This window comes from Oncorhynchus gorbuscha, linkage group LG05 (genome assembly GCF_021184085.1).
Source record: "Oncorhynchus gorbuscha isolate QuinsamMale2020 ecotype Even-year linkage group LG05, OgorEven_v1.0, whole genome shotgun sequence".
Lineage (NCBI taxonomy): Eukaryota > Metazoa > Chordata > Actinopteri > Salmoniformes > Salmonidae > Oncorhynchus > Oncorhynchus gorbuscha.
This window is the reverse complement of record NC_060177.1, coordinates 75,180,022-75,324,200: the sequence shown is the minus strand read 5'-3', so window position 1 is coordinate 75,324,200 and position 144,179 is coordinate 75,180,022. Positions and strand designations below refer to the sequence as shown.

At 43.4% G+C, this 144,179-nt stretch overlaps 3 protein-coding genes across 7 annotated transcripts; 1 reads left to right on the top strand and 2 right to left on the bottom strand.

The window, feature by feature from the left end:
- Nucleotides 1-34,286: 34,286 nt before the first annotated feature.
- Nucleotides 34,287-35,284, bottom strand: LOC124035255 (transcriptional and immune response regulator-like). The gene has a single exon (XM_046348700.1). It carries the CDS (start codon nucleotides 35,166-35,168, stop codon nucleotides 34,863-34,865), a length of 306 nt encoding a protein of 101 aa, XP_046204656.1. The 5' UTR covers nucleotides 35,169-35,284; the 3' UTR covers nucleotides 34,287-34,862.
- A 40,339-nt stretch (nucleotides 35,285-75,623) lies between these two features.
- LOC124036505 (zinc metalloproteinase-disintegrin-like brevilysin H2a) lies at nucleotides 75,624-94,242 on the top strand. The gene is made up of 22 exons (XM_046351174.1): nucleotides 75,624-75,772; nucleotides 78,017-78,102; nucleotides 80,240-80,316; nucleotides 80,605-80,683; nucleotides 80,783-80,859; nucleotides 82,469-82,652; nucleotides 82,955-83,017; nucleotides 84,657-84,728; nucleotides 84,885-85,054; nucleotides 85,883-85,964; nucleotides 87,130-87,263; nucleotides 87,528-87,705; nucleotides 90,288-90,377; nucleotides 91,461-91,656; nucleotides 91,875-91,980; nucleotides 92,098-92,254; nucleotides 92,406-92,492; nucleotides 92,704-92,797; nucleotides 93,040-93,148; nucleotides 93,331-93,421; nucleotides 93,532-93,621; nucleotides 93,963-94,242. Exons 1-22 carry the CDS (start codon nucleotides 75,715-75,717, stop codon nucleotides 93,990-93,992), a joined length of 2,310 nt encoding a protein of 769 aa, XP_046207130.1. The 5' UTR covers nucleotides 75,624-75,714; the 3' UTR covers nucleotides 93,993-94,242.
- A 2,137-nt stretch (nucleotides 94,243-96,379) lies between these two features.
- LOC124036504 (serine/threonine-protein phosphatase 2B catalytic subunit gamma isoform-like) lies at nucleotides 96,380-142,544 on the bottom strand. Of its 5 annotated transcripts, none has more exons than XM_046351169.1 (14): nucleotides 141,849-142,544; nucleotides 132,093-132,290; nucleotides 128,945-129,069; nucleotides 123,901-124,012; nucleotides 116,949-117,094; nucleotides 116,594-116,733; nucleotides 114,406-114,483; nucleotides 114,205-114,299; nucleotides 113,855-113,980; nucleotides 113,595-113,672; nucleotides 109,431-109,521; nucleotides 108,782-108,879; nucleotides 107,042-107,068; nucleotides 96,380-99,229 (listed from the first exon to the last, which is right to left on the bottom strand). In XM_046351169.1, the coding sequence occupies exons 1-14, from the start codon at nucleotides 141,916-141,918 to the stop codon at nucleotides 99,087-99,089; spliced, it is 1,527 nt and encodes a 508-aa protein (XP_046207125.1). In that variant the 5' UTR covers nucleotides 141,919-142,544; the 3' UTR covers nucleotides 96,380-99,086. The 5 variants fall into 5 exon arrangements, with proteins under 5 accessions (XP_046207125.1, XP_046207127.1, XP_046207126.1 ...); XM_046351171.1 differs by having other exon boundaries at nucleotides 96,380-99,220; XM_046351170.1 differs by having other exon boundaries at nucleotides 109,431-109,518.
- Between the last annotated feature and the right edge of the window lie 1,635 nt (nucleotides 142,545-144,179).

Sequence of the window (144,179 nt, the reverse complement as noted above, 5' to 3'; positions counted from 1 at the left end):
GCGGATCCTGTTTTCTGCCTTTCACCCAGGACAACGGAATGGATCCCAGCCGGCGACCCCAAAAAACAACTTCGTAAAAGAGGGAAACGAAGCGGTCTTCTGGTCAGACTCCGGAGACGGGCACATCGAGCACCACTTCCTAGCATACTTCTCACCAATGTCCAGTCTCTTGACAACAAGGTTGATGAAATCCGAGCAAGGGTAGCATTCCAGAGGGACATCAGAGACTGTAACATTCTTTGCTTCACGGAAACATGGCTCACTGGAGAGACGCTAACGGAGTCGGTGCAGCCAGCTGGTGTCTCCACGCATTGCGCCGACAGAAACAAACATCTTTCTGGTAAGAAGAGGGGCGGGGGCGTATGCTTTATAGTTAACGAGACGTGGTGTGGTCACAACAACATACAGGAACTCAAGTCTTTCTGTTCACCTGATTAAGAATTCCTCACAATCAAATGTCGACCGCATTATCTACCAAGAGAATTATCTTCGATTATAATCACAGCCGTATATATTCCCCCCCAAGCAGAAACATCGATGGCTCTGAACTAACTTTATTTGACTCTTTGCAAACTGGAATCCACATATCCTGAGGCTGCATTCATTGTAGCCGGGGATTTTAACAAGGCCAATCTGAAAACAAGACTCCCTAAATTGTATCAGCATATCGATTGCTCAACCAGGGCTGGCAAAACCTCGGATCATTGCAATTCTAACTTCCGCGACGCATATAAGGCCCTCCCCTGCTCTCCTTTCGGAAAAGCTGACCACGACTCCATTTTGTTGCTCCCTGCCTACAGACAGAAGCTAAAACAAGAAGCTCCCGCGCTGAGGTCTGTTCAACGCTGGTCTGACCAATCTGATTCCACGCTCCAAGACTGCTACCATCACGTGGACTGGGATATGTTTCGTATTGCGTCAAACAACAACATTGACGAATACGCTGATTCGGTGAGCGAGTTCATTAGAACTTGCGTTGAAGATGTCGTTCCCAAACCAGAAACCATGGATTGATGGCAGCATTCACGTGAAACTGAAAGCACGAACCACTGCTTTTAATCAGGGCAAGGTGACCGGAAACTTGACTGATTACAAACAGTGTAGCTATTCCCTCCGCAAGGCAATCAAACAAGCTAAGCGTCAGTATAGAGACAAAGTAGAATCGCAATTCAACGGCTCAGACACAAGAGGTATGTGGCAGGGTCTACAGTCAATCACGGATTACAAAAAGAAAACCAGCCCAGTCACGGACCAGGATGTCTTGCTCCCAGGCAGACTAAATAACTTTTTTTGCCCACTTTGAGGACAATACAGTGCCACTGACACGGCCCGCAACCAAAACATGCGGACTCTCCTTCACTGCGGCCGAGGTGAGTAAAACATTTAAACGTGTTAACCCTCACAAGGCTGCAGGCCCAGACGGCATCCCCAGCCGCACCCTCAGAGCATGCGCAGACCAGCTGGCTGGTGTGTTTACGGACATATTCAACCAATCCCTATCCCAGTCTGCTGTTCCCACATGCTTCAAGAGGGCCACCATTGTTCCTGTTTGGAAGAAAGCTAAGGTAACTGAGCTAAATGACTACCGCCCCATAGCACTCACTTCCGTCATTATGAAGTGCTTTGAGAGACTAGTCAAAAACCATATCACCTCCACCCTACCTGACACCCTAGACCCACTCCAATTTGCTTACCGCCCAAATAGGTCCATAGACGATGCAATCTCAACCACACTGCATGGATGGAACAGTAGTGGAGAGGGTAGTTTTAAGTTCCTCGGCGTACACATCACAGACAAACTGAATTGGTCCACCCACACAGACAGCATCGTGTAGAAGGCACAGCAGCGCCTCTTCAACCTTAGGAGGCTGAAGAAATTTGGCTTGTCACCAAAAGCACTCACAAACTTCTACAGATGCACAATCGAGAGCATCCTGTCGGGCTGTATCACCGCCTGGTACGGTAACGGCTCCGCCCACAACCGTAAGGGTCTCCAGAGGGTAGTGAGGTCTGCACAACGCACCACCGGGGACAAACTACCTGCCCTCCAGGACACCTACACCACCCAATGTCACAGGAAGGCCATAAAGATCATCAAGGACAACAACCACCCGAGCCACTGCCTGTTCACCCCGCTATCATCCAGAAGGCGAGGTCAGTACAGGTGCATCAAAGCTGGGACCGAGAGACTGAAAAACAGCTTCTATCTCAAGGCCATCAGACTGTTAAACAGCCACCACTAACATTGAGTGGCTGCTGCCAACACACTGACTCAACTCCAGCCACTTTAATAATGGGAATTGATGGGAATTGATGTAAAATATATCACTAGCCACTTTAAACAATGCTACTTAATATAATGTTTACATACCCTACATTATTTATCTCATATGTATACGTATATAATGTACTCTATATCATCTACTGCATCTTTATGTAATACATGTATCACTAGCCACTTTAAACTATGCCACTTTGTTTACATACTCATCTCATATGTATATACTGTACTCGATACCATCTACTGTATCTTGCCTATGCCGCTCTGTACCATCATTCATTCATATATCTGTATGTACATATTCTTTATCCCTTTACACTTGTGTGTATAAGGTAGTAGTTTTGGAATTGTTAGTTAGATTACTCGTTGGTTATTACTGCATTGTCGGAACTAGAAGCACAAGCATGTCGCTACACTCACTAACCATGTGTATGTGACAAATCAAATTTGATTTGATGATTTGATTTGATTTATATAGTGCATTACTTTTGACCAGAGTTGTATGGGCCCTGATCCAAAGTAGTGCACTAAATAGTCAACAGTTTATCGTTTGAAAGCACAATTTTCTAACCTCCTTAACCTATGTTCCTCAAACACAACTGTATTGTTTAGTTCCATAATGCATCTGTACTGAGTTGTTCCTTCCCTAGGCCCTTTGCTGCTCAGCTCTGTTATAATGGTGCCTGCTCTTTTTAAAGCACTTACCAACAGAGGGCACTTGCCAGCAGTAATCATTGTGAACAGCTGGCCTTTAGCTGGGGCCTTGAATGCACTGTGCCCTAGGTCTAGGGTACAGGCATTAGCACAATAACCTAATCATTCTCCTTCCCTGCCCCAGCCCGGATCCCCCAACCCAGACCCAAGCCCCAGCCTGGTTCACCAGCCCAGTTATCCTTCCTGGTTCTCCAGCCCCAGCCCGGTTCTCCAGCTCCAACCCCAGCCCGTTTCCAAGGCCCCAGCACGGTTCCCCAGCACGGTTCCCAGCCCCAGCCCAGTCACCTGCCGTAACTCACTTCCCAAGCCCCAGCCCACTTGCGCAGCCCCAGCCCAATTTCCCAGTCCACAGCCCATTGCCCTAGTCCAGTTCCCCTGCCCCAGCCCGCTGCCTGCCTAACACCCTCTGGTTCTGTTTCACGATACAAACGTTTTTTTATCTGTCTGTCGACTCTGACCTTTCACTATTTCATGTGTCTATTTTTCCAAATGTCAACATATTGGCACTGTCTGTTAAACCAGTTGTGTTAAACATGATCTGAAGTTCATGTCTTGGGACCAAATAATGGATTGAATGGACAATGCACATAAAGTCATCATGACTTTTTCCCCTTCTGGAAAAACTCCTATATTCTCTCCTGTGAAAGAGTGAGTCACAATGTTGATGTTTTCATGCTCCTTGCCTCCATATGATGGGTATGTCATTATCACATTCTAACCACATTGACCTTTTAACAATGACCTTTGAAAAACAGCACAACGACACCTTTCCCCAAGTGTAAAGAATGTTCAGCACGTGTCAGAAACAGTCGGACAGAAAACAGAGCTCTGTACATCACAATAGAGGAAATACTAGTCCCCTTCCCAGCTCCTCTGACTTATTTGTTTAGTGTCTTGGCCAAACTATACTCAGCGCGTAGAAATGTAAGTGATAGGATATTATTGCCTTGCTTCAGGCTTCCATGTTTTTATTCAATGTTAAAACTTCAACTCTTATTTCATAATCATTGTGATCCTATGATGTCAATGTGTACCGTATGCTACTTCTGCACATCTGCTAAAGTCCTGTACTTTGCAACTAAAGATACAGTGTTCAGTTTGACCACAAGGTGGCGTAATGGTCCAAAGAAATAGTGGTGACTCAATGGAGAAAATAGTATTTGTGAGGGAATGTACAATACACAATCAGAACTAATGATACACATCCCATGGTTTTTAAAGATTGCCCTTTAAAATGTTAGTATGTAAATTATTAATAGTTAGTTCTAATTGGTCTAAATATCACTTGATATATCTGTAATATATATTTAACAAGGCAAATCAGTTAAGAACAAATTCTTATTTACAATGATGGCCTACCCCGGCCAAGCCCTAACCTGGACGACGCTGGGCCAATTGTGCACCGCCCTATGGTACTCCCAATCACAGCTATTTGTGATACAGCCCAGGATCAAACCAGGGTGTTTGTAGTGATGCATCTTGCACTGAGATGCAGTGGCTTGGACCGTTGCGCAACTCCAGAGCCCGAGTGATTTGAAGTGATGACTTTATTGATTTGAAGTGATCTGTAAAATACAGTAGTGAAACATACAAAAACTGTTCATAGAGTTGAAGTCAGAAGTTTACATACACTTAGGTTGGAGTCATTAAAACTAGTTTTTCAACCACTCCACAAATTTCGGGGGTGGCAGCATCATGTTGTGGGGGTGTTTTGCTGCAGGATGGACTGATGCACTTCACAAAATAGATGGCTCATGAGGATGGAAAATTGTGTGGATATATTGAAGCAACATCTCAAGACATCAGTCAGGAAGTTAAAGTTTGGTCGCAAATGGGTCTTCCAAATGGACAATGACTCCAAGCATTCTTCCAAAGTTGTGGGAAAATGGATTAAGGACAACAAAGTCAAGGTATTGGAGTGGACATCATAAAGCCCTGAGTTCAACCGTAAAGAACATTTGTGGGCAGATCTGAAAAAGAGTGTGCGAGCAATGAGGCCTACAAACCTGACTCGGTTACACCAGCTCTGTCAGGAGGAATAGGCCAAAATTCACCCAACTTATTGTGGGAAGCTTGTGGAAGGCTACCCAAAACATTTGACCCAAGTTAGACAATGCTACCAAATAATAATTGAGTGTATGTAAACTTCTGACTAACTGGGAATGTGATGAAAGAAATAAAGCTGAAATAAATCGTTCTCTCTACTATTATTCTGAAATGTCACATTCTTAAAATAAAGTGGTGATCTAACTGACCTAAGATCCAGAATTTTTACTGGGATTAATGTCAGGAATTGGTAAAAACTGAGTTTAAATGTATTTGGCTAAGGTTAAGGTGTGTGTAAACTTCCGACTTCAACTATAATTGTATAAATGCTCTGTGGATAAGTAATACATTGACCTACACTACTGTTCAAAGGTTTGGGGTCACTTAAAAATGTCCTGGTTTTTGAAAGAAAAGCAAAAAAAAATTGTCCATTAAAGTAACATCAAATTGATCAGAAATACAGTGTAGACATTGTTAATGTTGTAAATGACTATTGTATCCGGAAACATACTTTTTTTAAAATGGAATACTGTATCTCCATAGGCGTACAGAGGCCCTCTATCAGCAACCATCACTCCTGTGTTCCAATGGCAAGTTGGGTTAGCTAATCCATGTTTATCATTTTAAAAGGCTAATTGATCATTAGAAAACCCTTTTGCAATTATGTTAGCACAGCTGAAAACTGTTGTGATGATTAAAGATAACCGGCCTTCTTTAGACTGGTTGAGTAGCTGGATCATCAGCACTTGTAGGTTCAATTACAGGCTCAAAATGGCCAGAAACAAATGACATTCTTCTGAAACTCGTCAGTCTATTCTTGTACTGAGAAATGAAGGCTATTCCATGCAAGAAATTGCCAAGAAACGAAATATCTCACACAACGCTGTGTACTACTCCTTTCACAGAACAGCGCAAACTGTCTCTAGTCAGAATAGAAAGAGGAGTGAGAGGCCCCGGTGCACAACTGAGCAAGAGGACCAGTACATTAGAGTGTCTAGTTTGAGAAACAGACACCTCACAAGTCCTCAACTGGCAGCTTCATGAAATAGTACCTTCAAAACACCAGTCTCGAAGTCAACAGTAAAGAGACGACTCCAGGATGCTGGCTTTCTATTATGACGGCAAGGAAGGACTGCATGTTGAAGAATGTGTTATCAGGAATTGTTGTCTTGCAATGGAAGATGGGACACATTAAGTAATCAGGAACATATGGCAAAAACCTTCATTCATTAAAAGAACAAACTAATGGCTCTTTTCAATCTGTAAAGATGAAGAGTTACAGATTCTGCGATGGTAATGTAAAGGTCATCTCAGATTGAGCCAACATATGCAGTGTTTACTGTGAATGCAGTCTGTGGTAAAGAGGGAACATTGCCTTTAAATTTCAATCACGCTGTAAAGCTGATCTCCCTCGGTGCAGATTGAATAGAGCCCTTAAGTATATGAAGAAGCAGTATACATCCTATATACAGGAGGATATTAGTGACAGGAGGTAAAAGTAGAGGTAAAGAATAAAGAGGTCTTATAGGACACACACACACACACTGGGAGGGAGGGCAGTGCCTGGGGTTGAGAGTTCATTGGAGCATGCTCAGGTGACCTGAACTGGCAGGAGCACAACCTCCCCCAGGGCCAGGTGGAACCAATAAATCCAGACATATAATAGTTTGTTTACTTGTTTCAACTACAGAAGAGGGCAAAGGGCTTGTTTATACAATTTTATTGTAATTCAAAGTGCTAGCACAGCAGGATACTGTAATAAACAGATTGTGCTAAATTCTCCAGTAAGTCCCAGAGCAGCACAAGGAGTCCAAAAGTACACAGACAACATTAATTGATATTAGAGTAAAGATGGCATGAGCTAGAGGTGTGTTTGTGCTACCCTGAGCGTACAGAACATTAATAACATCTGCTCTTTCCAAGACAGACTGACCAGGTGAATCCAGGTGAACGCTGTGATCCCTTATTGATGTCACTGTAGATGAAGGGGAGGAGACAGGTTAAAGAAGGATTTTTAATCCTGTAGACAACTGAGACATGGATTGTGTATGTGTGCCATTAAGAGTGTGAATGGGCAATTTAAAATATTTAAGCGCCTTTGAACGGGGTATGGTAGTAGGTGCCAGGCACACCGGTTTTTGTCAAGAACTGTAACACTGCTAGGTTTTTCATGCTCAACAGTTTCCCATGTGTATCAAGAATGGTCCACCACATAAAGGACTTCCAGCCAACTTGACACAACTGTGGGAAGCATTGGAGTCAACATGGGCCAGCATACCTGTGGAACGCTTCCTCCATCTTTTAGAGTCCATGCCCCGACAAATTGAGACTGTTCTGAGGGCAAAAGGGGTTCCTAATGTTTTGTACGCTCATTGTATATCTTTATAGCCCTACAGTGTGGAGGAAATGCATCATTGGGTCATTAGATATTGCTCTGTACGTGAGAGCCTACTTTAGAATGCTCTGGTGGAGTTTTCACAGTGTAATGCACTGCTATGACGAAACTGAACACAAATTCAGCAGAGCACAGGTACAGTGGCTTTGTGCCGAATGGCACCCTATTCTCTATATAGTGTGCTGCTTTTGACCAGGGCTACTGTATACTTAAGAAGGTGCCATTTGGAACACAGACACTGTGAGTAACGTTATCAAAGAGTCAATAGGCATTTCTTAGTGTGTTAGATAGTGTGACAAGCTCTAGGTGGTACTGTACGAGACGTTGGTGGAACATTTGTGGACATGAAGGGCAGTAAACAAAGCTGTGGTGAGTCAGAAACTAGACAAAGCAGCTGTCTCTCTCTCTCTCTCTCCATCTCTCTCTCTCTCTCTCTCTCTCTCTCTCTCTCTCTCTCTCTCTCACTCTCTCTCTCTCTCTTGCTCTCGATCTCTCTGTCTCCCTCTGATAAGCTTTATTAGCATAAATGACAAGGCCACTGTTGCTAAAGCAAGCTGAGATAATGACATTAACAATAACAGCATAATGATCTTTGTCTGCTGCAAACACACACACAAACTCACACAGACAAACTCACAAACACTCACACAAACTCACAAACACTCACACAAACTCACAAATACACACACAAACTCACAAAGACGCACAAACATATGAAGGTAATTAAACACTATGTAAATAAATGCCCCTATCTGGTGAGACAGCTTGCACCTAAAAAAAGATATAAAAAAAGATAAGCAGTGAAAAGAGGTCTAATTTAGGCTCCTGGCTGTTCATCATTCTGCTTCCTGAAAACAAACTTTGTTTGCAAAACAACATTGAAGGTAGTAGACGGTAGCTGGTGGGCTGTCTTGCTACCAAGACTGCTATTCCATAGTATGTGTTATGCAGAGAGGTCTTTCACACCCAGCCAGGCTAGCAATCTGACATACCCCCTGCCTGCCTGACAGCTTAGCGTTTCCATGCCTGCTCCTACTGCCTGTTAGAATTTGTGTTTACATGGTTATTTATCACATTTTAGAGTCAAGTGTAAGATAAATCGTGACAGCATTAACTTTCTTGATCCACAGTCACACCTGTATGCATTTGGTCTTCGGTATTGAAAGAAAAGGCTGATAGGCAATTGGGGGTTTGATCTGTGTCTGACTGTCAGTCACAAGATGCTTAAGGCATTATTACCAGAGACACTAAGATGGATCTGCTCACCAGAGTGGAACAGAACAATGCTAGGTGTAATACAAAGCACTAGGTGTAATAACTAGCACATGTAATACAAAGATATGACGAGATATGGCTCTACATAGAAAAAAGGCCAGAACGTGAAAGGGAATAGGGTAGCCTGCAATAATGTAGTATGATTCCTTTATAATATTAAAATGTTATACATTTTAAATGTTTATTAGGTACACCCATCTAGTATGGGGTTGGATCCCCTTTGCCTCCAGAACAGCCTGTACTCTTTGGGGCAAGTAAACATTGATCAATTGGTTTCAAGGGACCATGCCACGAAAACATTCCCCACACCATTACACCACCGCCACCAGCCTGTACCTTTGACACCAGGCAGGATGAGGCCATGGAGTCATGCTGCTTACACCAAATCCTGACTCTACCATCGACATGACGCAACAGGAACCAGGATTCGTCCGACCAGGCAATGTTTTTCCACTCCTCAGTTGTCCAGTGTTGGTGATCTTCTTGTTTTTAGCTGATAAGAGTTGAACCCAGTGTGGTCGTCTCCTGCAATAGCCCATCCATGACAAGGACCGACGAGTCGTGCCTTCCGAGATGTCGTTCTGCCCACCAATATTGTACTACGCCATTACTTACCTGTTTGTGGCCCGCCTGTTAGCTTGCACAATTCTTGCCATTCTCCTTCGACTTCTCTCATCAACGAGCTGTTGTTTCCCACAGGACTGCCACTGACTGGATGTTTTTTGTTAGTTTCACCATTCTCTGTACACCATAGACACTGTTGTGTGTGTGAAAAGCCCAGGAAGCCGGCTGTTTCTGAGATACTGGAACTGTCACGGTTCATGAATCCACTGCCTCCCTCTCTCTCTCTCTCTCTCTCTCTCTCTCTCTCTCTCTCTCTCTCTCTCTCTCTCTCTCTCTCTCTCTCTCCCGTGTTTGTGTGGGCGTGGTTCCCAATCTCGGCCTGATTGTCTGCGCCAGCTGGAACCACTTATCTTCCCTTTATATGTTCTGTAACCAGTGTTTCTTGTTGTCAGATCGTTGTTACTTCCCTGAGGTTGTGTCGTGTGTTGTTACTTCCCTGAGGTTGTGTCGTGTGTCCGTGCTCATCTCTCGCCGCCCTTGTGTGGATTATCTGCTGTGCTCCTTCCTACCCATCCGGACACACTCCTCTGGATTTCTCAGCACGCTATCATCGGAAGATGCGCCCTAGTCCCTGGGTCGGATTCCGTCTGAGTACAGTCTGTCTGTCCTGTTGCTGCTGTAAACTGTATTCATTAAACCATCGTTGCTTGCATCTTGCATCCGCCTCTGTATTGTCACAGAACGATCTGACCAGACCATGGATGCAGCGAGTTCAACGAGTCTGACCGAATTCATTTCCCGCAGTATCACGAGAATGGATCAACAAGAGGAGAACATCTCCAGAACAGGTCGGGCAGTACAAGCCCTTGCGACGCAGGTATCCCAGCTGACCCAACAATTACAACATCTGAGGGGTTCCGCTGCGCCACCTACACCGGCAGTTCAACCCGCCCCGCCAGAGCCGGATTCCCAGCTAGAGCCACGGCTACCGACACCAGAGGGTTATTCAGGTGATCCTGACTATTGCAGAGCTTTTCTTACGAGATGTTCCATGCATTTCTCGTTGCAGCCACGGACCTTCAACCGTGAACAGTCTAAGGTAGCATTCGTACTCACACTGCTATCAGGCAAAGCGGCTCTTTGGGGAACGGCGGTGTGGGCGAACCAGGACCCATGCTGCACCTCTTTCCAGACACTCTCCGAGGAGATGAGAAGGGTCTTCGATCGGGCCGTGGCGGGTAGGGAGGCGGCCAGACTACTCGCTGACCTTCGCCAAGGAGACCGTTCAGTATCGGAATACTCCATCCAATTCCGCACTCTGGCCGCAGAGTGTCAGTGGAACGAGGAGGCGCAGTGGGACATGTTCCTGCATGGGCTGGAGGACCGGATCCAGAAGGAGATTTATGTTCTGGACCTTCCCAGGAGTTTAAATGGACTAGTGGAACTAGCCTTGAGGGTCGACGCTCGTCTGAGTTGTGTTGGCCGCCGAGCATGCCCTAACAGACCGTATAACGACACGGAGGGCTGGCATGCCAGCGGCGGGAACACGGCCATTTCAGCCTCCGCTCACGAACCCATGCAGCTGGGGAGAGCTCGCCTCTCCCGGGAAGAGAGGGAGAGGCGGAGATCCCAAGGACTCTGTCTCTACTGTGGTAGAGCGGGCCACTTTATCCACTCCTGCCCGGTAAAAGATCAGGCCCGGTAGTAAGCATGAGGCTACTATCGGGTGGTGTCACCACAGAGAAGACCTCATCATCTACTCTCCTCCCGGTAAGACTAAGATGGGCCACCCACACGCACGACACCCAAGCCTTACTGGACTCAGGAGCAGAGGGTAATTTCATGGACTTCAAGCTCGCTCACAAACTCCAGATTCCTATCACCTCACTCACGCACAAGATATCCGTCAACGCTCTCAATGGTCAAGAACTCCCCAACATTTCTCACACCACTGAACCTATCACACTCATCACTTCTGGCAATCACACTGAGACACTATCATTTCTACTCATGGACTCACCCCTTGCACCATTAGTTCTCGGCCACCCTTGGCTCACCCAACACAACCCCAGAGTTGACTGGGTTCATAACTCTATATCCATGTGGAGTAACAAGTGTCTTGAGTCCTGTTTAGTGTCTGCTTGTTCGTCTGTGTCTGATTCTGTGTTTCTAGAGGAGGTATTCAACGTGCCCGTTGAATACCTCGACCTGAAGGAGGTGTTCAGTAAGTCCCGTGCTGCTTCTCTTCCTCCACATCGTCCCTATGACTGTGCAATAGAATTATTGCCAGGTGAGTCTCCGCCTAAAGGCAAGTTATATTCACTCTCTGTTCCTGAGAGGGAGGCTATGGAGAGATACATCTCTGATTCTCTGGCATCTGGATTCATTCGTCCTTCCTCTTCTCCAGCGGGGGCGGGGTTCTTCTTTGTGGGGAAGAAGGACGGATCTCTGCGTCCTTGCATTGATTACCGTGGGTTGAATAACATCACAGTGAAGAATACCTATCCCTTACCGTTGATGTCCTCAGCCTTTGAAAGGTTACAGGGAGCATCCGTGTTCACTAAGTTGGATTTACGTAATGCATATCATTTGGTTCGCATAAGGAGGGGGGGGGGTGAATGGAAGACCGCGTTTAACACCCCCAGAGGGCACTTCGAATATTTGGTCATGCCTTTTGGGCTATCCAACTCCCCAGCGGTTTTCCAGGCACTCGTCAATGACGTGCTGAGAGATATGATTGATCAGTTCATATATGTTTACCTGGATGACATACTGATTTTTTCTTCTTCTCTCCAGGAACACGTTCAGCACGTCAGACGAGTGCTTCAGAGGTTGTTGGAGAATGGACTTTTTGTCAAGGCGGAGAAATGCATTTTTCATGCACAATACGTTCCATTCCTAGGTTACATCGTCTCGACTGAAGGTATTCGCATGGATCCTGACAAGATTAAGGCTGTGGTGGATTGGCCAAGCCCAGATTCCCGTAAGGCCCTACAGAGGTTTCTGGGATTCGCCAATTTCTACCGGCGTTTCGTTCGCAACTTTAGTCAGATAGTCGCTCCTCTTACCGCCTTAACCTCCCCCAGAGTGACGTTCAGGTGGTCCGATACAGCCGAGGCTGCATTCGCCAAACTCAAGAGCCGCTTTGTTTCGGCTCCCATCCTCATAGCTCCCGATCCCTCGCGTCAGTTCGTGGTGGAGGTGGACGCTTCAGAGGTGGGGGTAGGTGCGGTACTTTCCCAACGTTCCTCTTCTGACGACAAGATGCACCCTTGCGTGTTCTTTTCCCATCGGTTATCACCTGCGGAACGCAACTACGACATTGGCAACAGAGAGTTGTTGGCAGTGAAGTTAGCACTGGAGGAGTGGCGCCATTGGTTAGAGGGTTTGGGGGTACCTTTTATAGTTTGGACCGATCACAAAAATTTGGAATATATCAGAACCGCCAAGCGACTCAACTCCAGGCAGGCGCGGTGGGCACTCTTTTTCGGGCGTTTTGACTTCTCTCTCTCGTATCGCCCGGGTTCCAAGAATGTCAAACCCGATTCCCTTTCTCGCATTTTTGACCATTCCGAACGCCCATCCACTCCCGAGTGCATCCTACCCGGGACCCTAGTGGTCTCCACACTCACATGGGAGGTTGAATCGAGGGTCAAAACGGCCTTAGAAGGGGTAACGCCTCCGCCCGGTTGCCCGCCTAATCGGTTGTTTGTGCCGGAGGGGTGTCGGTCCGATGTTATTCGGTGGGGGCATTGCTCCAACGTAGCGTGTCATCCAGGAGTCAGCCACACTAGCTTTTTGGTTAAGCAACGCTTTTGGTGGCCACTGATGGCTCGTGACATTCACAGTTTTGTCTTGGCTTACTCGGTTTGTGCCACTGGGATGACTTCTAATCGACCCCCAGATGGGTTACTCCAACCGCTGTCGGTCCCTTCGAGACCCTGGTCCCACATCGTGCTAGATTTTGTTACCGGCCTTCCGCCCTCCCAGGGCAAGACGGTTGTTTTGACCGTGGTGGACCGGTTCTCGAAGGCGGCTCATTTTATTCCCTTGCCTAAATTACCATCTGCCAAAGAGACAGAGGTAACTGTCATGGATCACGTCTTTCGCTTACATGGCCTGCCGATGGACGTAGTTTCTGACAGGGGGCCCCAATTTGTGTCCAAGTTTTGGCAAGAGTTTTGTAGGTTACTGGGAGCCAGTGTCAGCCTGTCTTCAGGGTTTCATCCCCAGAGCAACGGTCAAACGGAGAGGGCCAACCAAGATTTGGAGAGAGTGTTGCGATGTTTGGTTTCTAAGAGTCCCTCTTCCTGGAGTCAACAACTCTCTATGGTTGAGTACGCTCACAATTCGTTGCCAGTGGCAGCCACGGGTCTCTCTCCGTTTGAGTGTAGTTTAGGTTACCAGCCATCTATCTTTCCCAGTACGGAGTCCGAGGTCACTGTTCCCACCGCTCACGCTTTCATCCAGAGGTGCCGTCACGCATGGAGCAGAGCCCGTGAGACTCTTCTCCGGGTGGGGGCGCGCACCAAGGCTAAGGCCGATCGCCACCGGTCGAAGCCTCCGGTATACGTCGTTGGCCAAAGAGTGTGGCTTTCTACTAAGAACATTCCACTCCGATCCGTTTCGAACAAGCTTGCCCCCAAATTTATCGGCCCATTCAAAGTCACCAGGATCATTAGTCAGGTGGCGGTCCGGCTCAAGCTTCCTCCGGCGTATAGGAGAATTCATCCTACCTTTCATGTGTCTAAAATAAAACCTGTGTTTCAGGCACGCATTAACCCGCCGGTCCCGGTTCCCCCGCCGCCACGACTTGTTGATGGGGAACCCACCTTTTCTGTCAATCGTATTTTGGACTCTAGAAGGAGGGGACGTGGATTCCAGTACCTGGTGGACTGGGAGGGTTACGACCCGGAGGAGAGAAGTTGGGTACCTGCTAGGGACATTCTGGATCACTCCCTTATCGATGATTTCAATCGACAGGTAAATTCGCCTGGGAACGCCAAGAGGCGTTCCTAGGGGGGGGGTATTGTCACGGTTCATGAATCCACTGCCTCCCTCTCTCTTTCTCTTTCTCTCTCTCTCTCTCTCTCTCTCTCCCGTGTTTGTGTGGGCGTGGTTCCCAATCTCGGCCTGATTGTCTGTGCCAGCTGGAACCACTTATCTTCCCTTTATATGTTCTGTAACCAGTTTTTCTTGTTGTCAGATCGTTGTTACTTCCCTGAGGTTGTGTCGTGTGTTGTTACTTCCCTGAGGTTGTGTCGTGTGTCCGTGCTCATCTCTCGCCGCCCTTGTGTGGATTATCTGCTGTGCTCCTTCCTACCCATCCGTACACACTCCCCTGGATTTCTCAGCACGCTATCATCGGAAGATGCACCCTAGTCCCTGGGTTGGATTCCGTCTGAGTACAGTCTGTCTGTCCTGTTGCTGCTGTAAACTGTATTCATTAAACCATCATTGCTTGCATCTTGCATCCGCCTCTGTATTGTCACAGGAACAGGTGCGCCTGACACCAACGATCATACCACTCTCCGTGTCACTTAGGTCACTCGTTTTGCCCATTCTAACATTCAATCAAACAGTAACGGAATGCCTCGATGCCTGTCTGCCTGCTTTATACTGCAAATCAACCAATGGCCACGTGACTCACTATCTGTAGGAGAGAACCATTTTCGTGAATGGGGTGGGTTACCTAGTAATAATTTTCCTAAGCATGTATGACCCTGTTGTCATGTCTTATAATCATCTTATAATGATCCTGACTAAATACCTTCGAAATTACAGAGGTGGTTACGGCATGGTCAGCCACACTGGCGGGCTGACATCTGAGCTACTTATGGGCTTTAGGTGCCAGGCTGCTGCACGTGATAAGGTGACCTGGCCTGGCCTGCCTGGCATACTCTCTGACGCGGTGCCCTCTCTAACTTATTCTGACTTTGCCTGCTGGGTTAATCTGAGCAGGTTTCAAACTGGATCTGAAGTCGTGGTACTAGTGTGCTCTTTCTCTCTCTCTCTCTCTCTCTCTCTCTCTCTCTCTCTCTCTCTCTCTCTCTCTCTCTCTCTCTCTCTCTGTCTCTCTCTCTGTCTCTCTCTCTGTCTCTCTCTCTGTCTCTCTCTGTCTCTCTCTCTGTCTCTCTCTGTCTCTCTCTGTCTCTCTCTCTCTGTCTCTCTCTGTCTCTCTCTGTCTCTCTCTGTCTCTCTCTGTCTCTCTCTGTCTCTCTCTCTGTCTCTCTCTCTCTCTCTCTCTCTCTCTCTCTCTCTCTCTCTCTCTGTCTCTCTCTCTCTGTCTCTGTCTCTCTCTCTCTCTCTCTCTCTCTGTCTCTCTCTCTCTCTCTCTCTCTCTCTCTCTCTCTCTCTCTCTCTCTCTCTCTCTGTACAGCCAGATGCATACTTACTGTCTACTCAGCTCTGAGTGTCTTAGATGTGGTTTGGACATCTGCTGGGCCTTTCCCAGAAGCTCTCTGATGTTATTGTCTGTCAAACCCAGAAGTTATTCTGGGGCTTGTTATTTTAAACATTGTCTTGAACTTTTAAAAATGTCATCATTTCTAATGTTTTTGTTATTTTGAACTTGTTCAAATAACTCTTTCCAAACTTTGGGAGTTGTTTTGCTTTGTTACACAACGTTGATATGATGATGAACTCTACTCTAGTATTGACAGTGTGTTGTTGGTAGAAAACTGCCCAATTGTTACTTCAATAAAATGTGCAGAAACCAATATGTATTTGTCATTGCAACACAGCAGAATCAGCTAAAACATAGAATAGGAGTGGTGAAACAAAGAGCAGGGATGCAGAAAAAAATCAAATCTCCAAGGACTTCATTATCCTCTCATTTCTGGATTTGAAGTCCCTGCACACAGCATGAAGACATATAAATATATTGCACTCTATTGTCCCCCTTGCCTGGAGTTCAGAGGTTAGTCCAGAGTTAGCACCTCTCCATAACCTCTGAGTGCCTTTCAGAGAGGTTGGGTTAAAAGTGGAAGTCAAATTTAACTTTCACCTTGTGTTACCTTAATGTTAATTGAACATACTGAGCACAGACCCCTTTCCTCACAGTAATGTATGCTACCCCATGTGTGCGTCCCAAGTGGCACTCTAGGCGCTGATCAAAAGTACAGAAGTAGCAGCACCGGTACTCCCTGCATATAGCCTCATTATTATTATGTACTCCCTGCATATAGCCTCATTATTATTATTAGGAACCTCCTGTATATAGCCTTATTATTATGGACCCCCTGTCTATAGCCTCATTATTATGTACCCCATGTATATAGCCTCATTATTATGTTCCCCCTGTATATAGCCTCATTATTATGGACCCCCTGTATATAGCCTCATTATTATGGACCCCCTGTATATAGCCTCATTATTATGGACCCCCTGTATATAGCCTCATTATTATGGACCCCCTTGTATATAGCCTCATTATGTACCCCCTGTCTATAGCCTCATTATTATGTACCCCCTGTATATAGCCTCATTATTATGGACCCCTGTATATAGCCTCATTATTATGGACCCCCTGTATATAGCCTCGTTATTTTGGACACCCTGTATATAGCCTTATTATTATGGACCCCCTTGTATATAGCCTCATTATGTACCCCCTGTCTATAGCCTCATTATTATGTACCCCCTGTATATAGCCTCATTATTATGGACCCCCTGTATATAGCCTCGTTATTTTGGACACCCTGTATATAGCCTCATTATTATGGACCCCCTTGTATATAGCCTCATTATGTACCCCCTGTCTATAGCCTCATTATTATGTACCCCCTGTATATAGCCTCATTATTATGGACCCCTGTATATAGCCTCATTATTATGGACCCCCTGTATATAGCCTCGTTATTTTGGACACCCTGTATATAGCCTTATTATTATGGACCCCCTGTATATAGCCTTATTATTATGGACCCCCTTGTATATAGCCTCATTATTATGGACCCCCTTGTATATAGCCTCATTATTGTTATTTTATTACCTTTATTACCAGGGACTGTAGTGATGCCTCTAACACTGAGATGCAGTGCCTTAGACCTCTGTGCCACGCAGGCGCCCAAGTTCTCTCTCCATTACTGAGTAAGTGTTTAACGTTAGGACGGTAAGGTCTATCTGTTTTATTTGCGCCTGTGACAAATACCTTTGATTTGATTTGTACGTTGATGCTGATAAAGAGTGAGTTATGAGACTAGGGTAACTACAGAAAATATAACAATTCTAAGATCTCTATGAAGGTGACACAGACCGTGTGATTATAATGGTTTGTCAAATCAAATCAAATGTTATTTGTCACATACACATGCTTGGCAGATGTTAATGCAAGTGTAGCGAAATGCTTGTGCTTCTAGTTCCGACCATGCAGTAATGTCTAGCAAGTAATCTAAGTATTTCACAACAACTACCTTATACACACAAGTGTAAAGGAATGAATAAGAATATGTACATCAAAATATAAATGGATGAGCGATGGCAAGATACGACATAGGCAAGATGCAGTAGATGGTATAGAGTACAGTATATACATATGAGATGAGTAGTGTAGGGTATCAAATCAAATCAAATGTATTTATATGGCCCTTCTGACATCAGCTGATATCTCAAAGTGCTGTACAGAAACCCAGCCTAAACCCCCAAACAGCAAGCAATGCAGGTGTAGATGCACGGTGGCTAGGAAAAACTCCCTAGAAAGGCCAAAACCTAGGAAGAAACCAAGAGAGGAACCAGGCTATGAGGGGTGGCCAGTCCTCATTTGGCTGTGCCTGGTGGAGATTATAACAGAACATGGCCAAAATGTTCAAATGTTCATAAATGACCAGCATGGTCAAATAATAATAATAATCACAGTAGTTGTCGAGGGTGCAGCAAGTCAGCCCCTCAGGTGTAAATGGCAGTTGACTTTTCATAACCAATCATTAAGAGTATCTCTACCGCTCCTGCTGTCTCTAGAGAGTTGAAAACAGCAGATCTGGGACAGATCGCACGTCCGGTGAACAGGTCAGGGTTCCATAGCCGCAGGCAGAACAGTTGAAACTGGAGCAGCAGCACGGCCTGGTGGACTGGGGACAGTAAGGAATCATCATGCCAGGTAGTCCTGAGGCATGGTCCTAGGGCTCAGGTCCTCCAAGAGAAAGAAAGAAAGAAAGAAAGAAAGAAAGAAAGAAAGAAAGAAAGAAAGAAAGAAAGAAAGAAAGAAAGAAAGAAAGAAAGAAAGAAAGAAAGAAAGAAAGAAAGAAAGAAAGAAAGAAAGAGAGAGAGAGAATTAGAGCGCATACTTAAATTCACGCAGGACACCGGATAAGACAGAAGTACTCCAGACATAACAAACTGACCCTAGCCCCACGACACATAAACTACTGCAGCATAAATACTGGAGGCTGAGACAGGAGGGGTCAGGAGACACTGTGGCCCCATCCAATGATACCCCGGACAGGGCCAAACAGGAAGGATATAACCCGACCCACTTTGCAAAAGCACAGCCCCCACACCACTAGAGGGATATCTCCATCCACCAACTTACCATCCTGACACAAGGCAAAGTATAGCCCACAAAGATCTCCGCCACGGCACAACCCAAGGGGGACGCCAACCCAGACCGGAAGATCACGTCAGTGAGTCAACCCACTCAGGTGACGCAGGGAGGCTAGTGTAGGGAGGCTAGAACTGGAGTAATATAGCCGTATTTAGCACTAACTGAAGTTTATTTTGTGCTTAATCCGGGTAGCCGGAAAGTAAAGCATTGCAGTAGTCTAACCTAGAAGTAACAAAAGCATGGATACATTTTTCTGCAGAATTTTTGGACAGAAAGTGCAATGTTACGTAGATGGAAAAAAGCTGTCATTGAAACAGTCTTGATATGTTCGTCAACAGAGAGATCAGGGTCCAGAGTAACGCTGAGGTCCTTCACAGTTTTATTTGAGACGACTTTCCAACCATCAAGATTAATTGTCAGATTCAACAGAAGATCTCTTCGTTTCTTGGGACCTAGAACAAGCATTTCTGTTTTGTCCGAGTTTAAAAGTTGAACGTTTGCAGCCATCCACTTCCTTATGTCTGAAACACAGGCTTCTAGCGAGGGCAATTGTGGGGCGTCACCATATTTCATTGAAATGTACAGCTGTGTGTCATCCACATAGCAGTGAAAGTTAACATTATGTTTTCGAATGACATCCCCAAGAGGTAAAATATATAGTGAAAACAATAGTGGTCCTAAAATGGAACCTTGAGGAACACAGAAATTTACAGTTGATTTGTCAGAGGACAAACCATTCACAGAGACAAACTGATATATTTCTGACAGATAAGATCTAAACCAGGCCAGAACTTGTCCGTGTAGAACAATTTGGGTTTCCAATCTCTCCAAAAGAATGTGGTGATCGATAGATATAGTACTAAAACACTTGAGTGTCTCTCTTGATCCTAGGTCCTGGTAGAGTTGTGCAGACTCAGGACAACTGAGCTTTGGAGGAATACGCAGATTTAAAGATGAGTCAGTAATTTGTTTTCTAATGATCATGATCTTTTCCTCAAAGAAGTTCATGAATTCATTATTGCTGAAGTGAAAGCCATCCTCATTTGGGGAATGCTGCTTTTTAGTTAGCTTTGCGACCGTATCAAAAATACATTTCGGATTGTTCTTATTTTCCTCAATTAAGTTGGAAAAATAGGATGATCAAGCAGCAGTGAGGGTTCTTCGATACTGCACGGTACTGTCTTTCCAAGCTCGTCGGAAGACTTCCAGTTTGATGTGTCGCCATTTCCGTACCAATTTTCTGGAAGCTTGCTTCCAATCTCTGATATTTTCTGTATATCAGGGAGCTAGTTTGTTATGACAAATGTTTTTCGTTTTTAGGGGTGCGACTGCATCTTGGGTATAGCGCAAGGTTAAGTTGAGTTCCTCAGTTAGGTGGTCAACTGAATGTAAACATTATATAAAGTGGCATTGTCCGACGCTATGCGGAACAAATCCCAGTCCACGTTATCGAAGCAATCTTGAAGCGTGGAATCAGATTGGTCAGACCAGCGTTGAAAAGACCTGAGCATGGGCATTTCCTGTTTTAGTTTCTGTCTATAGGCTGGGAGCAACTAAATGGAGTCGTGGTCAGATTTTCCAAAAGGAAGGCGGGCCAGGGCTTTGTATGCATCGTGGAAGTTAGAGTAACAATGGTCCAGGATTTTTTCCGCCCGGGTAGAGCATTCGATATGCTGATAAAATTTAGGGAGTCTTGTTTACAGATTAGCCTTGTTAAAATCCCCAACTGCAATGAATGCAGCCTCGGGACATGTGGTTTCCGGTTTACATAGAGTCCAATGAAGTTCATTCAGGGCCATCGATGTGTCTGCTTGGGGGGGATATATACGGCTGTGATTATAATCGAAGAGAATTCTCTTGGTAGATAATGCGGTCGACATTTGATTGTAAGAAATTCTAGGTCAGGTGAGCAAAAGGACTTGAGTTCCTGTATGTTGTTATGATCACACCACGTCTCGTTAATCATCAAGGCATAACCCCCAGCCCTTCTTCTTTGCAGAGAGATGTTTATTTCTGTCGGCGCTATGCCGGTGGCTGCACCGACTCCGATAGTGTGTCTCGAGTGAGCCACGTTTCCGTGAAACAAAGAATGTTACAATCTCTGATGTCTCTCCGGAAGGCAACCCTTGCCCGGATTTTGTCTACCTTGTTGTCAAGAGACTGGACGTTGGCGAGTAGTAAACTCGGGAGCTGTGCGCGATGTGCCCGTCTACGGAGCCTGACCAGAAGACCGCTTCTTCTCCTGTGGCGCCGTTGTTTTGGGTCGCCGGCTGGGATCCAATCCATTGTCCTGTGTGGTGTACCAAACAGAGAATCTGCTTCGGGAAAGTTGTATTCCTGGTCGTAGTGTTGGTAAGTGAGAGAATGACAGGGAAAGAGAGAGACTGTGAGAGACTGTGTCCTCCTCTGTTTCCTGTATTACCGGATCACTGGAGGATATAGACAGAAGAGGAAGTTCATGCCCTGAATAGAGAGACCCTACAGTACATACTGTTCAGTACATAATGACTGGTTTATGTTCAGACAAAGAGACATTGGATGATCAATATGGAGACCCATACAGCATAGGATGAGAGGCTGCATTAAAGACTGCAATCAATCCTATAGACACAAGGAACTGTGTTATCCACTGAAATACCTTTGCATGAAAACAATTAATAGTAAACATACAAAAGAATGACCCTTCATAACTGTCCAACACATCAGGAAGTAGAGTGAAATATCTGACTACACCAGAGAACAGAGAGAGGTGACAAAGCCTGACTAAATATCCGCTAAATATCCGCTCTTTCATCGGCCTACCGCCTGACGTTTGCCAAGCCTGATACGGATCAAGCCGCGAAGCAATAGAGGCTTATCAGTTTCCCTTCCCTTTATCAAGTTCCTGTCTTAACTGATGGATGAGGGGAGAGTCTGCACAGGGAAAGAGCCATTGTTAGGTCCATGTTTCTGGAGAACTGTGAAACTACTAACACTTGTAGGTCTAACAAGGCCTCTTATCTACACAAAGAGGTGTTATAGGTTATTAACAGAGACTGGACAACTCCCCAAAATCAGAAAACTACACCATCCCTATTTATGTATCACTAAGGAGAAGGGACACCATAGTGTTAGTTTTAGATGTGGGGGTGGGGTTGGCAGTGCCCATCGGAACACTTTAGTGTTAGATTTAGATGTGGGGGTGGGGTTGGCAGTGCTGTAAAAGAGGTTTAATATTTATTTCAAGATTACAAATCTTGAAATTGAACATTGACTTGATTGTGCTGCGCTGCTGCACACTCACTCACATTATGTAAACACAAAGTTACCTGTAAGTGTATGAATCTTGAGCACAGATGACACAATATCCACATGTTGAGAGTGAGATGACACCCATTGTGATCTGTTTACAGTGCAAAGTGCACTCTTAAAACCCCACAACGCCTGGTTCAAGCACCCACTGGCCTATTACTCTTCATCAGTCTCTGTGTAGGTGTTACCAGCCAAGCACCTGCATTATACTAGGTGCCAGTGATGGGATCTGCCTGCATATGTCCTCACTGTACTCTCAAAGAATGGATGTTGTGTTATCTGTGCTCAAGATTGCACCCGACCACCACTGATAACAGTTGACTCTTGGAATGGCACCTACATTCAGCCATTACGTCAGCCATTACATTCAGCCATTACCTTATGTTCACTTCCCAGAGTGTCACGTTGGCATAAAGGATCGGGAGACAGATGCAGGAATGCGTAATATGGGTTTTTATTACACCCAAATTACGGCATGCCGTGGAAGGGCACGGGGACAAAGACCAAACAAGCACTATACAAAAACACAGGGTTGAAACCCAAACAAAAGAGTGAGGAGTACCTCAAATAAATAACACAAGCGCACAATGATTAACACGCGGGACAAGACCTGTAATCATCTGCGCAATCCACAATGTCATGAAAGCCAAAACACACAGCACAGGTACTCACACGCACCAACGGACATAGTAACAATAATCGACCGCCCAAATGAAACCAAAGGACACATATATACAAATGCAATCAGTCAGAATAGGGCCAGGTGTGCATAATGAAAGTTCCAGAAGGATCCATGACACAGAGATCATGTTACAACATGCCAGAAATTGTGATTTTTGCCCATTTCAAGTTCAAAGACAATTCTACTGCAAAATCAAAGACAATTCTACTGCAAGTTCAAAGACAATTCTACTGCAAGATCACAGACAATGCTACTGCAAGATCACAGACAATGCTACTGCAAGATCACAGACAATGCTACTGCAAGATCACAGACAATGCTACTGCAAGATCACAGACAATGCTACTGCAAGATCACAGACAATGCTACTGCAAGATCACAGACAATGCTACTGCAAGATCACAGTGGCACAGTGTATCATATACAGTATGTATGCTACAGACCCTGAAAAATGACATTGGGAAATTCCATGACACTGTTGGCCTGTTTCATCCACAGTGCAGCGTGGCAAAAAATACTTTTATCTTTCCCTTCTTTGAACCTTTTCATAATCCATAGTTACAGAATTTGCATCACTGACAACCTAAAAATACATGCAAATAAATAAACCAAAACCTAAAAGTGATACATAAATAGCAGCTGGGGTCGGCCATTGTGCTGTGTCTTGCCTTGGCTTCCTCCTCAGGCCTATAGTCTAGCTGCACCTGCACGGCCAGGAGCAGACCAGGGTGGGGAGAGGGCGCTGGGGGGCTGGAGGGGTTAGTGTGAGGGGCGGAGGGGACAGGACAAGGGAGTGAAGGGAAGAACAATAGCAAGGCCACATGGTGGAACTAGAGCGAGACAGCCAGTCTGCCGGCCGCCCAGCCCCAGGAGGAACCTCAGATTCACAAAGGAAAAGGCTTCTCTGGAGCTCTCCCCGCACGCGTACACAAACACACACACATGACAGACACACACATGACAGAAATACAGATACACACACATACACACACGCGACAAACATACAGATACACACACACACACACAGAACAATAGAGACCCCCAGCCATCCCCGGTCCGGCAAGCCCTGCCCCGAACATGACTCCAGCTCCAGGGACTTAACGCACACAACTGAAGGAACAAGCAGTCCTGTCAGAGAGGGAGGGAGGGAGGTATACAAAAGGTTAGAAGAACTGTTCTGCATGTAGGGATCCACCACTATGCCCTGTTGCACATTGATGTAGTGCTGAGGTGTACAGTAATGGGTTGAGAAATGTTTTATTCAACCATTGTAGCATGGTTTAGGGCCTAGCTCGATGGGACAGACTGACCTGAATGGGACAAGCTGAACTGAATGGGACAACCTGGTTATGAAGACAAAAGGTTAAATAAATAAAAGACACAATACAACAACAAAAATATATTTTCGTCTTGTCTTCAAGAGTCAGAAACGGAATTGAAATGTGTGCCTGCATGCAACTGGGCACAATCCAATTGCTTTTTCCTCTGTCTAAGAACTATGTGATTGTTTTTAACATTGACCTCATCAACGATCACATTTTCCTTCTCATAGTGTGTGTGTGTGTGTGTGTGTGTGTGTGTGTGTGTGTGTGTGTGTGTGTGTGTGTGTGTGTGTGTGTGTGTGTGTGTGTGTGTGTGTGTGTGTGTGTGTGTGTGTGTGTGTGTGTGTGTGTGTGTGTGTGTGTGTGTGTGTGTGTGTGTGTGTGTGTGTGTGTGTGTGGTCACTGAGAGTGTGCCTCACTGATGGATAACCCACTTGTTAAATCAACACGCGTAATAAAGCCACGGCAACAGGAAGAGACAGCGGAGCAATGCACAGCTGAAACAGACCAAATGTTTTGCTTGGGATGTGAAAGAATCAACAGTGTGTCTCCATGGTCCCACTCTGGGCACATGACGGGGAAGCAAGGGTCAGCTCCAACACAGTGGACTGACGCAACACACACACACACCCTGGCCTCAATGTACCGCCCAGCAGCACCAATCCTACACAAATGGCGCCTAACACACAATACACTGATTCATCCAAAAACAACAGAGGCCCTTAGACTAAAGTCAGTTGTGTGTCGCTGTCTACGACATAACGCCAGTGATTAACACCCACAAGAATGTGCCAAATGCTAGGAATCCCCTCTCTGAGGTCCTAGAACCAGAACCGGTTGTTTCTGCGTGATTATTTTGTGTTTCTCTTAAAGGACAAGTCTCGATCAGTGCTTGTTCATGTCCAACATTACCTTTCACACATTCCAGTTATCCCTGTATGGAGAATACCTTTTCATCCCCTTTGACTGTTGGGTGGTCACTCTCTAAGCCAGCCAGCTGCTTTTGACACACGGCTGAGAGATTGACATAGAAAGGAGAAAAGTTGGCCGTAGCAACAGAAGCCCTATTTATACCTGCTGTAAATATGCGTCCTTTGTCCTGATCATGTCCTGATCTTGACCTGATTTTGTCTGTTTACACTTAGAAGATCTGATCACAATCATATCACAATGTGTCTTTTAACAGTCTACACCACATATGTCAGAGTCAAGGCCCGCGGGCCACATCCGGCCCGCGAGAAGGTTTTTTACGGCCCCTGGGATGATCTTGATTTATTATTAGAACCGGCCCGCAGACCGCAGCAAGCCAGCAGCCCGCAGATCTTTTACACGCACCAATACTACATTTCCCACAATGCAACGGTGACGCACCGAGCAGTAGGCTGCTTCATTTCAATATTTATTGGCACAGCAGTTGTCAGCATCACAGTAAAATTAACTTTCAGATACCCATCAAAAATGGCAAAACGGAAGGTGGACACTGAGAACCGGGGGTTTCAAACAAGGTGGGAGTCGGAGTATTTGTTCACGGAGGTAGCTGGAAAACCTGTGTGTCTTCTGTGTGGAGAAAGTGTGGCGGTACTGAAAGAGTATAATCTGAGACGACATTATGAAACGAAACACGCGGACAAAAACAAGAATATGGACATGGAACAAAGGCTACAAAAGGCAGAGGAATTAAAACGAGGCCTCAAATCTCGACAGGCTCTGTTCAAAAAAGCCAAATCACAAGGCCAGGCTGCTGTCAAGGCCAGTTTTATTTTGGCAGAAGAGATCGCTAAATCAGCCCTGCCATTTACGGAGGGGGATTTCATCAAAAACTGCATGATTAAAGTTTGTGACGAAGTTTGCCCAGAAAAAAGGCAACTCTTTTTAAATGTGAGTCTGAGCAGAAACACCATTGCCGAGAGAGTAGACCAGTTGTCCATCAATCTAAAAGAGCAGCTTGTGAAAAAGGGAAAAGATTTCATTGCATATTCCTTGGCTGTGGATGAGAGCACCGACATTTCTGACATTGCCCAGTTGTCAATTTTCATCCGCGGAGTGGACTCCAGCCTAAGCGTGACAGAGGAGTTTTTGGCTTTACGTCCTATGCATGGCACAACTACGGGGCATGATTTGTATGAAGAGGTGTCAAGATGTGTAAATGAGATGGAGCTGCCTTGGGAAAAACTTGTGGGTTTGACAACCGACGGAGCACCTGCGATGTGTGGACACAGGAGCGGACTGGTGGCGAAGATACGGGAAAAGATGCAAGAGGAAAACGCGACAGGTGAGCTGACAGCTTATCATTGTATCATACACCAGGAAGCGTTGTGCGGTAAAGCCTTGAAAATGGAGCATGTAATGAGCATCATCACGCGCACAGTTAACTTTATCAGAGCCAAAGGTTTGAATCACCGCCAGTTCAAGGCATTTCTGACGGAGTTAGAAACGGAGCATGGTGATTTGCCTTATCACACAGAGGTGCGATGGCTAAGCCAGGGAAAGGTGCTTCAAAGATGTTTCGAGCTTCGTGAGGAGATTTGTCTGTTCTTGGACAGCAAAGGGAAAGACACAACACAACTCCGAGACGAAATGTTTCTGTGTGAAATGGCTTTTCTGTGTGACATTACGAGTCATCTGAATGCAATGAACTTGCAGCTGCAGGGTCGGGATCGTGTCATCTCTGATATGTACAGTACAGTGAAGGCATTTAAAACCAAACTGACTCTGTGGGAGACGCAGATGCGGAAAGAAAATTTGAGCCACTTTCCCAGCTGCCAGACCATGAAAGAGAAGCTCTCTACCAGTGCGTTCCCGAGCGCACAGTTGGCTGATAAAATAGGTATGCTTGCCGCTGACTTTCGACGCCGATTTGCTGACTTTGAAGCACAAAAAAGCAGGTTGGAACTGCTCGGTAACCCATTTGCTGTTGACGTGGAAAGCTCACCACCAAACCTCCAAATGGAGTTGATTGACCTCCAATGCAATGATGCACTGAGGGCAAAATATGCGGCAGTGGGTGCTGCGGAGTTCGCCCGTTTCCTCCCCGACACAATGCCCCAGCTGCGCATCCAGGCTGCTCAAACGTTGTCTATGTTTGGCAGCACATACCTGTGTGAACAACTGTTTTCTTTGATGAACTTGAACAAAACATCACACAGAAGTCGACTTACTGCTGAACACCTCCACTCAATTCTGAGGATTTCCTCAGCTCAGAGCCTTACCCCGAACATTGATGAACTTGTGGAAAAGATGGGACACCACCAATCCAATTATATTTTTAAAATATTTCAGTTGAGTGGATGATAGAAAATTGCTATTATTGTTTTTTTCTTTGAAGTAAATTTAGCCCACTTTTGCTAAAATAGAAAATATAGGCTACTGATGGTGCCTTGAATACCTGTTTCTTTCATTTAATGTTCATGTTATGGGGATTTTTATATAAAGGAAATTTGTCTTTTGTGTCTGTTGAAAATTAAAGATTACTGACAGAGCCATAAGAAAATATTGCTTTATTTATCTGATCATATTGGAATATATTTGTTAGGTTTTCAGTAGGTTCAATTAGGTTCACTAGACTATATGCGTCATTTAAAAAAATTTCAATGAACATTCGAACAGTCCGGCCCTCGGCTTGTAGCTAAATTTTTTATTTGGCCCTCCGTCCATTTGACTTTGACACCCCTGGTCTACACAAATTGGGGACAAAATCAGGACAAAGACTGCACATTAGAGCCAGGTATAAATAGGGCTTAAATACTTAGGTCAGAATCAAACAGCAGGAGGTGTGAGACCAGGGGTGTCATGCACCCCAACAATCTGAGGGGGCACAAAGTATGTAAGGATGGCTGGAGGGTGATCCGGAGGGGGGCAAGGCCCCACATCTGTATGTTTTTTTGTTGTTGCATTTTTCAAAAACAGCTTTTTCCTGCATTCTAGAGCCATAATCCTTATGCTTAACAGAAAAAAAGGGCTATTGAGTTTTAGCGCTGAGTGTGATATGCTGAATGGTCATTCACAGTCAGTCTGTTTTCAATTGTGTTTTATAACCCTTCTTAACAGAAAATGCCAGTAAAGATTTAATTGCTTTGTTGTGGGTAACACTTGAAACCAAAGGAGTTGCTCAGCAGATGGGATGCATGGTTCACAGAGTTCTTACCAGAACAAACCTGGACTGTGTAACGGTTCTCTTTTGGTGAAGGAGAGTAGGACCAAAACTCAGCGTGTAGATTGAGATTCATGTTTAATAAAAACAAAGTAAACACGAATCAATACAAAAAACAATAAACGTAATGAAAACCCGAAACAGCCTAAACTGGTGCAAACTAACACTAGACAGTTACAAGGACACTAAGGACAATCACCCACGACAAACTCAAAGAATATGGCTGCCTAAATATGGTTCCCAATCAGAGACAACGATAAACACCTGCCTCTGATTGAGAACCACTCCAGACAGCCATAGACTTTGCTAGATCACCCCACTAGCTACAATCCCAATATATACACACCAAAACCCCAAGACAAAACACACAATACAAAAACCCCATGCCACACCCTGGCCTGACCCAATACATAAAGATGAATACAAAATACTTCGACCAGGGCGTGACCTCCCCCCCCCCTAAGGTGCGGACTCCCGAACGCACCTCGAAACAATAGGGAGCGTCCGGGTGGGCGTCTGTCCATGGTGGCGGCTCCGGCGCGGGACGTGGACCCCACTCAGTCACTGTCTTAGTCCCCTCTCCTCGCGTCCCAGGATAGTCCACCCTCGCTGCCGACCATGGCCTAGTAGTCCTCACCCAGAACCCCACTGGACTGAGGAGCAGATCGGGACTGAAGGACAGCTCGGGACTGAGGCAGCTCAGGAGTGAGAGGAAGCTCGGGAGTGAGACAAAGCTCGGGAGTGAGAGAAAGCTCGGGAGTGAGAGAAAGCTCGGGAGTGAGAGAAAGCTCGGGAGTGAGAGAAAGCTCGGGAGTGAGAGAAAGCTCGGGAGTGAGAGAAAGCTCGGGAGTGAGAGAAAGCTCGGGAGTGAGAGAAAGCTCATGAGTGAGAGGAAGCTCATGAGTGAGAGGAAGCTCAGGAGTGAGAGGAAGCTCAGGCAGGTAGATAGATCTACCAGATCCTGGCTGGCTGGTGGTCTCAGCAGATCCTGGCTGACTGGCGGATCTGGCGGATTCTGGCTGACTGGCGGATCCTGGCCGACTGGCAGTTCTGGCAGATCTGGAAGAGTCTGGCTGACTGGCAGATCTGGAAGAGTCTGGCTGACTGGCGGATCCTGGCAGACTGAAAGATCTGGCTGCTCCATGCTGACTGGCGGCTCTGACTGCTCCACGCTGACTGGCGGCTCTGGCTGCTCCATGTAGGCTGACAGCTCTGGCGGCTTCTTACAGACTAGCAGCTCTGGCGGCTCCGTGCAGACTGGCAGCTCCTTGCAGACTGGCAGCTCCTTGCAGACTGGCAGCTCCTTGCAGACTGGCAGCTCCTTGCAGACTGACAGCTCTGGCTGCTTCATGCAGACTGACAGCTCTGGCTGCTTCATGCAGACTGACAGCTCTGGCTGCTTCATGCAGACTGACAGCTCTGACTGCTCCATGCAGACTGACAGCTCTGACTGCTCCATGCAGGCTGGCAGCTCTGGCTGCTCCATGCAGGCTGGCAGCACCTTGCAGACTGTCAGCCCTGGCTGCTCCATGCAGACTGACAGCTCTGGCTGCTCCATGGAGACTGGCAGCTCTGGCTGCTCTATGCATACTGACAGCTCTGGCTGCGCTGAACAGGCAGGAGACTCCGACAGCGCTGGAGAGGCGAGGCGCACTGTAGGCCTGATGCGTGGTGCTGGCACTGGTGGTACTGAACCGAGGACACGCACAGGAAGCCTGGTGCGGGGAGCTGCTACCGGAGGGCTGGGGTGTAGAGGTGGTACTGGATAGACCGGACCGTGCAGGCGCACTGGAGCACCGAGCCTGCACAACCTTACCTGGTTGAATACTCTCGGTCGCCCTGCCAGTGCGGCGAAGTGGAATAGCCCGCACTGGGCTATGCAGGCGAACCGGAGACACCGAGCGCAAGGCTGGTGCCATGTAAGCCGGCCCAATGAGACGCACTGGGGACCAGATGCGTAGAGCCGGCTTCATGGCATTTGGCTCGACGCTCAATCTAGCCAGCCGATACGCGGAGCTGGAATATACCGCACCGGGCTATGCACCCGCACTGGGGACACCGTGCGCACCACTGCATAACACGGTGCCTGCCCGGTCTCTCTAGCCCCCCGGTAACCACAGGAAGTTAGCGTAGGTCTCCTACCTAAAGTAGCCCTACTCCCTGTGAGCCCCCCCCCAATACATTTTTGGGGCTGACTCTCGGGCTTCCATCCGCTACGCCGTGCTGCCTCCTCATACCTGCGCCTCTCTACTTTTTTCCCGCCTCCAGTTCTTCCTTGGGGCGGCGAAATTCTCCAGGCTGAGCCCAGGGTCCTTTACCGTCCAGTTCGTCCTCCCATGTCCATTTCTCCAGGTGGTGCAGCCTCTCCCACTGCAGCTGCTGCTTCTCCTGCTGCTGCTGCCTCTGTTGCCTCTCCTGTGGCTCCTGCCTGTTGACATGCTGCTTGGTCCGTTTGTGGTGGGTGATTCTGTAAACACGAAAAAGTAAACACGAATCAATACAAAAAAACAATAAACGTAATGAAAAACCGAAACAGCCTAAACTGGTGCAAACGAACATTAGACAGTTACAAGGACAATCACCCACGACAAACTCAAAGAATATGGCTGCCTAAATATGGTTCCCAATCAGAGACAACGATAAACACCTGCCTCTGATTGAGAACCACTCCACACAGCCATAGACTTTGCTAAATCACCCCACTAGCTACAATCCCAATATATACACACCGAAACCCCAAGACAAAACACACAATACAAAAACCCCATGCCACACCCTGGCCTGACCCAATACATAAAGATAAACACAAAACACTTCGACCAGGGCGTGACAGACTGATGCATTATAATCTGTTTACTGATATATAATTTCCCAATTGACAACTTCTGGGATCAGTCTGTGTGGCAATCTGACCCAGGGAATTGAGGGAAACCAATGTCTGTTTTAGGAGATGCATTTAAAACTTCAATTAAACACTGTGTCTCAAATAGCTACCTGTCCCTTTTAATAGCTAATAGCTGGACATCGGCACACATTTCAACAAATAAACGCCTGTTTCAAAATAAACGCTGGGTCTAAATTAATTGTTTATGAGGTTCCCATGGACACAGTTCTGATGTTCCCATTGTGATGTGCATGAAAGATATATGTAAATAATGATCTCATCGTAGCTGGCCATGGCGCCACCAAAATGAAAACAGAACATCAAATTCATGGGGCTGAAGCATGATATCAGGGGTGTATGATAGGCAGCCTATTCTTTAAAGTCTGATCTGCAATGGATTTGTTATTATAATGTTTATAATGGTCACAATAAATGGTGTGGTAGTCTTTTCGACATTTTATTCAGCAAAAGATGTGTGCATTAAGGAAATAGAAACCTGGCTCCAATCGAAAACTGTGTCTAATAAGCATTGGTTGTGTTCAGTGATTAAAGCAAATAAACGCCCAGACTATTAATTTTTTATGGTACTTCTTGGTTTTAAACTCGTATAGAAATGTTAACATTCAAATATAGCTCTATGATTTGTCACTAGTGTCTTTTTCAAGAATATGAAACTCAATTGAGAGATTAAGGAACAAGAGAGCTAGATTTAAGAGCGAGTTTGTATTAAAAATTTGGTTAATATAAGCCTAGTACTATGCCAGGATTTATAACAGAGAAAATGTTGAAAGGGGCAGCTTTTCCCTCCTTTATCAAGGAAGTAAATGTGAGTCATGAGGATAACTTGTGGTTGTTTATATTTGTTTCTAACATGTGGCCTTTGTCCTGAAATTTGTCCACATTCTGATTGTGCATGGATTTTTAGACAAGTGTAGACGGTTAAAAGACGCATTGTGATCTGATTGTGATCAGATCTTATAAATGCAAAGAGACCAGATCAGGACATGATCAGGACAAAGGACGAATGTTAGAATCAGGTATGAACGGGGCTTTAGTTCCTCTTTTTAAAGCGAGTGGTTAAAACCGGTCTACTCCGGAATCAGAGGCTAGTTAGCCTCTCTGGTCATAAAATCCTGTCTCCCTCTATTTCTCTTTCTCTTGCTCCGTCTCTACCTGTCACTGTGGCAATGGCCCGAACATAAAGGCTAAAAGGTTGTGTGTCTGTTAACAGTGTCTGTTAACATCAAAGTGTTGCAGCACTGATCGCTGTATGAAAGGGAGGAAGAGGGTGGGAGAGGAGGACAGCCCTGAGTTAAACATATCACCCAGCCACCAAGACAATTGGTTTAAATATTTAGCTTTCTTTTAGCTTTGTTTTCCGAAACAATTGGGTAGCCTTAAAAGGAAAAGAGGGAAATCAATGCTGTCCTCTGCAAGATGATACACAGAGCAACCGAACTGGAACAACTAGTTATGCAAAAACCCTACAAATGGACTCTAAATCTAAATCTATACCAATAATGTCAGACACTTTGTTTGAAACAGAGGTGGACAGTTTCCATTTTATTGTGTTTATGGAACAAAACATTGTGTTTGATCTTCACAGTATTTAACAGCAGCTACCGTCTGTGCATTTGTGTGTGGGTGACAGAAAGAGAGTGAGAGACTGAGAGAGAGGTGTTTTATGATGACTTAGCGCCAGCATGCCTGAAAAATGTGGATATTCACCTGAGAAATCTCCACCCGCAGGCTAGGGTTTCCTGTGTCTACGGTTCCCACTGCGGCAGGAGGGCGGCACATGCAGAAGCCAGGTACAGTCAGATGTCAGGTGATGCATCCCTTAGCCTCAGAACTGGTTTGAGCCGGCAGAGAGACTATCAAAGCAATGAGATTAGCAGACATCCACTCGCTGATCCCCTTGGCTCCAGCTAAGCCAACCCATAGCAAAACCCTGACCAAAAGTACAGACCTGATAAAAACCCAAACACTGTGTGAAAATATGGAAACTGTTATTAGACATTTTAATAGGTGATATTGACACTATGTCTCCTGTTCTGTCTGATGAGAGACAGTTAAAGGCATTGTGTTGTATAACCTCTAATGCAGCAGGCCTAAACCCTGTAATACTACTTAAACAAGCTCTTATCTGCAGAGTGGGGATGTTAAGATACACCTTACACAAACACTGCTGTGCACTGCAGAAAACCTCCCCAGCAGAACTGGTTTGCACTGGTCTGGAGGAAGCCCCATGAGGGAAACCTGATAAAGGTTAACCACATCAAGCCATGTGTAACTTTACCCCCCCCAAAAAAACACCTTTATTTCAACATTGACAGAGAGAAAGTGAAATCATGAGAGAATTTCTGAGAAATTAGCTATAGTTCCTAGAATAAATGACTTGACATTTATTCATTGTCATTTGCTATTATATCATATTCTTATGATGAATATGAATACTTATAATTTGATATGATAACGAATAATGATATCATAATTATCATTTTATGGTAATGAAAAGATAGCCTCCTTCTTGTTCTGTTTGCATGGGGATGTATGGGCTCCTGAGTGGCGCCGCAGTCTAAGGCACTCAGTGCTATCTCAGTGCTACCGACATCCAGGTTCAAATCCAGTCTGTATCACAACCGGCTGTGATTCGGAGTCCCATAGGGCGGTGCATAATTGGCCCAGAGTCATCCGGGTTTGGCTGGTGTAGGCCATCATTGTAAATAAGAATGTGTTCTTAACTGACTTGCCAAATTATATAAAGGTTAAATTTAAAAAAGACACATTGGAGAGGCCATAAATGATGTAAGGCTGGTTGCAGGTGAAGAGGGGCCACACTGACGTTTACGCTACACTGTGTTAACCCATTTCAAGACAACTGTGTGCAGTATTATATGTTTTAAAGTGCTAAGCACCCCTCTCCATGAATATCTCCCTTCAAACAACTAAAATGGATCTATAATAGTGTATAAAGGTGTCATTTTGGAATTAGGGATGAAGCCCATATTAAACTAATAATACTAAAAAAAGACAGTGTATTTACAATCTAACCTGAAAAGATACCTATCAGAGATCATTCAGAGTTTGCATCAAACAATATCAAACAGTCATTCTAAATGAAAGCAAAGATAATAGAAGTTATATTTCATAAATAATTTATTAAAGAAATTGCAAAAGGACATTTCATAAATGCATGTTATCATGGTCCTATAAAATGTTTTGACAAATAAATTGGTGGTATCACAAAGTTAAAATGATACAGAGACAAGGCATGTGTTTTCACAGGAACAGGCATTTTCAGGCAGTTTATCTTTGTACAGTTATTATTCACCAGCAAATAAGAACCTATGAGGTGCACATAGACAGCCGAGCATTCAACAGAATGCATAGTCAGTCAGGGAGAGCGTCATGTCTCCCTGTTTCTTTGTTCGGGACAACAGCCCCCAGTATTCCCATTCTCTCCTTTCTTCATCCAGCACGATGTATCCATACGAACCAGTGCATGCCGCTATTACGCATGGAGCGCATCTTCGTGGAATAGTCACACTTTGTTGTCTTCGAAGACAGTGGTTTGAATTTAGGCTTCCTCCATTCCAGGACGTTGCTTCTCCTTCTCCTTGCCAGGTGACAGTTCGGCGTCACCTGCCCAACCACCACAGCGTCATTCTAGTGCACTTCAATTCAACTCGTTCAGTAGAGCCGAGAAGAGAATGTTCAACGCAGTTTCAGCATGTGGCGAACCATGCCTACAATCTGGAGGAACTTGTCCTTCTTTCGCTGCTTGAGCGCCATCAGGGCTTTGGCCGTCTCCGCTGGATCTTGGGTGAAGGAGAAGATGCTCCTCACCCTCTCCTCCGCTTTCATGTCCCCCGTTTTCTGGAACAGCCTCATCAGTGCGTCCTGGTTGACATTCTCGAATATGTTGGGAACTGCCTTCTTGCGGTGCGCAGTGTCGAATTTGTTCCCGTGGACCGATGGACTGACACGGCGAGAGTCGGAGGATACAACGTAGTTAGACATCTTGTTGGCTCTCTCTTTTTAGCTGGTCCAGCAACTTCTTTGACTGGGGTTGTATGAGGGAGAGGGAACACTACTCGCTCGTGCGCTAGGGATTGGAGTGAGTGAGAACTGTGAGCGCCGCCTGCGATATTTAAAGGGCTGTTAGGGACGCTCATGCTGTCAAGCCCCAGTTACAGAAGTGACATCACTGGTGGTGCTTCCCTCCTGCAGGGAACGCCTCTGTACTGTTGCTGTGCGCACATCAAACCGACTGAAACAGTAATTATGTATGATCCAGCAGAGGCAGAGCCTACTGAGGTGCAGGATGAGTGCAAATGTTCTGTAGCCCATATCTACTGTGTATTGAGAAAGCAATTGTCACAAGTTCAGTAAATACATGTTAACATATCATGTAAACCTATATCTGTTCCCACAAAGGACATGTAAAGGAATTTCGATCTCAATTGCCACACATTGTAGCTAGTTGAGTCATTATAGTACAGAATAACTAAAATTGTTATTTCAGTCTGTTTAAAAAAAGCATCATATCCTGTTGATAATAGTTCAAGAGTCTCTGTTTAGATGAGATAGTGTGTTTTGGTTGAGTAGGACCGTAGTTTAGGCCCACTTGTTTCTTCATTGTCTTTTCATTTTCAACCCACACTTCTCATATCTCTGTCTCTGTCACGACTTCCACCGAAGGTGGCTCCTCTTCCTGTTCGGGCGGTGCTTGGCGGTCGTCGTCGCCGGCATACTAGCTGCCACCAATCCCTTTTCCTTTTCTGTTGGTTATGTCTGTTTTGTGTATCACCTGGTTTCACGTTGGTTAATTAGGGGGGTTATTTAATTCCACATTTCCTTTGGGGGTTTTGAACTGTCAGTGAGGTTGGGGTGCGTTTTATTTAGCTCGTGTTCTACAGGGGGTTTCCCTGGACTGTGTCTGAGTGGGGGATTCATCCAGCGTATTTTACTGTAGGCCTGAGTCCTGTTGGTTTTCTTTTGAGCTTGTGAAAATCAAACGCCCTTTCTCTGGAACTCGGTTCTCCTGCGCCTGTTGACTCCACACCCACATCTCCTTGAGATCTGACAGTCTCACTTTAAATGAAGAGTAAAAGTCTATGCAGTTTTTCTGAAGATACTTGCTATGGCAGTTGGCAAATAGTTTCTACAGTCCTACACTATCCATTCCTGGAGATATCCAAATGAAACCTTGATCAGCTTTAATAAAGGCATCCTGAACATTACTCAAAATGTTCCTTCAGTTGAGCATGAAATGAATAGCAGTGTTGATAATGGGAATTCCTAGATGAAGAGAAAGGAGAACAGACATAGATCAAATCAATCCAAATCATTTTGGTTTAATTACAAGTTGCAACAAGGAGACACCTCCAGAGAAATGTCTAACAGGCCTTCTCTGAGAAGGCATTTATAAATGAGTCAGACAGTCCAAAATGTTCTGTAAACATCAGCTCAAGAGGCTTGTCAGGAAGTCACAACATCAGCTGCTACAAAATCACAGTCTCACATATACAGTACATTATCAGAGTGTCCCAGGCCCAGAATGGCGTCAAACTTTTACCATAACATTCAACGATTGCAGACATTTGATACTGGCAGTGAAGCAGGTCCTAGGTAGATACGTCAGTATTATAGTTACAACGGATAATTGTAGAAAGTTAGGTATTGACACATGCTTGGTTGAGTCCTGTTTCCCTTCCCCAAGGGATACATCTGTCTGCATCTCCCATACCATCAAGTTATACATCAGTCCATATCAACAGTTAATCAAACACAGGAAATAGTGAACCAAACAATCCCCAGTACAGTGTTGTATTGTATGTTACTGGGTCAATCCACTAATTAGATGGGTTTTTTTTAGTATTGTAACTCGGAAAAAGGCACTCATTTCTTGAAATGACTCTGACTTTATTTACTGTAAGATGAATATAGGTGACATTCAATAATTCCAGCTAGTAGCACTATAAATACCCTTCGTTATGGTTTGTCTACTGGCAGGTCTGTCTGGGCTGGAGGTGAGTGAACTGAAACCCATCCCCATACTAATTGATGGCTGTTGATAACAGAGCGTACGTCCCAAATGGCAACCTATTCCTAAAGGGCACTGGCCAGAAGTAGTGTACTATATAGGGTGCATGTGGGACAGAGCCAGAGAAAGGCGTTCCCCTTAGATGTTGGAATATATGAACTTCAATGAATACATAAACCTCTAGGGCACATATCCTGGAAATACCCACTGTGAGTGTTCATAGAGCTTCAACCCTCAAGCTACACTCATTCCTCAACCTACACACTACACAACCCCTCATTCACTCTGTTTTTGCATAGGGCTGTCTGTATATCAAATCACATTTTATTTGTCACATACACATGGTTAGCAGATGTTAATGTGAGTGTAGTGAAATGCTTGTGCTTCTAGTTCCGACAATGCAGTAATAACCAACGAGTAATCTAGCTAACAATTCCAAAACTACTACCTTATAGACACAAGTGTAAGGGGATAAAGAATATGTAGATAAAGATATATGAATGAGTGATGGTACAGTGCGTCATAGGCAAGATACAGTAGATGGTATTGAGTACAGTATATACATATGAGATGAGTATGTAAACAAAGTGGTATAGTTAAAGTGGCTAGTGATCCATGTATTACATAAGGATGCAGTAGATGATATAGAGTTATAGGGTTATGTTATAGGGTTATATATAGGGTTATGCAAACATTATATTAGGTAGCATTGTTTAAAGTGTCTAGTGATATATTTTACATCATTTCCCATCAATTCCCATTATTAAAGTGGCTGGAGTTGAGTCAGTGTGTTGGCAGCAGCCACTCAATGTCAGTGGTGGCTGTTTAACAGTCTGATGGCCTTGAGATAGAAGCTGTTTTTCAGTCTCTCGGTCCCAGCTTTGATGCACCTGTACTGACCTCACCTTCTGGATGATAGCGGGGTGAACAGGCAGTGGCTCGGGTGGTTGTTGTCCTTGATGATCTATATGGCCTTCCTGTGATATCGGGTGGTGTAGGTTTCCTGGAGGGCAGGTAGTTTGCCCCTGGTGATGCGTTGTGCATACCTCACTACCCTCTGGAGAGCCTTACGGTTGTGGGCGGAGCAGTTGCCGTACCAGGCGGTGATTCAGCCCGACAGGATGCTCTCGTTTGTGCATCTGTAGAAGTTTGTGAATGCTTTTGGTGACAAGCCAAATTTCTTCAGCCTCCTGAGGTTGAAGAGGCGCTGCTGCGCCTTCTTCACGATGCTGTCGGTGTGGGTGGACCAATTCAGTTTGTCTGTGATGTGTACGCCGAGGAACTTAAAACTTACTACCCTCTCCACTACTGTTCCATCGATGTGGATAGGGGGGTGTTCCCTCTGCTGTTTCCTGAAGTCCACAATCATCTCCTTAGTTTTTTTGACGTTGAGTGTGAGGTTATTTTCCTGACACCACACTCCGAGGGCCCTCACCTCCTCCCTGTAGGCCGTCTCGTCATTGTTGGTAATCAAGCCTACCACTGTTGTGTCGTCCGCAAACTTGATGATTGAGTTGGAGGCATGCGTGGCCACACAGTCGTGGGTGAACAGGGAGTACAGGAGAGGGCTCAGAACGCACCCTTGTGGGGCCCCAGTGTTGAGGATCAGCGGGGTGGAGATGTTGTTGCCTACCCTCACCACCTGGGGGCGGCCCGTCAGGAAGTCCAGTACCCAGTTGCACAGGGCGGGGTCGAGACCCAGGGTCTCGAGCTTGATGACGAGCTTGGAGGGTACTATGGTGTTAAATGCCAAGCTGTAGTCGTTGAACAGCATTCTCACATAGGTATTCCTCTTGTCCAGATGGGTTAGGGCAGTGTGCAGTGTAGTTGAGATTGCATCGTCTGTGGACCTATATGGGCGGTAAGCAAATTGGAGTGGGTCTAGGGTGTCAGGTAGGGTGGAGGTGATATGGTCCTTGACTAGTCTCTCAAAGCACTTCATGATGACGGAAGTGAGTGCTACGGGGCAGTAGTCGTTTAGCTCAGTTACCTTAGCTTTCTGTCTCGCCACAGGATACCTGGCTGTCTCGAGCTTTCATGGCAGTTATGAGAGGATACAGAATATTAGCCAGGTTCCGGATTGTCAAAGTCAGCAAAAATGTAATGTTTATGACATAAAGTAGTTCAGAGCAGAGACACAGTCAGACCAGCGCTACACAATGAGATCTCTCAGATCAGCCAGAGGGGAAATGGATGTGCAGTGGATTGGGCCGTTCTCCCATACACACAGTGTCTCCATATTAACCACATTAATAACAAAATAGTGCAAAAGTAACCGAGGGTCAAAGGTCTTATCATTATTCTTCTCCTTGGGGTCAACTCTGTGGAGACACTCTGGGGAGAGTCCTTCTACAGACATAAACCGTTTCCGCTGGCTTGGCAGAACACTTTATTATAGTAAGCCATATCTCAATGTCTGTAGCAACCTCTATCCCCTGTCCCCATGTCTGTCTGTAGCTACCTCTATCCCCTGTCCCCATGTCTTTCTATAGCTACCTCTGTCACGTGTCCCCCTGTCTTTCTGTGGCTACCTCTGTCCCATGTCCCCATGTCTTTCTGTAGCTACCTCTGTCCCCATGTCTTTCTGTAGCTACCTCTGTACTCTGCCCCCATGTCTTTCTGTAGCTACCTCTGTCCCATGTCCCCTTGTCTTTCTGTAGCTACCTCTGTCACCATGTCTTTCTGTAGCTACCTCTGTCCCATGTCCCCTTGTCTTTCTGTAGCTACCTCTGTCCCCATGTCTTTCTGTAGCTACCTCTGTCCCCATGTCTTTCTGTAGCTACCTCTGTCCCCATGTCTTTCTGTAGCTACCTCTGTCCCCATGTCTTTCTGTAGCTACCTCTGTCCCCATGTCTTTCTGTAGCTACCTCTGTCCCCATGTCTTTCTGTAGCTACCTCTGTCCCCATGTCTTTCTGTAGCTACCTCTGTCCCCATGTCTTTCTGTAGCTACCTCTGTCCCCATGTCTTTCTGTAGCTACCTCTGTCCCCATGTCTTTCTGTAGCTACCTCTGTACCCATGTCTTTCTGTTGCTCTTTCTGTCCCCATGTCTTGAACGCGGCTACCTCTGCCCCCATGTCTTGAACGCGGCTACCTCTGTCCCCATGTCTTGAACGCGGCTACCTCTGTCCCCATGTCTTGAACGCGGCTACCTCTGTCCCCATGTCTTGAACGCGGCTACCTCTGTCCCCATGTCTTGAACGCGGCTACCTCTGTCCCCATGTCTTGAACGTGGCTACCTCTGTCCCCATGTCTTGAATGCGGCTACCTCTGTCCCCATGTCTTGAATGCGGCTACCTCTGTCCCCATCTCTTGAATGCGGCTACCTAAGTCACCATGTCTTGAACGCGGCTACCTCTGTCCACATGTCTTTCTGTAGATACCTCTGTCCCCATGTCTTGAATGCGGCTACCTCTGTCCCCATGTCTTGAATGCGGCTACCTCTGTCCCCATGTCTTGAATGTGGCTACCTCTGTCCCCATGTCTTGAACGCGGCTACCTCTGTCCACATGTCTTTCTGTAGATACCTCTGTCCCCATGTCTTGAATGTGGCTACCTCTGTCCCCATGTCTTGAATGCGGCTACCTCTGTCCCCATGTCTTGAATGCGGCAAACTCTGTCCCCATGTCTTGAATGTGGCTACCTCTGTCCCCATGTCTTTCTGTAGATACCTCTGTCCTCATGTCTTGAATGCCGCTACCTCTGTCCCCATGTCTTTCTGTAGCTACCTCTGTCCCCATGTCTTTCTGTAGCTAACTCTGTCCCCATGTCTTTCTGTAGCTACCTCTGTCCCCATGTCTTTCTGTAGCTACCTCTGTCCCCATGTCTTTCTGTAGCTACCTCTGTCCCCATGTCTTTCTGTAGCTACCTCTGTCCCAATGTCTTTCTGTAGCTACCTCTGTCCCCATGTCTTGAATGCGGCTACCTCTGTCCCCATGTCTTGAACGCGGCTACCTCTGTCCCCATGTCTTTCTGTAGCTACCTCTGTCCCCATGTCTTTCTGTAGCTATCTCTGTCCCCATGTCTTTCTGTAGCAACCTCTGTCACCATGTCTTTCTGTAGATACCTCTGTCCCCATGTCTTTCTGTAGCTACCTCTGTCCCCATGTCTTTCTGTAGCAACCTCTGTCCCATGTCTTTCTGTAGCTACCTCTGTCCCCATGTCTTTCTGTAGCTACTTCTGTTCCCATGTCTTTCTGTAGCAACCTCTGTCCCCATGTCTTTCTGTAGCAACCTCTGTCCCCATGTCTTTCTGTAGCTACCTCTGTCCCCATGTATTTCTGTAGCTACCTCTGTCCCCATGTCTTTCTGTAGCTACCTCTATCTCCATGTCTTTCTGTAGCTACCTCTGTCCCAATGTCTTTCTTTAGCTACCTCTGTCCCCATGTCTTGAATGGGCCTACCTCTGTCCCCATGTCTTGAACGCGGCTACCTCTGCTCCCATGTCTTGAACGCGGCTACCTCTGTCCCCATGTCTTGAACGCGGCTACCTCTGTCCCCATGTCTTGAACGCGGCTACCTCTGTCCCCATGTCTTGAACTCGGCTACCTCTGTCCCCATGTCTTGAACGCGGCTACCTCTGTCCCCATGTCTTGAACGTGGCTACCTCTGTCCCCATGTCTTGAACCCATGTATTTCTGGCTACCTCTGTCCCCATGTCTTGAATGCGGCTACCTCTGTCCCCATGTCTTGAATGCGGCTACCTCTGTCCCCATGTCTTGAATGTGGCTACCTCTGTCCCCATGTCTTGAACGCGGCTACCTCTGTCCACATGTCTTTCTGTAGATACCTCTGTCCCCATGTCTTGAATGTGGCTACCTCTGTCCCCATGTCTTGAATGCGGCTACCTCTGTCCCCATGTCTTGAATGTGGCTACCTCTGTCCCCATGTCTTGAATGCGGCTACCTCTGTCCCCATGTCTTGAATGCGGCAAACTCTGTCCCCATGTCTTGAATGTGGCTACCTCTGTCCCCATGTCTTTCTGTAGATACCTCTGTCCTCATGTCTTGAATGCCGCTACCTCTGTCCCCATGTCTTTCTGTAGCTACCTCTGTCCCCATGTCTTTCTGTAGCTAACTCTGTCCCCATGTCTTTCTGTAGCTACCTCTGTCCCCATGTCTTTCTGTAGCTACCTCTGTCCCCATGTCTTTCTGTAGCTACCTCTGTCCCCATGTCTTTCTGTAGCTACCTCTGTCCCAATGTCTTTCTGTAGCTACCTCTGTCCCCATGTCTTGAATGCGGCTACCTCTGTCCCCATGTCTTGAACGCGGCTACCTCTGTCCCCATGTCTTTCTGTAGCTACCTCTGTCCCCATGTCTTTCTGTAGCTATCTCTGTCCCCATGTCTTTCTGTAGCAACCTCTGTCACCATGTCTTTCTGTAGATACCTCTGTCCCCATGTCTTTCTGTAGCTACCTCTGTCCCCATGTCTTTCTGTAGCAACCTCTGTCCCATGTCTTTCTGTAGCTACCTCTGTCCCCATGTCTTTCTGTAGCTACTTCTGTTCCCATGTCTTTCTGTAGCAACCTCTGTCCCCATTTATTTCTGTAGCAACCTCTGTCCCCATGTCTTTCTGTAGCTACCTCTGTCCCCATGTATTTCTGTAGCTACCTCTGTCCCCATGTCTTTCTGTAGCTACCTCTATCTCCATGTCTTTCTGTAGCTACCTCTGTCCCAATGTCTTTCTTTAGCTACCTCTGTCCCCATGTCTTGAATGGGCCTACCTCTGTCCCCATGTCTTGAACGCGGCTACCTCTGCTCCCATGTCTTGAACGCGGCTACCTCTGTCCCCATGTCTTGAACGCGGCTACCTCTGTCCCCATGTCTTGAACTCGGCTACCTCTGTCCCCATGTCTTGAACGTGGCTACATCTGTCCCCATGTCTTTCTGTAGCTACCTCTGTCCCCATGTCTTTCTGTAGCTACCTCTGTCCCCATGTCTTTCTGTAGCAACCTCTGTCCCATGTATTTCTGTAGCTACCTCTGTCCCCATGTCTTTCTGTAGCTACTTCTGTTCCCATGTCTTTCTGTAGCTACCTCTGTCCCCATGTATTTCTGTAGCAACCTCTGTCCCCATGTATTTCAGTAGCTACCTCTGTCCCCATGTCTTTCTGTAGCTACCTCTGTCCCCATGTCTTTCTGTAGCAACCTCTGTCCCATGTCTTTCTGTAGATACCTCCGTCCCCATGTCTTTCTGTAGCTACTTCTGTTCCCATGTCTTTCTGTAGCTAACTCTGTCCCCATGTCTTTCTGTAGCTACCTCTGTCCCCATGTCTTTCTGTAGCAACCTCTGTCCCCATGTATTTATGTAGCAACCTCTGTTCCCATGTCTTTCTGTAGCTACCTCTGTCCCCATGTCTTTCTGTAGCTACCTCTGTCCCCATGTATTTCTGTAGCTACCTCTGTCCCCATGTCATTCTGTAGCTACCTCTGTCCCCATGTCTTTCTGTAGCTACCTCTGTCCCCATGTCTTTCTGTAGCTACCTCTGTCCCCATGTCTTTCTGTAGCTACCTCTGTCCCAATGTCTTTCTGTAGCTACTTCTGTCCCCATGTCTTGAATGCGGCTACCTCTGTCCCCATGTCTTGAACGCGGCTACCTCTGTCCCCATGTCTTTCTGTAGCTACCTCTGTCCCCATGTCTTTCTGTAGCTATCTCTGTCCCCATGTCTTTCTGTAGCAACCTCTGTCACCATGTCTTTCTGTAGATACCTCTGTCCCCATGTCTTTCTGTAGCTACCTCTGTCCCCATGTCTTTCTGTAGCAACCTCTGTCCCATGTCTTTCTGTAGCTACCTCTGTCCCCATGTCTTTCTGTAGCTACTTCTGTTCCCATGTCTTTCTGTAGCAACCTCTGTCCCCATGTATTTCTGTAGCAACCTCTGTCCCCATGTCTTTCTTTAGCTACCTCTGTCCCCATGTCTTTCTGTAGCTACCTCTGTCCCATGTCTTTCTGTAGCTACCTCTGTCCCCATGTCTTTCTGTAGCTACTTCTGTTCCCATGTCTTTCTGTAGCTACCTCTGTCCCCATGTATTTCTGTAGCAACCTCTGTCCCCATGTATTTCAGTAGCTACCTCTGTCCCCATGTATTTCTGTAGCTACCTCTGTCCCCATGTCTTTCTGTAGCTACCTCTGTCCCCATGTCTTTCTGTAGATACCTCTGTCCCCATGTCTTTCTGTAGCTACCTCTGTCCCCATGTTTTTCTGTAGCAACCTCTGTCCCATGTCTTTCTGTAGCTACCTCTGTCCCCATGTATTTCTGTAGCTACCTCTGTCCCCATGTCTTTCTGTAGCTACCTCTGTCCCCATGTCTTTCTGTAGATACCTCTGGCCCCATGTCTTTCTGTAGCTACCTCTGTCCCCATGTTTTTCTGTAGCAACCTCTGTCCCATGTCTTTCTGTAGATACCTCCGTCCCCATGTCTTTCTGTAGCTACTTCTGTTCCCATGTCTTTCTGTAGCTAACTCTGTCCCCATGTCTTTCTGTAGCTACCTCTGTCCCCATGTCTTTCTGTAGCAACCTCTGTCCCATGTATTTATGTAGCAACCTCTGTCCCCATGTCTTTCTGTAGCTACCTCTGTCCCCATGTATTTCTGTAGCTACCTCTGTCCCCATGTCATTCTGTAGCTACCTCTGTCCCCATGTCTTTCTGTAGCTACCTCTGTCCCCATGTCTTGAATGCGGCTACCTCTGTCCCCATGTCTTTCTGTCGCTACCTCTGTCCCAATGTTTTTCTGTAGCTACCTCTGTCCCCATGTCTTGAACGCGGCTACCTCTGTCCCCATGTCTTTCTGTTGCTAACTCTGTCCCCATGTCTTTCTGTAGCTACCTCTGTCCCCATGTCTTTCTGTAGCTATCTCTGTCCCCATGTCTTTCTGTAGCAACCTCTGTCCCCATGTCTTTCTGTAGATACCTCTATCCCCATGTCTTTCTGTAGCTACCTCTGTCCCCATGTCTTTCTGTAGCTAACTCTGTCCCCATGTCTTTCTGTAGCAACCTCTGTCCCCATGTCTTTCTGTGGATACCTCTGTCCCCATGTCTTGAACGCGGCTACCTCTGTCCCCATGTCTTTCTGTAGCTACCTCTGTCCCCATGTCTTGAACGCGGCTATCTCTGTCCCCATGTCTTTCTGTAGCTACCTCTGTCCCCATGTATTTCTGTAGCTACCTCTGTCCCCATGTCTTTCTGTAGCTACCTCTGTCCCCATGTCTTTCTGTAGCTACCTCTGTCCCAATGTCTTGAATGCGGCTACCTCTGTCCCCATGTCTTGAACGCGGCTACCTCTGTCCCCATGTCTTTCTGTAGCTACCTCTGTCCCCATGTCTTTCTGTAGCTATCTCTGTCCCCATGTCTTTCTGTAGCAACCTCTGTCACCATGTCTTTCTGTAGATACCTCTGTCCCCATTTCTTTCTGTAGCTACCTCTGTCCCCATGTCTTTGTCATGTTTTGTCATTTATTATCTTGTCTTGTCCCTGTGCTTCCCATTCTATTCGTTTCCCTCTGCTGGTCTTATTAGGTTCTTTCCCTCTTTCTATCCCTCTCTCTCCCCCTCCCTCTCTCACTCTCTCGCTCTCTCTTCTCTCTATCGTTCCGTTCCTGCTCCCAGCTGTTCCTATTCCCCTAATCAATCATTTAGTCTTCCCACACCTGTTCCCGATCCTTTCCCCTGATTAGAGTCCCTATTTCTTCCTTTGTGTTCCGTTCCTGTCCTGTCGGTTCCTTGTCTAGAATTCACCGTGCTGTGTTTGTGTATCGCCCTGTCGTGTCGTGTTTTCCTCAGATGCTGCGTGGTGAGCAGGTGTCTGAGTCTGTCTGGTTCAAGTGCCTTCCCGAGGCAACCTGCTGTTCACCTGCTGTTCAAGATCGAGTCTCCAGTTTGTCCTCGTCATTTCGAGTGAAAGTTGTGTTTTTTGTTTGTATTTACTTTACTGGATTAAAGACTCTGTTTTCGCCAAGTCGCTTTTGGGTCCTCTTTCACCTGCATGACAGTCTTTCTGTAGCAACCTCTGTCCCATGTCTTTCTGTAGCTACCTCTGTCCCCATGTCTTTCTGTAGCTACTTCTGTTCCCATGTCTTTCTGTAGCAACCTCTGTCCCCATGTATTTCTGTAGCAACCTCTGTCCCCATGTCTTTCTGTAGCTACCTCTGTCCCCATGTATTTCTGTAGCTATCTCTGTCCCCATGTCTTTCTGTAGCTACCTCTGTCCCCATGTATTTATGTAGCAACCTCTGTCCCCATGTCTTTCTGTAGCTACCTCTGTCCCCATGTCTTTCTGTAGCTACCTCTGTCCCCATGTCTTTCTGTAGCTACCTCTGTCCCCATGTCTTTCTGTAGCTACCTCTGTCCCCATGTCTTTCTGTAGCTACCTCTGTCCCCATGTCTTTCTGTAGCTACCTCTGTCCCAATGTCTTTCTGTAGCTACCTCTGTCCCCATGTCTTGAATGCGGCTACCTCTGTCCCCATGTCTTGAACGCGGCTACCTCTGTCCCCATGTCTTTCTGTTGCTAACTCTGTCCCCATGTCTTTCTGTAGCTACCTCTGTCCCAATGTCTTGAATGCGGCTACCTCTGTCCCCATGTCTTGAACGCGGCTACCTCTGTCCCCATTTCTTTCTGTAGCTACCTCTGTCCCCATGTCTTTCTGTAGCTATCTCTGTCCCCATGTCTTTCTGTAGCAACCTCTGTCACCATGTCTTTCTGTAGATACCTCTGTCCCCATTTCTTTCTGTAGCTACCTCTGTCTCCATGTCTTTCTGTAGCAACCTCTGTCCCATGTCTTTCTGTAGCTACCTCTGTCCCCATGTCTTTCTGTAGCTACTTCTGTTCCCATGTCTTTCTGTAGCAACCTCTGTCCCCATGTATTTCTGTAGCAACCTCTGTCCCCATGTCTTTCTGTAGCTACCTCTGTCCCCATGTATTTCTGTAGCTACCTCTGTCCCCATGTCTTTCTGTAGCTACCTCTGTCCCAATGTCTTTCTGTAGCTACCTCTGTCCCCATGTCTTTCTGTAGCAACCTCTGTCCCCATGTATTTCTGTAGCAACCTCTGTCCCCATGTCTTTCTGTAGCTACCTCTGTCCCCATGTATTTCTGTAGCTACCTCTGTCCCCATGTCTTTCTGTAGCTACCTCTGTCCCCAATGTCTTTCTGCAGCTACCTCTGTCCCCATGTCTTTCTGCAGCTACCTCTGTCCCCATGTCTTGAACGCGGCTACCTCTGTCCCCATGTCTTTCTGTTGCTAACTCTGTCCCCATGTCTTTCTGTAGCTACCTCTGTCCCCATGTCTTTCTGTAGCTATCTCTGTCCCCATGTCTTTCTGTAGCAACCTCTGTCCCCATGTCTTTCTGCAGCTACCTCTGTCCCATGTCTTTCTGTAGCTACTTCTGTCCCCATGTCTTTCTGTAGCTATCTCTGTCCCCATGTCTTTCTGTAGCAACCTCTGTCCCCATGTCTTTCTGTAGATACCTCTGTTCCCATGTCTTTCTGTAGATACCTCTGTCCCCATGTCTTTCTGTAGCTACCTCTGTCCCCATGTCTTTCTGTAGCTACCTCTGTCCCATGTCTTTCTGTAGCTACCTCTGTCCCCATGTCTTTCTGTAGCTACCTCTGTCCCCATGTCTTTCTGTAGCTACCTCTGTCCCCATGTCTTTCTGTAGCTACCTCTGTCCCCATGTCTTGAACGCGGCTACCTCTGTCCCCATGTCTTGAACGCGGCTACCTCTGTCCCCATGTCTTTCTGTAGCTACCTCTGTCCCCATGTCTTTCTGTAGCTACCTCTGTCCCCATGTCTTTCTGTAGCTACCTCTGTCCCCATGTCTTGAACGCGGCTACCTCTGTCCCCATGTCTTGAACGCGGCTACCTCTGTCCCCATGTCTTGAACGCGGCTACCTCTGTCCCCATGTCTTTCTGTAGCTACCTCTGTCCCCATGTCTTTCTGTAGCTACCTCTGTCCCCATGTCTTTCTGTAGCTACCTCTGTCCCCATGTCTTTCTGTAGCTACCTCTGTCCCCATGTCTTGAACGCGGCTACCTCTGCTCCCATGTCTTGAACGCGGCTACCTCTGTCCCCATGTCTTTCTGTAGCTACCTCTGTCCCCATGTCTTTCTGTAGCTACCTCTGTCCCCATGTCTTTCTGTAGCTACCTCTGTCCCCCTGTCTTGAACGCGGCTACCTCTGTCCCCATGTCTTGTATGCGGCTACCTCTGTCCCCATGTCTTGAACGCGGCTACCTCTGTCCCCATGTCTTGAATGCGGCTACCTCTGTCCCCATGTCTTGAATGCGGTTACATCATATGACACCATATGGTGCCACCGATAACCACAATCTCCTCTAATATCAGTAGAAATTCAATAATATTGATACTACGGCCAGTGTTATGAGTAGCTTTCTAGTGGATTCAATGAGCTGAACTGTTTTTATTTGACGTCTTCTCCAACTGTGCATGTGTGGCTTACCTAACTCTAACACAGCTGGAGTTTGACTTGAATCATTGTAGGATATTCTTGCAACTCCCCTGTGTCTGGAGTGGATGATTTCATGCATTGTAGTTTGGCACATGATGTCAACCAGCCAGATAACTTGCCCATGTCCTATACTCATTAACAATATAGGCAATGGGACGTTGAAACTCTTCAGTGTAATCTTAGTGCTCCTTTATCACACAGAGCAGTCTGGGACGCTGCCCGTGTCCCAAATGGCAACCAATTCCCTATTTACTGCATCTCTTTTGACAAGAGCCCATAGGACAGTCCAACTGGACTGTTACATAACATGTCCGCCGGGCTGCACATTTGAATGTGTTTTCAGCCCGGGTTGTTCGATACGGAGGAAAGCATTGATCATAAAACCAATACTCAGTATTAGCCTTCTAATGGGAAGCCGGATGTATTGGATAGAGAAAGCAGGAAAGGGCAGGGTTATTGGGTATTACCCTGCTGACAAATGTGTCCAATATGTACGTCAAGCTCTGTTGTTTACTAGGCTACTGACGTTCAGAAGAGCACAGTTATTCAAGCAATAAGGCCTGAGGGGGGTGTGGGTGTGGTATATGTCCAATATACCATGGCTATGGGCTGTTCTTACGCATGAGGCAACGAGGAGTGCCTGGACACAGCTCTTAGCCTTTTTGGCAACATATCACAAACCCCCGAGGTGCCTTATTGCTATTATAAACTGGTTACCAATGTAATTAGAAAAGTAAAAATAAATGTTTTGTCATACCGTGGTATAGGGTCCTATATACCACGGGTGTCAGCCAATCACCATTCAGGGCTTCAACCACCCAGTTTATAATATGAGATACTGCATTGACTATCATTTTCTTTGTATTGTTGCTATAGTTCTGCCCTTCTGTTCTGTTGCTGATCGGCACAGTGCTCTTATCATATAGGGCATGATGATTTCAAATCATATAAAATAAAATAGTTTTGGTCACATACAAATATTTACCAGATGTTATTTCGGATGTAGCGAAATGCTACAGCTGTATTGACTGCTCTGTCAACTTTGACATCTGATACCAATGACCTGCAGCTGGACAATAATGGAAATAATACATAATGCTATTCATAACCCACAATAAAAAAATGATTTTTTAAAAACCTTTATTTAACCAGGCAAGTCAGTTAAGAACATATTCTTATTTTCAATGACGGCCTGGGAACAGTGGGTTAACTGCCTGTTCAGGGGCAGAACGACAGATTTTTACCTTGTCAGCTCGGGGGTTTGAACTCGCAACCTTCTGGTTACTAGTCCAAGGCTCTAACCACTAGGCTACGCTGCAGGAATCCACTGATTCCTATAAGAACAAATCAAAGTAAAAAGTATCAAAAAAACTATTTATGTGGTACAAAATTATACTATGCTAAAAATTCCAAAGGAAGCTAATCTGTTGACAGCCAAATGAAATATCCTGGGGCACAGTACCACTGACCAGTAAATAGTGACTCATGGAATGTAACAGGAAATAGAGCACAGCAGATCAAGCAGCTGACCATAGAGCCCATAGCTGCGTGTTTATGTGTACACATGACCTTCAAAGCACCCTTGTTTGGAAGTCTGATTCCCTTTGAGGAATCTGTAGTGCTGGCAGCAATCATCCCATAACTATGACAGGTTGATTACTGGACCCATTACCCCCTTATTACAAAGGGAATTTACGAGAGTTAATGGGAAGTGTCTCTCCATGGGCCCTGGCTGTGTTTTGAACAGATCTTACCCATGGCACCTCTCCAATGGCAACAGACAGCTAGCTTCTCATAGTATGAACCAGACAAGGCCGGCATACCAGTCACATTCCTGCTTCTGACTGACAGTCTGGCAGGGTCTCAGAGGGATGGAACACGGAACAGGGCCCTAGAACCCAGAATGGAACAGGGCACTGGAACATGGAAGCACTGCAGCTGAACTGCTCTGGGATGGTAAACACCAGCACTGCAGAGGGTTATTAAACTGGTGTGTGTGTGTTTTCTCTCCTGACGGTAACACGAAAACCACACAGCAACGCTTGATTGACTTTTAAAGCCTATTACAGAGAGGTGCTCCTCAGTTGGGGGTCCAATCTATCTGCCTAGAGTTATGGGAAATAGGCTTAGTAAATCATCTAGCGGTGGAAGGTTTACCAGAAAATGTTTTGTGTTTACAATGACAAATCTGTGAGGGGGAAAACAAATCAGCTTTTTCCTTTTTTTCTGGGATAAGTTTCATAACCCTCAGGAAGCCTGGTAGAGATGGGCGAGATTGGTCAGAGATTCTGGAGGCAGCACTGGCACGCAGAGAGCAGGTGGAGCTACGTATATAGAGCTTGTGTTACCACTTTCTTCCTCCCACCTCCTCTCCCTCCCTTCTTTACTCCAGGGACAGACCTGAGCACTGTTGGGGAATAATCAGAATTAGTTGGTAACATAGATAAGATGTTTTATATTCATTATATGCTTGTGAGTTACTTCTCATCAGAATGTCTATTTTTGGATAATACTGTTGGCCGGTTGCAGTTATCTGTTCTCTGACATGGGGTCAGTTACTTGGGCCGCAGAGGGGGGAGGGGTCAAGATTGTCTTCATATGTAAACATATCTTTTAAACCAATTATCTCTTGGCTCCACAATGTCTGTGTGCCAGTCACTATGTCTCTGTGATCTTGTCAAGGAGGGGTGTATTTGATATATGCCTGTTGATAGGTTTTGTTTTATGGTCCTGAGAGCGACATAAGAACATAGTTTAGGAGACAAAGCTGAACGATAATTTATAGCCAATGCTGTCTGGCTATGTGTATCTTTGCTATAAAGGATCTCAGTTGCAATGTGTAAGGACTCTCAGAGAATTCATTTATAGACACTGAATTGATCTGAGAGTCACAGGGTTGTGATGGAGCTCATATAATTAAAGATGGACTTTATGATAACACTGACTTGTGTGTGGTTTGCTCTCATAATTTGGTAAATACAGGAAATTTCCACGACAGCGCATAGACTAAACGACTGTGCATCTCTACCACACATGAAGCCCAGGCACCATTACACAAAATCGGTCGCTGCCCAATCGCCTCTCCCCCTGATCATGAATGGCTGCATTAAGACCTCCACGAGGTCCATGGCACGCCCGTCTTCACATCTCTCTCCAATCACAGAGTCTGAAAGCCAGACGCATCGACGCAACACACGATCAGGAACATCATATTAGGTCACTGCAGGGTTGGACCTGGAGTGTCAGGATGACATTCCAGATTAGCAGTGGTATAAAATACTTTAAAGTACTATGTAGTCTTTGGGGGTATCTGTACTTTCCTTTATTAGTTTTACATTCCTAAAGAAAATAACTCTCATACATTTTCCCTGACACCCAAAAGTACTATGTTGCATTTTGATTGCTCAGGCACATTCATGAATCTATCAATATAACGTGTTGTCATACCTACTGCCTCTGATCTGGTGGACTGTAAATGAGTGTGCCTCTGGCTATCCGCAAATAAACAAAAACACAAGAATTGTGCCGTCTGGTTTGCTTAATATAAGGAATTTGATGTATAGCATTTACTTTTACTTCTTACTCTTACAAAAGTATGACAAGTTAGTACTTTTTCCACAACTGTACTGAAGTACATTTTAAACCAGGTACTTTTAGACTTTTACTCAAGTAGCATTTTACTGTGTGGCGTTTACTTGAGTCATTTTCTAGTAAGGTATCTTTTACTTTTACTCAAGCTAGAGAATTGGGACCTTTTAAACAGGTCAACATTCACAAGGCCGCAGGGCCAGATGGATTACCAGGACGTGGTAATCTATAGGGTGCAGGCCAGGCAGCCGGCTGTTAGCCAGCCTGCCAGCATAGTGGAATCTGCCACTAGCACAGTCAGTGTAGTCAGCTCAGCTATCCCCATTGAGACCGTGTCTGTGCCTCGACCTAGGTTGGGCAAAACTAAACATGTCGGTGTTCGCCTTAGCAATCTCACTAGGATAAAGACCTCCTCCATTCCTGTCATTATTGAAAGAGATCGTGATACCTCACATCTCAAAATAGGGCTACTTAATGTTAGATCCCTTACTTCAAAGGCAATTATAGTCAATTAACTAATCACTGATCATAATCTTGATGTGATTGGCCTGACTGAAACATGGCTTAAGCCTGATGAATTTACTGTGTTAAATGAGGCCTCACCTCCTGGCTACACTAGTGACCATATCCCCGTGCATCCCGCAAAGGCGGAGGTGTTGCTAACATTTACGATAGCAAATTTAAATTTACAAAAAAATAAAATAAGTTTTTGTCTTTTGAGCTTCTAGTCATGAAATCTATGCAGCCTACTCAATCACTTTTTATAGCTACTGTTTACAGGCCTCCTGGGCCATATACAGCGTTCCTCATTGAGTTCCCTGAATTCCTATCAGACCTTGTAGTCATAGCAGATAATATTCAAATTTTTGGTGACTTTAATATTCACATGGAAAAGTCCACAGACCCACTCCAAAAGGCTTTCGGAGCCATCATCGACTCAGTGGGTTTTGTCCAACATGTCTCTGGACCTACCCACTGTCACAGTCATACTCTGGACCTAGTTTTTTCCCATGGAATAAATGTTTTGGATCTTAATGTTTTTTCTCATAATCCTGGACTATTGGACCACCATTTTATTAATTTTGCAATTGAAACAAATAATCTGCTCAGACCCCAACCAAGGAACATCAAAAGTCGTGCTATAAATTCACGGAGAACACAAAGATTCCTTGATGTCCTTCCAGACTCCCTCTGTCTACCCAAGGACGTCAGAGGACAAAAATCAGTTAACCACCTAACTGAGGAATTCAATTTAACCTTGCAATACCATAGATGCAGTTGCACCCCTAAAAACGAAAAACATTTCTAATAAGAAACTAGCTCCCTGGTATACAGAAAATACCCGAGCTCTGAAGCAAGCTTCCAGAAAATTGGAACGTAAACGGCGTCACACCAAACTGGAAGTCTTCCGACTAGCTTGGAAAGACAGTACCCTGCAGTATCGAAGAGCCCTTACTGCTGCTCGATCATCCTATTTTTCCAACTTAATTGAGGAAAATAAGAACAATCCGAAATGTATTTTTGATACTGTCGCAAACCTAACTAAAAAGCAGCATTCCCCAAGAGAGGATGGCTTTCACTTCAGTAGTTATAAATTAATGAACTTCTTTGAGGAAAATCATGATTATTAGAACGCAAATTACGGACTCCTCTTTAAATCTGTGTATTCCTTCAAAGCTCAGTTGTCCTGAGTCTGCACAACTCTGCCAGGACCTAGGATCAAGAGAGACACTCAAGTGTTTTAGTACTATATCTTTTAACACAATGATGAAAATAATAATGGCCTCTAAACCTTCAAGCTGCACACTGGACCCTATTCCAACTAAACTACTGAAAGAGCTGCTTCCTGTGCTTGGCCCTCCTATGTTGAACATAATAAACAGCTCTCTATCCACCAGATGTGTACCAAACTCACTAAAAGTGGCAGTAATAAAGCCTCTCTTGAAAAAGCCAAACCTTAACCCAGAAAATATATCGAATCTTCCATTCCTCTCAAACATTTTTAGAAAAGGCTGTTGCGCAGCAACTCACTGCCTTCCTGACAAACAATGTATACAAAATACTTCAGTCTGGTTTTAGACCCCATCATAGCACTGAGACAGCACTTGTGAAGGTGGTAAATTACCTTTTAATGGCATCAGACCGAGTCTCTGCATCTGTCCTCGTGCTCCTAGACCTTAGTGCTGCTTTTGATACCATCGATCACCACATTCTTTTGGAGAGATTGGAAACCCAAATTGTTCTACACGGACAAGTTCTGGCCTGGTTTAGATATCTGTCGGAAAGATATCAGTTTGTCTCTGTAAATGGTTTGTCCTCTGACAAATCAACTGTAAATTTCGGTGTTCCTCAAGGTTCTGTTTTAGGACCACTATTGTTTTCACTATATATTTTACCTCTTGAGGGTCATTCGAAAACATTATGTTAACTTTCACTGCTATGTGGATGACACACAGCTGTACATTTCAATGAAACATGGTGAAGCCCCAAAATTGCCCTCGCTAGAAGCCTGTGTTTCAGACAGGAAGTGGATGGTTGCAAACTTTCTACTTTTCAACTCGATTAAAACAGAGATGCTTGTTCTAGGTCCCAAGAAACAAAGAGATCTTCTGTTGAATCTGACAATTAATCTTAATGGTTGTACATTTGTCTCAAATAAAACTGTGGGCCCCTCAAGGGTGTGTGCTTAGTCCCCTCCTGTACTCCCTATTAACTCATGAATGCATGCCTAGGCACAACTCAAACACCATCATTAAGTTTACCAATAACACAACAGTGGTAAGTAGGCCTGATAACCAACAACAATGAGACAGCCTATAGGGAGGAGATCAGAGACCTGGTCATGCAGTGCCAGGATAACAACCTCTCCCTCAATGTGATCAAAATGAAGGAGATTATTGTGGACTACATGAAAAGGAGGACCGGGCACGCCCCCATTCTCATCGACGGGGCTGTAGTGGAGCAGGTTGAGAGCTTCAAGTTCCTTGGTGTCCACATCACCAACAAACACACCAAACACACCAATACAGTCGTGAAGAGGGCACAACAAAGACTATTCCCCCTCAAGAGACTGAAAAGATTTGGCATGGGTCCTCAGATCCTCAAAAAGTTCTACAGCTACACCATTGAGAGCATCCTGATCGGTTGCATCGCTGCCTGGTATGGCAATTGGTCAGCCTCCAAACGCAATGCACTGCAGAGGATAGTTTGTACGGTCCAGTACATCACTCTGTACCAGGAGGTGTCAGAGGAAGGTCCTGAAAACTGTCGAAGACTCCAGCCACCCTAGTCATAGACTGTTCTTTCTGCTACCGTACGGCAAGCTCTACCGGAGCGCCAAATCTAGGTACAAAAAGCTTCTTAACAGCTTCTACCCCCAAGCCATAAGACTCCTAAACAGCTAATCAAATGACTACCCAGAGTATTTGCATTGCCCCCCTCACACACTTTTTTACACTGCTGCTACTGTCTGTTTATTATCTACGCATAGTCATTTTACCTCTACCTACATGTACATATTACCTCAATTACCTTGACTAACCTGTGCCTCGCACATTGACTTTGTACCGGAACCCTCTCTGTATACTGTTATTTTACTGCTGCTCTTTAATTATTTGTTTTTGTTATTTTTTTACTGATCTATTTTTTACTGAACACTTGTTTTTCTTAACTGCATTGTTGGTTTAGGGCTTGTAAGTAAGCATTTCACTGTAAGGTGCATGTGAAAAATACAATTTGATTTGATTTGAGTACTTTTTTCACCACTCCAGATGAGGTATGGGTCCAAAATGCCACCCTATTACTTATGAAGTGCACTACTTTTGACCAGATGGTGGCATTTGTGACACACTTTGATGCTGCTGCTGCCTGCTGTAGTGTACTGTACTCTGTACCTTCCTCACTCAGCATCAACACTCTGCTAGAGATGTTCTATTTCTCCTTTGGGTCACCTTTCTCCTCAATTTTCTTTATCATTCACACTTTCAATTAGATGGAGGAAAAAGGAAGAATTTATATGCAATATCAGATCAGGAACATAAGGCTGTAGTCAGGTGAGGAGGACGACATACATGTGCCGGTTCCTTTGTCTTACATAAAACATAAACATGACCTTTGACATTGTTACCGCATAACCACTCAAATCCGAAAAACAGGCTTATCGAATTATCATGAATTATATGTTCCTTTGTCTTGCATGGAGCACATAAAAACATAAACAGGTATCAGTCTAACTAAATGTCATTTGATAAATGTCCAAAACACGTTGTTGCTGTCTCTGTGTATCATTAGCTGAGAGAGAGAGAGAGAGAGAGAGAGAGAGAGAGAGAGAGAGAGAGAGAGAGAGAGAGAGAGAGAGAGAGAGAGAGAGATAGACAGACAGACAGACACAGAGAGACAGACACAGAGAGACAGAGACTTAGCATAGTAAACTTGCATTGTCTCTGAGATCACGAGCAGGAAAGGGAAGGGGGAAGGGATTTCCAACACTACCCCAATTCCGTGGTGACAACAAGATCAAGTGAGTGGGGGAGGGGTGAGAGGGGATGGAGGAGGGGAGGGTAAAGGACATCAGCGTTGTGGACTGTGTCACCAATCACCATAGTATTGCATTCCCACTCACAAACAACAAAGTGTTACTCAGAGGGGTTGGTTCACTGGAATCTACAACTAGATTGTGGCTTCCTGTCACAGTGGCTAATGGTTTTCCATGGAGCTAGGGTGTGATAGTGAACTGGGTGAACACGTCAGAGGGATGGTTAGTGTAATCTTAACCCTTAACCATTTTTTTTTCAACTTCACTGGGGTGATATCAGAATTGGACATCCCTGGCCTCCCGAATGGCGCAGCAATCTAAGGCACTGCACCGTGCTTGAGGCGTAACTAAAGACCCAGGTTTGATCCCAGGCTGTGTCACAGCTGGCCATGAACGGGAGACCCATGAGGCGGCACACAATTGGCCCAGTGTCATCCAGGTTAGGGGAGGGTTTGACCAGCCAGGATTTCCTTGTCCCATCGCGCTCTAGCGACTCCTTGTGGCGAGCAGGGCTCCTGCAAGCTGATTTAGGTCGCCAGCTGGATGGTGTTTCCTCCGACATTGGTGCAGCTGACTACCGGGTTAAGCTAGCAGTGGTGTGGGGGCTGTGTGGGTGGGTGGGATTTTATCCTGCCTGTTTGGCCCTGTCCGGGTGTATCGTTGGACGGGGCCACAGTGTTTCCCAACCCCTCATGTCTCAGCCTCCAGTATTTATGCTGCAGTAGTTTGTGTCAGGGGGCTAGGGTCAGTCATTTATATCTGGAGTATTTCTCATGTCTTATCCGGTGTCCTGTGTGAATTTAAGTATGCTCTCTAATTATCTCTCTCTTTTTCTCTTTCTTTGTCTCTCTTGGAGGACCTGAGCCCTAGGACCATGCCTCAGGACTACCTGGCCTGATGACTCCTTGCTGTCCCCAGTCCACCTGGCCGTGCTGCTGCTTCAGTTTCAACTGTTCTGCCTGCGACTATGGAACCCTGACCTGTTCACTGGACGTGCTACCTGTCCCAGACCTACTGTTTTCAACTCTCTAGAGACAGCAGGAGCGGTAGAGATACTCTGAATGATCGGCTATAAAAAGCCAACTGACATTTACTCCTGAGGTGCTGACCTGTTGCACCCTCGACAACCACTGTGAATATTATTATTTTACCCTGCTGGTCATCTATGAAAATGTTAACATCTTGGCCATGTTCTGTTATAAATCTCCACCCGGCACAGCCAGAAGAGGACTCATAGTCTGGTTCCTCTCTAGGTTTCTTCCTAGGTTCCTTTCCAGGGAGTTTTTCCTAGCCACCGTGCTTCTACACCTGCATTGCTTGCTATTTGGGGTTTTAGGCTGGGTTTCTGTACCGCACATTGACATCAGCTGATGTAAGTAGGGCTTTGTAAATACATTTGATTGAATAAGACGTCAAATGGGCGGTCATGTGTGTTTGCGAGGCAGAGGAGCCGAGACAGAGTACCAGTAAGGACTTGTGAGGAAGAAAGCTGTACTGGTGGTTAAACAAGCCCAGTGACACTAATGATGCCCAGGTTAACTCATAACCCGCGTGGGGCGGGCAGGTTTAGGGTCCTGAAATACTGAGTGGGTGAGAGTCGGGCGGGCGGGTTGAATAAAGACAAAAAAAACATGAATGTATCATTCTTGAGAAATTTATATCTGTAGCCTACTTTAAGGTTTTTACTTTCATTCTTTGGCATTAGTGCGTAAGCCTACACTTCAGGTCCTAACTCTACACACACCAAATAGACTACACGCCAATTTCCAAATGCTTTTGGGAAGGGCAGAAAAAGTTAACATCGATCCACTGAGGCGAAAAGATCAATGTCAGAGTAAATTCAATAACTGCAGAATGGAGTCTTGAAAACAAAGAGAAGTAACGGCCAAAAAAGTAATGTTTGGGAAAGATTTGGTGAAGTGGTAAAAGAGACTGATGGCAGTGCGAGCTACAGTGGCTTGCGAAAGTATTCACCTCCTTGGCATTTTTCCTATTTTGTTGTCTTAAACTGGAATTAAAATATATTTTTTGGGGGGGTTATATCATATCACACAACATGCCTACCACTTTGAAGATGCAATTTTTTTTATTGTGAAACAAACAAGAAATAAGACAAAAAAACTGAAAACTTGCATAACTATTGCATAACTAAGCAAGCATAACTATTCTCTTGGGGTATGTCTCTATTAGCTTGGCACATCTAGCCACTGAGATTTTTGGCCATTCTTCAAGACAAAACGGCTCCAGCTCCTTCAAACTGGAGAGGTTCCGCTGGTGTACAGCAATCTGTAAATCATACCACAGATTTTCAAATAGATTGAGGTCTGTGCTTTGACTAGGCCATTCCAATACATTTAAATGTTTCCCCTTAAATCACTTGAGTGTTGCTTTAGCAGTATGCTTAGGGTCATTGCCCTGCTGGAAGGTGAACCTCCGTCCCAGTCTTTGGAAGACTGAAACAGGTTTCCCTCAAGAATTTCCCTGTATGTAGTGCCATCCATCATTCCTTCAATTCTGACCAGTTTCCCAGTCCCTGCCGATGAAAAACATCCCCACAGTGATAATGAGAGGTGTTGCGTTTGCACCAGATATAGCATTTTCCTTGAAGGCCAAAAAGCTCCATTTTAATCTCATCTGACCAGAGTACCTTCTTTCATATGTTTGAAAAGTCTCTCAAATGCCTTTTGGCAAACACCAAATGTGTTGCTTATTTTTTTTCTTTAAACAATGGATTTTTTTCTGGCCACTCTTCCGTAAAGCTCAACTCTGTGGAGTGTACGGCTTAAAGTGGTCCTATGGACAGATACTCCAATCTCCGCTGTGGAGCTTTGCAGCTCCTTCAGGGTTATCTTTGATGTCTGTTGCCTCTCTGATTAATGCCCGCCTTGCCTGTTCTGTGAGTTTTGGTGGGCGGCCCTCTCTTGGCAGGTTTGTTGTGGTACCATATTCTTTCCATTTTTGATAATGGATTTAATTGTGCTCCGTGGGATGTTCAAATGTTTTGGATATGTTTTATAACACAACCCTGATCTGTACCTCTCCACAACTTTGTCCCTGACTTGTTTGAAGAGCTCCTTGGTCTTCATGGTGCCGCTTGCTTGGTGGTGACCATTGCTTAGTGGTGTTGCAGACTCTGGGGCCTTTCAAAACAGGTGTTTATATACTGAGATCATGTGACAGATCATATAACACTTAGATTGCACACATGTGGACTTTATTTAATTAATTATGTGACTTCTGAAGGTAATTGGTTGCACCAGATCTTATTTAGGTGCTTAGTAGCGAAGGGGGTGAATACATATACACGCACAACTTTTTATTTTTTTAAACAAGTTATTTTTTAAATTTCACTTCACCAATTTGGACTATTTTGTCTATGTCCATTACATGAAATCCATTTTTTAAATTTTTTAATTACAGGTTGTGATGGAACAAAATAGGAAAAACGCCAAAGGGGATGAATACTATTGCAAGGCACTTTATAAGGGGCCACGTCAAATAGACTTTTGGCACGTCAAGGGATCTGTAGCCTAGACCTGCAGTTCAGATGGGTTAAATGAAAAACAAATAATAATCTGGACACTGAGTGTAGGTCCTCGCACATATCCTTAATATGAACTCCTGCAGAATTAATTAAGCATTTCTTGCAGTAAATTTAATCACTAAGTAAATTTGGACTCGGAAACAGGAATGGAGAAATATGATTTATTTATTTCAGCATCTTGAAAGAATGTGAATGCGCAGGAAATCTTTCCCGTTTCGTTTTTTCTTTCATTTTCTCCCATGTCCCTAAACGCCTTTGCTATGAACATTACCGAACTTTACTGATGTCAACTAGATCCAAGCATTCATTTTATCGATTTAAGAAATAATTCTGGATGAGCAAGGCTTTATTTAGTGTTCTAGGGTAACAAGTAGTCCAATGACAGAAGAGAAGCTGCATTTATCGAATTATAGACAAGTTACAGTGGGGCAAAAAAATATTTTATCAGCCACCAATTGTGCAAGTTCTCCCACTTAAAAAGGCCTGTAATTTTCATCATAGGTACAGTTCAACTATGACAGACAAAATGAGGGGAAAAAATCCAGAAAATCACATTGTAGGATTTTTTATGAATTTATTTGCAAATTATGGTGGAAAATAAGTATTTGGTCACCTATTTGATCACCTACAAACAAGCAAGATTTCTGGCTCTCACAGACCTGTAACTTCTCCACTCGTTAGCTGTATTAATGGCACCTGTTTGAACTTGTTATCAGTATAAAAGACACCTGTCCACAACCTCAAACAGTCACACTCCAAACTCCACTATGGGCAAGACCAAAGAGAAACAAAATTGTAGACCTGCACCAGGCTGGGAAGACTGAATCTGCAGTAGGTAAGCAGCTTGGTTTGAAGAAATCAACTGTAGGATCAATTATTAGGAAATGGAAGACATACAAGACCACTGATAATCTCCCTCGATCTGGGGCTCCATGCAAGATCTCACCCCGTGGGGTCAAAATGATCACAAGAACGGTGAGCAAAAATCCCAGAACCCCATGGGGGGACCTAGTGAATGACCTGCAGAGAGCTAGGACCAAAGTAACAAAGCCTACCATCAGTAACACACTACGCCGCCAGGGACTCAAATCCTGCAGTGCCAGACATGTCCCCCTGCTTAAGCCAGTACATGTCCAGGCCCATCTGAAGTTTGCTAGAGAGCATTTGGATGATCCAGAAGAAGATTGGGAGAATGTCATATGGTCAGATGAAACCAAAATAGAACTTTTGGTAAAAACTCAACTTGTCGTGTTTGGAGGACAAAGAATGCTGAGTTGCATCCAAAGAACACCATAGCTACTGTGAAGCATGGGGGTGGAAACATCATGCTTTGGGGCTGTTTTTCTGCAAAGGGACCAGGACGACTGATCCGTGTAAAGGAAAGAATGAATGGGGCCATGTTTCGTGAGATTTTGAGTAAAAACCTCCTTCCATCAGCAAGGGCATTGAAGATGAAACGTGGCTGTGTCTTTCAGCATGACAATGATCCCAAACACACCGCTCGGGCAATGAAGGAGTGGCTTCGTAAGAAGCATTTCAAGGTCCTGGAGTGACCTAGCCAGTCTCCAGATCTTCAACCCCAAAGAAAATCTTTGGAGGGATTTGAAAGTCTGTGTTGCCCAGCAACAGCCCCAAAACATCACTGCTCTAGAGGAGATCTGCATGGAGGAATGGGCCAAAATACCAGAAACAGCGTGTGAAAACCTTGTCAAACGTCTTCTGTAAGTCTTCACCACTGTCATTGCCAACAAAGGGTATATAACAAAGTATTGAGAAACTTTTGTTATTGATCAAATAAATGCATAAAAAATCCTACAATGTGATTTTCTGGATTTTTTTTCCTTCTCGTTTTGTCTGTCATAGTTGAAAATTACAGACCTCTCTCATCTTTTTAAGTGGGAGAACTTGCACAAGTGGTGGCTGACTAAATACTTTTTTTGCCCCACTGTAACTAACAAATAGCCTAACAAAATGTCTGAGATTATAAGCAGAAGCATATCTAAATGAGGCCCCAAAAAAATCCTGCACCCCCTGTCCAAAAAATGTTTCTGCCGTCTCTGACTGTGGCCTACAGCACAGTTTCTATATTTGCGGGTTAGGATCAGGTACGGGCCTCAGATTTCACTTCATCACATATAGTTGGGCGGTTGCGGATGGGGGCCTCAGATTTCACTTCATCACATATAGTCAGGCGGTTGCGGATGGGGGCCTCAGATTTCACTTCATCACATATAGTCAGGCGGTTGCGGATGGGGGCCTCAGATTTCACTTCATCACATATAGTTGGGCGGTTGCGGATGGGGGACTCAGATTTCACTTCATCACATATAGTCAGGCGGTTGCGGATGGGGGCCTCAGATTTCACTTCATCACATATAGTCAGGCGGTTGCGGATGGGGGCCTCAGATTTCACTTCATCACATATAGTCAGGCGGTTGCGGATGGGGGCCTCAGATTTCACTTCATCACATATAGTCGGGCGGTTGCGGATGTGCAGATGCGGGTGAACAAACGGCTGATCCGCGCACCACTACCAGTTACAACAATGGCCACATTTACTTGAGCAACAATCAAACTGATAGTCTCTAGGTACTACTGCCAAGAACAATTTTATCTGGGATCTACGTAAGAAGGTCTATCCTATTGGCCGTGCCGACTTGATATTTTGCCTACAGTACAGAAGGGAGTCGTTTGGACTGGCGCCTGTTGTAGGAAAGGAAAGTACCAGAGGAAAGTGGGAGAGTCTCTGGGAGGGACAAGCCCATTGTCCATCCTGACTGGAGGACAAGGTCAGAGCAGGCAGACAGGCTTGAGGCTGGAGCTCCCTCTCCTGTGTGTCATCCTGACTCCCCACTCCCCAAGGCTGGGCCCTCCCCACTCTCTACACTGTTCATTCCCCTCTCTCCTCTCCCCACTCCACTCTCCCTGCTTCCTATGGCTGAGGCCTGTGACTAGCTCCTTACCTCAATCCCTACAGCTGAGGCCTGCCCACTCCCCACTCCATTCCTCTCCCCATGCCTGGAGCATCCCCACTCACGATTCCCCACACCCACGGCTGGGACTGGAGCCGGTGACTAAGTCATTTGCGTGTGTCTGTCGTAGAAACAGCTCACTCCCTCCCTTACTCACTGAAAGCAGAGCAGGCTGAGCGCCAGAGGACACATTGGGACTCAGAGCACTGTGCCAAGAACCCTAGAGGCAACAGATTACACCATAGTGGATAAGGGAGAACACTACTTATACATAGGAAAGCAGCACTTATTTACAGTAACTAACTGCAGACTTAGATCGATTGGAAACCCTGGCTAAAGCTTGGGATATACACAGCAGCACCTTCAATGGAAAAGCTAGTGTTGTTGAACTTTAAATAGTAGGGCTGCCCTGTACTACAATACCAAAACAAAACTAATGTGTGATTCGTCTGGTAAGGATCAAAGTGGAGCAAATCCATGTCAGACAGGAAGTGATCCATTCTACAGCTGTTTTACAGCACAATGAAAAGTGATACAAATGTTAGTCTGTATCGTTTCCATAAAGACACAAATATGGCGCACATTTATTACCCTTCACCACACAAAAAAAATAAGAATCACAGAAGTTGATTAGGTCATCCAAACAGTCAGTACGGTACCTCATATTATACAACCTGCAGTGGGGTGTTTTTATTCAAATTCATACTCTGCACATAGTAATTTATAACTCTATTAATAAAAACATAAGGATTGACCACAACAGAGCCGTCTCGAGCCTGGCCCCGCAGGAAACAGTGTGAGCTCAGAGGTTTAATTGTGCTTAGCATGGCTGCTTGGATGAGGAACTGAGCACCGCCGGCCCGCCAGGGCCTAATGCGGTCTGTTTTAAGCTGGTTCAAACCGGTCACCCGGAGAAATCAAACAATCTTGTGGATGACTTAACTCACCACAAGGCAAGGCCTTGGATACCCATCAGCACAGTAGCAGCACTTGGGCCAGACAATGGAGAAAAGTAAAATATAGGGTGCTTATATTTGTCCTGTTTTACACATGTACAAGTGTGTAACCCGTAGTGTGTGTGAAATAGAAATGTGTTTCTTGCATATTCCACTCCTCCTGAGACACCCTCAGATAGTGGGGTCATGGCCAAGGATCAGACATTATTGATGGAGAGCCTGGAGCAATTATGGTTAAGTGCCTTTCTCAAGGGCAGATTGACGGACCTTTCACATAGTCGGTTTGGGGATTAGAACAAGCAACTTTTCTGTTACTGGCCCAATGCTCTAACCGCTAGGTTACCTGCCTGAAGAAAGCAGATCTGTCACGCCCTGGTGGAAGTATTTTGTGTTTATCTTCATGTATTGGGTCAGGCCAGGGTGTGGCATGGGGTTTTTGTATTGTGGTGTGTTTTGTCTTGGGGTTTTGGTGTGTATGTAGTGGGATTGTAGCTTAGTGGGGTGTTCTAGGTAAGTCTATGGCTGTCTGAAGTGGTTCTCAATCAGAGGCAGGTGTTTATCGTTGTCTCTGATTGGGAACCATATTTAGGCAGCAATATACTTTGGTTGCGTTGTGGGTGATTGTCCTTAGTGTCCTTGTTCCTGTCTATGTTAGTTTTCACTAGTATAGGCTGTTTCGGTTTTCGTTACGTTCTTTGTTTTGTAGTGTTTGTGTTTTAGATTCGTGTTACGTTTTTTGTTCATTAAACATGGATCGCAATCTACACGCTGCAGTTTGGTCCGACTCTCCTTCACCACACCTAGAAAACCGTTACAAGATCAGAGAGGAGAGTGCTAATATCAGTATCAGCAGCTCACCATACAGAGAGAGACAGGCAGGGAATAACATTCAACCTAGCCAATAATTCCTTGCCCAGCATCTCAGGTTGATTAGAAGGTATATAGCCTCACCTGAACCTTGATCATAGAATGAAGGAAGGAAAGAGGAACAGAATTAGGTCAAATAGACATGACTCTCCAACTCCACAATGAGACTAATTCTATAAAACTATTCACGTGTTTAATGGTTCCTAAATATAGCAGAGAAGACAAGAGGGTTATTTTAATTGAGCGTACTAGAACATGGGTAGTAGGCAACATTATACCTGCTCTTATTTCAAGTCCTAAACTTGCAGTAAGACCGCAAAGTAACTCCATCTGCAGATTAGTACCACAGACAAACATTGGCTGTGTTTGAGAGCATCAAATGTAGAAGTCACTGTTTAACAAACCACATTTTATCCTAAAAAACTAAAGAACATCTACAAATCCCCTTTCATTCTAAATAACTAAAGAACATCTACTAATCACATTTTATCCTAAATAACTAAAGAACATCTACTAATCACCTTTCATTCTAAATAACTAAAGAACATCTACTAATCACCTTTCATTCTAAATAACTAAAGAACATCTACTAATCACCTTTCATTCTAAATAACTAAAGAACATCTACAAATCCCCTTTCATTCTAAATAACTAAAGAACACCTACTAATCACATTTTTTCCTAAATAACTAAAGAACATCTACTAATCACCTTTCATTCTAAATAATAACATATCAGTTCTACAGACAAGCTACAGTTTCAAGGTGCAGATTCATCTCCTTCTGCAGTACCAGGGAATCAGGAATCATGCAACATGGTGCCTATTAGAGAAAGTGTTCTGCTTAAGAAGATCCAATCCCAAATTCTAGCCTAATCTCCCTTCTGTCTCCCAAAATTGTCATGCAGGCATTTTTCTTACTGTCAGGGATGGTATGCTTTTTCTTTCTTCATTGGTGACATGCATTATAAATAGTGCATAGAAATCCAATTGTAAAAGGGTGGTGCACCGTCATGCAACACGCTTTCCCTCTGTCATCAAGGGCAAACCAGCCATATAACAGATTGCCGTGTCCCTGGCAACAAGGCTCTACCCTAAAGCATCCCAATGCCGCTAGGCTGGAATGTCTCTCTGTCTGCAATCAATAAAGTCACATTGTCCCACAGAGAGATGAGCAAGCAACCCCAGCCAGCGGTTCTACCTTTGCCCTGCCCTTGTGCTCATATCGGCCCCGGGCAGGCAGGCACGGAAACAAAGTAAGCAGGGCAGGGAAGCAGACAGGCAGGCAGGGAAGGAGAGCAGGCAGGCAGGGAAAGAGAGCAGTTAGGCAGGGAAGCAGAGTAGGCAGGGCAGGGAAGCAGACAGGCAGGGTAGAAGTGCAGGCAGATGAGCAGGGTAGGCAGGCAGGGAAGGAGAGCAGGCAGGCAGGGAAGGAGAGCAGGCAGGCAGGGAAGGAGAGCAGGCAGGCAGGGAAGCAGAGTAGGCAGGGCAGGGAAGCAGACAGGCAGGGTAGACGTTCAGGCAGATGAGCAGGGTAGGCAGGCAAGGAAGGAGAGCAGGCAGGCAGGGAAGGAGAGCAGGCAGCCAGGGAAGGAGAGCAGGCAGGCAGGGAAGGACAGCAGGCAGGCTGGGAAGCAGAGCGGGCAGGGCAGGCAGGCAGGGAATGAGAGCAGACAGGGGAGGAGATCAGGCTAGGAAGAAGATCAGGCTGGGAAGAAGATCAGGCTGGGAAGAAGATCAGGCTGGGAAGAAGATCAGGCTGGGAAGAAGATCAGGCAGGGAAGAAAATCAGGCAGGTAGAGCGGGCAGGCAGCTTAGCTGAGATTCACTGGGGAGTGCAGATTCACTTGGCTTGAGAGCCTGAGGTATTAATGAGGAGAGATCTCCCTCTTGTGGTGGTATTCTTTCATCACATAATTTTACTGTCAAGGGTTAGTCTGTCCTAACACGGATGAAAACAGCTCACCAGAGGCCAGTGTTCACATGAGATTTTGATTCTGGCCTAGACAATGGTGTAAATTCACTGTGTTACCTAATGACTAATGACATAACTTTGCTTTAAAATGAAGATTTCTCAGTGGTCAGTGGTGAGTATTGCTTACCTGTATTTCTGAAAAATCTATAAGTTTTTCTTTACACTGATAGATATATTGTAACCTGCTGGCCATCTCTGCATGTCACACCTCCAAAAAGTGCCCTTGGACCAGCTATAGGGTCATCAGCCTGTGACCACCACCCCTCAGTGATTCCCCTGTCCCGTTACATCTACTAGTGCGTCTCCCTGCTCTGTCTCTCTGCTGTCCCCTGCAGAAAAACAAATAAAGAGAGATCAATGAAACATCCCAGCTGCCCTTTGACACATTTCGTCACTGTCTATGTCTGAAATCATTGTCTGTCACATGGCTTCATCTGTCAATGTGGAATAATGATAGTCTCATCATCTGAATTTCAGGTACAAGGAATAACAAATGTTCTGTAGACGTGAAAGGTACATGAAAGAATAAAAATATATATTTGGTTGCTCTGAAGTCACTATATTTTCAGATGGAAGTGCTTTAACGGATTGGGAGATAGGCTACAGGAACCCAACATACATACATACCTTACCCACTAGGGGAGGCTAAAGCATCTGAAAACTTAGACTTAGATAGACAACTCTAGTGCCCAAAACCCTGTTTTAGCATATGCAGCACCATTGAGGACTCACCATTTTCAAGTAGTCAACTGGGTGGGACATCCTATAGGTTAAGAACGGATCCCATGATTTCATCCAGGTCACCAGGAGGGATCAGCCAATCAATTATACTTGTGAGAAAACATTCCATAACTGCAGGCGGCAGGGAATCACCAAACTTGCCTCCTACCTGTTCAAACAACACACTACAGGTGTGTACGCTTTCAGTTTGTTTGTCAACTCGCATCTCTGAGACTCACTTCGATAATGCCTTTGATAATACAGTGGTAGCAATACATGGTTATAACATTTACAGAATATACAGAAATACCAATGGTGGAGGTGTTGCTGTTAATATTCAGAAGCACATTCGTGTAAAGCTTAGAGAGGAACTCATTTTAAATACTGTTCAAGTAATATGGCTACAGGTTCATCTGCCTCACCTAAAGCCCATTATTGTGGGAAGCCGCTATAGACCACAAAGTGCTAACAGTCAGTATCTGGATAAAGTGTGTGAAATGCTTGATAATGTATGTGGTATCAACAGAGAGGTATATTTTCTGGGTGATTTAAATATTGACTGGCTTTCATCAAGCTGCCCACTCAAGAAAAAGTTGTAACCAGTGCCTGTAACCTGGTTCAGTCATCCTGCCAGGTTAGTTACAAACAGCACAAAAATGAAATCATCAACATGTATTGATCACATCTTTACGGATGCTGCAGAAATTTGCTTGAAAGCAGCATCCAGATCCATCGGATGTAGTGATCACAATATAGTAGCCATATCTTGGAAAACCAAAGTTCCAAAGGCTTGGCCAATATAGTGTATAAGAAGATATACAATAAGTGTTGTAGTGATTCCTATGTTGTTGATGTAAATCAATTATTGGTCTGTGGTGTGTAACCAGACGCTGCACTTGGCACATTTATGAAAATGCTTATTCCAGTTACTAATAAGCATGCACTCATTAAGAAAATGACTGTAAAAACTGTTAAATCCCTGTGGATTGATGAGGAATTGGAAAATTGTATGGTTGAGATGGATGAGGTATAAGGAATGGCAAATAAGTCTGGCTGCACAACAGATTGGCAAATCATGTGACTAAACTGAATAAAAATAAGAAACTATAATATGAAAATATATTATATATATATCAATTATATGAATGATGATCGTAAAAATCTGTGGAGCACCTTAAATAAAATTTTGGGCAAAAAGGCAAACTCAGCTCCATCATTCATTGAATCAGATTGTTCATTCATCACAAAACCAACTTATATTGGCAATTACTTTAATGATTTTTTAATTGGCAAGATTAGCACATTTAGGAATGACATGTCAGCAACAGATGCTGACACTACACATCCAAGTCTAACTGATCAAATGATATCATTTTGAATTCCGTAAAGTGAGTGTGGAAGAAGTGAAAAAATTATTGTTGTCTATCAACAATGACAAGCAACCCGGGTATGACAACTTGGATGAAAAAATTACTGAGGATAATAGCGGACGATATTGCCACTCCTATTTGCCATATCTTTAATTTAAGCCTACTAGTAAGTGTGTGCCTTCAGGCCTGGAGGAAAGCACATTTCCTTCTGTTAATTAAAAATAGTAAAGTCCGCTTTACTGGCTCAAATTGCCAACCAATCTGCCTTTTACCAACTCATAGTAAACTTTTGGAAAAGAAATATATTTGTATAATATACAAATGAACAACAGACTTTCAGAACGCTTATAGGGAAGGACATTCAACAAGCGCAGCACTTACACAAATGACTGATGATTGGCGGAGAGAAATTGATGAGGGGATATTTTGTTAGACTTCAGTGTGGCTTTTGACATTATTGATCATAGTCTGCTGCTGGACAAACCTATTTGTTATGGCTTTACACCCCCTGCTATATTGTGGATAAAGAGTTACCTGTCTGACAGAACACAGAGGGTGTTCTTTAATGGTTGCCGCTCTAACTTAATCCAGGTAGATTCAGGAATTCCCCAGGGCAGCTGTGTAGGCCCCTTACTTTTTTCAATCTTTACTAACGACATGCTGTATTAACTGATGTGAATAGTGTTGAGTCGGCCGCATACATACAAAGCCAGTGTGCTCTGAGTAAAGCCAGTGTGTCTATGTATGCGGATGACTCAACTCTATACACATGAGCTACTACAGCGATTTAAATGACTGCATCAATTAAGAAAGTGCTGTTGATACAAGAAAAAACATGTTGATACAACAGTAGCTAAAATGAGGGTGGGTCTGACCATAATAAAGCGCTACTATTCAATCGTGTGGTCAGGTGCCACAAAGATGGATTTAGGAAAATTACAATTGGCTCAGAACAGGGCAGCATGGCTGGCCCTTAAATGTACACAGAGAGATAACATTAATGATACTCATGGCTCAGAGTGGAGGAGAGAATGACTTCATTACTACTTGTTTTTGTAAGATGTGTTGACAAACTGAATGTACTGAGCTGTCTGTTTAAACTACTAGCACACAACTCGGACACCCATGCATACCCCACAATACATGCCACCAGAGGCCTCTTCACAGTCCCCAAGTCCAGAACAGACTATGGGAACTGCAGTACTACATAGAGCCATGACTACATGGTAACTATAGGTAACTGATGCAAGCAGTAGAATCAGATAAAAAAACAGATAAAAATACACGTGAAGCAACACAAACATAGGGACAGACATGCATACACACACATGATAACATACGCACTATACACACGTACACATGGATTTTGTGTTGTAGATAAGCGCATTGGAGTTGGGGCCTGAGGGCACATACTTAGTGTTTTGTGAAATCTGTTATGAATGCATTGTAACGTTTTTAAAATTGTGTAACTGCCTTAATTTTGCCGGACCCCAGGAAGAGTACCTGCTTCACAATAGAGATTGCTTCAATGGTGCTGCCCGTACTGTCACAGATGTCATAATGGGACATACAAAGATGCAATGTCTATCTACAGTAAGTCAGAGCTGTTCAATGTCAGTCCTGGAGGGCCGAAACACAACTGGTATTTGTTTCTACCTGGTAGTTAATTGCACCCAACTGGTGTCCCTTATTAGGTCTGACTTAGTCCCTTATTAGAAGGAGAGGATGAAAAACAGAAGTGTTTCAGCCCTCCAGGACCGACATTGAACGGCCCTGATCTAAGTCTATGATTTCACCTCACCTAGCCAGAGCCCCATAGTCTGGTGGAACCAGCCTGATCTAAGTCTATGATTTCACCTCACCTAGCCAGAGCCCCATAGCCTGATGGAACTAGTCTGATCTAAGTCTATGATTTCAACTCACCTAGCCAGAGCCCAATAGCCTGATGGAACCAGTCTGATCTAAGTCTATGATTTCACCTCACCTAGCCAGAGCCCAATAGTCTGGTGGAACCAGTCCGATCTCGTGATAGCTCACATTGACCAAGCTACACAGAGGACTATCTTGGAAATAATTGTGGTATCTTGTTGGACTTCTTTGTACTTTTAAATTGTTTTTAAACTGTACAAATTGTTTTACCCCAAAATAAATAAAATCACAGTTAGGTCTGTGGCAGTCATGACATTTTGTAAGCTGATGAATGTCAAGCAAATAACTGTCGGTCTCACGGTAATTGACCGTTAATTATATTATAATTTATTTAGTTATTTATGCAACTTTAGTTGTGATAAAAATGTCGGGGTATGTCGGGGTATGATATCGAATCTAATAATGATTTCTTTAAAGTTGCATGAAAGCCATGAGCTCTGCTTTGTTTTTTTTTGTGCAGGCTGTACACACTTCATCAGTCTCTCATTCATAATTTGACTACCAATTGATAATATTTAGAATTTCCTGGCATTTTGCGGCCAGTGGCTGTTGTGCCCTTCTGGCTGAATATAATAATTATAATTCCCCTCTCCCAGCTGCTTGCCGAAGCACTTCTCTCTATGTCATGTGATCGGGTCTTTCTCATAGGCTACAAGTGAAGACAAACACATCCATTTTGAAGATATTGTAAGAACTGTCTACATTTACTTTTCATCAGCCAACAGAGGAGTAGGCCTAACGAACAGGAAAAGCACTAGCTTATGTCAATCTACTATCCCTCAAAGTACAACAGTTGACCTATTCTGGGCGAGAAATAAATAATCCAAACAGTCTGGGACTGTTGTGGGATGCGATAGATCCCAAATGAATACAACCACGATCATCAAATAACCTATTTTTAGCAATGAGCTTGACACAACAGATGAGAACCTTTAGCTTAAAATGTTGATAAACTCGCAGTGGTCTAGGGCACTGCATCTCAGTGCTAGCTGTGCCACCAGAGACTCTGGGTTCGAGCCCAGGCTCTGTCGCACAATTGGCCTAGCGTCGTCTGGGTTAAGGAGGGTTTGGCCGGTAGGGATATCCTTGTCTCATCGTGCACTAGCTACTCCTGTGGCAGGCCGGGCGCAGTGCGCGTTAACCAGGTCGCCAGGTGCACGGTATTTCCTCCGACACATTGGTGCGGCTGACTTCCGGGTTGGATGCGCGCTGTGTTAAGAAGCAGTGCGGATTGGTTGGGTTGTGTTTCGGAGGACGCATGGCTTTCGACCTTCATCTTTCCCGAGCCCGTACAGGAGTTGTAGCGATGAGACAAGATAGTAACTACTAACAATTGGATACCACGAAATTGGGGCGAAAAGGGGGTAAAATAAAATTTGAATAAAATAAACAAACATTTTAAAATGTTCTTAAACTATTAGGCTATTTCTTCACATTATAAGCTCAGCAATGTGCACACGGCAGTAGTCTATAAGCGCGAATATGCCATTAGCAGGAAAACACCATTCTCAAAAGTGACCATAAATGCCATTATGCATGTAATGCTTTTTTAAGGAAGGTGCTTTTTTTATGGTGAAAATGATCTTCCCCAAACTTGAAACTCATGCATTTTTGTTTGTATGCCAGTTAGGCTCTACACCAGTTGTAAAGCGGACTAATGTGCTTCATTTTGAGAATTTATTTGGCCACTTTAGGTGTGATACAAACCTTATGGGCTATGGGCTAGGCTACATAAGGTGTGCAACTATGATTTTAAAACGTTGCACAAAAAAAAGCATGGCTGTTTCTTGCCTTAAACTGGACATCATTCAAAAGTGAAAATCTGTCATTCACAACTGACAAGCTAATAATGTGACCCATCACACTATTCTTGATTTAATATTGTCTCTACATATACTAAATAATATATATGTAATATAAAATCCATTTAGTTTTTATTTTCATGTGTGCATAGATTTTAGGTATGGGTGGTCCCGGGGATCGAACCCACTACCCTGGCGTTACAAGCGCCATGCTCTACCAACTGAGCTACAAAGGACCACATATGTGAAATCTGTTTTTATTTTGAATGGACCATTATCATGCACCTGTCTCAAAACAGGAGCAACAGGAAAAAATACATGAAATTGGGGCGGAAAGGGTCAAATTAAATTTAAATTAAATTAAAAAACATTTCAAAATGTAAGGAGAATGCTTTTCCCGTGGTTCATTTTAATGCCAGCCAGGTAAGCTATACTCCTGTTGTAAAGAGAAGCAATGTACTTAATAATATCAGGAAGGTTGACAAATAAATATAGTTGGCCTAGTGTCACGTTTTATCAAGGTGGGTGGAATCAGGCGCAGAGAGCAGGTTTCAGATATTTGACAGTTTATTCTCCGGAAACCCAACACAACACAGGATCAAAAATGAATAAACACAAGCACTACCAAATGACACAGGACAACCTCAAAATGAGGACCCAAAAGCGATTTGGCGAGTCTTTATTCCGTAAAGGAAATAGAATATAACAAATCAAGCACTAAAAAACAATTCCAAATGACATGACTACAAAAACAATCCTCTGCAAGACAAAACAATATACAAGGATCCGACAGGACAGAAACGGAAGACAAGGGGAGAAATAGGGACTCTAATCAGAGGGCTACTGTGAAAAGATTAGATGATTGATTAGGGGAATAGGAACATATAAGGACGTTAAAGACAATATAAACAAAACATGAAAACATATAAGGACACAAAATACAGGTGAAACTAATAAGACAAAACCAATAGACAAACGAAAAGGGATCGGTAGTGACTAGTAGGACGGTGACGACGACCGCCGAGCACCGCCCGAACAGGCAGGAGAGCCAACTTCGGCGGAAGTCGTGACACCTAGCCTATATAAAGCTGATGGGAGACTCCTCTTTTTAACAAAGGCCATCACTCTGTTTTCTCACACAATTGCATAGCCTATAGAAATGTTGCACAACATGAGCTGATGAGTCTCATTTAGTGTTTGGTTAGATTTTAGATTACATTTAGATTACATATTCTCAACCATGACATTCTTGAGATGGGTCCTTCCCAGCTTCCCAGCCAACTGGCCACAGGGCACCTCATTCTTTCATTGTCAACCATGTATCACAGTGCCACCAGATCATTGAAAAACCACACACTTTAAAATAGGTAGTAGGCCTACATCTAGTGTACCAATGGGGTAGTTTATATCATTAAAGTAGAGAGATGGTCTCATCTGAGAAGAAAGTAATTTGATGTATGTATTTTTGCTATTATTAGATCCCCAGGGACACAGAAAATATTTCTCCCCATTGTTCTAGAATGGCCTTTGCACTCACTGTACATAGACTTCTTGTTTTCTTTTGTTCTACTGTATTATTGACTATGTTTTTTTTATTCCATCTGTAACTCTGTGTTTTTGTATGTGTCAAATTGCTATGCTTTATCTTGGCCAGGTCGCAGTTGCAAATGAGAATTTGTTCTCAACTAGCCTACCTGGTTAAATAAAACACATTTTTAAAAAAATTCTCTAGTGTGAGAGACAGCCTTATTGTCTTCTAAGACGTCAGTATTTTGGGTGTGATCTAAGCATGCGTATAGTGGGTGAGAGAGCTGCTGGGCAGCAAAACTGCTACTGATAGGGTTCAAGTCTTTATTTGACATGGACAATGAATTGTCTCGGCTATATATGAACAGACTGTGACAGAGTGTGACAACGTAGAAAACAGAAGTGAACTGCTTTATGAAACTCCTAAATAGGAAAATTACAGTGATCATCATCATCATCATCATCATCATACAGACCACAAGCTGTTTCAAGCTGACTCATGCTGACTCAGGCAAGCTAAAGGAGAACTAAGTCTTCTAAATAAAAAGCTACAAATAAAAATGTATTAACTTACTGTTACTAATCTCTGTATTTTAATGATAAAGGGAACTGTGGGAACATAGCTTCTACAGAAACTGGTTTAAAGTAATTAAAGTGAATTGACAAATATATATTTTCTAACTGTTACCAATGTGTGTGTGTGTGTGTGTGTGTGTGTGTGTGTGTGTGTGTGTGTGTGTGTGTGTGTGTGTGTGTGTGTGTGTGTGTGTGTGTGTGTGTGTGTGTGTGTGTGTGTGTGTGTGTGTGTGTGTGTGTGTGTGTGTGTGTGTGTGTGTGTGTGTGTGTGTGTGTGTGTGTGTGTGTGTGTGTGTGTGTGTGTTTGCATGCGTGTGTATGTTGGCAGGATGGGAGGTTACAGGAAAAAAGCCAAAGTTATGCAAAATGAATGTTGTTCAACACCATTGGTACCTGGTATTTTCCCCTGCATTCTTTTAATTAACCTGGAGTGTGTTTATACAAGTCACTGTGTGCATCCCAAATGTCACTCTATTCCCTCTGTGGAGTACTACATTTGACACTTTATAGGGAACAGGGTGCCATTTGGGAAACACACACTGTAGCAAGTTGTGTGTACACTAGCTATTACAATCAGGAAGTGGCTGTGATACTAATAAGGTGTGGCCTGTGGACGGTAGATAACATGACATGAGCATGCAGCCATGTAACCTATAAAGCCCCCAGTCACTCTCTTCTGTTTCAGCAGCTGTCTGCAAGGCGACAATGGCACATAAACATATATTGTGGATCTTTACCCTAACTGCTTCACTCAATCTCTCAGGTAAGTCATTGGATACACCCATCTCCACACAATACAATGCCAGGTTAAGTAAACCCCAGTCAGCCATCTTCTCAGTGCACTTTATTCAGACTACTACAGTGACTGTATATATATTTGCATGGGAGAAAGTAAAACAAGGATTTCTAAAGTGAGGAATAAATATAATATGAGTTGTTTAATACTGAAGCAAAAATATTTAGATGAAGGGGGGCAAAGAATATCTCTACTGTATATGTCTTTCTGAGGGAGTGAAATAATGTTTTGATTAAATTGGAAGTCTATGTGAGCTTTCAGATTTCCCCATGGATTTGTTAAGTAACGAAATAGCAGCCAAAGTACAATGTGTGTAGAAAACATTAGGATGACATAGACTGACCAGGTGAATCCAGCTGAAAGCTATGATCCCTTATTGATGTCACTTGTTAAATCCACTTTAATCAGTGTATATTTCAGTCGAAACTACTTTTCATCCATTTGTTTCTTTCATGGCTTCTGGAAATACAGACAGTCATGATGAAGACCTGTGGCACCGACAAAGCACTAGACAGTGCTATCAGTTCTACATAGTATAATAGTATAATAGTTACAGTAGTAATTACGGTCAATGAATATGGACAGATAACAGACAAAGAGTAGTTTTTGTGAAATTGTGTGGCTGAAACTGGACTTTGTACCACAACAATGCCACATTTCTCAGTTCTCTCACTCTCTTTCTCTCTCTTTCTCCTTACCTGATCAGGTGAGGTGAGTATCTGTAAGCCCCTGTAAATACGCTTAGTGATGAAACCTTAACTTAGACTCATTTTCACAACAACTATTGAAACATCATTGTAGTAGTGTTAGTAAGTATTGACATTTGTTATGCAGATTTTGTTGAAAAACATTTCTTAAATGGAAGCAACCCGAATCAAACGAGGAGGGACCTTCCTGAATTTGTCCAATAGAAACTATCATATTGCTCTGTTTGCTTCCGTTTGGTAAACAGTTTCCACAATGAATGAATCCGAGGAATGGTTAGAATGAAAACACAGAGATAATTGCATTCTCTGGTAAATTCCCCATGATTGTCTTGGGCATGGCCAGTATTTCAAAACCTTAACTCTTCCAATAAGTAGAGACATGGAATGAGACTGCCTCATTTGCTCAGTATTGTTTGTTTTAATGTGAACAGTTCGTTGTAAAACATACAATTAAAAAGCCAGCAAATCATGCAAATTCACTTGAAAATACCCATATGTTTACCAAAATAATAACCTCATCCCACAGCTATTGCGCAAAGGTGGAAGTGACAGGAAAACGAAATGACCAATATAATTACATAATTCCCAATGTTCCTCTGTGGCCCAATCACAAAGCAGTGGATATGTACTGCAATTCAATTGCCATGGTCAAGTACAAATCAAAACAGGCCTGACAGAGAACAAGAAAGGGCCTCAAAATAACCAAGCATCTGGATCCATTTGTGTCATACACGAACAAAACATAACACAGAGTATAATTATTGCTGGAATGCTCATAGGAGTAGGAGCCTACAGTATGTCCTGTTTCTGTAGAGTGAGGCAGACTGATGTACAAGTCCAGCCCCTGGACAGGACGCAAGTCTATCGCAGTCTATTATCGTATGCAAGGGTCAAACAGCCTGTGTTCATTGTGTATTTGCGGTATTCATACTGTAGTTTGAATAAACAATGTGTAAACAATAATGAAATGCATTAAAGTTCCGCACAAAGGCCTCGCTTATTAAAAGATAGGGCCAAGTCAGCAGAAGCTTTCATTACAAGATAGTTGCCGTAGCTCAACCAAAGGTCCAACTATGTTGTTAGTGTACGCACCACACATTAATTTGTCATGGTTTGGTAGACACACAAAATGGAAGAACCCATACCCATAATTACAGGGTTGGCTGCACAAGGGACTGAGGGGATGAAGTGGCTGGAAGTTGATGAACAACCAGACGATCAAAATGCAATGTTCAGGAGATCAGGAATTTCAATAGAGTAACTTATATAAGGAAAGCCGGGATTGTGCTGCTGCAGTTCAAGGGCAAAACACTGCTATACTGCCACCTGACTGTTCCTTACCATTGGACCAGTCAATGCCTGGAGACAAGCAGGTTAACATCGTCCTCTCCAGGTTATTATGTTTAGAATAGGTAGGATCCGTGTGGGGATAGACAAAGTGGGTCCATTCTTGAATTTTCTCTCATCTCTCTACCACTCCATCTCTCTCTCTATCGCCCCACAGTGAGTCATGGTCCTCTTGAAGGAGTGAGCGACTATGAGGTGGTCCGACCCATCAGGCTACATTCTCTGCAGAAAAGAGAAACACAAGTATGTCTTCTCCTGTTCTTCCTTCCTGCACAGGAGCTGTTTTGATGTGAAATACACACCAATACCAAAATATTATTTGTTAACCTGTTCCACCCCAGTCCTAGACAACAGCCAATGAAATTGCAGGGCGCCAAAAACAAATCAAAACAAATCTCATAAATCAAATTTCTCAAACATAAAAGTATTAGGCACCATTTAAAGATACAATTCTCATTAATCCAGCCACAGTGTCTGATTTTTAAAGTTCTTTACAGTGAAAGCTCCTCAAACGATTATGTTAGGTCACCACCAAGCCACAGAAAAACCCAGCCATTTTTCCAGCCAAAGAGAGGAGTCACAAAAAGCACAAATAGAGATCAAATTAATCATTAACCTTTGATGATCTTCATCAGATGACACTCATAGGACTTCATGTTACACAATACAGTATGTTTTGTTCGATAAAGTGCATATTTATATCCCAAAAATCTCATTTTACATTGGTGTGTTATGTTCAGTAGTTCAATACTCATTATAAATGTTGATGAAAATTCAAGTGTTATGCAGGGAACTTTAGATACACTTCTCCTTAATGCAACCGCTGTGTCAGATTTCAAAAATACGGAAAAAGCATAATCTGAGTACGGCGCTCAGAGCCCAAACCAGCCAAAAGGAATATCCGCCATGTTGCGCAGTCAATATTAGTCAGAAATGGCATTATAAATATTCACTTACCTTTGATGATCTTCATCAGAATGCACTCCCAGGAATCGCAGTTCCACAATAAATGTTTGTTTTGTTTGATAATGTCCATCATTTATGTCCAAATAGCTTCTTTTCTTAGGGCGTTTGGTAAACAAATCCAAACTTGCATTCAGGTCTAGTCGGACGAAAAGTTCAAAACGTTATATTACAGGTCGAAGAAACTTGTCAAACTAAGTATAGAATCAATCTTTAGGATGTTTTTATCATAAGTGTTCAATAATGTTCCAACCGGAGAATTCCATTTTCTGTAGAAAAGCAATGGAATGAGAGATACCTCATGTGAACGCACGTGACTGAGAACGAGGGTGCTGCCAGACCCCTTAGTCAAACAGCTCTCATTCGCTCCCACTTCATAGTAGAAGCCTGAAACAACGTTCTAAAGACGGTTGACATCTAGTGGAAGCAAAAAAATAACCCATATCCCACTGTGAATTCGATAGAGGCTGAGTTCAAAAACTACAAACCTCTGATTTCCCACTTCTTGTTTGGATTTTTTCTCAGGTGTTTGCCTGCCATATGAGTTCTGTTATACTCACAGACATAATTCTAACAGTTTTAGAAACTTCAGAGTGCTTTCTATCCAATACTAATAATAATATTAATATATTAGCATCTGGGACTGAGTAGGAGGCAGTTTACTCTGGGCATGCTATTCATCCAAAAGTGAAAATGCTGCCCCCTATCCCAAAGAAGTTAACAACTGTGTTTATTGCTTGTAATAAAGTGGTGGAAGACCAACCATGTTAATGTAGTGAGGAGATATTATACTACATCTAGTGTATCAACTAATCCTAATTCTCTGTAACACTTTGTTTGGATAGTCCATCTGTAGATGCTCTACAAAGTATCTACAGTCTATCAGTAACATTTCAACTAACTATCTATTAACCCTCACCTTAAACTTAACCCTTACCCTAACTGTGACGCCTTGATCTTAGAGAGCCTTTTTATTTATCAATTTGGTTAGGTCAGTGTGTGATTTGGGTGGGCATTCTATGTTTTCTATTTCTTTGTTTTTTTGCCGGGTATGGTTCCCAATCAGAGGCAGCTGTCTATCGTTGTCTCTGATAGGGTATCATACTCAGGTAGCCTTTTCCCCACCTGTGTTTGTGGGTAATTATTTATTTTCTCTGTGTGTGTTTGTGCGCGCCACGATTGCGTCACGGTCGGTTTCTGGTTATCTGTTGTTTTTTTTGTGTGAAAGTTTTGCTTTATTAAAAGATGTGGAATTACATGCACGCTGCGCCTTGGCTCATCTATGACAGGGAGTTTGAAGACCGTGAACGTGACACTAACCCTATCTCTAAACGTAGCAAGCAGTTGCTTATCAACAGAGTTTGTTGATAGTATAGTAAACTATCCATATAAAGTGTGACCTAATTCTCTCCATCAGTCATCCAGACTGGAAACTCTGAAGTATGCAATGAGAGTGGGTGGGAAAGACATTGAGATGCATCTGGAGAAGAATGGGTATGTACTCTAGCAAAAGCCTCCTTCAATCTTTTTCTCAAATATTAACCTCTCACACAACATCAGTAGAATGATCACATCCTTCTTCATTCCCCTTAACAAGAACGGTCAGTATGTAGATAACTGTCTTACCAGTGTAATTTTCAGTTCTCCTTTATAATCGCACACTGCATCATTGTCAAGCGTCATTAATGGAATGACACAATTTTGTTTTACCACAGCATGAATTCCTTTGAACATGTAGGTGCCTGATGAAATAATGTAATAACTTTATTTTGGTTCCCTCAGCGAATTACTCACCAACGACTACAGTGAGACTTACTACACTGAGGATGGTACACCAGTCACCTCTACACCTCAGGATGTGGTAAGTGATTATAACAAACTCTTGATAGGTAGCAGGAGGCTGTGTAGAAGTGTCTTGATTAGAAGGCCCTTAAACCTTTTAATGAATTATCTTCTCCAGGACCACTGCTACTACCACGGCACCATTGTGAATGACAGTGTGTCAACGGTTAGCATGAGCACCTGCGATGGACTCAGGTAGGCAGCCCCACATCTCTACAGCATACACTACAGGTCAAAGGTTTTAGAACACCTACTCATTCAATGGTTTTTCTTTATTTTTACTATTTATAATGTTGTAGAATTATAGTGAAGACATCAAAACTATGAAATAACTATGAAATAACACATGGAATCATGTAATAACCAAAAAAGTGTTAAACAAATCAAAATATATTTGCGATTCTTCAAATATCCACCCTTTGCCTTGACAGCTTTGCACACTCTTGGCATTCTCTCAAACAGCTTCATGAGGCTTCATCAACAGATGTGCGTTCTTAAAAGAGAATTTGTGGAATTGATTTACTATTTAATGCGTTTGAGCCAATCAGTTTTGTGACAAGGGAGGGGGGATTACAGAAGACAGCCCTATTTGGTAAAAGACCAAATCCATAATAATGCAAGAACAGCTCAAAAAAAGCAAAGAAACGACATCATTACTTTAAGACATGAAGGTCAGTCAATACGGAGAATTTCAAGAATTTTAAAAGTTTCTTCAAGTGCAGTTGCAAAAACCATCAAGCGCTATGATGAAACTGGCTCTGGCTCTCATGAGAACCACCAGAGAAATGGAAGACCCAGAGTTACCTCTGCTACAGAGGATAGGTTCATTAGTTACCAGCCTCAGAAATTGTAGGCCAAATACATTTTTCAGAGTTCAAGTAACAGACACTTCTCATCAACTGTTCAGAGTAGACTGTGTGAATCAGGCCTTCATGGCCAAATTGCTGCAAAGCAACCACTACTAAAGGACACCAATAAGAGGAAGAGACTTGCTTGGGCCAAGAAACACGAACAATGGACATTAGACCGGTGGAAATTTGTCCTTTGGTCTGGAGTCCAACTGGGAGATTTTTGGTTCAAACCGCTGTGTCTTTGTGAGATGTAGTGTGGGTGAAAGGATTCCCGCATGTGTATTTCCCACCGTAAAGAATGGCGGTGTTCTGGTGTGGGAGTGTCACCAGCAAAGCACCATCTGTGAAGTATTCAGAATTCAAGGCACACTTAACCAGCATGGCTACCACAGCATTCTGCAGCGATACGCCATCCCATCTGGTATGGGCTTAGTGAGACATTTGCTTTTCCAAATGACACCTCCAGGCTGTGTAAGGGCTATTTTACCAAGAAAGAGTGGAGTGCTGCATCAGATGACCTGGTCTCCACAATCCCCCGACCTCAACCAAATTGAGATGGTTTGGGATGAGTCGGACCACAGAGTGAAGGAAAAGCAGCCAACACGTGCTCAGCATATGTGGGAACTCCTTCAAGACTGTTGAAAAAGCATTCCAGATTAAGCTGGTTTAGAGAATGCCAAGAGTGTGCAAAGCTGTCATCTTGGCAAAGGGAGGCAACTTTGAACAATCTCAAATGTAAAATATATTTTGATTTGTTTGACACTTTTTTTTGGTTACTACATGATTCCATATGTTTTATTTAATAGTTTTGATGTTCTTCTATAATGTAGAAAATAGTAAAAATAAAGAAACCCTTGAATAAGTAGGTGTTCTAAAACTTTGACCAGTAGTGTAAGTCCACAGTGAAACATTATTTTATACCCCAATCAATTGTCATGTCTTTTTTATTTTAGGGGATATTTCAGAACAGCCGCCCAAAGGTACCTGATTGAGCCTCTGTCAGGGTGGGATGATGGCGATCACGCAGTGCTGAAATACGAGGACCAGAGCTCCAAGCCTGTGACGTGTGGAGTCACCAACACTAGCTGGAATGCAGACTACCCTCCCATAACTAGCAAGAGCCGCTCTCGTGGCTCAGTAAGACATAAATATATTAGAAATTTCCCAATTTAAATATAGTCTGTGGTATCTCACATCAAAACAGAAATAGCAGAACAGTAAATGATGTGTTCTAATGAAGGCCATTGATAGCTGAAATGTCAACCTTTTTAACTTTGAAACATTGAGTTTAATGGTAAGCGTGGGTTGCGCCTTTTTCTTTTCAATAATGATCACATTTTTGGGATTGCACCTCAACTCAAGTTGGATGAGCACACTCCACTTCCTTCCTAAAAATAAATTAACCATATATATTACAACAATGGTTTCCTGTTTATTAGGGTCCATCTCTACTTCAACAGCAAAAGTATGTTGAGCTCGTCCTTGTTGCAGACAACCGTGAGGTAAGAACCTGCAGACAAATATGTCAGAAACACAAGTCCCACCTTTACCAGAATCAACACAATACACTTGAACATTTCATTAACATTATTTAATTGGCCATTACTTGACCTGATTATATTTAGATCAAACCAACCTATATCTATAATAAACACATGTAATGTGTTAGTCCCATGTTTCATGAGCTGAAGTAAAATATCCCAGAAATGTTCCAATATTCACAAGAACCTTATTTCTCTAAAATGTGGTGCACAAATTTGTTTACATCCCTGTTCATGAGCATTTCTACTTTGCCAAGATAATCCATCCACCTGACAGGTGTGGCATGTCAAGAAGCTGATTAAACAGCATGATCATTACACAGGTGCACCTTGTGCTGGGGGACAATATAAAGCCACTCTAAAATGTGCAGTTTTGTTACACAACACAATGCCAGAGATGTCTCAAGTTGGGAGAGCATGCAATTGGAATGCTGACTGCAGGAATAGCCACCAGACCTGTTGCCAGAGAATTGAATGTTCCTTTCTCTACCTTAAGCCACCTCCAACGTCGTTTTAGAAACTGTGGCAGTATGTCCTACCGGCCTCACAACCGCAGACCATGTGTAACCATGCCAGCCCAGGACCTTCACATTTGGCTTCTTCACCTGCAGAATGGTCTGGGATGAGCCACCCAGACGGCTGATGAAACTGGGGATTTGCACAACCGAAGAAGTTCTGCACAAACTGTCAGAAACCATCTCAGGGAAGCTCATCTGCGTGCTCGTCGTTCTCACCAGGGCCTTGACCTGACTGCCGTTGTAACCAACTTCAGCGGGCAAATACTCACATTTGATGGCCACTGGCACACTGGAGAATTATGCTCTTCACAGATGAATCCAGGTTTCAACTGTACCATGCAGATGGCAGACAGTGTGTATGGCATCGTGTGAGTGGTATGCTGATGTCAATGTTGTGAACAGAGTGCCCCATGGTGGGGTTATAGTATGGGCAGGTATAAGCTACGGACAATGAACACAATTGCATTTTATCAATGGCAATTTGAATGCACAGACATACCATGAGGAGATCCTGAGGCCCATTGTCATTCCATTCATTCAATGCCATCACCTCATGTTTCAGCATGATAATACCTGGCCCCATGTTGCAAGGATATGTACACGATTCTTCCATGGCCTGCACATTCACCAGACATTTCACCCATTGATCATGTTTGGGATGTGTTCCAGTTTCCGCCAATATCCAGCAACTTCGCACAGCCATTGAAGAGGAGTGGGACAACATTCCACGTGTCACAGTCAACTCTGTGAAGGAGATGTGTCGCGCTGCATAAGCCAAATGGTGGTCACACCAGATACTGACTGGTTTTCTGATCCTAGCCCCTACCTATTTTTAAGGTATCTGTGACCAGCAGATGCATATCTGTATTCCCAGTCATATTAAATCCATAGATTGGGGCCTAATGGATCCATTTCAATTTACTGATTTCCTTAAATTAACTTAGTAAAATCTTAAAGTTGCAAATTGCATTTATATTTTTGTTTAGTACACAGTATCTAATGAGTCGGTAGTGAGTAATGTATTGTGAAACAGGATCTCCACTGTTCTCTTGTGAGTGTACTAAAATATGATGCTATTTCAGTACAAGAACATGAAAAGTAACCTCGGAGAGCTGCGTAAGAGGATATTTGAAGTGGTCAACTTTGTCAACATGGTGAGTCAGTCACTGCAAGGTTTGCAGTATTAGCAAACTGCCAGTAAATCCTCTATGATCCCCAACAGGACCGACAGTAGGTGCTTTTAGCAACAGGTCTATTTACATACTCTAGAGTTGGAGTCTCACCTCACCATACAATTAATCTGCCTGCAGGTATACAAGCCCCTCAACACCTTCATTGCCTTGGTTGGTCTGGAGGTGTGGACAGACAATGATAAGATATCAGTGACCGCCCCTGCTGGTGCCACCCTGGATGCCTTTACCAAGTGGAGGAACAGCGACCTGGTCAACAACAAGCGTCATGACAACGCACACCTCATCAGGTAGGTCACGACGTACACAAGTTATTAGGAAGGCCACAACGCACACTTGATCAGGTAGGCCTGGACACACCTTCAAGTGGGCTACAATGCAAACTTCATCAGATACAACGCACACTTAATCCGCTAACTAAAAGAAATTGAATTGTTCATCTAAAGTGCCTCACCTCTATCTCTGACTCTCTGATTAAACACATCTGTGAGGGTCTCAAGGTTTGATTTTGAGTACAAGATAAACAGGATTTTAAACTGAGTGAATTGAGCCCTGAATGCTGATTGGCTGACAGCTGTGATATATCAGACCGTATACCATGGGTATGACACAACCTGTATTTTTACTGCTCTAATTACATTGGGAACAGTTTATAATAGCTATAACACACCTCGGGTTTGTAGTATAAGGCTGATATACCACGGCTAAGGGCTGTATCCAGGCACTCCGTTGCGTCGTGCTTAAGAACGGCCCTTAGCCGTGGTATATTGGCCATATACCACACCCCTCGTGCCTTATTGCTTAAATATAACACATCAAAGAGGCAGATAACACGAGCGCATACTGGAAGTCCTCCAGTTGACTACATTAAAATGGTGGAAGGCTTTTGGACACTAGAGGCCTCTATCATTCTCTATTGGTGTGCTTGTCAGACAGCTAAATAGGGTCAGGTGACAGTCAGCTGATGGGTCACCTGATAAGGAGGCCATCTTGGTTTGGAATGTTGTTATTATTGATAGACCCACATTTAAGAATTCATAACATGAGTATGTGACATGTATGGGTACTTGAGAGATATATATATGTGGGGTTCATGTTTCTTGTTCCCTGTGTTTCAGTGGCATTGACTTTGAGGGTTCGACGGTGGGTCTGGCCTTCATTGGGACTCTATGTTCAGATCATTCAGTTGGGATTGTGCAGGTAAAGTACATTTCATTAGATCTAGGCTGTGGTTCAAACTCATAAGACACACCCTCGTCCACTTACCCTCGCCTTATGCCCTTAGGGGAATCCCCGTCGCAATCTTGGACGGTCCAAATGATTAGCCAAGCAAGGGATGTTTGCAACGTAAGCCCCTCAGCCCTTGTTTTTAGTCAAGTTTACAAGTGTACAATTATACTCACTCCGGGGCCTGAAACTCCCCATAATTCAATTTGCGACGATTGTACATCCACCAAGAAAAGTCCACAAACTTAAACTTCATTGGAGAAATCAACGTACAAGTAAAAACGAATGCAAATAAGTTAGAAATTGTGCTACTGATACACATGATGGCACAAATGTGTCTTTTAGAAATAAAACATTTTCCTTTTGAAGTTCCAGCTAGGCAGGCTAACATTAGTTAGCTAATTAATTTGCTAGCTATCATACAGTGTGTGTACATTAATAATTATATATTTAATATAAGGACACTCATACTTGACTGTACTGCATATAAAGCACCCACAAGCTACCGGTGGCTGAAAACACAAGTGATGAATTTCCAGGCCAAGGGTGGTCCATTTAAAAATAATTCCTTTCTCCCTTGGCCTGCAAGTGTATACTCGTCAGACGTCCTCAGAAGTGTCGATTTGAGGGCTGAGGGTATAGGGTGTGTCTTAAGTGTTTGGACCGTATCCCTACATTTGCCTACACGATGAGCTGCCATTATTTGAATGTGGTAATAGTACCGTATTTGCTTGAGGTATTTCAACTAAATGTTGCTTCATGTGGTATTGCAATAAGCGGACAACAGAGATTTTACCAAGTTTCCAAGAAGTGACGTTTCCAAAGAGATTGTGTGTTGAATTGCATGATTACTCATTTTAGAAATACGTATGTGAAATACAAAAAACTAATCGTGTGAATGGAGGAAGTAGTAACTTCAAATGGTAAATTAGCCAATGAACCAACATGTAGATCTAAAAAAAGGACGATCAATTGTAGTGCACTTTAATAGTGAAACAGTAACTCATACTCTATAGCAATGTAATCACTAACCAATGCATCCATGTCAGTTTCACTGATATATAACATCTATTTTACAAGAGAAATATGGTCCAACACATTCAGGTTTACTGAATGTTAACAATGTGTTTTACTACAGGATCACAATCCCAAGGCCATTGCTGTAGGGGCCACATTGGCCCACGAGATGGGCCACAACCTGGGCATGAACCACGATGACTCCAGTGCCTGTACTTGTTCTGGGAATAGTTGTATAATGGCCGGGGCCCTCAGGTAAGGACTGTTTTGAGATATGATCTTGTGGCTAGATTGGAATGGTGTCAGTGATAAACCATCTGAATGATTATGTTGTACAAGGAAGAGGAAACTTCCATTAAAGAACACTTACAGGCCTTGTTCTCTGCCCATAACACACAGCAGCCATATTGCAAAAACATTTACATGGAACATATATCATGAGACTGTGTAGCAATAGCACAGTGGTGTTTTATTAAATGAAAACACAGCCTATTTGGGTAACTAAAGTGTTTATTTCAGCTGGGATATCCCAAAGTCATTCAGTAGCTGCAGTAGTGTAAGCTATGACCAGTTTCTGAATAATCGTAACCCTGAGTGTCTGCTGGACAAGCCAGACTACCGGAATGTGGAATCAACCCCAGTGTGTGGCAATGGCTTCCTGGAGACAGGAGAGCAGTGTGATTGTGGCTCCCTGGAGGTGAATGAACCTTTCATTTACATTCCTTACACAACCTTTTTTGTATATTTTCTCCCATTATCCTAGATCAGCAATGCACCATTCAAATCATGCAAAAGTAATCTGGTTCTCATGAAGTTAATACAAGGATGTCAAGTGATTACAATATATAATTATTCAAAGCTATCTTTTACTAAAATGTTAACTTTCACATTCGATCAGATGCGGTCAAAGATTAGAGTACATTTATTTTTCCACCAGATAAAGACAAACACTTCTGGGAATAAGATTTACGCTTTGTCTGCACTTGCCTGCTTTCCTTGGCTAGGGGTAAACATAAGAAATGTATATGACATGCCCAGACCTTTCCCGATAACTGAGGTATCTCCTCCACCGCCCACCTCAGAAAACCTGTGTTTGGGACATTTATTTTCAAATGAGTGTACTGACATGGCAGTAATGTAATGATGTGATTCAAATCGATAAAATTCAACATGCTTCACATGTTTGTGCATTGTACATGTCCATGCACAGTATGATAGCCATACCTATGATAAGCAGGCATAAGAAACTTTGATTATATTTATCCACAGTTTACGTTCAAGTTGGAGTTAAGTAGAGTGGTTTAGTCAAGTCAATCTGTCGAGACCTGTTAGTCAGGTTTATAAGACACTATCTTATGTCCCTGTCTTGCTGAACCACTCTTCTCTTGCCAAGTCTTGTTTGCTTCAGAGACCTGTAATTCCAGTTTCTCTTGATAGCCCACTACAGTACAATGTTTGTTTTACTTAGTTAGTGTATTACACCACACTAAGACATACACTAAGGGGTAAATACAGTGCCTTGCGAAAGTATTCGGCCCCCTTGAGCTTTGCGACCTTTTGCCACATTCCAGGCTTCAAACATAAAGATATAAAACTGTATTTTTTTTGTGAAGAATCAACAAGTGGGACACAATCATGAAGTGGAATGACATTTATTGGATATTTCAAACATTTTTAACAAATCAAAAACGGAAAAATTGAGCGTGCAACATTATTCAGCCCCCTTAAGTTAATACTTTGTAGCGCCACCTTTGCTGCGATTACAGCTGTAAGTCGCTTGGGGTATGTAGTATCTATCAGTTTTGCACATCGAGAGACTGAAATTTTTCCCCCATTCCTCCTTGCAAAACAGCTCGAGCTCAGTGAGGTTGGATGGAGAGCATTTGTGAAGAGCAGTTCAGTTCTTTCCACAGATTCTCGATTGGATTCAGGTCTGGACTTTGACTTGGCCATTCTAACACCTGAATATGTTTATTTTTGAACCATTCCATTGTAGATTTTGCTTTATGTTTTGGATCATGGTCTTGTTGGAAGACAAATCTCTGTCCCAGTCTCAGGTCTTTTGCAGACTCCATCAGGTTTTCTTCCAGAATGGTCCTGTATTTGGCTCCATCCATCTTCCCATCAATTTTAACCATCTTCCCTGTCCCTGCTGAAGAAAAGCAGGCCCAAACCATGATGCTGCCACCAACATGTTTGACAGTGGGGATGGTGTGTTCAGGGTGATGCGGTGTGTTGCTTTTACGCCAAACATAACATTTTGCATTGTTGCCAAAAAGTTCAATTTTGGTTTCATCTGACCAGAGCACCTTCTTCCACATGTTTGGTGTGTCTCCCAGGTGGCTTGTGGCAAATATTAAACAACACCTTTTATGGATATCTTTAAGAAATGGCTTTCTTCTTGCCACTCTTCCATAAAGGCCAGATTTGTGCAATATACGACTGATTGTTGTCCTATGGACAGAGTCTCCCACCTCAGCTATAGATCTCTGCAGTTCATCCAGAGTGATCATGGGCCTCTTGGCTGCATCTCTGATCAGTCTTCTCCTTGTATGAGCTGAAGGTTTGAGGGACGGCCAGGTCTTGGTAGATTTGCAGTGGTCTAATACTCCTTCCATTTCAATATTATCGCTTGCACAGTGCTCCTTGGGATGTTTAAAGCTTGGGAAATCTTTTTGTATCCAAATCCGGCTTTATACTTCTTCACAACAGTATCTCGGACCTGCCTGGTGTGTTCCTTGTTCTTAATGATGCTCTCTGCACTTTTAACGGACCTCTGAGACTATCACAGTGCAGATGCATTTATACGGAGACTTGATTACACACAGGTGGATTGTGTTTATCATCATTAGTCATTTAGGTCAACATTGGATCATTCAGAGATCCTCACTGAACTTTTGGAGAGAGTTTGCTGCACTGAAAGTAAAGGGGCTGAATAATTTTGCATGCCCAATTTTTCAGTTTTTGATTTGTTAAAAAAAATTGAAATATCCAATAAATGTCGTTCCACTTCATGATTGTGTCCCACTTGTTGTTGATTCTTCACAAAAAAATACAGTTTTATATCTTTATGTTTGAAGCCTGAAATGTGGCAAAAGGTTGCAAAGTTCAAGGGGGCCGAATACTTTCGCAAGGCACTGTATATAGTGTAAAACCACAATATGTAGTGGAAGTATACACATACAGAGGCTTGACTATTTTGAGATGCAGTATTTACATACTGGTCTCTTTAAATCATTATCAAAATGGCTTAATGACATGTATTGTTTGCTGTTATAGGAGTGTACAAACCCATGCTGTAATGCCACCAGCTGCACACTGACTAAGGGCTCAGAGTGTGCTGCAGGAGCGTGCTGTGACAACTGTAAGGTAATAGTGTAAAATATTTAAGTAAAAATACTTAAAAGTAAGCCCAAAAAACAACTTAAGGACATCTGTACTTTAATTAAAACATTTTTTTTTCCAACTTTTACTTCACTATATTCCTAAAGAAAATTATGTACTTTTTACTCAATACATTTTCCCTGACACCTAAAAGTACTCGTTGCACTTTGTATGCTTACCTGGACAGAAATGGTATAAATCCACTTATCAAGAGAACATCCCTGGTCATCCATACTTCCTCTGATCTGATGGACTCACTAAACACATGCTTCATTTGTAAATTATGTTTAAGTTTCATCACGTGCCACTGGCTAACTGAACTGCGTAATATAAGGAATTTTAAATTATTTCTACTTGTTGTTTGATACTTAAGTATATTTTAGCAATTACATATACTTTTGATACTTAAGTATAGTTAAAACTAAATACGTTTAGTCTTTTGCTCAATTTTACTAGGTCATTTTCTGTTAAGGTATCTTTACTTTTACACAAATAGGACAATTGAGTACTTTTTCCACCACTGGGTGAGAGCAGACCACAGTTCAACCATGCCTCTGCTCTGGGAAGATCTCAATTGCATACTCTTCTCTCCTCATCTTCTTAAACCCATTGGATGAATAAGCCAGAAGTCCCTCCCCTCTGACCTTCTCCTCCAATGGGTTTTGAGAAAGAGACGAGGAGTTTGCAATTGAAATCTTCCCTCTGTCCACTCTACTTCCTTCTGTGTTCCTTTGATACAAAAGCCCTCTTGTGGACATGCAGCAGACACGCATAACTATGTCAGAATGTTTGACTCAAATGTAAATTAAAGACATTTGACTTTCACTCTCACTACGTATTGTTAAGAACTTGTCTGGCAAAAGCAGCTTTCTGTGTCCCAAGTGTGTCTGCGTTTCAGACAGGCTAGTTTTGGACTTCTATTTCAGCAAACAGTAGATTCAGAGTGCAGTTGCAGCATGACACGTCTTTCACCAAGCTTAGACTATCTTGCCATACTCATGGCAGTCGGCTGCGGGAAGACGATCACGCTAGTGATACGAAACATGGCAACAACAACTCTCTCCACAGATATTGTCCTCGTCCAGAGAGTGCAGAATGAAGCATGATGACTGTGACTTGCCAGAATACTGCACAGGGAAATCAGCCGACTGTCCCGAGGATGTCTTCACTGTCAACGGGATTCCCTGTGATGGAGGACGTGGGTACTGCAACAACGGCCAGTGTCCACAGCACCACACCCAGTGTATGAAAATGTATGGACCATGTAAGTGAAAGCATTTCCTTCCGTCTCAACAACACTGATGCACCTTGCATCTGTTTAGGTGATGTAGGTAGCTCTTCTGGTTCTTATTCTCACATCGCAACCTTACTGTTGCCTGTCATTTTCCATCTGTAGTGTATTAGTGTGAACAGAGGACACGCATGGTAGCTTCACTACTACTCTAACGCATTGTGTAACATTGGGCGTTATCCCCTCCTTAGCTGCTGAAACCGCCAGAACGTACTGCTATGAGCAGAACACCAGAGGACTGTACTACGCCTACTGTAAACGGCCTTCAAAGGACCAGTACATCCCCTGCCAGAGACAGTGAGTCCCGACAAGCAATACCATGCTATTTTAATAGACCGTTTTTCCAACTCAAATGATAGTGTTCGTTACTGAAGCAGTGTATCACTGATGTGATTTCCCCGTTCTCTTCTGTAGAGATGTGCAGTGTGGGAAACTCTTCTGCAAGAACGGTAATGACAACCCCAACTATGGTCGCATGGTGAAATTCTCAGACTGCAAAGCCTCATTCTACGATGATCACACCAGTGATTTTGGACAAGTGGACACTGGGACCAAGTGTAATGATGGAAAGGTGTAGTGATTTTTTTTTTGTTGGCTTTTCCCAACGAGGCTTCTGTACCTCTAGCTGTGTTTTGGGGAAATTAAACGAGACGTCAGATGTAATGTGGTGAGTGTTATTTTCTCTTAACCCTTGTTCCCATTTCCCCATCTTCTATTCCAAGGTGTGCAGCCAGAATGAATGTGTGGATTTTGAGACGGCCTACGGACCTAGAGTCACCAACTGCTCAGCACTATGTAAAGGACATGCTGTGAGTACAGTGCTTCAAGCGGCCCCTGTCTCTGGTATTTGTGAGCTTGAGGATTACTTCCTTGGCTCTTATAAGGAACATAGGCCATTGACAAATGTCCTCCGTTTCACTCGGTTTGGGGCAGATCTTTCCAATTCACACCACAAACAATAAAATAGAATTGTAGAAAATCCATTATAATAATGTGTGTTTCTGTGTTGTGCCACTACAGGTGTGTAATCACAAAATGGAGTGCCAGTGTGAGCCAGGATGGTTACTTCCCGGCTGTGATACAAAGGATGAACGCTTCACAGGTCTCTCCAGAGGTAGGCCCTTTAGACCTTGCTAAGGACATCCAGAAAATATATATATATTTAAAAAAAACATGGTTTCAGTGGTTAAAAGTGATAATACTTTCCACGTCAATACAATGTTACTAGAGTGTTAGTGCTACTACACAGGTGTTTGAACATCTTCATGTAAAGTGTTGCCAAAAGATTTGTCTGTGCTTTCATGTATTCAGCTCATAGACCTTGCCATAACGGTCTCCCTCTCTGTGTGATTGTAGAAGGACTGATTGCCATTATAGTGACAGTCACTCTGCTGCTCCTGGCTGCTATTGCTGGGGTAGTGGCTGTGTTCCTTAAGAAGAGACAACAGTCCCCCACTCTCCCTAGGTGAGTACACTAGTTGGACCGTATATAAAGACTTCACTGCAACAAGATGACCCTTCTGATTAATTTAAATAGACTCTCTTACAAGGGAGACCTGGCAATTGAGGTCTTCTGAACTTAATGGGACTTCCAGAATAAATACAGGTTAAATTAATACAAAATGTCACTGTCTGCTCATCCACCAGCTACCATACCCAGCAGAAAACCTATAAAGTGTACAACGACCACAATAACAAACTGCCAATCCCCAGCCAAAACAACACTATGCCACAACAGGTAACAGTACCTTTTTGATTTATCTCAATGTAGGGTTTGATTGACATCATTATTGTGTTCATGAACTGGACTTGTGCCTATTAGCTAATGCATCTCTTTACAATTTCCAGCCCAAGCGACCAAAGGGTGGTCCGCCCCCACCCCCTCCTGCTGCTAACCAATCACGGGCCCCAGCCCATGACTTCAGGGCCGTACGACAGGTGATTGTTGAGAATATCAGTATCTAGTTATTATGATGGATACATCCTAAACAAATGCAATGGGCTTAAAAAAATAAATCCATTAGTTTTCAATACATAGTCCCTTTGGAAACTATTCAGACCACTTGACTTTTTCAACATTTTGTTATGTTAAACTTATTCTAAAATGGATTGAATACAAACATTTACTCAGCAATCTATACACAATACCCCATAATGACAAATGTATTAAAAAGAAACAGAAATAGCTAATATATAGACAACAATAGTTAAAGAGATGGTTAATTAAATGTTCGGACAAAATTTCTGGCTTAAGTTAAACAATGTAATTTATCTTCCAGGCTTTGAGGCCCCCACCCCCACGGGTCTGATGTCGCCACCGAGGAAACAGGAGGATCACACAGACCTTACCAAGATCTCAAATGTAGGGCTGCCAGAGCTGAGTGCACTTAGTGCATTGAGACCTCAAGTCTTTAGGATAGTTTTACAGATAGTTGAAGTTCACATACACCTTACCCAAATACATTTAAACTCATTTTTTTTTTTTTACAATTCCTGACATTTAATCATAGTAAAAATGTCCTGTCTTAGGTCAATTAGGATCACCACTTTATTTTAAGAATGTGAAAAGTCAGAATAATAGTGATTTATTTCAGATTTAATTTTTTTCATCACATTCCCAGTGGGTCAGAAGTTTACATAGTATTTGGTAGCATTGCCTTTAAATTGTTTTAACTTGGGTCAAATGTTTCGGGTAGCCTTCCACAATAAGTTGGGTGAATTTCAGCCCATTCCTCCTGACCGAGCTGGTGTAACTGAGTCAGGTTTGTAGGCCTCCTTGCTCGCACAAGCTTTTTCAGTTCTGCCCACATTTTCTATAGGATTGAGGTCAGGCCTTTGTGATGCCACTCCAATACCTTTTACTTTGTTGTCCTTAAACCATTTTGCCACAACTTTGGAAGTATCCTTGGGGTCATTGTCCATTTGGAAGATCCATTTGCGACCAAGATTTAACTTCCTGACTGATTTCTTGAATGTTGATTCAATATATCCACAATTTTCCTACCTCATGATGCCATCTAATTTAAGTGTACCAGTCCCTCATGCAGCAAAGCACCCCCACGACATGATGCAACCCCATGCTTCAGTTGGGATGGTGTTCTTTGACTTGCAAGCCTCTCCCTTTTACCTCCAAATATAACAATGGTCATTATGGCCAAACAGTTCAATTTTTGTTTAATCAGAACGGAGGAAATTTCTCCAAAAAGTTAGATATTTTTGTCCATGTGCAGTTGCAAACCGTAGTCTTTTTAAAATTTTTATGGCGGTTTTGGAGCAGTGGCTTCTTCCTTGCTGAGCAGCCTGTCAAGTTGCCGATATTGGACTTGTTTTCCTCTGGATATAGATACTTTTGTACCCGTTTCCTCCAGCATCTTCACAAGGTCCTTTTCTGTTCTGGGATTGATTTGCACTCTTCACACCAAAGTATGTTCATCTCTAGGAGACAGAACACGTCCCCTTCCTCAGTGCTATGACTGCTGCGTGGTCCCATGGTGTTTATACTTGAGTACTCGTTTGTACATATGAACGTGGTACCATCAGACGTTTGGTTCATCCTTGGGAGCAATTTCCAGACTTGTGAACTACTATTTTTTTTCTTCTTCTGAGGTCTTTGATTTCTTTTGATGTCCCATGATATCAAGCAAAGAGGCACTGAGTTTGAAGGTAGGCCTTGAAATACATCCACAGGTACACCTCCAATTGAAGCTTCTAAAGCCATGACATAATTTCCCAGAATTTTTACAAGCTGTTTAAAGGCACTTCGTGTATGTAAACTTTTGACCCACTGGAATTGTGATACAGTGAAATAATGTCTGTAAACAATTGTTGGAAAAATTACTTGTCATGCACAAAGTAGATGTCCTAACCAACTTCACAAAACTACAGTTTGTTTACAAGAAATTTATGGAATGGTTGAAAGTTAATGACTCCAAAATAAGTGTATGTTAACTTCTGACTTGAACTGTAGCTACAAATGAGCCAAAGACTGAGGAGTCCTCTCGACGAGGAACAGATGTCTTCTTGCACTTTAGTATTTATTAGCCATATCATTTTAGACCTGTGATTTGTCATTGCCATTTGAGGGAGTGAGTGCACAGTATGTGATATAATATGCAATTTATTTTATAATACTACATTTGCTCTTGGCTGACTGTATATGCCTGACTTTGATGAATACTGTAAGCCAACAGTAAATAGCTTTTATCAATATTAAATATTACTGAGACAGACATTGCTGACTAATGTAAACACATATTCAGTGAGCGAGACCTTTTATCTTATATCTTTTCAGTGTAGAACGTTCTAAATTTTGCATAACCAACTGAGAAATGACCATATACCATTACTTGAGGAACAGCATTTTCTGTAACAATTGTTGCCACTTTTTTTTTTTACATCTCTGATTAACATTTCAAGCATGGAAAAAAAAATGTAAATGTTTTTTGTTGACATGAGTCCTGCTTATGTAGAATTGTGATATTTATAAACAACATTTAGGGCTCAACATTTAAACACTGAAGAACCCAATGACATGCATCCACCCATTCAACCTGACATGGAGAGAAAATATGAGCAACATGTAGAATAACTTAGATCAAGGGAGACTAGAATTTAACAAGAGCATTGACGTGAGAAAGCATCTGGCAAACCATTGTAAAATCCTCAGAGCTAAAAACTCAGACAGCCAGGACAGGGAAACGCTTAGTATTTACATTTTATTTTTCAAGTGATTCATCTACATAGATTAAGATTTCATGGCCTCGCATGACAAGTACTGTACTTGACGAAAGGATTATTTTCATCCTTTTAACAGCTAAACACTTGAATGACATTTCTGTACATTCTGAGAAATATTTAAACTGACAAGAGGTCAGGAATACAGCCCTACTATGGGGCCTCTACTCCCCCCTAAATCCTAGCTAACTTCACACAAAACCAACATTTTAAGCGGTTGAGAATGTGGGATTTTTTTTTTTTTTTTAAAGAGCATCATTTGACCATTTTCTGAACCTACAATACAGTAGATTGTTTTATTTTACTAACAAAAAGGGGCTGTAAATAAGCATCTAGGCAGTGACAACTCAATGAACCTGACCCACATTGAGTTGAAACAGGCTCCAGGATCTCTCCATGACCACTGAACACAAGAACAGGCCATTCTCCCCCACCAGTCACACACAGGTGTTTGTTTGTTTAGGAAGTGGCATGGCACATTAAAAGCAACTTGTTTTAAAGCTGTATAATATATTATAAAAGGGAAAATTCACATGAGAATAACAAATCAATGCTTTTCTTGAATGATTGAAGACAATAGAATAACTACATGTGTCAGAAGCAGTTTTAGCCCCCCAAAAATCTAGGGCTAAAACTCTAAGCACCGGTTCGAGTCACAAGTCCTAAAGTCAATCATTAAAGGGTTCGGAGCAGGTGTTACGAAAGTGTCCAGTCCTCATTCCTGCCATGGAGGTGATAAAGACAAAAATGTGTCAAGACCAAAATTACTCAAGACACTCAATCAAATGAACACAGAAGAAACATCAGGAATTACTTCTTTTTTTACTGCATGATCAATGTATAGAGTCTGTAGTTGGCCCCCAACTTTGCACTACCACCAATACTGAGAATTGTGTCAGTCTGTGGGATACATGATAAAGAGAAAGGAAATACCCAAAATAATCCTCACAGCATCACTGAGAATGACTCAATCTACTACTCTTCGGGCTACAGCATTCCTCAAACTGCCAGCAACTAAAGCATTTGATTGGAGCCCAGCTTTCCCTTCAGTTCATCACACTGGAGTCATCTAACACAAATGCATCAAATCAACAGATGGAGTCAAGAAACCCCCAAAACATCCTTTCTGTAGTGTAGAGAGCAATATAAAATCAAAGTGTCATTATTAGTAGTATTATAACACAAATCTTATCTAAAATTAACATGGAGTTAATTTTGGGACAATATGAGCGTTTTTCCCCATCTGATCCATGGGAAATATTACCCCTCCATCTTGAGAAGAGGACACTGGTTGTTCTTCCTTGATATTAGATTGGTATGTATGTTTCTTTACCCATCCAGAAAACCACTCTGCAGAACAGTTGGCCACTCTCAGCTCAATGTCCCAGAAAAGCTAACCAAATAGCAGTGCCACCACCAAGTCTTCTTGGAGATGTACCAATACATACTGTATGTCTATAACCCTTTCAATCAGACTTTGGTTTTGCAGAAGATTATCTAAATATATCATATAATCCCCCCCAGCTGCTTACAGTTAAGCACACTGGTAAAAATGTTGGTTGGTGACAGCCTGCAAGCAACACCAACACTATACAGAACACATAAAACCAGAGAAACTAACCACCATCCCTTGACACGACACATCAATAATGGTAGCAAACTAGAATCAATTCTTCCATATACAATTATTTCCATATGATTTGGAAAATGTACATTCACATGTCATTTAGCCGATGCTCTTATCCAGAGCAACTTACAGGAGCAATTAGGTTTAAGTGCCTTGCTCAGGGGCACAGACAGATTGTTCACCTAGTCGGCTTGGGGATTTGAACCAGTGACCTTCCAGTGACTGGGCCAATGATCTTAAATATCTAGGCTACCTGCCGCCCCAGGGCAGTTTCTCAAGGTTGAAAGATTAAACAGTTTACCCTAACTTTAAAATACAGGAGGAACACATTGACCCAAAGAATATCTAAACAGCATTCAGTGGTTTCAAAGAAATTTGAAAAAAAAAAAAAAAAAAAACAGCTGGTGTTTTTACTGGACTACTACTGGAGGTATAAAATAATCTTCTGCAATGGCGTCTCAAATCTAGTTCTCATAATTCTCTCCAGTTAATACACAATTTAAAAATAAATGTATAAGAGCAGACACACTCAACGTTTCCCTTGTGAAACACAAATAGAAAAACTTGACTTGACTAAGAACAGATAATAAGGTATCCTTCAATAACCACCTCATTCATCAACTCAAATTTACAAAATGGTCTTCACGGTTTTCTCTGACATGTACCATTGTTATAAGAATGTCAGTATGCTTAGACATTTAAACAACTTAGAAATGTATAATTTCATAAAATTGTAGCTATGACATACCTAATAATTTAATTGAATAAATAAAATGTGTTTTATTCATATGGTTTTACTGCGTGGTGGCTGAAACCATTCTCCCAATGCTGTGCCGTCTTCTCTACCCACGTTCTGTGCCTGTCCAACTGTATAGGCCAACTGGGGGCAAATCCTCAATGAGACAGAGAAAGATGAGAGAGAGAACATGAGGAGGGAGCGAGCAAGATAGAAGACAGAGTTAAAAGAGAAAGATAGTTTGGGTGTATGAGACAGGGCCATGGCCTGGGGCTGGTGGGGATGAGAGGGAGTCCCTCTCCAGGTCTAGTCTGTGCCATTCTTGGGGGCATTTGGGTTGACTGGCTGCTGGCCATCCTTGCGTGGGGGCATTCTCTCGTTGACTTTGTCCAGGCTCTGTGCCTCTGCAAAGTCCTTGATCTTCCTTTTGGGAGAGAAGCCTTGAATGGCTGGAAGGAAGAAACGAAAGAGCGACAATTAAAAAATCAAAAGGAAACAATGCTTTGAATACTTACACATTTCGTTAGTGAAAAATAGTTAGCCATTATACTGAACAAAAATATAAAAAAAGCAACAATTTCATTGAATTTACCGAGTTACAGTCCATTTGAGCAAACCAGTCAATTGAAATAAATGCATTAGGTCTTAATCTATGGATTTCACATGACTGGGAATACAGATACCTTTTATTATTAAAAAAAATGGGCCTCAGGATCTTGCCATGGTATTTTTGTGCATTCAAATTGCCATCGATAAAATGCAATTGTGCCCGTTGTCCATAGCTTACACCTGACCATACCATAACCCCAGCGCATACATAGCACGCTGACATCAGCAAACCGTTCACACACTCGACGCCATACATGGTCTGGGGTTGTGAGGCCGGTTGGACATACTGCTAAATTCTCCAAAACGACGTTGGAGGCGGCTTATGGTAGAGAAATTAGCATCCAGTTCTCTGGCAACAGCCCTGGTGGACATTCCTGCAGCTTGCATGTAAATTGCACGCTCCCTCAAAACTTGACATCTGGCATTGTGTTGGGACTTTTTATTGTCCCCAGCACAAGGTTAACCTGTGTAATGATCACTGTTCAATCAGCTTCCTGATATGCCTCACCTGTCAGGTGGATGGATTATCTTGGTAAAAGAGAAATGCTCACTAACAGGGATGTAAACAAATTTGTGCACAACATGAGAAATAAGCTTTTAGTGCATATGGAACATTTTGGGGATCTTTTGTTTCAGCCCATGAAACATGGGACCAACACTTTACATGTTGCGTTTATATTTTTGTTCAGTGTATTTGAAGGATCTGCTATAAGGAATTGTAGGTAAAACCTGCAAAATGAAACAATTTACAGCTTTTTTGTGCAGATTCTCAGTTGTGCCTTGATTCGGTCAAATTGTATGCCCTTAGTGAACTCCAGGTTATTTTGTTACCAAATGCAGGTAATAGCTGACAGACTGAAAACAGTGCAGACATACATTGAATACACAGAAACACAGCAAGTCGTATGGATAGAAACTGTACGGTTGGCAAAACCACTGAACAAGCTACAACACCTCATAGTGAATGTGGGACTTACTGTAACATTCCAAGTTCCAAGGAGAAACCACAAAGAAAACATATACAGTAAGTAACTATTGCATTTTTTCCCATAATGTTTCAAAGAATGTGAACATTTAGAATAACAGGAAAATAACACCCTAAAATGGTAGTTTGAGTTGATTTTATGATAATGTGATCTACAAAACTGCACTCAAATGGGCACTCTTGCACAACCAGAGATCTGGAGTTATAACTAACAGCTGAAGTGTCACAAACACCTTAATACCTCTTAACATCAGTGAGAAATGATTCATTGCAAGGAAAGGCAAACAGTGGTACTTAATAGGTGAGTCGTACATAAAACATGCTCAGATAAACATAATATCAATATCATTGGACAGAAACCAAACTACCGATACTACTTCAAAATGTGCATGCGGTCAAGGAGAGTATCTGAGTGCTAAGATAGTAACATGTCAACAGGAGCAGACAGTGACAGAGTAGCAACAGCCAAGTAGCATAACAGGATTAGACTGAAAATATCCCTGGATAGCCAGGAGGAGGTATATTCCATCTCCATTAGTGATGGGAGGGCTAGAAGTCTTCGCTGGCTTTGATCAGGGACCAGCTGCCTGGACCAGTGGAAAGGAAACCAGCAACCCCGACTCTCACCCATGTGGCCTCTGCCTACAGTTTGTCTACAAATCACTGCTAGGCCTAATGTCTGACTCTCTGTATCTGTGACGACTGTTTGGGCTTAGCCTTTATATTACCATGGTCCAGATCTTGCAATGCCCCTACGGCCTTAGGAATAACATAACTGTCTGGTGCAGGTTGAGGTTCAAGCTAGTTTTTCCTGCCAAATGAAGAGCCCACTGCTTGGGCATTTGAGTCCTATTATGTACACTACCATGAGTATGTGGACACCTGCTCATCGAACAAGTTATTCCACACTTATCTTGACAAACTATTTCTGTATGGAAATTGCTTTAGGCATGGGGGCATGCTGAAACAGGAACGAGGCTTCCCCAAACTGTTGCCAAAGTTGGATGCACAGAATTGTCTAGAAAGTCATATGCTGTAGCTTTAATATTTCCCTTCACTGGAACTAAGAGGCCAAGCCCGAACCATGAAAAACAGCCCCAGACCATTATTCCTCCTCCGCCAAACTTTACAGTTAGCACTATGCATTGGCACAGGATTCTTCTGACGGACTGCCAGATGGTGAAGCGTGATTCATCACTCCAGAGAACGAGTTTCCACTGCTCAAGAGTCCAATGGTGGCGAGCTTTACACCACTCCAGCCGAAGCTTGGCATTACGCATGGTGATCTTAAGCTTGTGTGCAGCTGCTCAGCTACGGAAACCCATTTCATGAAGCTCTCAACGTACATTTATTGTGCCGATGTTGCTTCCAGAGGCAGTTGTGAACTCTGTAGTGAGTGTTGCAACAGAAGACAGGTGATTTTTACATGCTATGCGCTTCAGCACTCTGGTCTCGTTCTGTGAGCATGTGTCGCCAACCACTTCACGGCTGAGCCGTTGTTGCGCATAGACTTTTCCACTGGGCAGCTCTCGCAGGGCAGAAATTGGGCAAACTGACTTGTTGGAAAGGTGGCATCCAATGACGTTGCAAGTCATTGAGCTCATCAGTACGCGCCATTCTACTGCCAATGTCTTTGGACATTACATGGCTGTGTGTGTGATTTTATACACCTGTCAGCAACAGGTGTGGCTGAAATAGCCAAATCCATTAGTTTGAAGGGGTGCATGCATACGAAGTATGTGAACCCTTTGGAATTACCTGGATTTCTTAATAAATTGGTCATCAAATTTGATCTGATCATCTAAGTCACAACAATAGACAGTGTGCTTAAACTAATAACACTGACATTAGTATTTTTCTTGTCGTCTATATCTCAGAAGACCTAAGATTAAGAATTGTTGACTTGCATAAAGGTGGAAAGGGTTACAAAAAAGAAAAAAATCTAAAAGCCTTGATGTTCATCAGTCCACAGTAAGACAAATTGTCTATAAATTGAGAAAGTTCAGCACTGTTGCTACTTTCCCTGGGAGTGGCCATCCTGCAAAGATGACTGCAAGAGCACAGAGCAGAATGCTCAATGAGGTTAAGAAGAATCCTAGAATGTCAGCTAAAGACTTGCATATTGTAGACTTGTCAACAGAGATGTTAGGTTGTTCCAGAGATGTATCTAAAAAAAACACTAAAACAAGAATGGTATTCATGGGAGGACACCACGGAAGAAGCCACTGCTGTCCCTGGATGTTCCACAGCGCTACTGGCTAAATATTCTGTGGACAGATGAAACTACAGTTGAGTTGTTTGGAAGGAACACACAACACTATGTGTGGAGAAAAAAAGGCAGAACACCAACATCAAAACTTCATCCCAACTGTAAAGTCAATTGGAGGGAGCATCATGGCCAGATTGCTATCATTGAAGGAAAAATTAATTCCCAAGTTTATCAAGACATTTTGCAGGAGAATGTTAGGCTATCTGTCCGCCAATTGAAGCTTAAGAGGTGATGCAACAGGACAACGACTCAAAACACAGAAATAAATCAACAACAGAATAGCTTCAACAGAAGAAAATACGCCTTGTGGAGTGGCCCTGTCATAGCCCTGACCTCAACCCAATTGAGATGCTGTGGCATGACCTCAAGAAAGCAGTTCACACCAGACATCCCATATATTGCTGAACTGAAACAGTTTCGTAAAGAGGAACGGTCCAAAATTCCTTCTGACTGCTGTGCAGGTCTGATCCGCAACTACAGAAAATGTTGAGGTTATTGCTGCCAAAAGGAGGGTCAACCAGTTATTAAATCCAATGGTTCACATACTTTCTCCACCCTACACTGAATATTTACACGGTGTGTTGAACAAAGACATGAAAACGTAGAATTGTTTGTTATTAGTTTAAGCAAAATGTTTGTCTATTGTTGTGACCTAGATTAAGATCAGATGTAATTTTATGAACAATTTATCCAGAAATCCAGGTATTTCCAAAGGGTTCACATACTTTTTCTTGCCACTAAAATATAAAAATATACATACCATTGAAGTCGGAAGTTTACATACACTTAGGTTGGAGTAATTAAAACTTGTTTTTCAACCACTCCACACATTTCTTGTTAACAAACTATAGTTTTGGCAAGTCGGTTAGAAAATCTACTTCATGCATGAGAAGTAATTTTTACGACAATTGTTCAGACAGATTATTTAATTTATAATTCACTTTATCACAATTCCAGTGGGTCAGAAGTTTACACAATAAGTTGACTGTGCCTTTAAACAGCTTGGAAAATGGTCTTTAAAAGCTTCTGGCTAATTGACATCATTTGAGTCAATTGGAGGTGTACCCGTGGATGTACTTCAAGGACTACATTCAAACTCAGTGCCTCTTTGCTTGACATCATGGGAAAATCTAAAGAAATCAGCCAAGACGTAGAGGTCTACAAAAAGAAATTCTGACAAGTCTGATTCATCCTTGGGAGCAATTTCCAAACGCCTGAAGGTACCACGTTCATCTGTACAAATAATAGTATGCATGTATAAACACCATGGGACCACGCAGCCGTCATACTGTTCAGGAAGGAGACGTGTTCTGTCTTCTAGAGATGAACATACTTTGGTGTGAAGAGTGCAAATCAATTCCAGAACAACAGCAAAGGACCCTGTGAAGATGCTGGAGGAAACAGGTACAAAAGTATCTAGATCCAGAAGAGAGGTCGACCGATTAATCGGAATGGCCGATTTCAAGTTTTCATAACAATCGGAAATCAGCATTTTTGGACACCGATTTGGCCGAAATCATCCAATTTTTTTATACACCTTTATATAACTAGGTAAGTCAGTTAAGAACACATTCTTATTTTCAATGAAGGCCTTAGAACAGTGGTTTAACTGCCTTGTTCAGGGGCAAAACAACAAATTATTTACTTTGTCAGCTCGGGGATTTGTTTTAGCAACCTTCTGGTTACTAGTCCAAAGCTCTAACCACCTGCCATAAATTGCACTCCACGAGGAGCTTGCATGGCAGGCTGACTACCTGTTACGCCAAGGTAAGTTGCTACCTAGCATTAAACTTAACTTATAAAAGACAATATTAACATAATCACTAGGTTGACATTAGTTTCTAGTGAATCCTGCATTGCATATAATTGATACGGTGCCTGTTAATTTCTCATCGAATCCCGGCCTACTTCACCAAACGAGTGATGTTTTAGCACCGTCGTTGCACCAAACCTAACCATTAACATCAATGTCTTTCTTTATAATCAATACACAACTATTTTTTTTAACCTGCATATTTAGTTAATATTGCCTGCTAACATGAATTTCCTATTAGGGAAATTGTGTCACTTCTCTTGCGTTCCGTGCAAGCAGTCAGGGTATATGCAGCAGTTTGGGTCGCCTGGCTCATTGCGAACTATGTGAAGTTCATTCATTCCTAACAAAGACCGTAATTATTTTGCCAGAATTGTACATAATTATGACATAACATTGAAGGTTGTACAATGTAACAGCAATATTTAGACTTAGGGATGCCACCCGTTAGATAAAATACGGAACGGTTCCGTATTTCACTAAAATAAAAGATTTGTTTTCGAAATGATAGTTTCTGGGTTCGACCATATCAATGACCAAAGGCTCGTATTTCTGTGCGTTATGATTTTATATTTGACTGAGCGATGGTAGGCAGCAGCAGGCTCATAAGCATTCATTCAAACAGCACTTTAGTGTATTTGCCAGCAGCTCTTCGCAATGTTTCAAGCATTGAGCTGTTTAGGACTTCAAGCCTATCAACTCCCGAGATTAGGCTGGTGTAACCGATGTGAAATGGCTAGCTAGTTAGCGGGGTGTGCGCTAATAGCGTTTCAATCGGTGACGTCACTCGCTCTGAGACTTGGAGTAGTTGTTCCCCTTGCTCTGCAAGGGTCGCGGCTTCTGTGGAGGGATGGGTAACGATGCTTCGAGGGTGGCTGTTGTCGATGTGTTCCTGGTTCGAGCCCAGGTTGGGGAGATGCGAGGGACGGAAGCTATACTGTTACACTAACAATAATAAAGTGCCTATAAGAACATAGAATACTCAAAGGTATATGAAATACAAATGGTATAGAGAAACATTCCAATAATTCCTATAATAACTTCAACCTAAAACTTCTTACCTGGGAATATTGAAGACTCATGTTAAAAGGAACCACCAGCTTTCATATGTTCTGAGTAAGGAACTTAACGTTAGCTTTTTTACATCAACATGTTTCATTATTTATTTGAGGCCAATTTGATTTTATTGATGTATTATATTAAGGTAAAAGAAAAGTGTTCATTCAGTATTGTTGTAATTGTAATTATTACAAATACATAAAAAAAATATGTGTGTGTATGTATATATATATATATATATTTATTTATTTTATATTATTATTTTTCTAATATTTATTTTATTTACAATCGGCCGATTAATCGGTACCGGCTTTTTTGGGTCCTCAAATAATCGGTATCGGCGTTAAAAGAAATCATAATCGGTCGACCTCTAACCCATAGTAAAAGAGTCCTATATCGACATAACCTGAAAGGCCGCTCAGCGAGGAAGAAGCCACTGCTCTAAAACCGCCATAAAAAAGCCAGACTATGGTCTGCAACTGCACATGGGGACAAAAATCATACTTTTTGAAGAAAAGTCCTCTGGTCTGATGAAGCAAAAATAGAACTGTTTGGCCATAATGACCATCTTTAGGTTTAGAGGAAAAAGGAGGAGGCTTGCAAGCCGAAGACCACCATCCCAAACGTGAAGCATGTGGGTGGCAGCATCATGTTGTGGGAGTGCTTTGCTGCAGGAGGGACTGGTGCACTTCACAAAATAGATGGCGTCATGAGGTAGGAAAATTGTGTGGATATATTGAAGCAACATCTCAAGACATCAGTCAGGAAGTTAAAGCTTGGTCGCAAATGGATCTTCAAATGGACAATGACACTTCCAGTAAGTTGTGGCAAGGACAACAATGTCAAGGTATTAGAGTGGCCATCACAAAGCCCTGACCTCAATCCTATAGAAAATGTGTGGGCAGAACTGAAAAAGTATGTGCGAGCAAGGAGGCCTACAAACCTGACTCAGTTACACCAGCTCTGTCAGGAGGACTGGGCCAAATTCACCCAACTTATTGTGAGAAGCTTGTGGAAGGCTACCTGAAACATTTGACCCAAGTTAAACAATTTAAAGGCAATGTTACCAAATACTAATTGAGTGTATGTAAACTTCTGACCCACTGGGAATGTGGTGAAAGAAGTAAAAGCTGAAAAATAACTACTATTATTCTGACATTTCATTCTTAAAATAAAGTGGTTATCCTAACTGACCTAAGACAGGGAATATATACTAGGATTAAATGTCAGGAATTGTGAATAAGATGTATGTAAACTTCCAACTTCAACTGTGTACACACACACACAGTAGTTGCAGGCACGGGTAATGCAAGAGCAGCCATTTTGCAAAGTGACGTACATCAATCCATGACAAAGCATTTCATGAACCACACACAGTGAACGTACAACAAGAATAACAAAACAAACATTTCAAAAGTGACAAAAACAGGAGTGCATAGAACATTTAAAGCAGGCCCCATTTGAAAAGGTTAAAAGTTAAACAAGGACAAGACACTGAGGGAGGGATCCGGGGACCACTTGCGTACCTTTGGCCTCCGCGGCCTCAGCGGCAGCTATGTCAATGTGAGTAGTGGTGAGAAGGAGAAAAGTGAGTCATCAATGCAGAGACCAAATAACATCAATAACAGAACAGACAGAGCCAACCAACCAGGAAAACAGGTTATACATGCTTATAAAGGCTACTCCCTGAGCAACAGCACAATTCAAATACACCTCAAACCATTTTTAGTGTGATGAGAGTCCGCCTCCCTAATGACAATTTATTATTTTAGGATTAGGAGCACCCACAAGGCTCTGGTCAACAGTAGGCTACTATAGGGAACAGAGTGTCATCTAGGACAGTACCAGTGAGAGCGGTCTGCAGGAGATCTAGGTTGCTAGCTGCAGTTAAAGGGTCATGAGGGCTTAGATGTGGATGGACAGAGATGGGGGGGGACACGACAATGAAATGACGAAGTCTGCTGGGAGGAGATGGGAACGGATCTCCTTGCATAATGAAGTGTGTTATGGCTCAGTTCTCAAAGGAGATGACGGCTTTAATCTTTCTATTCAACTTGTTCTTAATGAGGTGCTCTGTTACTGGTGTCACTCTGAATAACACATGGTGAATCTAGCTCTGAGACCATAACAGAACTCTGAAAACTAAAAGGGGGAAATGCCTTACTTTAGCTATTGTATTCAAAGAGCACTGGCACTGCAGTCAAAACGGCTCAGCATTTCCCTAAACATCACCGTAGCAGTGAAGACAAACAGGGATGTAATGAACCAGATAACACAACCTATCCAGGGTTTTAACTTGGCCAGTCAGCCTAGCATCCTCGATGTTAAAGCCTTGGTCAGACTGGAGGGGCGAAAGACACAGGGTACGTCCCAATTACTAATAGGGGTCTGGTCATAAACAGTGCACTCGATTGTGAATAGGATGGCATTTGGGACGCAGCCTGAGACAGACAATGGCATTCTGGTAAAGGTCACGTCGTGTGGTTTCTCTCAGAGTGCTCACAGCTTTGTGGCGACGTTCAGTACACCTACGCCCCGCCTGGGAGACCAGCCCCCAACATGCCCTTCTCTCCTTCCTGCTGACAGGCCTGGTGTGTGTGTGTGTGTGTGTGTGTGTGTGTGTGTGTGTGTGTGTGTGTGTGTGTGTGTGTGTGTGTGTGTGTGTGTGTGTGTGTGTGTGTATTTCCCCTGCTGGCTGGGCTGGTTGACCTTTAGATCAGGGCTACGGCCACTTCAGTGACAGGCGGCTCTGAGCCGACCCCCCCGGACACCCTCCCAGTCCCCCCTCTACCCCACAGGGACGGCTGGCTTGATACAGAGCCCAAGACAGACGAAGGTTGTGTCCCAAATCACAACATCTTCCCTTTATATTGACCAGTTTGGCCCATAGTAGCCCAGTGAGCTAGAGGAGTGAGGGCAGCAATCTAACATGATGTTCATCTAATGTACATTAACAAAGGCCAGGTGTAGGCATCAGCGACAGTGATGGTTTCCATAAGAGCCGGGTCTATTATGTTTCTTTCCCCGAAAGTGAACTTATTCATGTCAAAATGCAAAACATTGAGTGAAGTGTACATCCTTCGGTTTACTGTGACTGGGGTAAGGCTGTGTCGCTAGTGCAGGTTAAACTGCATGGCACCCCAGGGCCCTTTGAGGGTAGGGCATGGGAAACGGGTGGAGCTGGGGGTACAAGAGAGAGAGGAGGACAGAGACAGCAGGGTGAGGGTAGACAGGGGAGGATGAGGGAGGGTGAAAGGAACACTTACCAGTCTGCAAGGTCTGTTTGCCACCTGATAACACTCCTAGAGGCAGCGATCCAGTCGGGGTCAGTCCTTTGAGTGTCAGCACACTCTCACTCTCCTCCCTGAAGAACGAGAGAGAAACAGGAGAGAAAGGAGAAGTTAACGTAACTGCATACGTTAAAACACTCCTCTGTAGCATCCAATGACATCCCTGTATATGGGCCACTAATAGACCTACATATAGAACATGTGTGAATTCTAGGATCTCTGTGCCGATCTGCATCTCCCTTTCCCCATTGCATTTGTGTGGCTGGCTAATGTCATTACACAGCCTCACCACGGTGCTGTGTCGTGACTCACTTTTGCCTGCTCATTAAACCTCAGAACCAGCACTGTGTTTTCAAACATTACTTCATTATGCACTTAACTGACTTAAGTCATGTCATGAACTAGACTCAAGTCTAAACTAAAAATAGACTTCAGTCTACTCCCAACCTCAAGGTCTTTAGTCTTTGGGTGCGTCTGAAACGGCAACCTATTCCCTAAAGTGTACTACTTATAGCAAAAGCCCTAGGGCCCTGGTCAAAACTAGTGCACTATACAGGGAGGAGGGTGCAATTTGGGACACAATATAATGCTGTCTGGTGTGCTACTGAGAGAGAGACCTTCTCACCTGAGAACAGAGAAGACTCTGGCCATCTTCCCAATGGCTCGGATCTTATTCCGGATCACCTCTTTGCGTACCGCTGGTATTCCACCGTCTTCTCATTAAATACAAGGGAAAAAATATCCTAAGCAATGTTGGAGATTTCATATTGCATTGTAATGGTTTCTACCATTTGACACACGCCAAGTCTACAAAACAACACATTAGTCCATGCCCCAACGAATTGAGGCTGTTCAGAGGGCAAAAGGGGGTGCAACTAAATATTAGGAAGGTGTTCAATTATTGGAAAAATTACTTGCGTCATGCACAAAGTAGATGCCCTAACCGACTTGCCAAAACTATGGTTTGTTAACTTCTTGGTGACAGAGGGGCAGTATTGAGTAGCTTGGATGAATAAGGTGCCCAGAGTAAATTGCCTGCTACTCTGTCCCAGATGCTAATATATGCATATTATTATTATAGTATTGGATAGAAAACACTGACGTTTCTAAAACTATGAATGATGTCTGAGTATAACAGAATTCATATGACAGGCGAAAACCTGAGAAAAATCCAACCAGGAAGTGGGAAATTGAGACTTAGTTTTTTTAACGCAACCAATATCCCAACATCTACAATAGGGACTTCCTACGGCTTCCACTAGATGTCAACAGTCTTTAGAACTTTGTTTGAGGCTTCTACTGTGAGGTGGGACCGAATGAGAGAGGAATGAGCCAGGTGTCTGGCAGAGTGCCACAGGCTCTGATGCACGGTCAAGAGAAAGTTAGCTCTCATTCCATTGCTTTTCCACAGACATAGGAATTCTCCGGTTGAAACATTATTGAAGATTTATGATAACATCCTAAAAATTGATTCTATACTTAGTTTGACAAGTTTCTACGGGCTGTAACGGAACTTATTAAACTTTTCGTCCGATGTTCGGCTGGACCTGAACGCGCTTTTGTAATTGTTTACCAAACGCCCTAACAAAAGAAGCTATTTGGACATAAATGATGGACATTATCGAACAAAACAAACATCTGTGGAACTGTGATTCCTGGGAGTGCATTCTGATGATCAAAGGTAAGTGAATATTTATAATGCTATTTCTGACTTCTGTTGACTATCTTTTTGGCTGCTTTGTTGTCTGAACGTTGTACTCAGATTATTGCATGGTTTACTTTTTCCGTAAAGTTTTTTTAAAATCTGACACAGCGTTTGCATTAAGGAGAAGTATCTCTAATTCCATGTATAACTTGTATTTTCATCAACATTTATAATGAGTATTTCTGTAAATAGATGTGGCGCTCTGCACAATCACCACATGTTTTAGAACTACTGAATGTAACACACAAATGTAAAATTTGATTTTATATAAATATGCACTTTATTGAACAAAACATGTATTGTGTAACATGAAGTTCTATGAGTGTCATCTGATGAAGATCAAAGGTTAGTGATTAATTTTCTCTATTTGTGCTTTTTGTGACTCCTCTCTTTGGCTTGAAAAATGGCTGTGTTTTTCTGTGAGTTGGTGCTGACCTAACAACGTTTGTGATACTTTCGCTGTAAAGCATTTTTGAAATCAGATACTGTGGCTGGATTAAAGAGAATTTTATCTTTAAAATGGTGCAAAATACTTGTATGCTTGAGGAATTTTAATTCTGAGATTTTTGTTGTTTTGAATTTGGAGCCCTGCACTTTCACTGGCTGTTGGTGAGGTGGGACACTACTGTCCCACATATCCCAGAGAGGTTAAGAAGAAATTTGTGGAATGGTTGAAAAACTAGAAAAACTAGTTAGGGCTCCGGGCAGCCGAGCGGAAATGGAGGAAAACTCGCCTCCCTGCGGACCTGGCATCCTTTCACTCCCTCCTCTCTACATTTTCCTCCTCTGTCTCTGCTGCTAAAGCCACTTTCTACCACGCTAAATTCCAAGCATCTGCCTCTAACCCTAGGAAGCTCTTTGCCACCTTCTCCTCCCTCCTGAATCCTCCGCCCCCTCCCCCCCCCTCCTCCCTCTCTACAGATGACTTCGTCAACCATTTTGAAAAGAAGGTCGACGACATCCGATCCTCGTTTGCTAAGTCAAACGACACCGCTGGTTCTGCTCACACTGCCCTACCCTGTGCTCTGACCTCTTTCTCCCCTCTCTCTCCAGATGAAATCTCGCGTCTTGTGACGGCCGGCCGCCCAACAACCTGCCCGCTTGACCCTATCCCCTCCTCTCTTCTCCAGACCATTTCCGGAGACCTTCTCCCTTACCTCACCTCGCTCATCAACTCATCCCTGACCGTTGGCTACGTCCCTTCCGTCTTCAAGAGAGCGAGAGTTGCACCCCTTCTGAAAAAACCTACACTCGATCCCTCCGATGTCAACAATTACAGACCAGTATCCCTTCTTTCTTTTCTCTCCAAAACTCTTGAACGTGCCGTCCTTGGCCAGCTCTCCCGCTATCTCTCTCTGAATGACCTTCTTGATCCAAATCAGTCAGGTTTCAAGACTAGTCATTCAACTGAGACTGCTCTCCTCTGTATCACGGAGGCGCTCCGCACTGCTAAAGCTAACTCTCTCTCCTCTGCTCTCATCCTTCTAGATCTATCAGCTGCCTTCGATACTGTGAACCATCAGATCCTCCTCTCCACCCTCTCCGAGTTGGGCATCTCCGGCGCGGCCCACGCTTGGATTGCGTCCTACCTGACAGGTCGCTCCTACCAGGTGGCGTGGCGAGAATCTGTCTCCTCACCACGCGCTCTCACCACTGGTGTCCCCCAGGGCTCTGTTCTTGGCCCTCTCCTATTCTCGCTATACACCAAGTCACTTGGCTCTGTCATAACCTCACATGGTCTCTCTTATCATTGCTATGCAGATGACACACAATTAATCTTCTCCTTTCCCCTTCTGATGACCAGGTGGCGAATCGCATCTCTGCATGTCTGGCAGACATATCAGTGTGGATGACGGATCACCACCTCAAGCTGAACCTCGGCAAGACGGAGCTGCTCTTCCTCCCGGGGAAGGACTGCCCGTTCCATGATCTCGCCATCACGGTCGACAACTCCATTGTGTCCTCCTCCCAGAGCGCCAAGAACCTTGGCGTGATCCTGGACAACACCCTGTCGTTCTCTACTAACATCAAGGCGGTGGCCCGTTCCTGTAGGTTCATGCTCTACAACATCCGCAGAGTACGACCCTGCCTCACACAGGAAGCGGCGCAGGTCCTAATCCAGGCACTTGTCATCTCCCGTCTGGATTACTGCAACTCGCTGTTGGCTGGGCTCCCTGCCTGTGCCATTAAACCCCTTCAACTCATCCAGAACGCCGCAGCCCGTCTGGTGTTCAACCTTCCCAAGTTCTCTCACGTCACCCCGCTCCTCCGTTCTCTCCACTGGCTTCCAGTTGAAGCTCGCATCCGCTACAAGACCATGGTGCTTGCCTACGGAGCTGTGAGGGGAACGGCACCTCAGTACCTCCAGGCTCTGATCAGGCCCTACACCCAAACAAGGGCACTGCGTTCATCCACCTCTGGCCTGCTCGCCTCCCTACCACTGAGGAAGTACAGCTCCCGCTCAGCCCAGTCAAAACTGTTCGCTGCCCTGGCCCCCCAATGGTGGAACAAACTCCCTCACGACGCCAGGACAGCGGAGTCAATCACCACCTTCCGGAGACACCTGAAACCCCACCTCTTTAAGGAATACCTAGGATAGGTTAAGTAATCCCTCTCACCCCACCCCCCCCCTAAGTTTTAGATGCACTATTGTTAAGTGACTGTCCCACTGGATGTCATAAGGTGAATGCACCAATTTGTAAGTCGCTCTGGATAAGAGCGTCTGCTAAATGACTTAAATGTAATGTAATGTAAATGTATGTAAGTAAACTTCCGACTTCAACTGTACATATTACCTCAACTAACCGGTGCCCCCACACATTGTACCAGTATCCCCCTGTATATCTGTATTTAGTCTCGCTATTGTTATTTTACTGCTGCTCCTTAATTACTTGTTACTTTTCTTTCTTATTCTTATCTGTATTTTTTAAACTGCATTGTTGGTTAGGAGCTCTTAAGTAAGCATTTCACTCTAAAGTTGTACCGGTTGTATTCAGCACATGTGACTAATAAAATGTGATATCCAAGGTGTGCGTTTTGCAACCTGTGGACCAGCGAGGGTGAAATCCTGGCTGTTCCTCTTACCTTCACACAGGTCGTCTCCTTCCGACATGAGTTCATCATCAGAGCAGATGTTCAGCACGTTCACCAGCATCTCTGTCACTATTGGGAAGGGAGAGGCGGCAGCACCACAGCTCAGGTTAGCACCACCACCAAAACACTCTTTGCTGCATCTTTTTGGGTGCAGACCTATTACACTAGAATGTGCCAATGCTCCTTTCTGGCATTCTACTCCGCATTCTTAACTCTGAAACACTGAGTTTGGACGGGGACCACATGCATACCTTTCTCTCCAACAAATGGCAGAGACCAGGTGAAGACGTCCATAAAGTTGGGCAGCCAGTAGGGGTGGGGGGAGCAGTTGAACTGCCGAATGTTCATCACATTGTTCTCATACTTTAATACAGCAGCTGAAAGTAGGAGCAAGAACAAAAATAATGATACACTTAGCCATTCTGACAAATTGTAGCACTGGCAAAAGTAGCACTTGTAACACATTGGCAAATTGTCATATTTTGGAGACAGAATAGGCCAGACAGAAGAAGGGAACACCAATCCCAGCTAGCAAACATAACAGCTATATAAGACTGTGCATAAAACACACACACAGTCTTGATATAAGGAGTACACAAACCTTTGTTGTTATACACATCTAGGTAATTTGGTGCTGAGAAGATTGTAATTAATGAAGGAAAGCCTGTAGTCTGGCTTTTTCTGTACATCCGATACCTGGGATGAGACACTTATTTTAGTTTGACAGCACAATAGTGAAGAGACAAAAATAAATAGCTATTTTTGGTAACGTTAAGTGATCAAAAAAAGTTTTAAAAGTTACCCTGCATCCTGTGCTTCGTGTGCTCTTATTACCGACAACAAGTTATTATTTATCAAAAAGTCACATACAGCCGGGTAACTGCAAGGCAAGACAGAGAGAAAAAAAACTATTAAAACAGCCAGTGGAATTAAATCTGGACCTCACAGTGTCAGTCTGGCAACCATGCAACATGACAGATTCTTTGAGTAAAACCATTAGAAGCGTTCTCTAGCAGTTCTTAACTATTGGAAATACATTGTGTATTTCCCTCTGGCCTGGGAGGTAGGCAGGGTTTAATTAACTAGTGAGGCCAAAGTAGAGCAGAGGCAAGGCAGTGGTATTTATGAGCTCTGATAGCTGATCCAGCAGTCAAGAGAACAGGAGTTCACAGCTACAGCCAGCAAGGAGACGTGGTGTGAGTCTTAAATGGCACCCTATTCCTTATATAGTGCACTACTTTGGACCAGGGCCCTATAGGGAATAGGGTGCCATTAGAGACAGATCTCAATGTGGCTGCTGGGCTGGCTTTTACTGGGGTTTATACACAATATATTATTGTGGGGTATGCATGGTGTCCGAGCTGTGTGCTAGTAGTTTAAACAGACAGCTCAGTACATTGTTTGTCAACACTTCTTACAAAAACAAGTAGCGATGAAGTCAATCTCCTCCACTTTGAGCCATGAGAGATTGACATGCATATTATTAATGTTAGCTCTGTGAACATTTAAGGGTCAGCAGTGCTGCCCTGTTCTGAGGCAAATTTAATTTTCAGAAGTCCCTCTATGGCACCTGACCACGACTGAACAGTAGTCCAGGTGCGACAAAACTAAGGCCTGTAGGACCTGCCTTGTTGATAGTGTTGTTAAAAAGTCAGAGCAGCACTTTATTGTGGACAGACTTCTCCCCATCTTAGCTACTGTTGTATTAACATGTTTTTGACCATGACATTTTACAATCCAGGGTTACTCCAAGCAGTTTAGTCACCTCAATCTGCTCAATTTCCACATTATTTAATATAAAATTTAGTTTAGGTTTAGGGATTAGTGAATGATTTGTCCCAAATACAATGCTTAATATTTAGGACTAACTTTTTCTTGCCACCCATTCTGAAACTAATTGCAGCTCTTTGTTAAGGGTTGCAGTGATTTCACTCACTGTAGTAGCTGATGTGTATAATGTTGAGTCAGCCGCATACAGACACTGGCTTTACTCAAGCATGTCATTAGTAAAGCTTGAAAAAAGGGGCCTAGACAGCTGCCCTGGGGAATTCCTGATTCTACCTGGATTATGTTTGAGAGGCTTCCATTAAAGAACACCCTCTGTTCTGTTAGACAGGTAACTCTTTATCCACAATATAGCAGGGGGTGTAAAGCCATAACACACATGCGTTTACAGGAGGAGATTATGATCGATAATGTCAAAAGCCTTACTGAAGTCAGGCAAAACAGCTCCCACAATATTTTTATCAATTTCTGACAGCCAATCAGTCATTTGTGTAAGTGCCATGCTTGTTGAATGTCCTTCCCTATAAGCATGCTGAAAGTCTCAATTCATTTTACAATAAATTAGCATTGTATCTGATCAAATGATTTTTTCTTAAAGCTTACTAAGGGTTGGTAACAGGCTGATTGGTCAGCTATTCGAACCAGTCAAGGGGGCTTTACTATTCTTGGGTAGTATAATTACTTTTGCTTCCCTCCAGGCCTGAGGGAACACACTTTCTAGTATGCTTAAATTGAAGATATGGCAAATAGGGGTGGCAATACCGTCCGCTATTATCCTCAGTAATTTTTAATCTACGTTGTCAGACGCCGGTGGGTTGTCATTGTTGATAGACCATTTTCTTACCTCTTCCATACTCACTTTACAGAATTTAAAATTAAACCTTTAACTAGGCAAGTCAATTAAGAACATATTCTTATTTACAATGACAGACGACATTGGGCCAATTGTGCACTGCCCTATGGGACTCCCAATCATGGCCGGTTGTGATACAGCCTGGAATTTAACCATTTCAAATCAGTTATACTTGGATGTGTAGTGTCAATTTGTTGTATCATGTAGACCTATCCCTGGATACTCAGAGGATATGGAAACTATTCAAGTGGCAAACAGTATCATTTGATTTCATTGGCCAGTATTATTGAATATCATATTTTTTTTTAAACATCTGAAACTGGACACATATTGTTCTGAACTAGTACCGTACCTGAAAAAGTAGGAGCAGCCTCGCACTGAGTTGTGGTTGAAGTGTTCTGCTGTCTTTTCACTGCCGTAGTCCTCTCCTGGGTCAGCCCAGATCAGGTCACACATAGGGCCGAAAGCTGGAGGCTCCTTAAACCTGTCTAACTGTGGAGCGCGTGCATATGCACACACACACACACACACACACACACACACACACACACACACACACACACACACACACACACACACACACACACACACACACACACACACGTGATCAATCACTGATTAAAATCAACCAAATGTATCCACACTTGGTTTTGTAGGCAAACGTGGACTCAAACACCACTTTCTCATCAGGTGCCAGGTGAACTTACTTTCCTAATGTCGTCTAGGCAGTTGATTTCTGGGGAGAGACCACCGTGTACACACAGGAACTGTTGGTTGAGAAGAGCAGCTAGGGGCAGGCAGTCAAAGGCCTCCATGCAGGCATCATACACGCGCTCAGAGTACTTAATCTTACCTAAATATGGAACAGGTGAGACAACTTCACAATTGCTTTCAGAGAGAAACTACTAGCACTAGTTAAACACTTGAAGAGACAGTACCACATGCAATTGTCACAGAGGTCAAACTAACCGTGTATACATGCCAAAATAACTTAGTAGGAAGTAGAATCAATTAGCTACAGCCTAGTATTTCAGAGGGTTTCGTTGTTTTGTTTGTCAGCCTTGCGGATGTTGTGTCTTCCTGGATAATTGCTTAAGCTTCTTTACTTCAGATGCTGGTGAACTTTCAGTGTAACTTGTCTTGCACAACACTTACCACAGGTCAGATTAACTGACTGTTGAGGAAGTGAAGTCCATATAAGGCGAGAGAACGGCAGTGTTTCTTATTAGACCAGTAAATTAGGAGCAGTTAGTTCGGCCTAACAACAAACCTCCCTTCCTCTCTCATTAGCTAGTCCAAAAAAATACCTTAAGTTAAATTAAAATGCTTAGTGCTGGACAAGGGCCACTATCATTGAGAGTCCAAGGAAAGCAAGATAATCAGTGAGTACCATGATTGAGAGAGAGAAGCATTCAAACTATTCTAAAGTAGCGAAGGGAGAGAGAACCACACCGCACTCCATTTGACCTTCAGGGTTTGAAATCAGTTCATATGGAACTCATATTTCCTGACATGGTTAAAATGTTCAGAGGCCTGTCTAGGCGCACATAAGGGAATTCAGTCTTGCACTAGCCTTACACTAACCCAAAGGCTGAATGACAAACCAGAACAAGTATTTTAAATACTAGAGCCTTGGCTATAGCCCATCTAATTTACTCTACTGTTAAAGATTTTGGCGATCAAGTGAAAGCCATTCATCTGCCCAAGTAGGGCTGGGCAAAATATTGAATTAATTAGAATGCATGTTTGTGCGAACGCCTATCGCAAGAATCGAGGTTTGTTATTTCTATGAGCGTTTGTCCACTTGTTCTCATGCTGTATTTTTGGTCTCGTCTCCTTCGCTCTTCTGAGTCTTCTCATTTACACCAGAGATTTGTATAGAATGACAAGATGCAAGTCTCAGTTTTAGCAAGAGTGAAACCTCTCGCTTCGCCACTTACTCTACGGTTTACACACACATCAAGAGCCCCCTCCCCCACACAGCAACAAAGTAGAGAGATTCCATCTTCCTCTTTGACAAGCGGTTTCAACTTGCTATTTGCATCGGAGGTTTGGTCCAACAGAGTCAGTCATATGGACACCAAAACACGTCGAGACATTATTTTACTGTAAGAGAGATATTAAAAAGGCTATTGTTAGAAAAGTTGTCTCAGCTACTCAAATTGTGCATAGAGCAGACACTACTAAAACAAGAGTATCAATGCAAATTGATTCTGGAAAATGAATGCTCAGTTTGTCGTGTGCCCTACTGGGGTACCACGTACCGCTAGCAGTATTTTAGGCAAAGACTGTCATGCTACCGGTCTAGTTTGTGTTTTATAAAAGAATTACCAACTTGTTCTCATCTCTTCTGAGAAATAAGTTAAGCCACTTGATTTCACCATCTGAACAAAGTGGACAGTCTAACATGCTTTTCAACCAGTTGGAGACCGAAGGGTGTGTTCGTAACAATTCAACCTTGTTACCTAGCAAATAGATCAAAGTTGGCTAAACTTGAAATACAAAGATTAGCTGGCTAAATCACTATCACGTCGGCTTGAAAGATTATTGATGAGGCCTGAGTCCATTTTCTACAGCCTAATGCCTGCTTCAAGGAGTCATTATTAGTGAATGTGCATTATGCATGGTTCTACTTAAATTTGCATTTTTCACAGAGATACTTGAAAGCCAGATGAGTGATTGCAGATATATATTTTTAAATGGTTCAACTACTTTGATAAAATTAAATGATTAGTGGGTCATATGGTTGTGGAAGGCTTATTTAGCTTAGGTAAAACTTCACAAGCCTTGAATTAACTTGATGATTGCCGACTGTTTGAAACGCAGTGTAATTGACCTTTAATCGTACAACACTTAAAAAAAAAACAATTGAGATAAATTGTGAAAAATCAGCCATAAGTTTGAAAACAAAATCTAGATATAATTTTCAGGCCATATTGCCTAGCTCTATGCCAAAGGATCCCATATCTAAACTGTTGTCAGTCACATGAGCTTCTGGCTGACTTCCGGAGAGGAGCGCTAATAACCAACTGCTCAAAATCTGGTTGACTCAACGTTGCTTCAGTGTAATTTGTCCACGTATTGTGACTTGGAATCTACATTGAAAAAAACATTACATTTGAAAAAGTCAAATTTGTTGAAATTTCAACCACAGGATTATATCATGGTAACCAAATTTCAATGTTGACAAATGTTGTATAAAAATTGAATTTGTACCTTTTAAAAACAAGATCTTCAAGGTTATATCTCCAATCAGAAAAAAATACTATAGGATGGGCAGCACCTCCTACTGGAGAATTGATCTATAGCTACCCTCTGGCCTACCTTCCAGGGTATTAACCAAGCCCTGCTTAGCTATAGTATTTGTCACTGACTATTACCAATGTGCTATCGTGAGAATGATTGTTGAGAGATCACCACTTAAAAAACAAAATAGATTCACGTTGGTACAAATGTCATTCCAATGGGTAAGTTTAACAGAGCAAATTAAAATGTGACCATAAATTTCACTCACATAGCATAAATGATCATATTTCGGACTATATAGCATTTGCAAAGTCATCAACAGGCTATTATTTCAATTCACTCAGAATTCAACCCAAAATAGACAATACAATAGGTCCAGGGTATTACGCACTGGATGATTTTAAATGGAATGATATTGAATTGTGTTTGGTTGTCAACCAAATAACCTTTGAAGGAGATGCATCTTCTGCTTGGATAGTTCCATCTGTGTCACTGACTTAAGTCTGGCTTTAATTTCAGTTGGTCTATAAAATTAATAATTGATGTGTTGGAGTCACATCTCCATCTAAAATCTATGTTCAATAATAGGACTAAATCATATTAAAAACGTTATTTAAAGTGCATTTAAAGTTTGATTTAGTACCATTTTTTAAAATGTAGATGTTTGGTTAAGATGAATCCAACATATTAATTGTTAATTTGTAGGCAAATTGGAATTAAAGCCAGACTAAGTCAGCGGCACAGATGGAACTATTCAAGTAGAAGATAAATCTCCTTCAAAATGCTGATATTTGGTTGTGTTTAGCTATGGGCGGCTCTCGCACAGACTACCAGTCAAAAGTTTGGACACTTACACATTCAAGGGGTTTTCTTTATTTTTTGACATTGTAGAATAATAGTGAAGATATCAAAACTATGAAATAACACATGGAATCATTTAATAACCAAAAAAAGTGGTAAATCAAAATATATTTTATATTTGAGATTCTTCAAAGTATCCACCCTTTGCCTTGATGACAGCTTTGCACACTCTTGACATTCTCTCAACCAGCTTCACGAGGTAGTCACCTGGAATACATTTTGATTAACAGGTGTGCCTTGTTAAGTTCATTTGTGGAATTTAATTCCTTCTTAATGCATTTGAGCCAATCAGTTGTGTTGTGACAAGGTAGGGGTGGTATACAGAAAATAGCTATTTGGTAAAAGACCAAGTCCATATTATGGCAAGACCAGCTCAAATAAGCAAAGATAAATGACAGTCCATCATTACTTTAAGACATGGTCAGTCAATGCAGAAAGTGTCAAGAACTTTGAAAGTTTCTTCAAATGCAGTCACAAAAACCATCAAGCTCTATGATGAAACTGGCTCTCATGAGGACCACAGGAATGGAAGACCCAGAGTTACCTCTGCTGCAGAGGATAGGTTCATTAAAGTTGACAGCCTCAGAAATTGCAGCCCAAATAAATGCTTCAGAGTTCAAGTAACAGACATCAACATAAACTGTTCAGAGGAGACTGTGAATCAGGCCTTCATGGTTGAATAACTGCAAAGAAACCACCACTAAAGGACACCAATAAGAGACTTGCTTGGGCCAAGAAACACGAGCAATGGTCATTAGACCGATGGAAATTTGTCCTTTGGTCTGGAGTCTAAATTGGAGATTTTTGGTTCCAACAGCCATGTCTGTGAGATGCAGAGTAGGTGAACAGATTTATCTCTGTATGTGTAGTTCCCACCATGAAGCATGGAGGATGTGGTGTGATGGTGCTTTGCTGGTGATACTGTCTGATTTATTTAGAATTCAAGGCACACTTAACCAGCATATGGTTTGGGCTTAGTGGGACTATAATTTATTTTTCAACAGGACCTCCAGGCTGTGTAATGGCTATTTGACCAAGGAAGAGAGTGATTGAGTGCTGCATCAGATGACCTGGCCTCTACAATCACCCAACCTCAACCCAATTGAGATGGTTTGGGATGAGATGGACCGCAGAATGAAGGAAAAGCAACCAAAAAGTGCTCAGCATATGTGGGAACTCCTTCAATGTTGGAAAAGCATTCCAGGTGAAGCTGGTTGTGAGACTGCCAAACGTGTGCAAAGCTGTCAAGGCAAAGGGTGGCTATTTGAAGAATCTCAAATATAGAAAACATTTAGATTTGTTTAACACTTTTTAGTGTGTTATGATTCCATGTGTGTTATTTCATAGTTTTGATGACTTAACTATTATTCTACTACGTAGAAAAGAGTAAAAATAAAGAAAAAGACCCAGCCACATTTCATCTTTAATGCTCTTGCTGCTGGTAGGCTTTGTTACTTTGGTCCCAGCTCTCTGCAGGTCATTCCCTAGGTCCCCCCGTGTGGTTCTGGGATTTTTGCTCACCGTTCTTGTCATCACTTTGACCCCACGGGTTGAGATCTTGCGTGGAGCCCCAGATCGAGGGAGATTATCAGTGGTCTTGTATGTCTTCCATGTCCTAATAATTGATCCCACAGTTGATTTCTTCAAACCAAGCTGCTTACCTATTGCAGATTCAGTCTTGCCAGCCTGGTGCAGGTCTACAATTTTGTTTCTGGTGTCCTTTGACAGCTCTTTGGTCTTGGCCATAGTAGAGTTTGGAGTGTGACTGTTTGAGGTTGTGGACAGGTGTCTTTTATACTGATAACAACTTAAAACAGGTGCCATTAATACAGGTAACGAGTGGAGGACAGAGGAGCCTCTTAAAGAATAAGTTACAGGTCTGTGAGAGCCAGAAATCTTGCTTGTTTGTAGGTGACCAAATACTTATTTTCCACCATAATATGCAAATAAATTCATTAAAAATCCTACAGTGTGATTTTCTGGATTTTTTTCTTCTCATTTTGTCTGTCATAGTTGAAGTATACCTATGATAAAAAGATGAGGCCTGTAATTTTCAAGCGGGAGAACATGCACAATTGGTGGCTGACTAAATACTTTTTTGCCCCACTGTATTAAGTACACTTGCGCCATGTACTTTTAATGTAATGTTAACTGCAATCAAGGTAATTTGGTTCTGCTATTCGATGAATCACAGTGATAACATATTAATCTTTTGTATAAATAAATAAAATCTGACAGTGTATTCTAATTTCCTGTACTTTTAAATAGTTGAAGGTGCAATGCAGTGTTGCATAGGGGTGACAACTAAACCAAAAAACAGACATTGGAATTTGGTTGTGCTTTTAGATGGTTGCAAAAAAAAATTGCGATAACACATCGGAAATGCAACACACTTTTGGCTGTCTTTTTGAGTGGGTGAATATAGGTTCTCTCATTGATCAATGTCTCAACCAAATATTACCCAATTATCCACTTGAAATGATGTGGTGTGCCCAGTGGGATGGTTCAAGGTGGATCACAGTGTTGCCGTAGCAACCAGACCTGGCTTTAGAAACAAAAACACTGGGACTGAGTTTGGGAAACCATGCCCTATTCCACTATAGCTAATATGATGCAATTTGGGACGCACACCGTCTTAGACCGGTCACCCATCGCTTCTCAAAATGCCTGAGAAACACACACTCACGTGGCGTTACAAGTCATCTTTTTCAGAGGATCAGATCTCACAACACCTGGAGAAATGTTTAACGACCCAGGAAGTGTATTACTAGACATTTTCAGACCCTTTGTTTTACTTTCATCCTGAAGAGAAGGGCAACACGGATCAGTCATGTAAACTGCCTCTGCCTGCCTGGCATTGCTCAATTAGTTTAAATGCATGAAAGGAGTGCTTTCATTATGAACAAATTAGACACACATCTTTCTTTCCAATGGGCGTTTGCCAATTAAATGCTATTTGCCAATGTTGTGGCAGTCTTTCCTGTCCTGTTTGCCAAAGTGGGGTTTGTTTCTTTGCCAATACTTGCATACTATTGCATCACACCTGTGCTGCCACTTGAATGCAATGCCACACACACACACATACCTACCTACCACCTCTATAAACACATTGTGGGTGTGTCAGCTCTGTGTTTAACTGTCTGAATAACAACATAGCTGGCTGCTCTTCATGACTCTGCAGCTCACTTTCTGTCTGTACCTTGAATAGGAGAAATGGTCTCTATGCATGAAGACATCTGAATGATGAGACGTTACATCTGATGACTGACTGACAGGCTTCCTGATCCTGGGGTCTGTCTATCACTGAACGGTTGCCAAGCTCATCAGCCACAAATACATCTGAACTAAGAGCAGCAATAGACATCAAAGATGGGGGGAAGAAGGTCCCCTTTAAGCATGTACTTTAGGCGCCATCTGTTTGCAGAGCAGAGCCAGGTCTGCTACTCTAGGTTGGATAGGTCCTTTGATCCCTAAGTAGTACCCTGCAGTGTTACATCACATTAGGCTTGTCCTCATTGGTGTGACCTGCCGTGCTGCAGTGACAGTACTTACATTCCTGTTTGAAGGTGAAGTACTCTGTAAGGTGCCGGCACTCGTGGTTCCCTCGCAGGAGGAAGAGCGTGGTTGGGTGATTGATCTTGAGTGACCAGAGGTACAGCACACACTGCGGGGACAGAGAGAGAGACAGAGAGACAGAGAGAGCGACAGAGCGACAGAGAGAGGGACATAGATATCATTTATTTGACATCTTAAATTTCTATATAGCTATAATTGACTTAACACAGCCCCCACAGCAATATTATTACATTTAGTAGATAAACCATATGGTTAAAGAGAAAATAGCCTTAATGAAAAAAACATGAATAAACAATGGAATTATTTTTAATTAACTCTGCAACACTTCCAACTTTGTACTTTTTTCACAACTGCCACCAGTTTGGAATCAAAACAATTACAAGACATATTGACATAGCTAGTAAAATACACAAGTGCGTAAGGGGTCGCGTTACACTTCAGAAATCTAAACGTTCAAGAAGCAGACCTCACCTGCATTTTACATTGAAAATCAAGTGTTTACTTGCGTCAACAGAGTGATGAGGGGCGTGTAACTATAGTTCTCCTTCACAGGAAATACATTAGTGCAACATATACGGCATATATATATATAGACAGCAGAAGCAGAACGCTATTTGGCTGGCACCTACACAAGTAAATGAATTTACAATGGAAAAGCAAGGTCTTTTTTTTGATGCAAAAATTAGGTTTCTAAAGTTGATCATAGAAAGAATGTAGCCAGCTACATTTCCAAACGTTACACGTGTAATGGAAGCTCAAAATGAATCTGATACCGAACAGAAATGACAATAAGGAGCATTTTAGATGCGCATTTTCAAAACACAGTAAGATATTTCTTATGGGTTCTTTTTCCCCCTGTGTTGTAAACACAGAATTCTGCATTAATGCAACACCTGGTGTAAAATATAAAGGGTATTTCATGTTGAATCACTCCTATTAAACACCAATGGTATTCACTAAGTTGATGGGTTATTATTCAGAATAATATTTTACAGATTTTATTATATTTTAAAATCTTGTTTTATATATTTAACATGTGATAAGGCCACACAAAGGGCCAGAGATAGACATCTGTGATAATCTGAAGTACCCAAAAAGGCCACCAGATGACGTGAAATTCCATGAATTCCTTGAAAGTTACCAAACTCTGGTAGTTTACTGGTAAACCTTGAAAGTAACTTCCCTTTGCAATCCTAGTTAAAACATATGATCCAGCCAAATAAGATGCAGCCAAAGCCAGCTCTTCAACTAACCAGATGGCCTGTGTCTACAGTACACAGAGAAGAAGAAAAACAGCACATTGAAATTGACCTCCTCCAAAATGCAACAGACCATTTTTCTCTCTCCCCGTTTAGGGCACTCATTGGGGGAGAAAAACCACCCACCAGATTCAATCAAAATTAATTTATCCCCAGACACTCTTTGATGCTGGACCCACAGAGTCTAGTACACATTTAATGTGCGACAACAATATGAAAAGCTGGCAGCATTTACAATCCAAATGAGACTGCTTCCCCTTCCACCCCCAGACAACAGACAGACAAGGTAGCAGCACTCAGTCTCCACTTGGCTTGCCACTTTCAGTCTCTCTCTCAGCCCCCAGTCCTCCTCTTCAGAATAAACATACAGCCAGGAACACAACCAGAGCCCTACATTAAGTCCTGAGAACAGCGTGTCGAGGTAACCAAGGCCAGCAGGTGTGCATTCATATGATACACCAATAACAGACAATGGAAGCGAGAGGTGTGGGGAGGGAGCATTACGCTACCCTTGAATCCTAATTTCTAGGACGGACAAAGTGTTACGGAGCGGAGATGGTAACCTGAGTGTCAGTCTTTGTGCCATCATGCCAAACATGGCTTGACAATGAACGCAAAGAGTTGGCAAGAGCACAAACCAATCTGAGACCAGGCTAGGGGGCTGGCTGACCATGGGGAGAGGTTCAGGCCAGGGAGGGTGCCAGCGTGAAAAGGGGAGCAGTAGTTGGTGAAAGGACCTCTAGTGTGAGTGGATGGTGGAGGCTGAAGGGACCAGGCGTTTAAATGAGAAGAACGCTCCTCCTGTGTTCTCTCTCTCTCTTGCTCCCTCTTTCAGCCAGACTGCCTGTTGGAGCCTTGAGCTGAGCTGAGCGGGGGAGGCAGACAAAGGCAGCAGAACAGCACATTGTGTGTCAGACATGAGTGGCTGCTACCTCCCTCGCCTCAACAGTCGACACACACTTCACCTCAGCCTGAGCTAGACGTGTGCTACCTGGGGGAAGGGGGGGTCCATAGGTGAGAGCACTTTCCTGTATCAAAGAGGAAGACATGAGACGTAGAGGCAAAGAATAACATGGATTGCTCACACATGCTCAATTTAGACCCCCAAGCAAATCGCCAGCCTGAAATGGTAATGCTACCTACTTTCTGTGAGAGGATAAAGTCAATCTTTCCGTTACCAAGGTAACTGCATTGAGATCCCCTTCCCTTGTATAGCCTATCCTCCTTTGTGTGAGATTCCAGAGTGGCTCTGTGTGCTTGGCCATCATAGGGAACTGGAATACACAGGTTTCTGAGCCCAGCTCCGTTGAATCAAAAATCAATCTGGGTGTACAGAGGCATTGGCTGGGGGATGTGGGGGATAGGGCCTAAGTGCCTGGCTGCTTCCATTCAGAGTTCCATTGGGAGGATTATACTGAGGTGGATGGAGATTAATTCAGTGGGGTAGATAGATCTCACATTGTACGTCCAAATGGCACCCTATTTTATTATTTACCTTTATTTAACTAGGCAGGTCCATTAAGAACAAAATCTTATTTACAATGACGGCCTACACAGGCCAAACTCAGACGACACTGGGCCAATTGTGCGGCGCCCTATGGGACTCCCAATCACGGCCGGTTGTGATACAGCCTGGATTCGAACCAGGTTGTCTGTAGTGACGCCTCTAGCACTGAGATGCAGTCTTAGACCACTGCGCCACTTTCCCCATGTAGTGCACAAATATTGACCAGAGCCCTATGAGCCCTGGTCAAAAGTAGTGCACTACATTAGGCAATAACGTAACAATTTGGACGGTACCACCTATACATTAATTGAGCTGTGCGTCGGTCCCCTTTCGTCCACCTTTGGCCTTCGACCAATGGTAGATGCCATTACTGGCCTAGTTAACACACTGGTTTAATCTATGCAGCACAGCAAATACAGCTTCTCTGCGCCAGTCCTTCTAGGAGAGCAAGGCACTGACAGTACCCTCCTCCTTACCCCTACACTAAGGCACAGTTGGTTATCATTATGAACCTATACATGATGTGTAACAGAGAGCACATGGAGTCATTTCATTAGTATTTATTTAACCAGGATAGTCCATTGAGTAAACCTTGCCACTGGTTTCCAGGTTGTAAAGTGAGAATCAAGTGAACAATAAACACTGCATGCTTGACTACACACTAGTTAAGTGTTTCTGACATTTTGGAAGTGGAATGAGCCTTCATTTGTACAAGCACATCCCTCCCCTCCATGGTGCTTCCAGAGGTGTCACCTGCCTGGGTTATGAGGGGGAAGACAACATTTCAGTCAGAATAGTTCAATGCCCCAGGAGTCACCTGTCCGGAAAGCTCCCTCAGTGTTTGACTCTACCTGTCATTCCCTATTCTCTTTCACAGACACCTTTTCATCTGTGACATTTCACCCACCGCCTCCCATCAAAAGACCTCCACAGCCACAGACGGAGCTGATCAATGCTTGGCCCAGTTAGCCAACCAGGACCTATGGCCCTGTTGGCTCTTCCATTTAACCCCCTCACAGCCCTAGTTCAAAACCCAGCCAGCCCAGCCCTGTAGCCTGTGGACCAATCCACTCCGCTGTGTGGATCCAGGTTTCCACTCTGTCTGGTACCAATTTAGGGCTAAACTCATCCACACGCTGCTCTTCTCATTACTGGCTGTAAAATTCATTATTTAAATGCTCTCCATCTACTCAAAAGTGAAAATGCTTCCATCCACTTTACATGACACTGGCTCCTAAACTGAAATGTTCACTTCCCACTCACATTTCAAACCAAATCATGCAGTAACCATGATGACCATTCAGAAAGCACAGGAAAGCAGCAGACAGAGAACCCATTTGAGATGTCCATGATGACGACAATGACTGTTAAAGAAATCTCTCTCGGCTGTGTTTAAGGCAATATGGTCTGAAGAGGGCTTGGCAGGGCCATCTCTGTGTGTCTAGCAGACATTATACAGAGACAGATGGCTGAGTGAGAGGCTGGCATGAAGGCAGCAAAGGGCCTTAGACTTAGCTAGCATGAGACAGCCAGTCTCCTCGCACAGAAAAACAGACACATAATCATCCCTACTTGGACGAAAACAACTTAGGCTACACCATAGAAATAGAATCCAGGCTGTTTCTGTGGTCTCCACACACGTTCACCCAGATTAATCTAGCTGAAGTAGGGGACACTGACCCAATTCACATGCTCTGCCTTGTGGGGAGCCACAGACTTATGACCATAAACTGAGATGGCAGCTAAAATTAAGGTTTTGACTATGTGATGTAACAAAAGACTTAGCGCTCTTGGCTCTAAGCAACTTCAGACATGACATAATGCTTAGTGAGAGCAGAGCGGGTGTCCGTCCCTCCCTGGGCCTGAGAGAGAGAGCATCTCGTGCATTACGCTCATCTCAATATCTGCAATACTGCTTGTGGCAACATTTCACTGAGTCAACCTTTTAATTAAACATGGCACACCAGTTCAGCAGGGCCAGACAACCATTACAATGTTACATGCCTCCGCCGCACTGCTCGCCTTCAAACTCAAGACAGGGAATTTCCTCCTGCTGCAGGATTTAAAATAGGGCCAATCGCTTTTGCCCTCTCATGTTGAGTGGTCTCTAATACTCACCAGGCAGTTGCCAACCCTGATCCCCCAATGACTCCCAGCTATTTATTCACTCTTCCCCCTCCAAACAAATTTAGATTCTCCTTTTTCATTGGTAGACTTAAGGATAGAGGGAATTGGGGCAGTAGGGTAAACTCACTTCGATACTGAAGTAGCCTCGGTCTACGTAGTCTCCGAGGAAGAGATAGCGTGTGTTGCTGGGCAAGCCACCAACTTCAAACAGCTTCATTAAGTCAAAGAACTGTCCGTGGACATCTCCACACACTGAGGACAAACAAACAACACTGTTAGGGAAGGAAACATAATAGGTTATTATCCTCTAATACAGGAGAGGCATGGTCCTATATGACAATAGTTTGACAGTAATTTGAGCGAGTAGCCTCATTCAGTCTATGAAGAAGTAATCTATTCATGTAAAAATGTGAATTACAGGGAATAAATGTAGGTCTATATTAAATCTATATGTTTTCCTCCATAATACAAAAACATATTGAATAACCCTGAAGGGAGTCAGAAGAAAAAGCCTCTAATAGAAAGATGAAAGTGTAATTCAGAGTCCGGCGTGTGACAGGTACATGGCTCTGAGACCACCATCCGAGGGGGTGCCCCACAGGTCAAACGTGCACCTCCACAATCCCCAACCAATGCTGCTCCACATAGTCTTCCACTATTCATCTGGATGTGTTAACACTTGGAGAAATTGCCTGAGCCGTGCTGAGAATTTGAAAGGTATGAAGGTTAACGGTCCAATACGCTAACCTAGAACACTGCTGTTGTGTACACGTTTTGGACTCTGATATGTGCTGAAGCTGGATCAGGACGGTAATGACAGCTGTGTCAAACAGAGTTCAGAACTCTGGCCAGTAAAATGAGTCTACTCCACTCAAATACACCTTTCAACAGACGCATTAAACAGTGGTGTGGCACCATGGCATACTGCCCAGCCCAGTGCTGTGTTTACTCTGGGCCTAGTTGGGCACTATACTCACTCACTGAGAGAGAGAGAGAGAGAGAGAGAGAGAGAGAGAGAGAGAGAGAGAGAGAGAGAGAGAGAGAGAGAGAGAGAGAGAGAGAGAGAGAGAGAGAGAGAGAGGTGCATCCATCATCCTCACTCAGCATGTCTAGGCCAGAGGAAGTAGTCTAGCCTGGTGGAACTAACCTGATCCCTGTGTTCTCACCATTCTATTTCACTTGATACGTGCAGTAAAACAGAATGGTAAATGGAGGAATCAGACTGGTTCCACCAGGCTACGAGAAGGAACTAATGTGTACTATTCCATCCATAAGACATGGGGTTTAAAACTAACTTCCTAATCCCGGATGTTGTTTTAGACAAATTCCAAAAGGTCAGGCATCACAAGCTAAACACAACTAGACCTAATGACAGGCTAAATGTGACTATTTGCATAAGATCTGTTTGAAGTAGAGTTAGTGGAGGCCGGGTGACTGATAACCATAGGAGCAGCAGGTAAGTTCCTCCTCAGATAAAGGGAGGGAATGTACTCAACTATCTTTTTGCGTAAAACATTGAACGTGTGCTTCAAGTCAACAGTCAGGCACATACAGTGTACAAAACATTAGGAACTTCCCATGCTCTTTCCATGACAGACTGACCAGGTGAATCCAGATGAAATCCATGATCCCTTATTGATGTCACCTGTTAAATAGACTTCACTCAGTGTAGATGAAGGGGAGGAGACAGGTTAAAAATATATTTTTAAGCCTTGAGACATGGATTGTGTATGTGTGCAATTCAGGTCGCGTCTACACTTGACAGTTGCAGCCGACTTCTGTTGTATTTAAGAAGACTGCATTGAAAAGACAGGTATAAAGCACAAGAGTCACTCGGTGGTCGGATTGTGTTCAGATCTGCATGACCGTTTGAGGTGGTCAGGGATGCATTGTGTAGGGGCCTCCCGAGTGCCGAGGTGGTCTAAGGCACTGCATCGCTGTGCTACTAAACATTCTGGTTCAAATCCAGGCTCTGTCGCATCCGGCCGCAACAGAGAGAGCCATGGGGCGACGCACAATTGGCCCAGTGTCATCCGGGTTAGGGGAGGGTTTGGCCGGCAGGGATGTGCTTGTCCCATTTGCACTCTAGTGGTTGCAATGCACGCCGACATGGTCGCCAGGTGTACGGTGTTTCCGCCGACACATTGGTGGGGCTGGCTTCTGGGTTAAACAGGCATTGTGTCAAGCAGCATTGCGGCTTGGCTGGGTTGTGTTTTTGAGGACACAAGGCTCTAAACCGTCGCCTCCAGTGATGAGACAATACTAACTACCATTTGGATAGCACGAAATTGGGAATAAAAAGTGGTAAAAGTACAAATAAACAAAAGGAGGCATTGTGTGCGGATTTCTCCTCAGTCTGGACACAATAAGGCTACCGAAAGCGCATACAGTGGGTGATGTCGTCAGCACTCCTCCCACAGGACTCCAGAAAACTTTTTCATTATAACGTTGGAGGAAATACATTCCAAGTGTATGAGGAATGTGTTTGCAGGCCTCAAATGCTAGCCAGCCAACTAAAATTTAGAAAAATAAATAGTTATACTAACCCGTTTTCAATCCCTTTAGCGTTGATTGCTAGGTAGCTACAGAGGTTAGCTACTGCCATCAGTTGTGGTGGTTTCATATTTTGCCTATTCCACTGTTTGTAGAATGCATATTGCACGGGAAAAGGGAATTCAGAAACAATGTGGACACGTTAGACACATTTAAATGTAGGTGTAGATGCATTACACGTTTGGAATTCCATGATCATAACTCTATGATCAGAATTCTAAAGCTGCATTAACAGTGAAGTCAAGACATGCCTCGGAGGATGAATGGGCAAGACAAAAGATTTAAGTGCCTTTGAACGGGGTATGGTAGTAGGTGCCAGATGCAAAGGTTTGAGTGTGCCAAGAACTGCAAAGCTGCTGAGTTTTTCACACGTAACAGTTTCCCCATGTGTATCAAGACAGTCCACCCCCTAACGGACATCTAGCCAACTTGACAACTGTGGGAAGCATTGGAGTCAACATGGGCCAGCATCCTTGTTGAACTCTTGACACCTTGTAGCTCATGCCCCAATGAATTGAGGCTGTTCTGAGGGAAAAAGGGGGTGACACTCAATATTAGGAAGGTGTTCCTAATGTTTTGTACACTCAGTGTACAGTAGCAACAAAAAGGTGACAAAGTACCTTCTCTCCAACCTAATGTGCGTCTGTGTTTATATTGGAGGAGTTGTGCAGTGGAAACATTTCTGTCTCAAACAGATCAATAAAGTACTCTACTTCTCTTACCTGTGATGGGTGCCTCTACCTCCAGCATGCATTTCTCCTGTCGCAGAATGTTTGCTCCGTCGTTGATGATCCGGAGGGCCACTTCCTCCTCCAGCCGGCCCTCCTTCACCAGGTGGGTTCGGAGGGTCTCTGGGTTGGGCTTGCCATCCTCAAACAGCTCCTTCATAGACAGACGCTGCTGTGGAGGGTATGGCACAGCTGGACAGGGGAACAGAGGGCGAAACAGGTATTATGGATGAGTACCAAAAGGAAGCCTATTACTATTTAGTACACTACTTTTGACCAGGGCTTTAGTTATAAGTAGTGTACTACATAGGCTAAAGAATGCCATTTGGGATGGGACCCTGGTCAAAAGTAGTGCACTATAGGGAATAGTGTGCCATTTGGGATGCATCCTAGATCCACTTGCATTTAGATTCAATATCTAAATGAGTGCAGCAATCTACAATGCATTATGACCACCATTAGTGTACTACAGATTGTATGTGGTTTGCCAGCACAAATGAACAATCTAGGCTTTAAGTTAGCCTAGAGAAATAGAATGAGAACCCAGATTAGGCAATGAAACAATATTAAGCCATCCAGTAATAATTTGAAACAAACTGAACTAAGTGTTTCCCCATCTGCCTCCAGTGTCCACCCAGTCATTAATATACTAGTGAAGCGGACAGCAGCATCCCTGGTAGGCTAGTCAATCACTGTATCAAATGTCATTCCAACTGAGGTGTTATCAGGAACGGTAGACATTTAGAGAGAGTGATGAAGTTATGGTCACAAGAGGACTCTTGTTGATGTAGAGTCTACGCTATAATAATGCAGCCATGCAAGGTCTCAGACGCCGAGCACCAATCCATCCCGGCTCACCTCACATGAACCGCCTAGCCTGGTCACTAATCTGTTCCACAGTCTCACAATCCCTTCCAGAGTGCAAAAGGTTTCCATGGCATAAGAAACGTGATAATGTTTTAGCTACTGGACTATTGTCAAATTAAAAAATAAAATGTTCCTCTTTTTGTTCAGAAACTAGGCTAAATTGTGTAGCAAGTAGCTATGCAGGCAAGCAATTAGAAAATATGACAATTGTTGTTTTTAGTTGTAGGTTATAATATAGACTTGGTGTGGAATGGATGGGTTGGCAGTTGGATTACATGGGGCAACAACCTCCAATCGTTAAACAGGAAAGGACTGTTCCAATGCAAATCAGCAGACAGACCGATAAGATGAGGCATTTACCATCTGAATAATGAGGCAGGCCATATCCAGTTTGGCAGGTAAGGCCTAGCCTTCTCTCTGTCCTGGTTTGAAAGATTAGGTAAATTGACCTATAACCTTTCACAGAGCCACACAGTAAGTGTCTTCTACTACAAGAACACTGGTCTTTGTTTTCTAAAGAAGCCCAGCAATGACAAACGAATCAAACTGTCATTAAAAACCATCCATATCGTGGTCACTTCAGATCACAGGTGTCAAACTCATTCCACGGTGGGCCAAGAGTCTGCGGGTTTTCGCTCCTCCCTTGTACTTGATCGATGAATATAAGGCACTACTTAGTAAAGAACATCCCTCATCTGGTTGTCTAGATCTTAATTGAAAGGAAGAACCCAAAATCCCCAGACAATAGGACCTCCTTGGAAATAGTTTGATACCTGAGAGGAGGGTACTCAGTCTCCACATGGCTCTGCTTATAACACTGTACAGAACATCAAGGATGATCATGAAAGCGACATAAACCAAAGGCTGGAAAATGAGTGAGCTCGAATTAGCTTTTGTGTGGGTGTGTTTAATCAGCACGATGGCACCTGACTCAGCAGAGGAACAGAGGTAGTCTAATGCATTATAACCTACTATCATTCATCTCAGGTTATCAGGAGGTTGACGCTGATCTGGAGAGATGAGTGGGGAGGTTGACTTTTCTGTGCAATTTTCTGTCTGAGACAAACATGTCATGCTGAAACAAATGTTCATGCTTCTTTTCCTCAATAGCATCATTGAGTAGGGATGTTAACGTTAACAGTTAATCGGTTAGCTGCCGGAAATACATTTGACAGGTCATGCTTATCCGTCTAAAGGTCAATTTGCATAATTTAGTGAAATTAAATTGACACGTGCATTTTTCGGTAGCCACTATGCATCTTATTTAAATAACATGCGCACAGCATATAAAGTGTTTGAGGAGCAGAATATTACTTATCTGACAACGCAAAAGCTGCAGCTCCTGGAGTGAAGTGGTCTTATAAGCCAAATCATTGTGCAACAATTCAAAATGCAATTGAGAGTTTATGGCCACGATTAAAAAGAGGATTCCAGCTTTCTATGACAACATTTTTATTTCTCTACAACTAATTGAAAGGTGTCCTCCATTAGAGTGCATAGGCAAAATGGTAGGACTATAAGTGTCAGCACCTTGTAATCTAAACTGGAGGCAGTATGCATTTTGAAAACATATAGCCTCCTTAATGGTTTGAAACCTGAATGTTTTAGTTCATATTATAAGGCATGTCTTACCTTGCTTCAAAGTAGTCTAGCCATAATCCAACCATAAAAAACAACCTTAATATCGAGCCCTGGAGGGAATTATTTTAAAGACAAAAGTATTCGGTTGCAATTGTAATATTGAATAGGCTACCAAGGGTGGCCAACCATCCTCCAGGACAGCCTTAAAGGGGCAGTGTTGTATTTAGGGACAGGCTTGAATATGAAAGACAATAGGCAGAGTAGAATGCATTCTACATTATTTTCTGATTCTCTATGGTAAAAACCTTTTTTTTTTTTAAGTGGTTCCCCCTTTTTTTATTACCTTAAACTAGTTAAAGGTTAAATAAATACATTTAGGCTAAAAAAAATACAATAAATAAAACATGTTCCTTGCATCATACAATTTGGGAAATTTGACTTAAAATCATCAAAAAAGTTAGCTTATTTTTTATTTAACCTTTATTTAACTAGGCAAGTCAGTTAAGAACAAATTCTTATTTACAACGATGGCCTAGGAACAGTGGGTTAAATGCCTTGGTCAGGGGCAGAACGACAGATTTTTACCCTGTCAGCTCTGGGGATTCGATCTAGCAAGCTTTTGGTTACTGACCCAACGCTCTAACCACTAGGCTACCTGCCGCCGCAAAAGTGAACCTTTTTAATCGGATACACATAGGGCAATTCTAGGTCTTGTGGCATATTTTGGTTAAAATATCCCCAATTCAATAGAATTGCAACCTCTGCATACACAGTGCACTTCCATCACATGTGCAGATGATTCTCAAGATCTTGCACACTAATGAGATGCAATTGAGCCCACACTACTACAGTCTGAGCCAAGCACTACATGCTTTCTGGTAAGTTTTGATTACAATACTGGGTGGGATGAATATATTTTATGACATACACAATTTTTTGTAATTAACTAGTAAACAGTAGCCTACAGAAAAGTGAAAACTTGTTAACCATTTCTGCTAGTTAGTGTTTGCTACCATATGGATTTAAACTTGCTTTAGCCTGCTAACTGAGGAGTGTTAATTCACCTGTTTCCATACATTTCATTTTAAAACATGCATCTTACAAAGGAGTTGTTTAATCTAACTGCTTAACAATTTATCTGTACATGGAATTGGATTTGGATTTTTTTAACTCATTTTTCTAATCTTCACAGAAAAATGCCATGGGCACTATCTGATGTGTGGAGACATTTTACTGCAGCTAATGTAGAAGGAAAAGCAGTTTACATTTGCAAATACTGTGCCGATTCATATGTGAAGAATGCAACAAAGATGCAGAATCTGGCCAAGTGCATTAAGTTCCCTCGTTGCTTGTTGTGAGCACTCTCTGACAAGTCCCTATACTTCTATTTGAGGTGAAAATTATGAATCAGACACCTTATCGACAGCAACAGCTCATGGTCCTCCTGAAATCAGAAGGTTTTTTTGAGTCAATGGAGGAACGTAGTCAAAGGAATGCTGATGAACGTCTTGCTCGAGCGGTGTATGCAACTGGTTCTATGCAACTGGTTCACCTCTGATGCTCACAGGCAATGTGTATTGGAAGAGATTTCTGAATGTTCTTCGCCCAGCATACACCCCTCCAACCAGACATGCTTTATCTACTCATTTTCTGGATGCAGAGTTCAAGTGTAGGTCAAGGAAATTATAGAGAAAACAGACTATTGCAATCATCTCTGATGGGTAGTTGAATGTTCGTGGAATAATTAACTACATCATCTCCACCCCTCAACCAGTATTCTACAAGAGCACAGACACAAGGGACAACAGACACACCGGTCTCTACATTGCAGATGAGCTGAAGGCAGTCATCAATGACCTTGGATCACAGAAGGTATTTGCACTGGTGACAGACAATGCTGCGAACATGAAGGCTGCTTGGTCTAAAGTGGAGGAGTCCTACCCTCACATCACACCCATTGGCTGTGCTGCTCATGCATTGAATATGCTCAAGGACATCATGGCACTGAAAACAACAGATACACTACAAGAGAGCCAAGGAAATGGTTAGGTATGTGAAGGGTCATCAAGTTTTAGCAATCTACCTCACCAAGCAAAGTGAGAAGAAAAAGAGCCCCACATTGAAGTTGCCCAGCAACACCCGTTGGGGTGGTGTTGTCATCACATTTGACAATCTCCTGGAGGGGAAGGAGTCTCTCCAAGACATGGCCATACAGTCTGCCAATATGGACAGCCCCATCATGAGGGTCCTCCGGGATTATGTATTTTGGGAGAGAGTGGTAAGCAGCCTGAAACTCCTAAAAACCTACTGCAGCAGCCATTGCACATATTGAGGGAGACAATACCATCCTGTCTGATGTTCAGACTCTGCTTGCAGATGTAAAAGAAGAAATCTGTACTGCCCTGCCCACTTCACTGTCTCGCCAAGCAGAGGAAACTGCAGTTCTGAAATACATCAAAAAGTGTAAAGACTTCTGCCTGACGCCCATACACGCCACAGTGTACATGTTGGACCCCAAGTATGCTGGCAAGAGCATCCTGTCTGGTGCAGAGAACAACAAGGCCTATGGTGACATCACTACCGTGTCTCGTCACATTGGTCTGGATGAGTGCAAGGTTCTTGGCAGTCTGGCGAAGTACACTTCCAAGGAAGGGCTTTGGGATGGAGATGCAATATGGCAGTCGGGCCAACATATCTCATCAGCCACCTGGTGGAAGGGACTTCGGGATCTGAGGCTCTTTCCCCTGTTGCGCAACTGGTCCTTGTTTGGGAACACACACATCAAAGCACGCGACAGGCTGACCAATACAAGGGTTGAAAAATTGGTTGCCATCCGGGCAAATTTGAGGTTATTTGAGCCTGACAACGAGCCACACTCAACAATGTTGGAAAGTGATAGTGAAGATGAGGCCTCAGTCTGATGATCAAGAGGTGGACATTGAGGAGGTCCAGGGAGAAGGCATGGAAGCCTGAGAGGAAGACAACCAAAGCTTTAGTTTCTAGACTATCATCTTATGATGAAAACACTTTTTGGGAGATGCGATGGATCATTCAATACTCCCTTTTGTTTTTCAGTAAATCATTCCATGTGAAGAGTCAACTCATTTAATTGAAGTTCAATTCATAACTAAATTGTTTTCTTCTATTGGAAGGATTTAATTATTTGCAATTATGTCTACTTATGATAAGGTAAAATGTTTATTTTTGTCTCCATATGGTAAATATATCCAATGCAAAAAACATCTACATTTAAATGGTATTAATATTAATTTGCATAGATTTCTGTTAATTCCCATATATTCAGACAGAAAGTTTTCACCTCTGAATATTCCCCAAAATGTGCAACCCTACGTCAAATATAAAAATTGTGTTAAACTTTTTTTGTTCAAGTGACTTCGGCTTTTAGAACAACAAAAATATGTCCTATTTGTCCAATGGACAAGTGGTAAAAACAAATTGTGTCAAACCCTGTTTTCATATCAACATGATTTATTTGTCCAGAAGCCAAAGGCACAATCATAGTCATAATAACAAGGCATTGTAGTTTCTCCATCTTTAGATCCCCCCACATTATAAGTTTCAACCTGAGATCTTCATTGGTCACACAAGGAACCGCTTGCATCAGGTGCCCTTTTAAGAATGTTTTACATTGGCTGCTTCATTACAGGCGTTGCATGTTCATTGCTGTGAGACAAAAGGCTTGCTATTGTTGCATGTTTCAATTAAGCTCTTAATGAAAAACTTGTGTTCAGTGTATGATGCTCTGTTGGTCACATTTTACTGTTTGGAACCAATTTTACAGTTTGTTAACCCGTTAATGAAAGCCAGTTAGCCAGGCAGAAAAATGTACCAAAATGTGCATCCTTGCTTTGGAGCAACCATCAGTCAAACGCAAGCCCAACCTATTAACACACTACTTTTGACCAGAACCTTATGATACTATGCAGCCTTGTTTTGGTGTGCAGCACAGAACAGGTGTGGCACAGGCTGAATATGTAATGGGCTGGCATAGGATCGTACAGCCAGTCTGCAGTAGGATTGCTACAGCAGCACACACAGTGAACTAAAACTCACCCTATGATCAGGACAAGCGGTCATGCTCTGACAAGTGTGGTATAAATAAACGTAAGCGCTCCTGGGCCTACGAGGAAGGCCGCGAAAGGAACTGTAAGCTGGGTACGAGCGTTAAGAAGAGATTAGGGAAAAGCCTCTATTAGCCTATTATTACAGGGTCAGAGTCTGTGCATTTGGTAGCCTAGCAAGCTAGCCCCACTGGAGGCAAGATCCTGGCCCCAAGGATCCAAGAAAATATGGATGGATGGAGACTCAGTGAGGGGCAAAGGCAGGCAGCGGCGACCATATGTCAAGGGCTAGGCCTATTGGCCAGGTATAGGGATCAACGCCACCATCTCAGTGAAACTAACTGGAGCAAGGCAGTTGGATCACACGACACATAGATCAGTCATGTATTCTAGGGTCACCTGCGCATGATCTCAGTCTGCAGTAGTGGTGAAAGTCAAACTGATACTGGTCAGGAGGACCAGAAGTTTGGGAACAAAATGATAGGTTAGGATAGACATACACTAGGCTTGGGCAATATACAGTTTATACCAGGATATCATTTTCAATAGCGTTAAATTACACATTGCAGGAGCTGCGTGGTACGCTACTGCTTGTAACTATAAGAATTCTAAGATGTCAAATAAATTGTATTCAGCTCAGGGTTACAGCTATGCATTTTGTTTGCTAACTAAGTGGTTAGATGTCAAGATCAAGCTTCTTGGTTAGATCAGAAACAATCAATCCCCTCCTGGATCAAGATCCCTGTTGCCCAAACTGTTATGTGAGTATAAAAATACATATTTTGTATTTGGGAGGGAAGGGGGGAACAGCACCCCTACTGTGCACTTCCGGTAATACCATATACCCTGGTATGGTACAGAAACTGTATGACAGTACAGAAATCTGGACACCACCCAACCCAAACAGTACACCGTAAATTCATCTTTCCTTCAGATGTACTAATTAGCATGGATGTTCCTCTGCTAGCCTCTGCTTCATAACAAACAAGTCTTGAATCTAATGAAGTAGGCCTACATCTTACCCAAACAAACCATATTTATTTCATTCTCAGTGTTAGGATTTTTTTTTTGCCAGCCGCAGCGGCAGTTGTGGGGGATGGGATCTTCCTGTGGAATATCAAAACATCTACAAGACCAACAAAAAATAATTGTGGCAGCAATGATTTAGCAGCCGCAGTGCACCGCAGCTAAATGCATATAGTGGAAACACTGAATTCTGATAAACTTGTTTCAGATTTGGTCTGTCTATTGTAGTCTGTCTATTATATAATCAAATACTCACAAACGAGGGTAATGGCACACTGAATGATTAGGCTACAGAATCAGGGCAGTGGATGTGGCACAGGGCGCTGTGGGAAGGTCCCTCCCATCCACATTGCCCTAATCACTGAATGCCTTTACTTTACCAAATGAATTAATTACACAGAGTTGTGGTCATCTCTGGCACTTAGTGACATCACATACTCTGCACTGCACAGGACCCAACTGGGCCGCTCCCATTCAGACAGGAACACCTGCCAAGGCTACACTCAGTTTTTAATTAGCATACCAAATGATTGATTTGAGGTTCTACATAAATCACACGAATGAAGTGGAGTGTGAAATATGAACTCACCAATAAAGAAAGAATTATGAATATGTCCTCTTTTCCATCTGGGCTACAATTGTGGTACAAGTAGAGCACTTGCACAACATCCCATCTCTTCAATAATGTAGGCTATCCAAAGTGTCAGTTTCATATCTAGCAGTGAGTGAGATCAATCGTGTGGATAGTACCACTAGCAGAGGAGTAGCAGTATCATCCTACTCTCCTGAGCCTTGGTACAGTTAAACTGCCAGGTTGGGACCCCCACTGCTTCTGGCTGGCTGTATGAACAAACCAACTTTTCTTCCACTCTTCCTCCCTCCCGCTACTCTCTCACACCCTGTGGTAGCTAGACCATATTGTACACGTCACTGGGGAGATTCTTTCCGCAATTAACTCACCCTCTCCCTACTGGCAGACATGCGTACAAATTGCAATCCCCTGACAGGGCATTCCCTTGCTGCAGGCCCAGCACTCTCCCCCGAAAGGGTCGGTAGCACTGGGTTGATAGAGGGGGTCTCCCCGGGAGCTGGCTCGGGTTCAGGCCAGGCTGTGCTAAAGAGGTTCTGCCTGCCCAGGGAGCCACAACAGCAGAGTGCAGGAATACCCCTTGCCAGCCTAATCACAGCAATAGCAAACCTCTCACGGCACGCACTCCCTCAGTCACGCTTGTGTGACACACTGCACACAGTCACTCAATTCCTCATGATGAGAACTTACAGGCCTATCTAGACCGCCCCACTGAAACCTGCCTAATGATGACACCCTGCATCACGTTTCTTGACAACAGACAGTCAGTAGACATGGGAGAAGGTGTCTGTCTGCAACCACAAAGCTATGTCCAGGTGATTTAAAGTAGTTTCTTAAACCTGGGGTCGGGACCCAAAGTGGGCCTTGTGAATGTGAGAGGTGGGTCATGAGTGATGAGAATACATTTATAATCACACACCATTTATTATTAATTTGGGTCGTTGGAAAACAATTTAGGTCACAGGACCACGGTCAATTTCACATTTTGGGTCTTGATCTGAAAAAGTTTAAATAACCCTGATTTACAGCCAACTTCAAAGGGGCCCCCTAAGTCCAGTTCACAGCCAAGCTTCATGGCAGGGCTGCTATAAACCCGGTCCTAAAAATTACCACCACAAGTGTAAACCCATCACAGAGAAATTGGTGACTGTCACAAAAAAACAAGCATTTTTTTTTTTAGATTAGGCCGTCTACACCCCTGGTTATACACATTAGAAAACACATTTAAGTAGCTAGTTAGCTAGACAACCATTTTTAACAAACTCAATTGTTTTGATTGCGAGTAACATTAATTGTCTCTGTCCATTCTGTATATGTCGTGCCTGTTGACTACCTAGCTATAGCTGTTGAGTGAGCCATGCTAAATATATATAGCTAGTTACAAACTGTGTGTCCTAACGAAATGTAACGTTAACATTATGACAGAACTAGTTAGCCAAACTACCTAACTACTGCAGCCAAGCAGATACAAATGGTTCGTTCAATGTAGTTTACTAGCATGCTGTTCTTGCAGTTTATTGTGGTCTAACGTTAGCTAGCCAACTGTCTAACCCATGGACTGTTAAATTGAAGTCTAACTAGCTAACTCCTGCAAAGTCAACTCACCTTTTACGAGCCGCTCAGTTGTAGATTGTTTTTCTCCGACTTTCTCCTTGTCTTTGTCTTTCCCAGACATGATTGTTTCGCCTTGCCTCAAGATTCAGGACCAAGCTCGGTGACCTAGCTAGCTAGCCTCTAGCTAGCTGCTTACACTGTTTTGACGTTATGTTGAGACTGAAGAGAGACTGGCTTTATTTCCGACAATACTGATTTAATTAGCTACAGTAGTTAGCTAGCTATGCTCGATTGCTAACGAGCTAGCTAGCTAGTCTGTGTCAAAATGTCACAAACTGAAGTGGACCATCAAAACCGGGACTGCTTGTTCCGCGTATCAAAATTATTTCATATTTTGTAGAAAATCCGATTTTCCACTTTTTTAAGAGGTTAAGAGCAAACTAGCTAACTAACTGTTAGCTGGCTAACTAACGTTAAATGTCTATCAGATTGACAAATCACTAGCTATCAAGCCATTTGAATGTTAACGTTATTAAACATCTCATCAAATGGCTTGGATTACTTAGATTAGCTACTCATTCATAAAATCTATCGCCTTCAAACCTGCGTTTCCTCGTGGTTATTGAACCCTGTCCCAGGTATAACTAGGGTTCTGATCATAACCCAACGGATTAAACTCTAGCTAATCTGACAGCCCACATAGACAGGGCGCGTTCAAGCAGACCATTTTTGTCAAATCGATGCGCCTTCTTCTTTTTTTAAATTGTGTTGGCTGATCGCAATCGAGAAATGCATATACTGACACCTACTGTACTGGCGTGTGATACCGGTCACGACCTCCCTATTAATTCATTGATTTTGTCTGGCCGTGTTTCCACCTACTGTTCCGGAGTATGAATTCATTACACTTTGTGACGCAAAAAGGGAAGGCGAAAAGGACAGACAAAAGGGAGGAACATTGCCCTACCAACTAACCCCTACACCCATTAAAACCTCGCCACTACTTTGCCCCATCTGATCCTAAACCAGGCTGGCATCCTGGGAGCAGTGGTGTAAAAAATACCCAATTGTCATACATGAGTAACATATACCTTAGAAGAAAATCACACAGTAAAAGTCTACTTAAGTCTAAAAGTATTTGGCTTTAAATATACTTAAATATCAAAAGTAAATGTAATTGCTAAAATATTCTTGAGTATCAAAAGTAAAAGCAACCCAGATGGCACAATGTTCATGTTTTTGTAAAATTAACAGATAGCCAAGGCCATACTCCAACACTCAGACATAATTTACAAATTACGCATTTGTGTTTAGTGAGTCCGCCAGACCAGGGATGTTCTCTTAATAAGTGTGTGAATTGAACCATTTTCATGTCCTGCTAAGCATTCAAAATGTAACGAGGACTTTTGGGTGTCAGGGAAAATGTATGGAGTAAAAAGTACATTTTCTTTAGGAATGTAGTTTAGTAAAAGTTGGCGAAAATATAAATAGTAAAATACAGATACCCCAAAAAGAGAACTTAAGTAGTACTTCACCACCTTCCGGAGACACCTGAAACCCCACCTCTTTAAGGAATACCTAGGATAGGATAAGTATTCCCTCTCACCCCCCTTTAAGATTTAGATGCACTATTGTAAAGTGACTGTTCCACTGGATGTCATAAGGTGAATGCACCAATTTGTAAGTCGCTCTGGATAAGAGCGTCTGCTAAATGACTTAAATGTAAAAAAATGTAATTTTGACGTAAGTACTTTACACCACTGTAAACAAGTATATTTTCAGAATGAAAAATAGCATTATTAACCGGTTCTCAAGATTTTAAAATAACAGTTCTGTTCCAGAACACTAGAGATGACTTTCGTTGCTGGTTCTGTTGCCATTCCTCCAAAAATGTGTTTTTTTGTTCTGTACCCTGACCCGGTCATGATGTAGCTATAACGTAATGCATACATCTGCACGTCACTTGGGTGCATTCAAAATCTACAATGTTTTGGCTGTATCAGAAAGGGTTTAACACTGGAGAGGATTTGCCAAAGCTAAATTAGTTTCATCATAAATGAGAAGTCGACAATGAATTCAAAGCAGTTCATTGACATTGATTGTTAAAACATTGTTTTGTATTGAATGCACACCTATTGGACACACCTACCAGGCAGCCAACCTGTCATATCATTATCCATACACTTCAGATTTCTGTTTAGATTAGGAAAAGTCTGAATATGTTCATTTTTAGACCAAAGCTAAATATTCTCCCAGAGACATCATACACACGCGGGGAGAATCTTAATTACATGCTCTGTGCTTCCGTCTCGTTCTCAAAACCCATTGGCTTTCTCATCCAGAGGTCCGCCTCTCTGACCTCCTCCAATGGGTTTTGAGAAG

What these genes read in the sequence shown, in the direction of transcription:
- LOC124035255 (XM_046348700.1), bottom strand. Translation starts at nt 35,168, where the DNA reads ATGTCTAACTACGTTGTATCCTCCGACTCTCGCCGTGTCAGTCCATCG.
- LOC124036505 (XM_046351174.1), top strand. Translation starts at nt 75,715, where the DNA reads ATGGCACATAAACATATATTGTGGATCTTTACCCTAACTGCTTCACTC. An exon ending in ATGCATCTGGAGAAGAATGG is followed by an intron (nt 80,317 to 80,604) that starts GTATGTACTCTA and finishes TGGTTCCCTCAG; the next exon opens with CGAATTACTCACCAACGACT. An exon ending in TGGTCAACTTTGTCAACATG is followed by an intron (nt 84,729 to 84,884) that starts GTGAGTCAGTCA and finishes ATCTGCCTGCAG; the next exon opens with GTATACAAGCCCCTCAACAC.
- LOC124036504 (XM_046351169.1), bottom strand. Translation starts at nt 141,918, where the DNA reads ATGTCTGGGAAAGACAAAGACAAGGAGAAAGTCGGAGAAAAACAATCT. An exon ending in AGATGTGTATAACAACAAAG is followed by an intron (nt 113,981 to 114,204) that starts GTTTGTGTACTC and finishes TCCTACTTTCAG; the next exon opens with CTGCTGTATTAAAGTATGAG. An exon ending in GCCATTTGTTGGAGAGAAAG is followed by an intron (nt 113,673 to 113,854) that starts GTATGCATGTGG and finishes CCTTCCCAATAG; the next exon opens with TGACAGAGATGCTGGTGAAC.